Here is a 144,179-nt window from a genome sequence, read left to right on the forward strand (position 1 = left end):
CCTCACTTGATAGGTGGTAGCCTTTAAATCGGCCGCGGTCCGTTAGTATACGTCGGACCCGCGTGTCGCCACCATCAGTGACTGCAGACCGAGCGCCGCCACACGGCAGGTCTAGAGAGACTTCCTAGCACTCGCCCCAGTTGTACAACCGACTTTGCTAGGGATGGTTCTCTGTCTACATACGCTATTATTTGCAGAGACGACAGTTTAGCATAGCCTTCCGCTACGTCTTTTGCTATTGCCTAGCAAGGCGCCATATTCAGTTACTATAATTACTTCAAGAATGCATTCTGAACAGATAATATTTTGAATCATGTACAGTCAAGAGCGACTTTTATCATTAATGGATTATAGTTAAGTATCAAACTAATTACGTCCGCTTTCTGAATTCTCATTCCTCGTCATGTTCCAGACCTCACGTCAGTATAGTTCTTCCCTCTTCACGCCAGCCCGCGTGTGCTAAAACGCGTACATTTCGGCCTCCACTGGTAACACGGTGTTGGCTCTTCTGCTAACACAAAAATTTATAAAATTTATAATTTCAGTCATGAGTCAAGACCATAAAGACCTTTGCCCCGTATTCTGTGAAGAGCTATTGGATCGCGCAAATCAGAACGATATGTTCCTTAAGAGAATCATAACTGGTGATGAGACGAGGGGTCTACGGTTATGTTAAAACCGAGGTTCAATCTTCACAATGGGTCAAGTCAATTGTCAAAGCCATACTGATAGTTTTCTTTGACTTTGAAGGATTAGTTCATCATGAATTCGTGTCACAGGGACAAACTGTTAATCGCTGGTATTATTGGGACGTGTTGCGACACCCGCGAGAAAATGTGAGATGGAAACGGCCTGAAATGTGGCAAAACAATTCATGGGTCTTCCAACACGATAACACATTCGCACGTGCATCCGTGTTGGTGAGTGACTATTGCACATAAAACGATAGCACTGTGCTGCTTCATCCTCCGTACACTACAGACCTGGCCCCTGCGGACTTCTTTTTATTTCCACAGTTGGAAACCCCGTTGAAAGGACGATTTGCAACGATAGACGAGATAATAGAAAATTCGTAGACGGCGCCTCACGCAATCCAGCAGGAGGCGTACCAAGACTGCTTCCGGAAGTGAAAACGGCGTTGGGAGCGGTGTATCAATCGTGGAGGAGGTTATTTCGAAGGACAGCATGCACAAGAAGTAAAAGGTAAGCGTAGAAAAATTTGTTGACAAAGTTCCGGAATTTTTTGAACAACTCTCGTATACAAATGCTACAAATCTTACAACCTCCTGACTACTGATAACAGCTGTTAAATAATTTTGGACATCTTTCACATCCTCATCATCTGCTGTTAGATACGTATTGCAATAATTACATTTTTTCTTAATGATTCGATATGAGCTGTAGCCACTTATGTAATGAAGTACAGGCCTCAAATCGTCATTTAAGTCCTTTATGTCAGCATCATCTACTACTAAATTTAACTCTTCTTTAAATGCCGCTTGTGAAAGGTAATTTATATCTGATTTATGAGACAAAATATAATCCTTGGAAATAACATCATTGATTTTTGTGATTTTAATATTAATGACACATAGTTTTGTATTCTGAATTTATTTACCATCTCAAAAATACGTCTGATTGAGGCATGCTAAATGCCACCACTCAACTGACGGTACTTCCCAAATCTGCTTTCGAGCTCATCAGTTTGAACCTTACCTGGTAGTAAGTACTATCTCCCTTTCTCATCGATACAGTATCCAGCCAGATTCACCGAGGCAAGAAAGCTACGTCTAAGAGCTAAGTGAGTTTGTCTGCTAAGACCAGTTATAGGCCTACCGTCAGAATTTACCATTATTAACCAATTTGCAAACTGATGGAGGAACTCTTGTATGTGTTTAGAATTCCTGGTTACTGGATCTTGAACCCGTTTAATAACCTATGGCCTTTCCTTTTAACGAAATTCAAACATTAACTGCAGTCAGAATGAGATTTTCACTCTGCAGCAGAGTGTGCGCTGATATGAAACTTCCTGGCAAATTAAAACTGTTGCCGGCCCGAGACTCTAATTCGGGACCATTGTCTGTCGCGGGCAAGTGCTCTACCAACTGAGCTACCCAAGCACATCTCACGCCCCGTCCTCACACCTTTACTTCTGCCAGTACCTTGCCTCCTACCATCCAAACTTTACAGAAGCTCTCCTCTGAACCTTGCAGAACTAGCACTCCTGAAAGAAAGGATATTGCGGAGACATGGCTTAGCCACAGCCTGCGGGATGTTTTCAGAATGAGATTTTCACTCTGCAGCGGAGTGTGCGCTGATATGAAATTTCCTGGCAGATTAAAAGTGTGTGCCGGACCGAGACTCGAACTCGGGACCTTTGCCTGTCGCGGGCAAGTGGTCTACCCACTGAGCTACCCAAGCACGACTCACGCCCCTTCCTCACACCTTTACTTCTGCCAGTACCTCGCCTCCTACATTCCAAACTTTACAGAAGCTCTCCTGCGAACCTTGCAGAACTAGCACTCCTCAAAGAAAGGATATGGCGGAGACGTGTCTTAGTCACAGCCTGCGGGAGCTTCTGTAAATTTTGAAGGTAGGAGGCGAGGTACTGGCAGAAGTAAAGCTGTGAGGACGGGGCGTGAGTCGTGCTTGGGTAGCTCAGTTGGTAGGACACTTGACTGCGAAAGGCAAAGGTCCCGAGTTTGAGTCTCGGTCCGGCACACAGTTTTAATCTGCCAGGAAGTTTCATTAACTGCAGTCCACCGCTTGCAGGTTATCTGAATGAAATTTTCAGTATCATTCCAGTATTCAATATGGTTTCTAGAACGTAATTCTTTGACAGAAATAGCTGTTATACGATCAAAAATATGAAGAGCAAGTTTTACATTCTGCCTTTCTATGGCTGATGGATATAGTGATTTAAGACACAGTTTGTTGGGAGATTTAATAAATTTACGTTTTCAAGCGAATGAGGAGATTTGAAACTACTGAAAGATGCGAAACCACCATTAGCATCATTGCCAAAATCTGGAAACTTTATAATCTCTTTTTTCGGTCATAGGCAATTGTTACGTATACATTTCAGTACGTGCATATGCTATCAAACAGAAAATATAAAGGCATCCAGCAGCTGGAGAAGGGTGTAGGTATTTAATTTTAAGTTCACATGGATCGCTGAAGTATGATAGCTTTCTTATTAATGGCATTATCAGCAGACACAATACCAACGACTGCAAACCCTATGCTCTTAAGTTCAATACAATATCTTTAAGGAATGTGAAAGAGCAGGGGCTTGCATGACTTTCATGGACAAAATATGAGCTACGTCAGTGTACTGTGTGTACAAACTACGCACCACAACTACATAGGGTGTAGATGCATATGCCCCATCATTATAGGCCTAACCCACAACATTCTCCCCCTCTCCAATTCATTTGTGACTTTAAATGGATTTAGTCCATGAAAAGGAGAACTGCTCAGTCTTGTTCAGTTAAAAATAACACTTTCTTAGCTATGTATCCCAGAAAATGTGCAGAAACTTGTTCAAGAACATGGTTACTAGAAAATCCGCCACCGATTGCAGTCAGAGTAACAGGGCTAGGCGTCATTATTATTTCACTCTTTCTTAAAAACTCATAACGGTGAAAAAGAAATGGAATGAACTAATGACCATTCAACTAATATATCCCATGAATATCTCGTCCTATTGTTTTTATGTTTTAGCAATGAAACATGTTCTTTCAAAAACGTGTTAATTTCTTGCTTATCTGGCAACTTTTCATATAAATTATTCAGAACAGTTACTATAAAATCGATACTCTCAGTAGTATTCTGATCTTCTCTCTTCCCAAATTTTAAGTTCACAATACTGTGCATATTGGTTTACTGTGTCGAATTACTTACAGTTACTGGAGACTTGAAGTTCTCTATTTGACCAATCTGCAGACCATTTACGTGAACAGTGAGGCTTAAGTTTGCTGTAACTGACATGACACAGAACTTTGAGAAATGGCACGTCATTAATTAAAAGTAAATATACACTATTCATTTTTTAAACACGGACCCACTCACTCAAATCACAAGTATTAATTTCATCATACAGGTCGTTAAGAGAAGAGAATTATATTGAATTCATATGTTCTTCATGACTAGTCAAACTTTCCTTTAGAGCAGAATTGATGTAAGCGTTTTCAAAACGTTGTCTTCGTTCCTCAGGAGGTTCTCTAGAGCGATGGTACTGCACCTATAACAAATATATTAATTGCCATTCTCTTACCGTATAAGTCATAAGAGCAACAGATTCATTCAATAATTATATATCCTTACACAAACTCAGTAAACACCCAACTAACCTTTCCTTGGACGGTCAAGAGATGCTGTAATTAATTTTCCAGTCTTAGCATCGTGTGCTGATGTACTCTTTCTACATCCTATATATGAAAGCGCCGGTCACGAACCTGATAAAAATAACGGATTAGGTTACATTAGTGTGACAAAACAGTTTCGGTACATGGATTATCTTTATAAATTACAGTTAACACCCAGAATAAGTAAAAAAAAAATGGTAAAATGTTACCTGGGAGGAAATAACATGGGTATGCCGCTGGTAATATATAGTCAGCAACGAACGAATATTTGAAAAGGTGAACTCTGAATCCTTAGATAAGGGGGCCAATTTACACAGTAGCCGATAAATCTCAGGTTTTGACCCGTGACAAAAACTAAGTTTCATGAGGCTGGCGTCAGTTACCTTGAATGCGTGGAAATGCTTTCAGTAATCTTGATTCGTAGGTTTCCCAACCCTTTAAAGCCTCTTCAGAGTTAGGAAAAGCCGGCACTTGCTGTATTACTTGCGTCTGCAGTATGCTTTGAAGAAGTGGTTGGAGAGTGTTCAGTAACAGCTTCTGGTTTTCGTCCTGCTGATGAATAAGTTGCTTGAGTGGAGCTTCGAATGTAGATGGCTCATCGCCATTTTTATTATGTTATAACTAGGGATAACACAATAAATATATCACCGTTTTCTGTTTATTGACACAAAACTGATAAAAATAATTCTGTTGCCAAGCATCAAGTTGTAGATGAACAGTTTACGAAAACCAGAATGAGATTTTCACTCTGCAGCGGAGTGTGCGCTGATATGAAACTTCCTGGCAGATTAAAACTGTGTGCCCGACCGAGACTCGAACTCGGGACCTTTGCCTTTCGCGGGCAAATGCTCTACCAACTGAGCTACCGAAGCACGACTCACGCCCGGTACTCACAGCTTTACTTCTGCCAGTATCCGTCTCCTACCTTCCAAACTTTACAGAAGCTCTTCTGGCAAACATGCAGAACTAGCACTCCTGAAAGAAAGGATACTGTGGAGACATGGCTTAGCCACAGCCTGGGGGATGTTTCCAGAATGAGATTTTCACTCTGCAGCGGAGTGTGCGCTGATATGAAACTTCCTGGCAGATTAAAACTGTGTGCCCGACCGAGACTCGAACTCGGGACCTTTGCCTTTCGCGGGCAAATGGCTTAGCCACAGGCTGTGGCTAAGCCATGTCTCCACAGTATCCTTTCTTTCAGGAGTGCTAGTTCTGCATGTTTGCCAGAAGAGCTTCTGTAAAGTTTGGAAGGTAGGAGACGGATACTGGCAGAAGTAAAGCTGTGAGTACCGGGCGTGAGTCGTGCTTCGGTAGCTCAGTTGGTAGAGCATTTGCTCGCGAAAGGCAAAGGTCCCGAGTTCGAGTCTCGGTCGGGCACACAGTTTTAATCTGCCAGGAAGTTTCAGTTTACGAAAAATTTATAACTGGTGGTGGTTATACGAATGTCCAGGAAGTGGAAGTGAATTGCAGAATTCCGGCGGAAATCTCAAGTCTGTTGGCCTACTAAGCTCAGTGAACGTTGAAGTCCAAATTCCAGTGTAGCATTCGGATTCCAAGTCCAGAGCGCAGCCGAATCAACATCAAACAGCAGGCCCACCGCAGCGTAACAGTTCCGAGTTGTGGAGTAGAAACATAGCACGATGCGAACTGTCTGGAGCGTTGTTAAATAAGGCTCCATAGTTAATAGACCCGCTGGATGGGGTTTCTGTATATTCTGGACAGCGAATCGCTTAGTGTTACAGGTGGCTATCGCTGTGTTTTGAAGCGATGATAGCAGCGGGCCACGCACGGAGACGTGCGGCCAACGATGCATTTCTCGGCAGCGCGTAATGGAGCGTGCCGCTGCTCGGTCCGGAGATTTAATAGTGGTGGAAAGCACACTAACCAATGGCATGGGATTACACAGAATGTTGCAGGGTGTCCATTAATTGTTTTCAGAAAGCAGGCGTAGATGTGGTAGGGTTACAACGGGCTTGGTGCACAGTAGGGTGATCGTTCCTTGTGGTGGTCAGGTGTACCCAACCACAACCTCGACGGAGAATATGCCTGCCCTCACATTTCCATGTCGTCCAACATCAGGCCACAGTTACAGTCGAATGCATCACTAATCTGGAGAGTGCATGATTCTACATCTACATCTACAGAGATACTCTGCAAATCACATTTAAGTGCCTGGTAGAGGGTTCATAGAACTACCTTCACAATACTCTATTATTCCAATCTCGTATAGCTCACGGAAAGAATGAACACCTATATCTTTCCGTACGAACTCTGATATCCCTTATTTTATCTTGGTGATCGTTCCTCCCTATGTACGTCGGTGTCAACAAAATATTTTCGCATTCGCAGGAGAAAGTTGGTGACTGGAATTTCGTGAGAAGACTCCGTCGCAACGAAAACTGCCTTTCTTTTAATGATGTCCGGCCCATATCCTGTATCATTTCTGTGACACTCTCTTCCATATTTCGCGATAATACAAAACGTGCTGCCGTTCTTTGAACTTTTTCGATGTACTCAGTCAGTCCTATCTGCTAAAGATCCCAAACCTACGCAGCAGTATTCTTAAAGAGGACAGACAAGCGTAGTGTAGGCCGTCTCCTTAGTAGGTCTGTTACATTTTCTAAGTACCCTGCCAATTAAACCCAGTCTTTGGTTAGCCTTCCCCACAACATTTTCTATGTGTTACTTCCAATTTAAGTTGTTCGTAATTCTAATACCTGGGTATTTAGTTGAATTTACGGCTTTTAGATTAGACTGATTTATCGTGTAACCGAAATTTAACGAGTTCCTTTTAGCACTCATGTGGGTGACCTCATACTTTTCGTTATTTAGGGTCAACTGTCACGTTTCGCACCATTCAGATATCTTTTCTAAATCGTTTTGCAGTTTGTTTTGATCTTCTGATGACTTTATTAGTCGATAAACAACAGCGTCATCTGCAAACAACCGAAGACGGCTACTCATATTGTCTCCAAAATCGTTTATATAGATAAGGAACAGCAAAGGGCCTATATGATTGGACCAGCTGGCCAGATAAAGACCACTTTTAAACTAACGTGTCGATAATGCTGTCTCATATTACGTCGCAGCATCTCTATGTCCTCCACGGTGACCAATCAACATATGATGCTGTTCACGCTCCTCATGAACCCTACCAGGCCTGGTAAGCACACTAAGCGCGCATAAAGATAATGTAGCTTGCTGACGGTTCTATCTGTGTGGTGTGCGTACTGTAAGACCTTCGGTACACACACCATCAGATTATTTGACTTGTCGCTCTAACGAAGTAGGCGAGTGTCAGCAATATGTCTTGTGGTCTTATCGTGACGTGTTTATCTTCTGCCGTCAGGTCAGACGATAGAAATGCCACTTGCACGCTTAGAGTAGCAGATTGACGGTGACCAACTTTAAACAAAGCTTGATTAATTTTCACACACATTTATTAAAATAATAACAAGCATAGATATTACGTAACTTGATTCTGGATGCTGTTTACAATTGACAATCTGAAGTTCATTTGGTCTTGGTACGTTAATCTTATTCTCACATATCTCTGATACTTGACAAAGTGTCTATTCATTTATCTTCATGGCTATGTACAGGAATATGGTAATCTTATTAGGCGCAGACTGAAACTTGACTATAGACTGGTACAGACTTATGTAGACTGGTACAGACAGGTGCAGACAAATGCAGACTGACTAATCGGAGGTCTGTACACTCGTTATAATACCTCGAGCGTTCAGGTATCACTGCGCGAGTGTGATCCGCGAGGAGAAAAGATTCTACGTTAGCAGCAATCTCATTGGCTGCGTTACATATTAATACGCGGATCGGCGGAAGCAGAATTTGGTCCGTCCTTAAGGCAGCGCCATCTCGTAGTGCGAAGACGGACGAGCGCTGCGCCTGCGCTGTTGTGCTTAGCGGGGCACGCTCTAGTGGGAAAGTCGTGTACGCGCTGACTACGCGGAACTATGTACACAACAATCTGTCACAAATGGGTGTATGTGTACGATTTTGCATTGTTGCACTGACATGTGCAACCTATAGCCTTCTGAATCTGCTTACTGTACTCATCTCTTGGTCTTCTTTTATCACTTTTACCTCCACACTTCTCTCCAATATTAAGATGGTGATGAAGGGTATAACAACGAGGTTAACAAGGTTTACCACTAGGGTCCTCATACTATGGAGCATTCACCCTTCAGTGAATTGTTAAATCAGTCCTGTTGTCGTATCCAACTGCTTCCCACACCGTGATTACGGGAGTTGCAGAGGCATGGCCTGTAGAATCGTCGCTTGCAGTAGTCTTCCACCAGGCCACACGGGCACATTAGCGCCGATGTGAACGACACACACAGAGGAGAAATTCATCGCTGAACACTGTGGAATCCCACTCAGCGTTCCAACTGAATCTAGTCTGTACCATGCAAGTCTCTGTCGCCCGTGGCATTGTATCAGCGGTTAACGACGCTGATCAACTCGAGATCTCAACACAGTTTCCAGTAATTTGTTCCCTACGGTTGATGGTTAACATTCTGCCCCTAACCACTGCCCGCATTTCAGTTGTTGCGATACATATATTCATCAGAAGCGGTCGAACAACCCTACGATCCTCTTTTGGTATAGCGATTCTGGAGAAATCCGTGTGTAGTCTTCTTGTCACAGTGTTAACTGTTTGTATCGTCTCCATTTGTTGCGAAGACATTGCACTATAGCCAGTTGCATGTGCCATCTGTAGGTATCCTACTCACAAGTCCCTTGTGTCGATGATTGGGCCTTTCTGAACGTTCGAAAACGCGATAACTGCACATCTATGTCTTATGAGAATTTTGAGTTGCGTTCTTCAAGTGGAAACTTCCAGTATCATTAGAAACTCCCAATAGCTACCTTCTCATACCACTCATATCATGGCCGGCTGGAGTGGTTCAAATGGTTCAAATGGCTCTGAGCACTATGGGACTTAACATCTGCGGTCATCAATTCCCTAGAACTTAGAACTACTTAAAACTAACTAACCTAAGGACATCACACACATCCATGCCCAAGGCAGGATTCGAACCTGCGACCGTAGCAGTCGCGCGGTTCCGGACTGAGCGCCTAGAACCGCGAGACCACCGCGGCCGGCCCGGCTGGAGTGGCCGAGCGTTTCTAGGCGCTACAGTCTGGAACCACGCGACCGCTGCGGTCGCAGGTTCGAATCCTGCCTCGGGCATGGATGCGTGTAATGTCCTTAGGTTAGTTAGGTTTAAGTAGTTCTAAGTTCTAGGGGGCTGATGACCACAGCAGTTAAGTCCCATAGTGCTCAGAGCCATTTGAACCTCCCTCGGGCATGGATGTGTGTGATGTCCTTAGGTTAGTTAGGTTTTAGTGGTTCTAAGCTCTAGGGGACTGATGACCTCAGAAGTTAAGTCCCATTGTGCTCAGAGCCACTCGTATCATGCCTCATCTGTAGGAATACCTTTTTCTGTACTGAAAATAAAGTCCCATAGGGATGAAAATTTAATTAACATATCCCGCGTGTATGTATATATTGGAGAGTCAGTTTGGTAGCCGCTAATCAAGTTATTCATGACGTTAAGTTTCTTTTATTATGATTGTGTATGTTACAGTTTTTTCACATGCTACTGTAGTTGCAAATGATTTTTTGCTATGCATTATTGTGTAAATAAAATACTTGCATGGTAGTGGTAGCGCTAGCAGTACTTCAAGGTGACACCGACAGATATTCAGCTGTCGAAACAGCAACCGACCAAGGTGGCGCAGTGGTTAGTACACTGGACTCGCATTCGGGAGGACGATCTTCAAACCCTCGTCCGGCTATCCAGATTTAGGTTTCATGTGATTTCTCTAAATCACTACAGGCAAATGCCGGAACGGTTCCTTTCAGAGGGCATGGACGATTTCATTCCCCATCCTTGACGCAACCCGAGCTTGTGTTCCGTGTCTAATGCCCTCGACATCAGCGGGACGCTAAACACAATTTTCCTTCCTTCCTTACGAAGCAGCAAAACTCATCGACTACTTTGAGTGGCTCGTTTCATAAAATAAATTCCTCACATTCACGTAATTTAATTCACTGCATCGAATTACCTTGTTTGTTGGTATTCAGCTAATAACCTCTTTTCTAGACGTTAGCCATTCCGTTCAACTCTTCTTCCAAATACCTTGTGTCACTATTAGAATCACTGTAATCGGTAAATCTCCAAGTTCTATTCCTTCTCTTTGAACTTCAGTCACTTTCCAAATTTTTACTCGGCTTTCTTAGGCTAAAACCCTGTCTAACTGGTTTTACCGAAGTTTTGCCTCCTCTTTATGTTCTTCAGCTTTATAGTTGGATTCTGGCGGTCTGTTTCTGTACAAGTGGTACATAAGCTGTCGTTCCCTGTATTTTATTCGTGCTCCCTCCGAGTTTTGAATTCCAGCCAACATTATCGAATACTTTCTGTAAATCAACAAAAGCTATAAACATAGATATGTTTTTCTTAATTCTAAATTCTAAGATAAGTTTTAGGCTAAATTTTGTCTTTCGTGTTCTTACTTCGGAGGTGAATGGCCTGTACGGTGGGAGTTGGAGCCCAACAGCTAGTGGTCAGGAATACCAAGAAACATTGTTGCTTCTTTATATCAAACGCTTTGATTGTTGATGGTGATGCAAGATATCATGCTGGTAGCTATAGAAATTTATTGATACTGTTTTGCTGTTGTTTATTATGAGCTGATTTAATGTTGACCATTTACTGAGTTCGCTTGTAACACAGTAACTAAATGTTGGATATCTTTAGTTTCTGCTACTTTAACGTTGTACCATTAGCAAAGAGAATTGTTTGAACGCGCACATCCCATTCCTGATCCTTAAGGTACCTCGTACGTGACTAGACGCTCGTGTGACAAATATTATGACACTTTCCCATTTTATTTGAAAAGAATCCATTGATTTGAGACCCCTTAATGCCAGAGTAGTTATGGAGTAATAGTCAAAATGTGTTTAATGATACAGGAAAAACTCTGAAGTTAGCGGAAAGAATCAGGGCCGAGGTAACAGAGACTTCAGCTTCCAGTTAGACACCATTACTTCAAAATGGAAAACAACTCGGAGAACTTGGTATTACTAGAAGGTTGCACCATACTCCTAACTGCAACAAAGAATTTTCGATGTCCAAAGATAAAATTCGTATGGATATCAGGTAACTAAAGGAAAGTGGTTAGCTGATCGTGTGACACAAGTGAAAAATATTATGTAGAAGTCTACCTGTAAGTTTCAGAAGACGGTGTCATTTATGTTGATCTTGAAGGTGGCTGTACAACCAGATTAGATGAGATTCAGTGTCATGTCCTCTTAACATACGGTCCTGTGCACAAGACTCATTAAGTATTTAAAATTCTAGTGCGTCAGACACACAACGCTAATAGGTAATGGCAGAAATTGTGACTCCGCAGACCATGACCCAGAGATGTTTGCAACTAAAATCCTTCTTAAATTGTTCGTCTGGTCCGAAAGAAATTGCACCGTATAAATGAATAAGAAAAATATCTGAGATTTTGCAGTGAAGAAAACAAGTCAAAGAAACGTGAAAGATGCATCATTTGCCTGTCTTTTTAATTTCATTGTAGCTACGGAAAAGAAAATTGCATAGTAGGTTACTATCTGAAATAGATACGGGAGAGTGTTGTCGGAATCAGTATCTGCTACTACAAGTGTACTTGCTGAAGTACACAATTCAAACAGTAGAGCATAACCTCAACACAGTATGCAAACACTACTGGTATCCAGCAATACGAAGCTTGACGTGTCTTACCGTAACAGCTATGTCTGGTAACGACATAGGCACCTTTATGTAACCTCTATGTTTCTATAGGGACTGTAATATCTGTGTAATGAAAATTATTTGTCTTCAAACTTATGAAAATAATTCTTCTTATTCTGTAACTTTGTGTAACCAGAAACATGTAATTATATGCGTAACTAGTTCATGCTTAAGGATTGTAGGATTGTATATGATGTAAAAGCTGGAAGGAAGTTCCTTTGCAATGATTATTCTTAGGCAGGAGTGTAAAAGGGCTTTTGGCGTGAAGTAGCGCGAGAAGTTTTTATGACAGAGGCAGTCTGTGGGCAGCATCCAACGAGCCAACTTCCCTAGTGCTCAGTGAGACAGGGAACGCGGTAAAAGTGAAAGAAATATGCCTTGGATTTCGATTATTATTTGTTGTTACATCGTGCATGTACTGGTTTGCTTTGGAACGTGAAATTCCGACTCCAAGAAGCTTTTTTACGGTACATATTACATCATGTGACACGACTGCACAATACGGCTTTGTTCTGACGCCACAGAAGAGCGCCATTGCAACCAGCTTAAGGCAAAGCAAATGCTAAGTTTAAATTTACATGTATGGACCAGAATTTTGACAAAGCCTCAACTCATAATTTTTACATTTTTAAATTTGTGTCGTGAACTCTGATTTACCCTTAATTATTTACCGTGGTATAGTCCTTTTTCTGTTACTGCGATATGCCGAGTTTTTAGCAAAGTTGATAAAATGAACCATTGAAATATCAAATGGGCTAAGTGCCATTTTGGACGATAACATATATTTTGACATAGATAGGTGCAAAGCACTGATGAATATTACTATCAATAAGGCCAAGTGCTATGAGACTTGTAAGCAGTTCACACCAGAATGTGTAGATGTCCATAGTCCATGGGTAGTTTGAAAGCGGGTACGTGCCGTTGTGTTGAATGTTCTGTTTAGTGATTTGGTATTCATGTCAGTTTGTAGTTTTGCGGTATTTACTATCAATTATTAAAACTGTTAAACATAATTATGTCGGAAGCTACAAGCTTCGCGAGATCCTCTGAAAGACCTAAAGGTTCCGGTTCATTTATTTCTGAACAAAGCAAATTAAAAAAAGCAGGGAAGTCATAACTGACACGGAAGAAGCAGACACTTCGTGAGACCTCAAGTACATCTGCAGACGTTAGCTTTCCATTCAATATAAATGCAGCTGTATGCGTTTCTCAAAAATAATGATTTTGACTGTGGTTTTTATAACAACAGCAAAACTTTAAAAATAACAATAACAATACATCCGGAATGTTAATTTATTCTTATTTTAGAACATATGCAGATGCCGCTTCCAGTGTAAGGAACTAGCAGCAGGCACAAGAGATGAGTTCTTCCAGTAGAAGATAACTACCCAGAAAAATTAAATCATGCAGTTGATGCTTATTGTTAATGTAAGAAGGAGGTGACATGGCACATAATGACAAAGCAGTTGCTAGTCGTAGACAAGCAACAATAACCTACAGCTTTTCTGATGGTCGAGACAATGTGCATTCTATACGCAAAAAACCAAAGTCTGGATGTTTTTCCAGTAGGAAAGAAAGCAAATGAAGCTGTTGGAAGAAAGGAGAAAATGGGTTCAAAATGGTCCAAATGGCTCTGAGCACTATGCGACTTAGCTTCTGAGGTCATCAGTCGTCTAGAACTTAGAACTAATTAAACCTAACTAACCTTAGGACATCACACACATCCATGCCCGAGGCAGGATACGAACCTGCGACCGTAGCGGTCACGCGGTTCTAGGCTGCAGCGCCTAGAACCGCACGGCCACACCGGCCGGCCTAGAAAATGGGAAATACACTCTACATAAATGAGAGAAAGAGATCTGTTGCGAGTAAGTTTACTTGCGTTGATGGGCATCGTGTCAGAGACTACATTCAGTCCATTCCAAGAGATATCAGCCATACGCTAGAGATGGGATAACTCGTTCATCTTTGGGAACTAGTCCACAGATGATAGTTCCTTTTTTTGGAACTGTTCATTTTTACTTGTTCACCGTTCCCTTTTCATCCAGTTATGTTGTATGTGGATTTAAGATAAATTTCCCGAAAAAAGAATCAGGTGCGCACAAGTATTACTTCTGCATGACAATTCATTGATTACCTAATGTAGGCAGGAAGTTTACTTCAGTTACCTTAACTGAAGGTGTTCTCAGGACCCATCAAAGGACTCAGGTGATGTGACACGCTAGGGACCGCATGCCAGGCAGAGATAGCCCAGAGCAAGCTGTTTACGACCCAGGGCTAACAACCCAAATCGTTGCCCACTTTCGAGGGAAGCTTGTTGTCGTAGCAAGTACAGTATCAAGGTTTACAGGTCTTTGATAGAATATTATATATATTTCTGTGGGCATTACTAGCATAAAGTAACTGAAAGTAAACTATAATCTGTTGAAACAGGATTTCCGGCCGCGGTGGCCGAGCAGCTCTACGCGCTTCAGTCCGGAACCGCGCGGCTGCTACGTAGCACGTTCGAATCCTGCCTCGGTTATGGATGTGTTAGGTTTAAGTAGCTCTAAGTTCTAGGGGACTTATGACCTCAGATGTTAAGTCTCATAGTGATCAGAGCCAGTTGAACCGTTTGAAACAGGATTAACAGTTTATTTCACAATTTGCGGGCGTGTAAATTAAATACGCATCAAAATGTCACACTGTGTGGGAAGTAAAGATTTATTTGGAAAATTAACGATTTCCGACATAGGTGCTGACACCCAAACCTCCAGTTGACAGACACTCAGATCGGTACCAAACGTTGTTTATCGAATGAGTATCAATCAAACCTCCGATATAGTTCGTGGTATGTGCTGTCGTCCAGGAGAAAGGGCGTAAACATTAGTAACACCTAACCTACGTAGCTCAGAAAAAGCATAACTGTGAGCGTCTGTCGTGTAGAGCTCTCGTGGGGAAGTCGGTTGAGCGTTAGTTTGTCATACCAAAGATCCCAGATTCGGGCCCTAATCACAGCAGGTTTTGTATTCTTTACTGTTATATGGGGCCAGATGCTTATGACATATAAAAGGAATGTTCGGAGTGTATAGCGACGTTCTATTGGCAGCCTGGTTTCGCTTCGTTTATTTGGAAGCAGTAAACCTATAGAGTACATCTGTTGTTTACAGAAGAAACATAATTGCTTCTTTATTCTTCTGTTCAGATCATTTATGTTTATTCTGTGAAACTACAAATCCACTCTATAGGTTGCTGCTTTCAAATAAAAGAAAGGAACGAAAGCGCACTGAAATAGACCATTTTATCAATGTTCTATTTGCAGTCCGTTTTATACCAAAATTCGAGCACTCCTTGTACACGACAGGAACATACATGGTGCACCCTCAAACCTCCCTGTTTTCAAGGACGCAGGAGAGAAAAACCCAGTGGATACGACAGTGAAAATGCACCACATTGTAGAGCATCTCAAAAAATTTATATTCTCGCGTCAGAAGTGCCAAGTATCGTCGCCAGAGTGCAGTATGGTCGCAAGAAATGAAAATGGCGACTCGACAGCAGTGTGTGCAAGCAGTAGTGTGGTTTTCAGAAACAAAATCGCCGATTACTGTGCAAAGAAACTATCGTCGTGTGTGAATGTATACCACCTGATGTGAAAAAATTAAGGAATGGTATAGGAAGTTTCTGGCAACATGAAGTGTTCTGAAACATTCTGGCAGTGCATGTCATGTAGTTTCAGAAGAGCCAATGGACGACATCAGACAAACGTTTCTCAGGAGCCCACGTAAGTCAATTCGTCAAGCGTCTAGGCAACTTCATGTACCTCGATCAACATTGCATCGTGTAGTTCAGCAGTGTCTTCGTATGTGTGCTTGCAAAGTGCAAATTCTGCAACATCTGACGCCGAACGACAAACCACACCAACAACAATTTGCTGCGGATATGCTGCAGTGTACTGATATGGATGCCAGCTTCCTGGAAAGATGTTACTTCTCAGATGAGGCAACCTTTCACCCATCAGGAAGGGTTAATAGGCATAATGTTCGGATTTGGGGTTCGCAAAATCCGCACGTTGTCATTGAACATTTTCGTGATAGCCCTAGACTAAACTTCTGGGCAGGACTAATACACGACAGGATTGTTGGACTGTTCCTCTTTGTGGAACCAACAGTGAATGGGTCAGTGTACCTGTACATGTTGGAGCAGTTTGTGTACCCTCAGATACAAAGACTTGCAACCCAACATCATTTTTCAACAAGATAGAGCTCCGCCGCATTGGTCAACGGCTGTATGCAAGTTCCTAGATAGGAAATTTCCCAATAGTTGGATCAAACGTGGGGGACCCATTGCCTGGCCACCACGTTCATCCGACATTACGCCGCTTGATTTCTTCGTGTGAGGATTCGTGAAGGACCACGTGTATGCAACCAAAGTGCACGATATTCCTACGTTAAGACATCGTATCGCTAATGCGATTGCAACAATAACAGAGGAAATATTACAAAGAACTTGGCAAGAAATTGAATATAGACTCGATATTCTTCGTTCTACAAATGGTTCACATGTAGAGGTGTATTGATGATAAATAAATAAATTATTTGTGATGCTCTACAATGTGGTGCGTTTTTCATTGTCGTATCTACTGTGTTTTCTTTTCTGGGTCTTTGAAATCGGGGAGGTTTGAGAGGGACACCTTGTATTGTCCCATATAACAGTTTCAAACCTATCACAGTATAAACAGAATGGCATGATCAGCGTTAGAACCTGGGATCCATTGGTACGACAAACTAATGCTCTACCGACTTCCATGCGGGATTGCTACATGGCAGAGGCTCACAGTTAAGCTTTTCATGTCCTCTGCACGTCAGATGTTACTTATTACTCAACGTTTACCCACGTACTCCTGGGAAACAGCACATATCACAAACTATATCTGAGTTTTGGTTGATACCCTATCGACAGCAACGTTTGGCACATGTCTGACTGTCTGACATCTGGAGGTTTGGGTGTGAGAGACTGCATACTAAAATTAGAAAGTTTTTATCGGCAGTGGCAGCTACCACATAAATAAGCTAGGAGATCGTCTTCTCATAACAAGTGAAAAGGAATAAGACATTTTTTCAAAACTTTGACGAATTAGCACACTCATTAGTTTGACTATATTTACAATCGAAAAACATGACCAGTTTTTCATCAATCAGCATTTAAAGAACACCCTAAGGTACAAGCATGGAACCAATTATCAGTTATTTAGGAAACAGAAATGCGAGCCATGTAGCCATTAATAGACGAGAGTGAAACGAATATCAAAATCAACAAATCAGTAAATTACTTATTAATATACTTAAAAGATAAATTTTACACACAAATTTGTTTCAAAATGAATCAAAAGAAAAATCCACTACTAGTTCAACACTGCATATTTTACGCATGTTGCGGCCGTTTAACTTGGTGCGATAAATGGCAAGAAAAAGTTGTCCATGAAACTCGCACTAAATGACTTTTCTGTTGTATCAGTAGTCTCTGCCACAATAGCGTCTAATACGACCCATTTTAGAAGTGCGTGTGTTTTGATTGAAAACATTTTGAAAAAAAATCTCTATTTGCCTTACAGGCATTATATACGTATGACGATTAGTTTTATAGCTTTTTAATTAACCGCGAATTCTCTTTTTAAAAAACCATCTCATGGAGTATTTTTCCATACCCCAAGGAGATCCGTCATGCCAGGTTGATAAAATGAACTATTTATGAGTTGAAAACGTTTTGTTTCTTGAGGAACATGGATTGCGACTACAAGAACAGATCGCAGTTTGTCCTATTCGTCTTTTCCTTACCACTACGTATGTCGAAGTATGATCCTGTGGCGCTTCAGAAATCATTTCAGAATTCTATCAAAACTTAATTTATGTATATCAGGTTGTCGATAGTAATATCCTTCGTGTGGCTTTACAAAAAGAAAGGTATATTTGTGGTTCCTGTCCACTGTTCTGTCACCTTAATATCCTGAACCAAAAAGCAGCCACTACACTGAATCCTGAAGCAGAACCAACAGACGAAGATACAGAAGGGCTGAAGGAGGAGTCAATAAATCCCAGAAATTATGACTAATGAGACTGAACTGCTCGTTTCTAAGAAAATAAAAACAATTTGTTTTGGCAAGTTCCTTAAGGCAGTGCGACTGCTATGTTCGCAGGTTCGAATCCTGCCTCGGGCATGGATGTGTGTGGTGTCCTTAGGTTAGTTAGGTTTAAGTACTTCTAAGTTCTTGGGGACTGATGATCACAGCAGTTGAGTCCCATAGTGCTCAGAGCCATTTTTTTAACCTTAAGGCAGGTTCTTCAAAGTGACATGTTACTGATGATGTCAGCTTTCTACACCTAGTTACTAAACTAAACGTAGTAAACTATGCGATTGAGACAGACGTCACTTTCGTGAACACGGTAATAAACAAAAACAGTTTATCGTATTCGGGCAGTTTCGGCGGGCGACAACGATGCAATGTGGCGGGTGGCCATTCACGTGGCAGCTGGAGAGCGTTGACCTTACCAGCCGCATACGCAGCCTTTAGGAAACACGGTAAGGTTGTCAGCTCTTATCGCTGTAGGCGCAGCTGAATAGCGTCGTGCAAATCTATGGTAGCACAGTCCAACGCACAGCAGAACACACCACAACATTTGTGTAGACGTGCGCATACAGCAGCCAGGAACTAATTTTTTTTTTATTTGAACTATAAGAAATCATTTTAAATTCTTCTGGGCTTGCAGTGTTATGTGTCTTGCAAGGATATTATGTGTACATTAAGCCAAAACGCTGCTTTGTGTAGCAGTTGTTATTATTGTGACTTTATTTTCATTGGCTATCGGCCTATTTCGGCTAAAAGGCCATTTTCAAGCACTCTGCAACATATAGAACGGTATTTAGGTCATACATCTGTGAGTTTTCCTCATAAGTAATTATTTTGTACATTTGGAGTAAGACTTATTTCCATATTACGTCGCTGACGCTCTTGCTGTCAGATATCTTACTTGGTGCGTTTTTAAGCAAAGCACAGGCTAAATTACAAATGACTCGCTAAGTAATGTCTGAGCAGTGGAATTTTTCTTTGTTGGCCAGTAGCGTTAAGATCTTGTTAACATTTTGTGAGTTTGATAGCTTCGAGTTATGTCAGCGATGGTACATGGTTCCAGATTTGTTTTTATAAATCTGTGGAGTTGCGTGATAGTAAAATCTTTGCAGCTGTATATTGTTGTTCGTTTTATGAAATTATCCGTGGTCAATAACTTCAATAAAATATCAAAGTAGTTTTTATGTTTTAAATCGGGTTGTTCGTTTATAATTTTTTCTGGGTATTTGCGGGTGTGTATATAGATTTCTATCTCTTCCAAAAAATTCTATATTGGGCCTTTTGGTGTTATGTGGAGAATTTGCATCGAATTTGCAATCTGGTCTATGATGTGATTTTCAGTTTTTACATGGTTAAACAATGTAGATGGGTTTGTGTCACTTTTTCTGGTATGTTATGGGTACCTAATTTCAAAATTTCTGCATGTTTGGCCTATATAGAATTTTTGGCAGTCATTACAGTTAATTTTGTGTACGCCAGGGTATGAATGCACTGGTAGTTTCGTATTTCTGGAGTTAATTTGTGTCTTTAGGTTGTGTGCAGTGCGGTATGCAAATCCAGCTATGGTCTTCTTTAGGAAAGCGTTAAGTTTGCTGGATATATTGCCTACATATGTAGCGAGATACCAAAAAAACAAAAAAATAACATATGTTACATGACGTTAGTTCGTCAAAAAAATGATTTAGATGTGCAAAACAGGTCAGAGGCGATGGAAGTCACTCATGAAGTACACATTGCTCGAGTAATCTCTGAAGACCATGGGTCTGATATGAATGAATGGAATGCAACTCACAACACTGAATCGGCAGATACTATATCTGTCGACAGTAATGTCGAATTCTCCAGTGAAAGTACTGAAGTTAATGTTACTGATAATAAAGTTGATGTAATGAGGGATGATGTACTGAGGGATGAGGTAATGAGGGTTCACAGGGAGTTGACTCACAAAATAGACAGTAAAGGTCAGACACACATTCAAGCAACGTTAAATCAGCAGTCTATAAAAAATTGTAAATGCTATTAAGGAGTATAAACAAGCATTTAAACAACAAATAAGGAAAAAGGAGTGGTAGACCAGAGTGATGCTCGAGTTTGGAAACGAAATTCATCTATTTTTTGTCAATAGAATAACAAACAAATTATATAACTGACCCTAGACCTTTATTGTACACCTCTAAGACTGTATTATGTAAAGAGGACATTAAACGACATCAACGAAAGCCCTTCGTGGAGTGCGCCGTCTGAACGCAGCAACTTTCAACGCATAACAAAATTTCCAAAACTGTTTTGAACCTGACGATAATGACTAACGAAGTACGTGCGAATATTAAACAATATGATGTTGAGCAAAATGGCTGCACTTTCAAATAAAAGTCAGTTTTTTCGACAAAAAGTGTGCACAAAAAGTCGTACTAAAATAGCAAAAAGACCGACTCACAAGTTATAAAAAGATATAATGTAATTGCATGTATATTTCATTAGCTCGACCCAATCTGAAAAATGCTGTTTTGAAAGAAACTGGCGTTTGAAGTTTCTACTTGTGTTCTTTTTTAGTATTGAAATTGAACAAACCATTAATCGGCAATACCATCGCCATACAGTTGGCTTTTTTCCGCCGGCGTTGAAACACTCCCTTTTCGGCGAAATTATATCGATTAACTGGCTTCCGCTTATCAATTGAAGGGCTTTTTGTACGGCTGGAATTACTTTTTGAACCTTTTTTATCCATATAATTACGTTTGTGTCTCATTTTCAGGCACTCACGTTTTACTTCATGTAAATAACAAGCGAAACGACAAGTTCAGCAGACGCGACATAAGCATGGGCTTTCAGAACGTTTACGTAAACGAAAATGTTACGAAGAGAAATCTTGTTGAGAAAAGTATTTTAATTGATGCTGATGCCCTCTGTGATACTATCCGAATCTAATATGACACCTGTTCTGTCGGTAACTATTACAGTGTTATATCGGTTTCATTCGAGCGCTCGGATGCGCCAGATCCTTATGTAGTAAATTGTGGTTTTAACATGTTTTAACATTTATGGCATGCTTTGTATGAATGAATCTTAAAAATAGACCCTCTATGGAACATTTTAAGCCAATAACAAATAAGGATAAAAAATTACTACCCTGGTCTGTCCCCATTAAATTAACAAACACTAAAATTGGCAAAATAAAAGATGAAATACGCCTAGAAACCTGAGCCTTGATTAATAAATATGAAGAGAGGCCAAAGCTAGTAATAGAGGCCCTATCAGAGGCAGTATTGAAGAGTAAAAAGTTGTCTGAAGCTCAGGAACCTAAGATGACGTTCTTAGATTCTAATGTTGTGCAAATAACAAATGATCTAAAAGAAACTAATAAGATTTGTGAACTAGTTCATAAGTAACAGAACAGCAAGATAAAAACATTAATGTTGATTCGAGTTCTAGAGGAAATGAATTTAAAAAATCATGTAATGATGTAACTCAGAACTGGAAGACGTTCGCGAAAAGTTGAAAAGAGGCTCGAGGCAAAATTAGATGCAATATCCCGACTGCTATTCAGATGGAAATAGAAATAAAGCAGAGACTTGAAAGGTGGGACGAGATGGAGAAACCGAAAGATAAAAACAAGAGTTATGTTATGTCTGACGATAAATACTTGCGTGTATGTAAGTTTCACATTTCCTCTGCTAAGGGTAGCATCACCCACTGGCATTCAAACAAAAATTTGAAGGAATATTTCCGGGATAGTGCGATGATAAGAAGATGCGGTCCATAATTAGTAGACCGGGAGGTAACGTATTATACTGGGGAATGTGAACTGGACTGCAATGCGATACATACGTTCAGTTCAGAATTGGTGTTATGAATCGATATTGGTCGAGCAGCGCTCAGAATTGCGTGATGAGACGGGCAAGTAATCGCAACACCAAGAAGGAGCCCTACGCCATAAACTTAAGTTGGTAGGCGTGTTTCTATACCTGAAAGATGATGTTTATTCAAATTTCGCGCCAGTCGCGTAAGATTGGCCACTGTGAAGATGTAAATCAGGTTAGCTTCAAATACACACTGTGACGGTCGTGAGCGTTAGTTACCTTTGCGGTCTGAAGCGGTAAGTTGATGTTAGTCAAGACTGCCTTTAGTTCAAATGGCTCTGAGCACTATGGGACTTAACTTCTGAGGTCATCAGTCCCCTAGAACTTAGAACTACTTAAATCTAACTAACCTAAGGAAATCACACACATCCATGCCCGAGGCAGAATTCGAACCTGCGACCGTAATGGCCGCGCGGTTTCAGACTGTAGCGACTAGAACCGCTCGGTCACTCAGGCCGGCAGACTGCCTTTAAAGACACGATTATCAACACCTCACTGAGTTTGACCGAGGTCGTCTAATAGGGCTACGAGAAGCTGGATGCACCTTCCGCAATATTGCAGAAAGTCTTGGCAGGAATGGAGCCACTGTACATGATTACTGGCAGCGGTTGTCACGAGAATGTAAGATCGCAAGAATACTCGGCTCCGGCCGGCCACATGGCACTACCGAGAGGGAAGACCATCGTGTTCGACGTATGGCAATGGCGCAGCAGTAATTTTAGCAACACTTGGCACCACAGTGACAAAGCGAACTGTTACAAAGCGGTTACTTCAAGGACAGCTCCGAGCCAGACGCCGTGTAGCGTGCGTTCCACTGACTCTATCAGGTGTAAAATTTACGAAGAGTTTTCCAAGTCTATTTACAGAAGAATGTGTATTTGGACGAACTGCTTAAGGAGTCGAAACTAATCCCAACAATAATGATTGAGTTACCTGTACCAGTTCAGGAGAAGTAAACTGGAATGAAAAAAAAATTAACGTCGGTTCCACTGTGCAGTCAGTCGATCAACTAGACTCGTTGGTGAGTAGTAACCACAATTTAGGAGGATGCCGTAGTAATAGACTGAGAGGCACCAGACAGCATGATGTACTAAGGTGTGGAGAGGTACCGCCATCTAGATTTAATATGACGCTGGAGCAAATCGATTCACGACGGGAGCGAGAAGGGAGGCGCTGTGTGACGTACACTCTAAGACAAAGAAAATGACGCACCACAAGGGAGTTATCCGAATAGGCTGGAAGTCAGTAGATGTGACTTAGGCCTACATGTACAGGAAAGCAAACGATTACAACTTCAGAAAAATTGGATGATTCATTCAAGAGTAAGAGCTTCACAAATTGAGCAATTCAGTCGGCCGGGGTGACCGAGCGGTTCTAGGCGCTACGGCCTGGAACCGCGCGCCCGCTACGGTCGCAGATTCGAATCCTGCCTCGGGCATGGATGTATGAGATGTCCTTAGGTTAGTTAGGTTTAAGTAGTTTTAAGTTCTAAGGGACTGATGACCTCAGAAGTTAAGTCCCACAGTACTCAGAGCCATTTGAACCATTTGAGCAAGTCAATAACGCGTTGGTCCACCTCTGGCCATTATGCAAGCAATATTCGGCTTGGCAATGAGTGACAGTTTTTCGATGCCTACCTGAGGAATGTAGTGTCAAATTTCGTCTCAAAGGCGCGTTAGATCGTCAAAATTCCGAGCTGGTTGAAGGGCGCTGCCCATCTGGCGACCTTGATCTCCAACATATGATTTGGTAAGCACGGAAGCAAGCGGCGCACTAGAAAAACACAAAATACTGTGTCAGTTTGAGGCACAAAACTAATTAGTCACACGAAATTGGCATAGTCACTGTTAGTATGAGAGATATAGAAATAGCTTCTGTGTTCAAGGTTCGTGATAACGAGTACAGTTTGTTGTGCTGTACTGATTGTAGTATGAGAAGACGAACTGTCTCTTCTGCACACATATATGAAGTCACAAGTTCGAGTCTTCACAGTATTGGTGATCGCAGTCTATCTTACATAAAGTTCAAGTCTCCTATATGATCACATTTGTTTTTGGGCACAGGTGTAGTAACAAAGTCGTAATACTGTCTCTTCCTTCCTTTATAGTGTCACAAGATGTATTAAAATTGTGTAGTTAGTGTCCTGTTACTCGCCCAACACCGTGAATCGTGATTATTGTTCACCTGAGAAGCAGTTAGCGACCTCCTCTCACTTGACACAACGTTCCATTCAAGCCACAAGATTACACATTAAAATTAAAAGTATATATCCTTTATGCACATCACCATGGGAATCGTGAGAATGGTTGTGATTGTCTCACTGTTCATTACGTATAAAAACACGCTACATTTACCCCATGGGCAACATGTAGTGTTTCGTTGGTAGTAGCAACGTGCACATGACATAATTATTTTACAGATGTAAACGGGCACGCTGGAGCATGCGCATCTTGTAGTAGTCAAGTCTCAGAACGTCGAACTGAGCGTTTACTTGCGACGAGAGGGTGATGAGTTCCTAAGAATCCTCTAGGGCTTCAGTTGTCGAGATAGGTTCATACAGCTGCAGGCAGGTAGTTAGCAAGCGTATTGTTCTCACAGAAGCTTATCTGAATTGACGGGTAGTGACCGTGCCATGGCACATATCTCAGCTGGCAACCTGCTGCAATGGTTTCTTGTGCGATTGGTAGAGTGGCAGACCAGCTGTTGGGGCCAAGACGCCGCAGTTACTCACTCCTGCTATCTCGACCCATCCACCATCTGTATCTCTCACATGCCTTCTTCCAAAGTTTGACTGGTGTGACCACAAACAGTTTACAATACATATATTACTATCACAGACCTAATAACACACAAACATATTCAGCTCCGACAACATTTCGTTCAATAATAAAACATTTTAAATTCATTTCTAATTTAATAACATCACAAATGAAGCTTCTCAGTCTGTTCGAAATTTTTATTATTCATAATTGTTAATCTTTAAATTGATTTCAGTTCTTATTATTTATCTTCATACATTTAATTTACATCATGACAGTTCAGTTGTAATCACAATTCTCATACTCAAAATATTCAAACTCATTTTTTACATAATGACAGTTTTCTCAATTCATATTTCGGTTGGGAGCTCAGGTAAGGTTTTAGTAGTTAGCAGTTTTCATGCTGTTATTTATTGTTCGCATGCAGTAATAAATAACCAGGAGAGGTCTACCGATACCTAGCAGATGACTCACAATTACTTACGTGCTTGCCCAAATCTACTGTAGCAACCCTACGTATGTTTACTATCTGACCGTATTACCTATATTCTGTTCACTTCATTCACTACTTTTCATCTAATAAACTGGGTCTTCCAAATATCCATCACCTTTCGTCTTATGCATTAGTTTTATCTGTCATACTGTGGGTTGACTAAATTGTGGGTGTCTCTACTTGAAACATAAACACAAATATAATATGGTTATTTAGCTATACTAGAAAATAAAAAAATATTGCTTTATATGTTATTTGTTTAATCCTAATAGTTACTATATTTCACTTTTCCAATGGTTCGTGGTCTGTCTGTCTCTTATTATAGTTGTAAACTAACTTACTCGTTCCTCCAATCTGGGTCACGGTAAGTTCACTCTTTCATAGTGTTTTATTCTTTTGCTTTCATCATGGCTTTCCCCCAAAAGTTGTTGTCTATCCTGTCAACAGTATATGGAGATACACAAAAATTATCACATCACACTCTAATAAAATTAACAAATATTCACGTAATTCGACGCATTGTGTTATTCATTGACTATTCCGTCATAGTGTAGCATTCATTCACATCTCCAAAACCCTCACAGCACAGTGTTTCTTCACATCTGCTGTACTCAAACACTCGTCATCTCAATACTACCTAACATCACTCACATAAACTCAAATTATCAAGCTTCTTGCTTAGCACTCTTTCGCATGTGGCGAACATACAAAAAACCTCACCAATAACAGCGTCTTCATCAACGGGTAATTACAGGCAATGATCCGTTTAATGCTTCTGTTCTCAGTATCTCCTACACCATCTTCCTGACTTCTCCTGATAAACTTGTTCCATGAAAAATCTCTCTTTTACGACCTCATGACTCTTTTACTTTTACATGGGATTACTTCATATTATTACTAAATATTCTTAAATCAGACCTTAGACAGTCTGTCGTGTCTCTGCTCATTTCTTCAAAACTTTTCATTCCCTAAACAACATGGCATGTGAAATGCGGCGATTTCCAATTAATTTGCAGCTTCGCAGAGTTCCTAATTCTATAATGTTTTGGTGAATAATTTTCCATTCACGGTAAGGTCCACAAAATACACAAAAGAATTTTCTGCTTAGAATCTGCTCTTCTCTGATCGTTTCTGTGATCGTAATGAAGCATTGTCGCCCACAGTAAGTTTCATCTCTCGTATCAGTTCTCTCTAATTTTCCTTCCTCTTCTCTACTCTTGTGCTTATCCTCTCTAGAGCTGATTTTACAATTTCCGGGGAGCGTTCACGTCCAACAAAGGGGTCGTCTACAATTCCTTGTAATCTTTGTTATCTATCTCACATCCCACTACACAATTTTCGTTTACAGTGACCTCACTAGTGTTTTCATCTTCCTGAAATTCCTTTGTAATTATTTCCGTCGAACAGGTTACCCCACAGATCACCTTTGCACTCACTATATGCTACCTCTTAGCTGTTCTTCCGTTTCGTCTCTGTTCCTAGCAGTTGCACATTGGAGCATTTTCCAGCATCTAAAACGTCCGCATTCTCTCTCATGTCCACTTCATCTTCTGGTGCGCTTAACTCTTTAATAGGTAAATAAATTTCAAGATGATAGATAAAAGTAAAAAATCGTGGTACTTTAGAGTACCCGAAACACTCAGGAGAATGCAGCACTTATCAGAAGCGTTGCTAGATTCGTGATTAATCAGCACCTACCGGCGTTGACGTTAAAAAACAATTGAACTTCCAGTTATTAGCACAGCACAGCATGATGAAAATTCGCGACACTCTGTATTACGCAGGTAAAAAACTGCCAGCAAATCCTCTCAAGTTAAAAACTGGATAATCTTCTTTTATTGCGTTGCATCCTATGTACTCTGACTCCTCCTCTATTGATCCGCTAGCCCACGCGTCTTCACATTCTCCATCATCTTCTAAATCATCTATTTCACTACTTTCTATCTGATATGGTCGCGTAAACAATCTCCTGGTCAACTTCATCTTCTGCCTCTCCCAGTTCTTCCTCTTCTTCCCCTAACATCATTCTCTCTTCTTTTTCAGTGACAACGAGGCCTAACGAATAACTTCCTTCTACCGATGTTTTTGCATTGTCTGCGGATTTTAATTTAATGTTCTCGTCATTCAAATTCACCAGTGCAAGCCTCCCCTTCAAATGTACTACGAGACGACAATACTTCAGAGTCCTCGTATGGCTTTCACCGTCAAAATGTTCACAATCAAAAAATTTGCACTACATGCACGTGACTTGCACTCAAAATCTGCTGTCACATGCTCCACAACCTCTGCACATTTTCCGTTTACTGCATCTTGTATTCTCATACCCTGTATCTTCAATAACTGCCACTTCTTCTTCCTATCACATAACTCATAGAGTTCCTTGTCCAACACTGACAATTGCATACCTGAATCGAGTTACGCTGCACTACGTTTTCTTCCATGTTCTCACTTATGATCGGATATGCTCTGTCCTCTGTACTGTTGTCAAATTCGTCGATTCCCACTGCTTGAATTCGTTGCGATTTATCAGTAGTGCTACTGGTAGGCTGGCGGTAAGTAACTGTGATGCTGGAGCCTCTTCTGGTAGTCCGCTTCCAGGTGCGTTCCCCCATTTTTCATACTTATGGTTATGCCAGGGCCCAGGTTCACGATCTTCCACAATTTCGACTCTTCTTTCTTGACGATCGTCGTGGCTCCAGTTATCTTGCCTATCGTCATGTCTCCAGTTACTTCTCCTATCCTCGGGGTGATAATGAGGTTCCCATCGTCTGTGTACATTTCGCCTATCCGGTCCGTCTCCACTTTCTCACGGTGGGTGTCTCACTCTCCATTTTTGGTTATTCGCTTACTGATTTTCAGGTGGAAAATCTCGACTGTAACCTAACTCTTGCAATAAGTATTGAAATCCACGTACATCATGCATGTTCCTACTAGCGATTATAATGTCTCTCTGTATTTGACACGGAAGTTCCGTCAAACAAATTCGTATTAGTTCTGCCAGCTCGTAAGTTACATCTCAAAATAATATTGGTTTCTATCGACCATCTCCTTGAAATATTGTATGGGGTCCTGCCACCTCGAATCTGCGCAGTGTTCCATGATCAGTATCCCCCGTTTAAATTGGTCTTGTTTTGCCTTGGGGTGGTAATCATGAAGGAAAGCTTGTTTGAATTATTGGAATCACTGTCATTCTCACTGCTACCTTATCTTTAAAGTGTTTGTATACAAAGTTAATCTTCAAAAGATGTGGCCACAATCTAGGTAAAGGCTGTCGGAACTGCTCAATTCATTGGGTATAAGCGGTTTCATGCATCCAGAAACAATGAAAAGTTTTGCAGAGATACAAAATGTTCCCTGATTTCTTCATCTAGATCGCACGAAAAGATGTATCTGGTTACAATGGTGATTACCAGTGGTGCCGACACTCCGTTGATGCGACATAATCTGTCTGTAAGCTTTCTTAGTTATCTTCCCTCTCGATTTTTTCTTCCTTCCTTTGGTTCCTCACTTTTTCCCTTTCTTTACTGCCTGAGTTTCTACTGCTCCCCTTCTCTATTATAAGCACATCCAACGTTTCTCTATTCTTTCACTTAATGTTAATCTGGATGTCTTTCAACTGTACCAAATCCCTAATATCTCCATTTTCACATAATCTAGCCGGGGCTGTCCTATCTGATATGGTCGTGTAAACAATCGCTCGACGACGGTGGTTAATACTTTGACTCGTTCAATTACTTTTCCTAAAATACACAACTGGCCATTAAAATTGCTACACCATGAAGATGACGTGCTACAGACGCGAAATTTAACCTACAGGAAGAAGATGCTGTGATATGCCAACGATTAGCTTTCCAGAGCATTCACACAAGGTTGTCGCCGGTGGCGACACCTACAACGTGCTGACATGAGGAAAGTTTCCAACCGATTTCTCTTACATAAACGGCAGTTGACCGGCGTTGCTTGGTGAAACTTTGTTGTGATGCCTCGTGTAAGGAGGAAAAATGCGTACCGTCACGTTTCCGACTTTGATAAAGGTCGCATTGTAGCCTATCGCGATTGCGGTTTATCGTATCGCGACATTGCTGCTCGCGTTGGTCGAGATCCAGAATATGGAATCGGTGGGTTCAGGAGGGTAATACGGAAGGCCGTGCTGGATCCGAACGGCCTCGTATCACTAGCAGTCGAGATGACAGGCATCTTATCCGCATGGCTGTAACGGATCGTGGAGCCACGTCTCGATCCCTGAGTCAACAGATGGGGACGTTTGCAAAACAACCATCTGCACGAACAGTTCGACGACGTTTGCAACAGCATGGATTATCAGCTCGGTGACTATGGCTGGAGCGCCAGCGGTGGTGTACTCAACGAAGAATCTTGATGCACGAATGGTAAAACGTAATTTTTTCGGATGAATCCAGGTTCTGTTTACAGCATCATGATGGTCGCATCCGTGTTTGGTGACATAGCGGTGAACGTACATTGGCAGAGTGTGTTCGTCATCGCCATACTGGCGTACCACCTGTTGTGATGGTATGGGGTGCCATTGGTTACATGTTTCGGTCACCTCTTGTTCGCATTGACGGCACTTTGAACAGTGGACGTTACATGTCAGATGTGTTACGACCCGTGGCTCTATCCTTCATTCGATCTCTGCGAAACCCTACATTTCAGCAGGATACTCCACGACCGCATGTTGCAGTTCCTGTACGGGCCTTTCTGGATACAGAAAATGTTCGACTGCTGCCTTGCCCAGCACATTCTCCAGATCTCTCACCAACTGAAAACTTCTGGTCAATGGTGGACGAGCAACTGGCTCGTCACAATAATCCAGTCACTACTCTTGATGAACTGTGGTATCGTGTTGAAGCTGCATGGGCAGCTGTGCCTCTACACGCCATCCAAGCTCTGTTTGACTCAATGCCCAGGCGTATCAAGGCCGTTATTACGGCCAGAGGTTGTTGTTCTGGGTACTGATTTCTCAGGATCTATGCACCCAAACTGCGTGAAAATGTACTCACATGTCAGTTCTACTATAATATATTTGTCCAATGAATCCCCGTTTATCGCCTGCATTTCTTCTTGGTGTTGCAGTTTTAATGGCCAGTAGTGTATTCTTCTATGAATCACAGTTCTGCGTATCAGTATCAGTCTCCTGTCTTCTTTCGTATTAAAGGACTGTGCCTGTTGGTCTGCCTTCTTCTTGAACTGTTTTTTTGCTTCCATAACCTGACCTTCAGTCATTTTGATTTTTATGACTTTGTATGTTCCTTGCGCTTCTTTACATGATCACTGCGTTTCTTGTTTATAGCCACCGCTTGTTAACCTATCTTACCTTTTAGATTTTTAAATTCTTTCCTATATAGATTTTTTTTTAAATTGTCTCCCTTTTCCTCACTTTTTGAGATCGTTTGTTTATTTTATTCAACTGCACATCAATTTCCTCTTTTTTCTTTAACGTTGTTTCGATTTTCTTGAACCGTGCACCGCGGTGTCCTAGCGGTTCTAGGCGCTCAGTCCGGAACCGCGTGACTACTACGGTCGCAGGTTCGAATCCTGCCTCGGGCATGGGTGTGTGTGATGTCTTTAGGTTAGTTAGGTTTAGGTAGTTCTAAGTTCTAGGGGACTGATAACCACAGCAGTTGAGTCCCATAGTGCTCAGAGCCATTTGAACCATTTTTTGCTTCTTTAATTAAAAATCCCAGAAGCCGTTTGTGTGAGCTACGACAAATGTTTCGTCAAATTTTATCCGAAGTAATTTTTCTGAACCATGCTCTACATTCTTACATTAGTTACTTAATAAGTACTTACTTTGACCGACGCAAACGCATTGCCTCTACCAACCTCAAAACAACAGCAGCCGCTACTGTCTACGAAACGGAAACAAATATGACCTTAATTTATCTCTGGAGTGGAGCATGTGCGCTGGCTTGTGATCATGTTCTGACTTGATATCATACCTCCCTCAGTCTGTCTCTGCAGATCATTTGTCAAGAGTCAGTTGTGTTGGGTGGTTCTATTGATGAATTTAGTTATACTAATATTTCCTGTGAATTATCGATTACGTATTCACAAGCTAGGTTTCGTACTTATTTTTGAACATATCTGAAAGAAGTAAAAGATATGTGCAATTATTATACCCATCCATAAAAATGTGTTGGTATCTGTCTGTGTGTTTGAGTGAAACACGCAGTATGAGGAAAAAACTCCACTGTCTTATCTCAAACAAATTAGCTGTCGTTTTCTTAAAATTTGACTCATACGCAAATAAGAAACAAGAAGAGTGTCATGATTTGTTTATCGACTGGAAATACCTGTAAAAGTAGTGTACATGTGATTGCAAGCTGTTGTCTGTGTATAATTTACGCATTAATGCATACTGCAATCTCTTCTGTCGGTTTGCTTGTGTTCTAATCGCCACTATATCACCTTTCGTATTTTCCCCGTTGTCTTAAGGCAAGTGAGATAGAGTGATTGTGTGAGTGTATGCGAGTGATGTAGGAGTGAGTATGCGGGTGTTGTTCACTGTGAGCAACAAATTTAGCGACTTTGCGACCACATTTGTTCCTTTTAAAATGTGTCAGGGCGCTAATAACCTCGCCTTTGAGTGCCCGTAGAGTCAAAACACACACACACACACACACACACACACACACACACACACACACACTGCAATCACTTTGCTAACGGTTGCGTTTACACAAGTAACGTGTGAAATGAAATTTTCTGCTTTAAAGTGAACAGAGGCTAGGCTTCGTGGACTGTTCGGACAAAAAATCTTAGAAGCATTCGTACATTGGAGCAGGTATTATTAATAACACTGATGTGTTTCATGATAAAGTTATACTGCCGGTAAAAGTTACTACACCCTTATTGAGGTTTCCAATTCACTCAAGATTTATTGTTGCAACAGTGACTATGCAATACATGAAATGATTACATTACAGACCAATACCACAAGCGGTTCTGAGGTACCACATATCGGTGTTTGCTGAAATACCCGTATTAATGCCCGGTGAATCCTCAAAAAATGATTCAAATGGCTCTAAACACTATAGGACTTAACATCTGAGGTCATCAGTCGCCTAGACTTAGAACTACTTAAACCTAACTAACCTAAGGACATCACAAACATCCATGCCTGAGGCAGGATTCGAACCTGCGACCTAGGCAGCAGCGCGGTTCCGGACTGAAGAGCCTAGAACCGCTCGGCCACAGCGGTAGGCTCGGTGAATCCTCCATGGGCGGCAATGCAGGCGCTGATTCTGGCAGTCATTCGATGTACAAATGACGAATGCCGTCCTGGGATACGTTATGCCACGCCTGCCTGATTTGTTCACGTAGTTCTGGAAGAGTCGCACGAGTCGCTTCTCTTCCCATGAAATCCCACACATGCTCGATTGGAGAGAAGTCCGGAAGTCTTGTGTGTGGATGAGCATTATCCCGTTGGAACAACACACGACCTTCTTGTTGCAAGATCGGATCTAACAACATTCTGCACGTACCGAGCGCTGATTAGCGTCCTCTCCAGGAACACTAAAATTGAACGAGAGTTGTAACTTATCGCACTCCCGACCATAGTGCCCGGGATGGGACCAGTGTATTTTGGACGAATGCACTCTACGAAACAAAGCTCACTAGGTCCACGTCGAACGCACAAACGACCATAACTTGCGTGCAGGCAAAATCTGCTTTCATCGCTGAAGACCTCAGCGCGTAATTCCATCTTCCAGGTGATCCTCTGGTGGCATCAGTCGAGCAGTGGAAGTCGACGCTCTGACGTGAGTGGAAGACGGGCTAGAGGTGTGCGTGCCCGTCGTCCCGCAGCTAACAACTCGTTCGCAACAGTTCGTGTTGACAGGTCTTGGCTCACAAGCCCTGCTATCTGTGCTGTAGTAGCTGTGTGGTCTGTGTCCGCTGCCATTCCAATACGACGATCCTCGTGGGCGTCTGTGCTGCGTGTACGTCCAGAGTCTCGTTTACGGATGTGAGAATGTTCATGTGACCACTAAAACCAGAATCGTTGCACAACTGAAGCAGCATGTCCGGCTTCACTGGCAGTGCTTCGACAGGCCCATTCCGCCACTCGGAAGGCCACAGTTTCAACCCTTTCAAGCTCGCTCAGTTGCATGCAGGAAGCCCGAGTGCATCTCAGCAGCATGGTTGCCTGGTTGCTTCACACGTTTGCAACACGCTAGGGCTTTGTCTGTCAGCATTCCGTATTATAGGGTAGACACAGATGGTACTCTGGTAGCTATGCCACTACGCTATCTGTAGGCAGACGACGCTGAAACTATTATCAGTATATCATCTATCCTGTAGATGCCATATACCGTCATCGGATCAAAATCGACGTCTTTCCAGGTGTACTAATTATTTTTCTGGCAGTCTGTAAGTGAGTTTTCCGTGTCATTCAAAAATTTGACGAAGCTGTTGATTGATTAGCGAGCCTGCAATAAAATTCATCAGGTGTGATAACATCATAGAAACCACTTCTTTTTAATAATTCAGTCATTAAATTACAATTTACAGTACAGTTTTAATTTAACTATTACCAGGGTTATAGGATTATTAGAAAATGCAAGAATTCTTAGTTGCGTAAACCCCGAGGTCTGATGGAATACCTGTTTTCATCGAACAATTAGAACTTTAAAATGCTCTAAAATGTAAGAAAACCGTATTGATATTTCGAAAAGTTATCACCTTCGGCTGCCCTGGGTGGCAATAGCCGCTCCCGGCCCCCTCTTGCATGATTCGTACATTTCGGGGGCATAATTTCTAAATTCAAAGAAAAATTAATCCGCACCAGAAAATAGTTCCACACTTTTATTAGTCTATTTTTTTCCACTTAAATAAAATAAGTAATTGATGACAACTTTGTCTGCACTCCTATATTCAGGTGAGTAATATGTTCAGCGCATTCTTCCTATTTCAATCATTTTGGGAAATTTCAAAAATTGAGGTCAAAAAATAAGAAACTGCGGACGTTAGTTGTCCTCAATCAGTTTTAAAGGAGTTGAGGGCAAAGTACGAAAATTGAGAACTGTCCCCAGAAAATAAGGACGTCTGGTAACCATAGTTTAATGACAAAAAGTGCCGGCCGGTGTGGCCGTGCGGTTCTCGGCGCTTCAGTCTGGAACCGTGCGACCGCTACGGTCGCAGGTTCGAATCCTGCCTCGGGCATGGATGTGTGTGATGTCCTTAGGTTAGGTAGGTTTAAGTAGTTAAGTAGTTAATTAGTTGAAGATGTTAAGTCCCATAGTGCTCAGAGCCATTTGAACCATTTGACTAAAAGTGTAATAAGAAATTTGCATTAATATGCCGTTGGACGTTGGTGGTGGTGGAGGGGGGCGGTGATATATGGGAGTCCAATGATAGTAAAAAGAGAGGGCGTCGTTTTACAATTCTCTCCTAGGCCGGCAAAACACCTAGCAACGGCGCTGACTAAAACCTGTGTTTGTAACGATCTTGCCTCCTAACGGTCACATCTTTCATCGTCGCATCTACCAGGCTCCGTCCGTGCTTTATTTTCTTCCATGTAGACTTGAGCGATGTCACTTCGGCTGGCAACTGTCCCTTCCTCGGTGTCAGCTCCATCTGTTACACGTGCGCGCGACGTCAATTACGCTGAAACGGCGGCCCCTCTGTTCTCTGCTTCACTCCCCTCTTCCCGGCCGTCCTTCGCTCAGCTGGTATTCACCGTTGCCGCCTTCTTTACTACTTATCACGCTCGGTGTTAACTGCTGACAATTTCCTCTTTGTACCTTCCAGTCTTCGTACCCACATCTGTTTTTAGAATTGTAAGAAGCATTGCCTGATCTTTGCTGCCTATACCAAATAGTTGACCCAGACCGACATTTCAAGTGTGTACGGACTGTCACACAGGCGTTTCCTACTTTTTACTGTCAGTTTTGTTCTCATCTCTCCCTCTCCCTCTCTCTTCTCCCTCTCCGGCTCTTCCCTAGTTGCATTCGTAGTAAAATTTTTCTCGCTCGTATCTTCCTCTCCTAACTCGTAGCGCCTTATCGTTGTTCCTGTTCGACCCATTCATGTAATTCAAGCGCTGTTCGAGTGGTCTATGAATATTAAAGCGCGATTTAGCCCATTGTACTTGCCTTAGGAAACTCTTCATCTTTCCAAGGGCCTCCTCCCAATTCTTCCTGAACTGCTTTCGACAACTTCTTCCATAGCGCCGTATACTTTTGTTCATCATCCACAAACTGGTTTTCTAAGTATCTAATCACTACTCCCATACACTCTTCCACTACTATGTCACAAACCCCACAAGAACTCCATTACTACATTAGATTGAAATCCTGGTGACCGATACTTTTCCACAAACTTCTGCATAAATTCCTCAAGCTTGTGACATTGATTACGTATATTGTGCGCCCAATAGAGAGCATTATCTTTCATTAAACTACATGCAGCATCGACTTTCTTATCCTCATTCCAATGTGCCGGTATTTTCCTCTGCCAGCCGGGGTGGCCGAGCGGTTCTAGGCGCTACAGTCTGGAACCGCGCAACCGCTACGGTCGCAGGTTCGAATCCTGCCTCGGGTATGGATGTGTTTGATGTCCTTAGGTTAGTTATGTTTAAGTAGTTCTAAGTTCTAGGGGACTGATGACCTCAGAAGTTAAGTGCCATAGTCCTCAGCGCCATTTGAACCATTTTATTTTCCTCCTAAAACCATCCACAAATTCTTGGGGATGTACTAAGCCTCCTTATTTAAATTCAAAATTATTGGATTTAGCCTTTTCGCAGTGACAATCAAAGTTCTAGAATGTAGCTTACATGACAACATTCCTTGATCCTACTTGTAATTGCTAATCTGTTCTACTTATTCGTTTCTCTACCGCTGTAGTTCGTTGTTGTACGGTCTCTACTATGCCTCTGGACCCCTCATACTTTTCAATAAACTCTCGTACTCTACTTCCTACAAGTTTCACTTCATGAGTAATCTTTGTTTCGACCTGTTCGATGAGCTGCACAATTCTCTTTCAGTTGTTCTCTTCGCCTGTTCCGTTATGTCCTCGATTTTCTTGTCAACCTGTTTTTGTACCATTTTGAGTCGATCCTTCAATTTCAATTCCCCTTCGCCATGGCTCCTTCAAGCTTGGTTTGCCTTGTGTTCATCGCAGGCTGGACCACCCGTATTTTCATTTTTATTTTGACCTGCCTCCATTTTCGTTGAAATTTCCTTCATAATATTGAAGAAATGCCTAAACCAGATTAGTACTTATGTCTCCTACTGGGTTTTCTTGTGCTGTTATATTAGTAGCCACTGGTTGAACTTCTGATCCTCTTGTTCCTGCTGGCCTCTCCTCAACTTGTAACCTACAGTGCTACTTCGTACAACTTGTTCAATCGTTTCGTCAATAGACGCCATCTTGATAGCTTTCAGTCTCACCTGGGCTCGAATAAGCAAAGACAGTCACCTAATCTATACTTCTTACCTAAAGACTGTCATACTGGTCTAAACAGCTGCTATTAGATACGACAATAACATCAGTCAGCCAGACGGTCGCCACCTAAAACGGTCCTAACTACTTCACCTAACTCCGTCGGAACAGGCCTTGGAAGGCCAACGGTACCATCCGCCCATAGGCGTCACTGGATGCGCATATGGAGGGTCATGTGGTCAGCACGCCACCCTCCCAGCCGTATGTCAGTTTACGAGACCGGAACCGCTACTTCTCAATCAAGAAATACTTCAACTCTGACCATTAATTCCCACGACTGTATCTGTATAGGTTAAGACAGTTTTATGACAGTTTTTCGGAGCCTGTAAATAGTTGATCTGCCCCGTAGTAGAACCCATTGCATTTAAAAAGTAATGGAAAAACAATATCCTCCTCACTTTACACTTAAACTTCTGACTGCAAGAAGGCACTATGCTGTCTTGAATACCTGGTACCTCAGTACAAAAACAAGCCACTACAACAATTCGCTGAGAGAATAAACTGGATGCAACAAGCCCCTTATTGAAATCTGTATCCAAAATTGAACGGACGCAACTATGAAATCTGCTTGTAGCCAATGGTCAGTTCAGGACACAGACATATTCACAATTACTCTAACAAAACAATGTACGCAACGAAGCACATAAATAGATAAAAGACACACGTACTATTAGGCACTTCTGTATTGATGATTGTTCTCAGTAAACTGTTAGCTACAGGACATAGTGTATGGGTGGATAATTCAAAACCTTTATGTAGATATGATGCCCAGAGTAAACGAGCAGAATAGCTATACTGCTGTGTGTAGACAGTTTGGTGTAGTACAAGTTAAGATTGATCGCTATAACACATGTTAAATAATTTATGTATCAGAAGTATGTAACAATTTGAACTGTAGTGTGAGTTAGATACTTCGTAATCTTGTAGTCCTTAAATGCAAATGTTTTATAACAATACTTCCTTATAAGGTACCAATTTAAAGCATCTCTCAGCAGAATGCAGCGCACAGTTGCTGTTTCACAACAGCCTCTACCATTCAATTCATAAGTTTAGGTAAATTAACATCGTCGTGGATATTTACTAATCATACTATCAAAATTTTGTTTCTGTGCGACACAGCATGAGACGAGGGCTGACAGCTGTTCACTGTGTCATAGATGCTCCTACTTCGAGATGGACTGCAATACGGTGGATACTCCCTGCTGTCGATGCGATGATATTGTCTCTGGCATCCTGAAAGATGGTGATGTCTATTTTGCTAATAAAATGACCAAGCTGAAATACAATAACACACACATCAAAAAAAGTTTTGCATCATCCCAGTTTCCAGAACTCCTGAAGACAGACGTTGACTGTGGATATTGTATCACAGACACAGTCCCTCTGACTGTTCAGAGATATCACTCAACCCGGCCAAAGATGTAAACAACCATGCATGAGCAGCGCCTACTAGACGGAGGGTGTCCGACAGCAGATCAGTTCCAATCATTCCACCAGGAAAGAGGTACACGGCTCGTGTTGTCTGTAGTTCAATCATGCCTAGATGATCAATAACATGGTTTGATTGCATCCACAATGTTACTTTGTGCCAGGAAGGGCTCTCAACAAGGAAAGTGTCCAGGCGCCTCGGAGTGAACCAAAGCGATGTCGTTTGGACATGGAGATACAGAGACACAGGAACTGTCAGTGACATACCTCGCTCAGGCTACTCTAGGGCTACTACTGCAATGGATGACCGCCACGTACGGATTATGGGTCGGAGGAATCCTGACAGCAATGTTGAATAATGCTTTTCGTGCAACCGCAGGACGTTGTGTTACGACTCAAACTGTGCACAATAGGCTGCATGATGCGCAACTTTACTCCCGACGCCCATGGCGAGGTTCATCTTTGCAACCACGACACCATGCAACGCAGTTCAAATGGGCCCAACAACCTGCCGAATAGGCCGCTCTGGATTGGCATCACGTTCTCTTCACCGATTTTCGCATATGCCTTCAACCAGACAATCGTCGGAGACGTGTTTGCAAGCAACCCACTCGGGCTGAATGCCTTAGGCACATTGTCCAGCGAGTGCAGCAAAGTGGGGGTTCCCTGCTGTTTTGGGTTGGCTTTATGTGGGGCAGACATATGCCGCTGTTCGTCACAGAAGGTGCCGTAATGGCTGTACGATACGTGAATGCTATCCTCCAGCCGATAGTGCAACCATACGGGCAGCATATTGGCGAGGCATTCGTCTTCATGGACTACAATTCTCGTCCCCATCATGCACGTCTTGTGACTGACTTCCTTTACGATAATGACATCGCTCGACTAGAGTGGCCAGCATGTTCTCCAGACATGAACCCTGCCGAACATGCCTGGGATAGATTGAAAAGGGGTGTTTATGGACGACGTGACCCATCAACCACTCTGGGAGATCTACGCCGCATCGCCATTGAGGAGTGGGACAAGCTGGACCAACAGTGCTTTGATGAACTTGTGGATAGCATGCCACGACGAATACAGGCATGCATCGATGCAAGAAGACGTGCTACTGGGTATCAGTGGTACCGGTGTGAACAGCAATCTGGACCACCACCTCTGAAGGTCTCGCTGTATGACGGTACAACATGCAATGTGTGATTTTCATGAGCAATAAAAATGGCGGAAGTGATGTTTATGTTGATCTCTATTCCAATTTTCTGTACAGGTTACAGAAATCTCGGAACCGACGTGATGAAAAACTTTTTTTTGATGTGCGTACATAGCGGTGCTCCAGCGTACTGTTTCCTGGCCGTCCACACAGTAAATGAGTTTTAACTGATTTCAGTAGATGTGAGACAGGCTGCATGAGGTCATTATTGTGAACACAAGTTTTCAATTTTTACAAGAACGACTGCTTGATCGTATGTTTGAGTAGCAAGCCGCCTGTTTATTACTACTTTAAAATGAATTGTTCAGGAACTTGACCCTAACATTATTGAGATAAAGTTTAAAACAAAATAGTTCACAATTTAATTACACCCTCCACCGATTCACAACATACTCGTGACTGATCCGTCTATTCGTTCAAGTCCGGTCTTGGACTACTTGTGACTTGCTACTTCGCTTCTTCCAAACTCCGTCTAGTTGTGGCTATCGAGAAACACTTCTTTGTACAAAAGTGTACTGCATTTTCCTCTGATAATTCGACATGCTACACTCGGCCATCTATAAACTACTCATTCCCGGCATCATCTGCGATGCAAGTCAATCGTCTGTTAGAATGTTAGTGTAAATTTTTATATAGATGATATTTTCTCCAATAGGTTGAAGCTTCTAAAAACACAGTCAATATACATATATGACCGGAAATATTACCAACATAGTTACTAAAACTTGTACCTGTATGTTAGAAGTATTGACCCTGTCTGTTGAGACACTTGTCCCACTGTGACACAAGGCGGTGAATGGCTGCCTCATAAAATTCCCAGTTCCGCACGAACAGCTGGACGTCGTCGTCCGAGGTGAATCGTTTGCCCCTCAGGGCCTTTTTAAGGGGACCAAAAATGGCGTAATCACAGGGAGAGAGGCCAGGACCGTACCGAGGGTGGCCGAGAACCTCCTATTCGAATTTCTGCACCAGCGCCGCGACTGTGTTGGACGTATGAGGGTTTGCATTGTCGTGGAGCAGAATGACCCCACGGGTGAAATTGCCTGATTGTTTTGATTTGATAGCTTGGTGGAGGGTGGTCCAGGTTTGCCAGTAACGCTGGGAATTCACTGCTGTCCCGTGCTGCAGAAGTGAATCAAAAGAGGAGCATTTTGGTCAAAGAAGAACGTCAGCATATCTTTTTCTGCACTTGTGGGGACGGCGTACTCGTGTGCGAGCGTGCCTTCTGTGAATTCTACTGGGGTCAGTTTCCCCAGCCCGTTTTATGAACCACAGTGCGCCCCGCATCTACAGCCAAGTGCAACTTGCTTTCATAGAACCTCCTTGGCCCGCATCTCGTGGTCGTGCGGTAGCGTTCTTGCTTCCCACGCTTGGGTTCCCGGGTTCGATTCCCGGCGGGGTCAGGGATTTTCTCTGCCTCCTGATGGCTGGTTGTTGTGTGATGTCCTTAGGTTAGTTAGGTTTAAGTAGTTCTAAGTTCTAGGTGACTGATGACCTAAGATGTTAAGTCCCATAGTGCTCAGAGCCATTTTTTGAACCTCCTTGTTTATTAGTTCATGGAGTTCAACACTAGAGATTGTATTCTGTACAGTTACATACTGGCAATCACTGGTCCTGATTCACATTCTATTTGCCATTAGAGGCCGACCGCTGTGGCCGAGTGGTTCTAGGCGCTTCAGTCCGGAACTGCGCTGCTGCTGCGGTCGCAGGTTCGAATCCTACCTCGGGCATGGATGTGTGTGCTGTCCATAGGTTAGTTAGGTTTTAGTAGTTCTAAGTTTAGGGGACTGATGACCTCAGATGTTAAGTCCCATAGTGCTTATAGCCATTTGAACCATTTTTTGCCATTAGACATTATTTTACTCCCATTTCATCTCACTTCTTCGTTCAGGTTTGACAACAGTTATGTGACAGTTGGGAAAAATGTATTGCATAATACAGACTCTAGTGTTTTTCATAGTCTATAGCTGGTTCAGTAATGGCTCTGTGCCAACATTTAAGAACTCTGGATCACAGATAGAGCACTGGGGGCGGCCGTAGGTACTGTTCTTCAGAATGTTCTTTCGGGGAAATTCCTATTTCATCTGCTTCTATGTGCAATAATTGTTATGGAGACACATGGGACAGTTCATCTTCTTCTGTCATTTGAACATTGCAGTCATCATAAATTACCGAATGCCCCAGCTATATCAGTCATTATGCCTATAAAGTACTTATCGTCTGACGTGTTCGCAATATGCATTGCGTGATTTACCGCATCCTCGGTAGATTTCCCTTTCCTGAAATCATACTGGACGGGGCTCATCTCATTTGCTGTCTGTGATTCTTCAGGTCGTGGTACAGAAATTTTTCCTGTGCTTCGCCTAGAGCATTTACCAAACAAATTGACCTATAAAAATTCAGTTCTCATGGATATTTGTCTTCCTACTTTTTTAGTATAAAGGTATTCCAGATTTTCGTGGTCCCGGTCGACTATCCTTGCAGAAGACATTTGTTTAATAATATTATTAGATACAGAACAATATGGTTTACTGACTAATACAATACTTTTGCCACAATTATATTCAGTCGAGTTGCTTCCGTTTTTTAACTTCAGTATTAACAGTCTCACTTCCTACTGGGCAAACGGAATCACAGTTCTATCATTCACATGTCGCTCGATTAACTAAGAGTCCGGCGGCAACCTTATCAGTAGGTATTGCACTGACGTCTCCCCGTCTGTCGTCATCGTGCCATTAGATCGCCTCAAGAATAATAATACAGTGGGTGGTCGAAGATTGTTTGTTGCAAGTTTGTGTGGAAAGCCCAAACATCTGTTCCCACGTGATACCTGAGATATACCTTCCGATTTTCTACTTTTGTTTGGAGTAATAGTTCTTTTCATTGTTATCTGACTGTTCGATAAAAATTCAACTTTCTTTATCTTTCTGATTCTCCTAATGATCTCTGGTTGTATCTTCTCGCCTGCATTCCTCTGCATCTTAAAGATTGTAGGGCGGGACTACAGGAATTTAAAAACCCTTTTGACTTGCTATCAAGTGATGGGATCGCCTTGTCTTGCGTCATCTGAAACGCTCGCACCAAATCTGGAGGACAGACAAGGTAACTGCCGGCCGGCTGTTGTGGTCTAAACTCCGAAGACTGGTCTGACGCAACTTTCTATTCTACTCTGTCTGTGCAGGCCTCTTTATCTCCGAGTAACTACTGCACAATACATCCTTCTCAATCTGCGTGCTGCATTCTTCTCTTGGTCTCCCTCTACGATTTTTACGCCCCCACTCTTCCCTCCAGTACTACATTGGTGATCCCTTGATGTTTCAGAATATGTCCTATCAACCGATTCCTTCTTCTTGTCAGGCTGTGTCATAAACGTCTTAACTCCACAATTCTGTTCAGTACGTCCTCATTAGTTACGTGATCTACCAATTTAATCTGCAGGATTCTTCTGTATCATCACATTTCAAAAGCTTCTATTCTGTTCTTGTCTAAGCTGTGTATCGTTAATGTTTCACTTGCATACATGGTTACACCCCATACAAATACTTTCAGAAAAGGCTTCCCAGCAACGAAATCCGTACTTGACGTTAGCAAATTTATTTCCTTCAGAAACGCTTTTCATGCCATTGTCAGTCTACATTTCATATCCTCCCTGCTTCGACCATCATCAGTTATATTGCTGCCCAAATAGCAAATCTCATCTACTACTTTCTCTCGTTTCCTTGTCTAATTCCCTCAACATCACCTGATTTAATTCTACTACATTCCATTATCCTTGTTTGCTTTTGTTTTTGTTGATGTTCATCTTACATCCTCCTTTAATGACCCTGCCCATTCCGTGCAACTGCGCTTCCACGTTCTTTGTTATCTCTCAGAGAATTACTTCGTTATCGAAAAATCCCAAAGTTTTTATTTCTTCTCCCTGGACTTTAATTCCTAATCTAGATTTTTCTTTTGTTTCCTTTAGTTGCATGCTCAATGTACAGATTAAATAGCATCGGGGATAGGTTACAACCCTGTCTCACTCCCTTCACAACCACTGCTTTCCTTTCATGCCCCTCGACTGTCATAGCTGCCGTCTGCTTTCTGTAAAAGTTGTAAATAGACTTTGACTCCCTGTATTTTACCCCTGTTACGTTCAAAGTTTCAAAGAGGGTATTCCAGTCAACACTGTAGAAAGCTTTCAAACGTAGGTTTGCGTTTTCGTAGCCTATCGTCTATAAGAAATCGTAGAGTCTGTCTTGCCTCACGTGTTCCTATATCTAAACTGATCTTCTCCGAAGTCGGCTTCTATCAGTTTTTCCATTCTTCTGGAAAGAATTCGTGTAAGCGTATTGTAACCATTATTTATTAAAATAATAAGTAGGTAATATTCACACCTGTCTGCACCCACTTTCTTTGGAATTGGAATTATTGTTATTATTTTTTAACTTGGAGGAATTCGCCTGTTTCATACATCTTGCTCGCGAGATGAATGAGTTTTCTCATGGTTGGCTCTTCCAAGGCTATCGATACTTCCTGCAGAATGTCGTCTACTCCCAGGACATTGTTTCAGTGCTCTGTCAAATTCTTCACGCAATGGCGTATCTCCCCTCTCATCTTCGTCTACATCATCTTCCATTCCTATAATGCTGCCCTCAAATATATCTCCTTTGTATAGATCCTTTATGTAATTCATCCATTTTGCAGCCTTCCCTTTTTTGCTTAGTACTGGGTTTCCATCTCAGCTCTTGATCTTCATACAGGTAGTCTTCTTTCCTCCAAAGGCATCATTAATTTTCCTGTAGGCTGCATCTATCTTTCTCCTACTTTTATATGTTTCTAAATCCTTACATTCGTCGTCTAGTCATTTCTGCTTCGCCATTTTGCACTCCCTGTCAATTTCATTTTCTAGACGTTTGTATTCCATTTCGCCTGCTTCATTTGCTGGATTTTTATGCTTTCTCCTTTCATTAAATAAATTGAATATATTTTGTGTTACCCAAGGGTTTCTACAAAGCTTTATCTTTTTATCTATTTGACCTCTAGTGCCTTTACTATTTCGTCTCTCAAAGCTACCCATTCTTCTTCTACTGTATTTCTTTCCCCTGTTGTTGTCAATCTGAGGCGTAGCGCCGTACACGACTGGTGAGCCTCAAGCAGAGGCAGGTGTAGACAGGACACAACAAAGTTTCAATAGGAAATTGAAAAAGAATGTAGGGAAGTCATCGAAAAGGAAGAAAGTTTTGTTGTTAGGCATTTCTCATGCCAGAGGTGTAGGCCAACTGCTGCAGGAGGAATTAGGACCAGAATACCAGGTCACAAATTTTTTCAAACCAAGTGCTAATCTGGATCAGGTGACAGAGGATTTAGGTTCACTCTGTAAAGAATTTACTAGGGAAGACACCGTGGTTATTGTGGGAGGGCCAGGGAACAGTATCGACAGAGATCCTGTGTACAGTATAGAGTGTGACCTGGTAAAGATTGCGTCGGCATCGAGACACACCAATGTTGAATTTGTATCTGTCCTGAGACGCCATGACCGGCCTCATTTGAACTCTTCTGTTGGGAGAGTTGATTTGGAGTAGGAACGGCTGCTTGGGTCGGGTGCGGGAGCTCATATTGGTGTGGTTCCTGTTGATTCTGTCAGTAGGTGGGACTATACCAGGCACGGCCTACATCTCAACAGGAAAGGGAAGGGTAAACTGGCTGGGGTAATACTAGGAAAGTTAAGGGGGGCAGACACTGCCATCAATGGTAAAATACCAGTGGTTACAGGTGTTGGAGCAGCACCTTTTATTGGATAGGTAAGACAGAAAGATGTCAAGTTCTACTAGAGGTCAGGATTGAAACAAATCTTCAGTTTAGGAAAGAAATTAAACAGCACAATTGTAGCACACTGGATCACCAATCACAGCTGCCAATTATAAATTTTCACCAGTCACCAGAAATTTTATCTCCACCAAGTTGTATCGCAGTCCTAGGTAATTGCATTGATGAATTAGTCACCCAACCCAGTTGACATAATCTGCCTCTCTGAACACCATGTGACCACTGGTATAGCAACTAGGCCTAACCAAAATGAGAAACCCAGAGAGGAGAGTACTGGAAATGTTAGAATAAGGAAAGGTTCTCATAAAAGTATAATTAAAAATGTTGTTGTTGTGGTCTTCAGTCCTGAGACTGGTTTAATGCAGCTCTCCATGCTACTCTATCCTGTGCAAGCTTCTTCATCTCCCAGTACCTACTGCAGCCTACATCCTTCTGAATCTGCTTAGTGTATTCATTTATTGGTCTCACTCTACGATTTTTACCCTCCACACTGCCGTCCAATACTAAATTGGTGATCCCTTGATGCCTCAGAACACGTCCTACCAACCGATCCCTTCTTCTGGTCAAGTTGTGCCACAAACTACTCTTCTCCCCAATCCTATGCAATACTTCCTCATTAGTTATGTGATCTACCCATCTAATCTTCAGCATTCTTCTGTAGCACCCCATTTCGAAAGCTTCTATTCTCTTCTTGTCCAAACTAATTATCGTCCATGTTTCACTTCCATACATGGCTACACTCCATACAAATACTTTCAGAAATAACTTCCTCACACTTAAATCTATACTCGATGTTAACAAATTTCTCTTCTTCAGAAATGCTTTCCTTGCCATTGCCAGTCTACATTTGATATCCTCTCTACTTCGACCATCATCAGTTATTTTGCTCCCCAAATAGCAAAACTCCTTCACTACTTTAAGTGTCTCATTTCCTAATCTAATTCCCTCGGCATCACCCGACTTAATTCGACTACATTCTATTATCCTCGTTTTGTTTTTGTTCATGTTCATCTTATATCCTCCTTTCAAGACGCTATCCATTCCATTCAACTGCTCTTCCAAGTCCTTTGCAGTCTCTGACAGAATTACAATGTCATCAGCGAACCTCAAAGTTTTTATTTCTTCTCCATGGATTTTCATACCTACTCCGAACTTTTCTTTTGTTTCCTTTACTGCTTGCTCAATATACAAATTGAATAACATCGGGGACAGGCTACAACCCTGTCTCACTCCCTTCCCAACCGCTGCTTCCCTTTCATATCCATCGACTCTTATAACTGCCATCTGGTTTCTGTACAAATTGTAAATAGCCTTTCGCTCCCTGTATTTTACCCCTGCCACCTTTAAAATTTGAAAGAGAGAATTCCAGTCAACATTGTCAAAAGCTTTCTCTACGTCTACAAATGCTAGAAGAGTAGGTTTGCCTTTCCTTAATCTATTTTCTAAGATAAGTCGTAAGGTCAGTATTGCCTCAAGTGTTCCAGTATTTCTACGGAATCCAAACTGATCTTCCCCGAGGTCGGCTTCTACCAGTTTTTCCATTCGTCTGTAAAGAATTCGTGTTAGTATTTTGCAGCTGTGGCTTATTAAACTGATTGTTCGGTAATTTTCACATCTGTCAAGACCTGCTTTCTCTGGGATTGGAATTATTATATTCTTCTTGAAGTCTGAGGGTACTTCGCCGTTCTCATACATCTTGCTCACCAGATGGTAGAGTTTTGTCAGGATTGGCTCTCCCAAGGCCGTCAGTAGTTCTAATCGAATGTTGTCTACTCCGGGGGCCTTGTTTCGACTCAGGTCTTTCAGTGCTTTGTCAAACTCTTCACGCAGTATCGTATCTCCCATTTCATCTTCATCTACAGCCTCTTCCATTTCCATAATATTGTCCTCAAGTACATCGCCCTTGTATACACCCTCTATATACTCCTTCCGCCTTTCTGCTTTCCCTTCTTTGCTTAGAACTGGGTTTCCATCTGAGCTCTTGATATTCATACAAGTGGCTCTCTTTTCTCCAAAGGTCTCTTTAATTTTCCTGTAGGCAGTATCTATCTTACTCCTAGTGAGATAAGCCTCTACATCCTTACATTTGTCCTCTAGCCATCCCTGCTTAGCCATTTTGCACTTCCTGTTGACATCATTTTTGAGATGTTCGTATTCCTTTTTGCCTGCTTCATTTGCTGCATTTTTATGTTTTCTCCTTTCATCAATTAAATTCCGTATTTCTTCTGTTACCCAAGGGTTTCTACTAGCCCTCGTTTTTTTCGTATTTGATCCTCTGCTGCCTTCACTATTTCATCCCTCAAAGCTACCCATTCTTCTTCTTTATTTCTTTCCCCCATTCCTGTCAATTGTTCCCTTATGCTTTCCCTGAAACTCTGTACAACCTCTGGTTCTGTTAGTTTATCCAGGTCCCATCTCCTTAAGTTCCCACCTTTTTGCAGTTTCTTCAGTTTTAATATAAGTATATTTCATCAAAATATTGGGAGTTTAAAGAATAAAATAGTTGAGCTTCTGGTTTGTTTAGAAGATTTAGAAGCTGAGGATGAAATAGATATACTATGCCTGTCAGAGCATCACATTGTTACTGATATGGATAAGGAAAATGTAAGTGGATATAAGCTCTGTGCACATGTAATTAGACAATATATGGAGAAAGGAGGAGTTGCCATATATGTCAAAACTTATCATTGTGCAAAAAGTATAGAAACAAAAATTTTTGTGTAGAGAAACATATAGAAGCATGTGCCTGTGAGCTTAAATTAAAAAAAAAGGCACATTTATAATTGTAACTGTATATAGGTCCCCATCGGGAAATTTTCATCTATTTCTGAAAAATTTGGACTCCTTGTTACGCTATCTGTCACACAGTGGGAAGCAAATTATTATTTGTGGGGTCTTCAATGTAGATTCTCTGAAAGAGGGTAATAGGAAAAATGACCTTGAAGTATTACTCGGTTCTTTCAATTTGACACCTGGTATTGATTTTCCTACTCGGGTGGTAAAGGATAGTAGCTCACTGATAGATAACGTCTTTATAGACCAATATAAGTTTAACCAGATAAATGCTCAGCCTGTTGAGAATGGTCTTTCTGATCATGGTGCACAGCTAGTTACAATATATGACATAGCTCCATTCAGCAGTACTAAACAGTCCTGCAAAGTAGTACGTTCAGTCAACGATTTAACAATTGCAAATTTCAGGGAAAGCCTACAGCAGTTAGACTGGGATGAGGTGTAATTTATTTCTTGACACTTTTGTAAATGCATTTGAAAACTGCTTCCCCAAGAAAATAGTTAAATATACTCGTAAGAAACCATGAAACAAACCATGGCTTACTATGGGTATAAAAATATCTTGTAACCGGAAAAGGGGAATGTATCTGACAGCAAGAAAGAGTAGTGACCCAGAAACTATCAAACATTATAAAAACTAATGTGTTATATTAAGAAAAGTTATTAAAAAATCCAGAAGTATGAGCATCATGACCGAAATCAGCAACTCTGATAACAAAATTAAAACAATTTGGAATATTATTAATAGAGAAACAGGCCAACCAAGAGCACAGGAAGACAGTATAACCATCAAATTGAATGAAAACTTTACGAACAAAAAGTCAGAAGTTGAAAATATTTTTAATAATCATTTTCTAAATGTTGTGGATTTTTGATTTATGCAGCTCGGCACCACAGCTGTGGTATTATTTTGGACATTTCGGAGAAATGGTCGCCGAGCTCCACGGGATAGCTTACAGAACGGCGCCACACGTAACACCCAAATTACACTCCAGGAAATAGAAAAAAGAACACATTGACACCGTTGTGTCAGACCCACCATACTTGCTCCGGACACTGCGAGAGGGCTGTACAAGCAATGATCACACGCACGGCACAGCGGACACACCAGGAACCGCGGTGTTGGCCGTCGAATGGCGCTAGCTGCGCAGCATTTGTGCACCGCCGCCGTCAGTGTCAGCCAGTTTGCCGTGGCATACGGAGCTCCATCGCAGTCTTTAACACTGGTAGCGTGGACGTGAACCGTATGTGCAGTTGACGGACTTTGAGCGAGGGCGTATAGTGGGCATGCGGGAGGCCGGGTGGACGTACCGCCGAATTGCTCAACACGTGCGGCGTGAGGTCTCCACAGTACATCGATGTTGTCGCCAGTGGTCGGCGGAAGGTGCACGTGCCCGTCGACCTGGAACCGGACCGCAGCGACGCACGGATCCACGCCAAGACCGTAGGATCCTACGCAGTGCCGTAGGGGACCGCACCGCCACTTCCCAGCAAATTAGGGACACTGTTGCTCCTGGGGTATCGGCGAGGACCATTCGCAACCGTCTCCATGAAGCTGGGCTACGGTCCCGCACACCGTTAGGCCGTCTTCCGCTCACGCCCCAACATCGTGCAGCCCGCCTCCAGTGGTGTCGCGACAGGCGTGAATGGAGGGAAGAATGGAGACGTGTCGTCTTCAGTGATGAGAGTCGCTTCTGCCTTGGTGCCAATGATGGTTGTATGCGTGTTTGGTGCCGTGCAGGTGAGCGCCACAATCAGGACTGCATACGACCGAGGCACACAGGGCCAACACCCGGCATCATGGTGTGGGGAGCGATCTCCTACACTGGCCGTACACCTCTGGTGATCGTCGAGGGGACACTGAATAGTGCATGGTACATCCAAACCGTCATCGAACCCATCGTTCTACCATTCCTAGACCGGCAAGGGAACTTGCTGTTCCAACAGGACAATGCACGTCCGCATGTATCCCGTGCCACCCAACGTGCTCTAGAAGGTTAAGTCAACTACCCTGGCCAGCAAGATCTCCGGATCTGTCCCCCATTGAGCATGCTTGGGACTGGATGAAGCGTCGTCTCACGCGGTCTGCACGTCCAGCACGAACGCTGGTCCAACTGAGGCGCTAGGTGGAAATGGCATGGCAAGCCGTTCCACAGGACTACATCCAGCCTCTCTACGATCGTCTCCATGGGAGAATAGCAGCCTGCATTGCTGCGAAAGGTGGATATATACTGTACTAGTGCCGACATTGTGCATGCTCTGTTGCCTGTGTCTCTGTGCCTGTGGTTCTGTCAGTGTGATCATGTGATGTATCTGACCCCAGGAATGTGCCAATAAAGTTTCCCCTTCCTGGGACAATGAATTCACGGTGTTCTTATTTCAATTTCCAGGAGTGTATAATCCGTCGGCACCAACTGCCGGTAAGCTTTCCGTGCAAGGTGCTGGCGGAGGATATCATAGGCTGCTCGAATGTTACCTCAGCACATGTTTGCAGTAAACATAGTGATTTGCTGGGAAAGTTAATTCAGGTATAAATAACAATAGTTAATAACTTTATGCATAAACAGAACTTCAGCATATTAGATAATTACGTCGGTAAAAAGCGCAGTCGTTAGGTTTACTATTTTGCGATTGTTATTGATGAAAAGCGCGGACTGACGCGGGAGAAAATTGTTTTGCTATTGGTTGTTGAGTAAACTGACCAATGGTAAAGCAATATTCTTCGCGGCCTTTCTCTGCTGGTAGAGAAGACACAGTTTTCTAGAGAAGAGTCGGAGCCTAGCCATGAAACAGTTCGGACGTGTGTAGTGTAGGAGGGGAATAGTGTTTAACATCCCGTCGACAACGAGGTCATTAGAGACGGAGCGCAAGCTCGGGTGAGGGAAGGATGGGGAAGGAAGTCGGCCGTGCCCTTTCAAAGGAACCATCCCGGCATTTGTATCAAGCGATTTAGGGAAATCACGGAAAACCTAAATCAGGATGGCTGGAGACGGGATTGAACCGTCGTCCTCCCGAATGCGAGTCCAGTGTGCTAACCACTGCGCCACCTCGCTCGGTGACGTGTGTAGTAGTAGTTCCGATGGAAATAAGTTGCCGCATCTGGCAGTGTTTCATACATTAAAAGTGTTGTAAAGTGACGGCATAATTATTCCGATGGGTGTGTAGAAATTTCCGAATTTTTAAGTGAATTTTGTGACGAGAAAACACACAAATTCTGCGTGGCCTATTGAGCAGGTCGGTGGCTAAAAACTGTGACTGCATTAGGTACCGACAGACTTAATATTTGGCGACGATTCTCAATAAAAAACAATTCGTATTTTTGTAGCTATTACGTTTTCGGGAAATGAAACACCATAAACTTGCTAACGTGAGTGAAAAGGATTGTGAGTGTTAAGACTAGCACGGGCTTGTCAGTGATGCTTGTTCACCTAAGTTTCAGAATATATTAATTAAGGACAAAATTTCCAACCTTTCATTTTGTGTGAAAACTTTCTCCCGAAACGTAGAGTAGTGACTTTAATTACAGCCTGGTTCACGTCGAAGTACAGTAGGTTTCTCTCGGCTTCCCTACTGATTATATGCTGAGACAATGTTCACAGGTAGTTGCAGGTTCGTCGTAAAGGGACGGAAGGAACCGCGCCGCCGCAAATCGATCTCCGATGCTCCGTCTGAGACTCTCAACAATCTCCGGTTCTATCAGTTTACTCAGGTTCCATCTCCTTAATATCCTACCTCTTTGCAATGTCTTCCGTTTTAACTGCAGTTCACAACAAATTTATTGTGGCTGGAGTCCACATCAGCCCCTGGAAATGTCTTACAATTTAAAATTTGGTTCCAGTGTTTCTGTCTTATCATTATGTAAGCAATCTGAAAATTTCTGATGTCTGTAGGTCTCTTCCACGTATACGAGTTCATCTCATGATTCTTAAACCAAATGTTAACGATAATTAAACTGTGCTCTATGCAAAATTCTACCAGCTGGCGTCCTGTTCCATTCCTTTTCTGCAGTCCACATTCATCTACTACTTTTCATTCTCTTCCTTTTTTACTATCGAATTCCTGTCCCCCATCACTATTAAATTTTCGTCTCCCATAACTACCTGAATAATTTGTTTTATCTCATCATAAATTTCTTCAATCTCTTCATCATCTGCGGAGCTATAGCCCGTATCGTGAAGGACGACGCTTCCGCGAACAGATGTGGAGCGATAGGCAAGTGTGGAGGGGACGAAGTCTGCACATGCGTGGTGTCAGAGAGCGGACAAACGTTACGTCCGCCTTGCCGATCCGTGTTGCTGCAGTTAACAGCCGGCTTCATTTCCCTGTGGTACATCGTATTATATGTTCAAATCTATGATGAGGATAATACGTTTTAAAACCGAATTCGATCAGTTATCCACATGAGAGAAATCTTACTTCACACCTTGATGTTGTGTCCATTGCTCCAAAGCATAAGTCTGCGAGACGTTAGAAGGGAATAACAGCTGATGCAGTCTTTTTAAGATGTCAAGTGCATCTTTTCTGATAATGACTGGTTGCGGCAATTGTCATTTATTGCGATTTGGACTGTGTCATAACTAAAAATGTAATACATAAGAAAATTAACATCAAACTCAAAGCGAAATCATTGTATATGCTTGAAAACTATTTCTACTCCATATACCCTTTTTTTAATTTGTATAATTCGTGTATGTGTGTGTCTCTGACTATAGTTAAATGTAAATTACTGTGAGTAAAAAAGAATTACTGGTAGCAAAGACTAGAGTAAAAGACTTTCATAAAAACTGCGAGTATGTTGTTATATTTTTCGCTGTCAACAGGCATTATGAGTGTAAACTAACTCGTTCGACATTACAGCGAGAGAGCGCATTTATGGTCCATTGAACAGGCAAACAATTAACCACCTTCTATGAATAACTCTAGTCTTGAAAATCATAGGTTTGTTCGTCGCAGTATCAGAGGTTTCGACGGATTTATCCAGCCGCATTCTCGAGAGAAGTTAGAGCATACGACACGTTGGGCGAAGCTTAACTTCTCCTTGGAACATTATAGTCTGCATTCTTCATGAGATACAAATTCCTAATCAATAAAGGCTAGGAAGTTCCTATATACCATGTATGCAACTGACGTGTTGACAAATAGCTTTTTCAAACCATGTCTCTTTTAAATCAAGAAATAGTATTGAAACTTCCTGGCAGATTAAAACTGTATGCCTGACTGAGACTCCTTTGCCTTTCGCGGGCAAGTGCTCTACCAACAGAGCTACCCAAGCACGACTCACGCCCCGTCCTCACAGCTTCACTTCTGCCAGTACCTCGTCTCCTACCTTCCAAACTTTACAGAAGCTCTCCTGCGAACCTTGCAGAACTAGCACTCCTGAAAGAAGCCTCTGTAAAGTCTGGAAGGTAGGAGACGAGGTACTGGGAGGAGCGAAGCTGTGAGGACGGGGAGTGAGTCGCGGTTGGGTAGCTCAGTTGGTAGAGCACTTGCCCGCGAAAGGCAAAGGTCTCGAGTTCGAGTTGCGGTCCGGAACGCAGTTTTAATCTGCCAGGAAGTTTCATATAAGCCCACACTCCGCTGTAGAGTGAAAATTTCATTCTAGAAACATCCCCCAGGCTGTGGCTAAGCCATGTCTCCGCAATATCCTTTCTTTCAGGAGTGCTAGTTCTGCAAGGTTCGCAGGAGAGCTTCTGTAAAGTTTTGAAGGTAGGAGACGAGGTACTGGTAGAAGTGAAGCTGTGAGGATGGAGCGTGAGTCGTGCTTGGGTAGCTCAGTTGGTAGAGCACTTGCCCGCGAAAGCAAAAGGTCCCGACTTCGAGTCACGGTCCGGCACACAGTTTTAATCTGCCAGGAAGTTTCATGTAAGTCCACACTCCGCTGTAGAGTGAAAATTTCCTTCTAAGAAGTACTATTACTTTACTTTGTTCCAAAGTCTACATCTTAATACAATCGTCACTGCTGTCTGAGTCTGTGTTTGAACCACATGAGTGCAAGTTTAGGATGATAGGTTGAAGGCTTATATCCATCTTCACCTCCCTGTCAAAGTCTTCTTTCTGATGCTTTTCAGCTTACCGCACACAGTGTGCCCACGCTGAAATGGGGTGTTATCTATTGCTTCATGCACAATCAATTCAGTGTCTGTTATGATGAATGTTTTGTTTTTCCCAAACATATCTTTTTACCTGTGCCCAATTTAATTCGGTCGGATTATACTTACAGTGATGTGCGGGTAAACGTACAACTTTGTGGCCACATTCACGTGCACGAAAGTAGAATTTGTACGATCTGTCGCCCGGCATGCATCAGTTAACAAGCTGCGGCACGAGCCTGCTTTATAATTTGCGGAATACTTTTATTCAAATCAGAGCACTGTGTCCGCTTTTATGGTGTTTGTACTTAGGGTTATTTGCTAAGCGTGACAGCATCACGAAGATGTTTAGCAAACTCAACAAGAGAGGCGCTCTGCGTCACGGTGTAGCTTGCTGTCCAGGTTTCGAGAGGGTGCGTTTCTGGATGAGGTATCGAATATATTGCTTCCCCCTACTTATACCTTCCGAGGAGATCATGAATTTAAAGTAGAGAGATTCGAGCGCGCACAGAGGGTTTCCGGCAGTCGTTCTTCCTGCGAACCATATGCGACTGGAACAGGAAAGGGAGGTAATGACAGTGGCACGTAAAGTGCCCTCCGCCACACACCGTTGGGTGGCTTGCGGATTATAAATGTAGATGTAGATGTAGTGCTTTCTCTGTAACAGGTGAATGATAACTGGGAATGGTAATCACAATGAGCGACTTCGAAGTAAGGTATGGGAAGAATTGTTCAGTGGACCACTTCTTGAAACTGACAGTGTTCATTTCCGAATGTTGCTGTTGTTTTTACACCTACATACTACTTTACTGTCAGGAACAAATCCAGAAGAAGAGCGTCATGCAGAATAATTATCCGTGAACCTGTTCCTATGGGAACTTTAAAATCGCCAGTACCATCACTCATTTTCCAGTAGATACTCATGGAATGATTCTAAATCACCCGCATTTCATCAAGGTAATACATTTTGAACTATCCCTTTCTCTTGCATCGTACATCTTTGTAGGGGATGTGGTTCGTGCTGCAACTAAGTCACTTCTTTCAGTCAGAAAGTGTCTTCTTAACATATTTGAAATCAATGTCTTTTAAAATTATTTGCGTTGACGAAGTGCTAGCTTTGCTGCCAATTTTCTATTGCATAATTGTAACAAGATTTTGTGATGTCGGATATTCACTACTTACATACATTTAAAACATAGAGTGCTTCAAAATATCATTGTCAAAACCATTCATTTGTGTTAGGTTTCCTGCGATTTCGATGCTTTCCGGGCCACACAAAACCAAATTTTCCTGACATTTCTACAGTGCCAACACTTCCGTTTACTATTCTGTACAGTTCTGTATAGTTCTCTTGCCGACACGTGCCTCTGCGGTTCACTCTTGTATCTCCAAAATGTCAAAATTTGGAGTTCCGCTTTCAGATCCACGTTTGAAAACTTTTTGAATGTTGTAAATAAACCTACTCGCCTATTTGTGAAGCTCCTCGCGTTCAAAAATGGCTCTGAGCACTATGGGACTTAACTTCTGAGGTCATCAGTCCCCTAGAACTTGGAACTACTTAAACCTAACTAACCATCACACACATCCATGCCCGAGACAGATTCGAACCTGCGACCGTAGCGGTCGTGCGATTCCAGACTGTAGCGCCTAGAACCGCTCGGCCACCACGGCCGGCTCTTCACGTTAATTGACGTCATTTGACATATTTATTTGGCAGTTACTCTAAAGCATTTACAGAGACACATTCAAAGCCATGCCGGTACAAGAAAGTAACATCGACAACTGAATGACTAATTCGGTCGCTCTGTGAATGAAACTGCTTGTCCGAAGTACGGCCACAGCACAGCATGCGCTAGAGTGATTCTCGCAGTCCAGTTGTAAATCGCGGCTAGCAGTTCGCAGTGAGAACGAATCTTACTGGCTGCTTGCAGTCAATGGAGGAGGATGCGCAACGAGGCTGATAATTAGACCGTCTTCCTACATGAAGCGAACTACAGTTGGCATGTACTACACTGGTGGGTATGGGCTTCGTGTCTATCTTCGCTTCAATCATGCGTTAAGTGTAGTGTTAATTGTACTTATTCCCATTCCTTTTTTCTTATTCACTATTAAACCTACACTTGCATTACCACGATTTGATTTTGTATTTATAGCCTTGTATTGACCTGACCAGAAGTCCTACTCCTCCTGCCACAGAACTTAACTAATTACCACTATGTCTAAGTTTAACCCATCCATTTCCATTTTTAAAATTTTCTAACCTATCTGCCCGATTAAGGGAGCTGACATTCCACTCTCCAATCCATAGAACGACAGTTTTGTTTATCCTGAAAACTACATCCTCCTGAGAAATCCCTTACTGGAGATCCGAATGGGGGACTATTTTACCTCCGGAATATTTTATCCAAGAGGATTCCATCGTCATTTAACCATACAGTAGAGATGCATGCCCTCGGGAAACATTAAGGCTGAAGTTTCCCCTTGCTTTCAGCTGTTCACAGTGTCAGCACAGGGAGACCATGTTGGCTTATGTTACAAGCCAGCTCAGTCATCCAGACTGTTGCCCCTGCAACTACTGAATAGGCTACTGCCCCTCCTCAGGAACCACACGTGTGTCTGGCATCCCAACAGATACCCCTCCATTGTGGTTGCACCTATGATACGGCTATCTGTATCACTGAGGCGCGCTAGCCTCCCCAAAAGCGGCAAGGTCCATGGTTCATTTGGGAGGGGAGGGGAGGGGCGGATTCCTGAAAAGATTCGTAAAATATGGTGATGCACACTGACAATGCAGAAATGACTGAAGTTTAACAGTAGTATGCCGCTGATAAACCTGAAATGAGAAAGAGCTATCGGAAATTACATTGTCCTACAGTTTTCTGAAAAATGCCATATTATTAGTTCCGGGTTGAATCCAAATATGTTAACGGTCTTTTCGTCCTCCTAGAGACGGAGGTGTTGTTATGTCCACACCAATAGTCCAACAAAAACACTGAATTATTTTCTCCAACTGTTAAGAAGACGTTTCCGATGTAGTATTGAAGATTATTCTCTCCCATTTTTCTAGATTTTAGTACATCGACTACAGTCTTTACTTTTAATTTTTGGCCTTAATTGACTCGAGGTTCCCGAATACGGGGGGGGGGGGGGTTGCGGAAATAATAATCCACTGATATTTATCACTGGCATTATTGTATGCAAATGTGTCTTAGCGTTTACTGACTGCACAAGCGACTATGTCTTTTTTTCGCTTCTAAAGTGTAGTTTTATAGGCAGTTCTTGCACGAAAACTACTGATTGGCTTCATACACAGCGTTTTAGGGGATACAAGAAGCTACAAATTCGTCTATAGTGTTACCTACTAATGACATCACCTCTACACGCTTACTTGAAGTCAGGAACAAATCCAGAAGAAGAGCGTCATGCAGAATAATTATCCGTGAACCTGTTCCTATGGGAACTTTAAAATCGCCAGTACCATCACTCATTTTCCAGTAGATACTCATGGAATGATTCTAAATCACCCGCATTTCATCAAGGTAATACATTTTGAACTATCCCTTTCTCTTGCATCGTACATCTTTGTAGGGGATGTGGTTCGTGCTGCAACTAAGTCACTTCTTTCAGTCAGAAAGTGTCTTCTTAACATATTTGAAATCAATGTCTTTTAAAATTATTTGCGTTGACGAAGTGCTAGCTTTGCTGCCAATTTTCTATTGCATAATTGTAACAAGATTTTGTGATGTCGGATATTCACTACTTACATACATTTAAAACATAGAGTGCTTCAAAATATCATTGTCAAAACCATTCATTTGTGTTAGGTTTCCTGCGATTTCGATGCTTTCCGGGCCACACAAAACCAAATTTTCCTGACATTTCTACAGTGCCAACACTTCCGTTTACTATTCTGTACAGTTCTGTATAGTTCTCTTGCCGACACGTGCCTCTGCGGTTCACTCTTGTATCTCCAAAATGTCAAAATTTGGAGTTCCGCTTTCAGATCCACGTTTGAAAACTTTTTGAATGTTGTAAATAAACCTACTCGCCTATTTGTGAAGCTCCTCGCGTTCAAAAATGGCTCTGAGCACTATGGGACTTAACTTCTGAGGTCATCAGTCCCCTAGAACTTGGAACTACTTAAACCTAACTAACCATCACACACATCCATGCCCGAGACAGATTCGAACCTGCGACCGTAGCGGTCGTGCGATTCCAGACTGTAGCGCCTAGAACCGCTCGGCCACCACGGCCGGCTCTTCACGTTAATTGACGTCATTTGACATATTTATTTGGCAGTTACTCTAAAGCATTTACAGAGACACATTCAAAGCCATGCCGGTACAAGAAAGTAACATCGACAACTGAATGACTAATTCGGTCGCTCTGTGAATGAAACTGCTTGTCCGAAGTACGGCCACAGCACAGCATGCGCTAGAGTGATTCTCGCAGTCCAGTTGTAAATCGCGGCTAGCAGTTCGCAGTGAGAACGAATCTTACTGGCTGCTTGCAGTCAATGGAGGAGGATGCGCAACGAGGCTGATAATTAGACCGTCTTCCTACATGAAGCGAACTACAGTTGGCATGTACTACACTGGTGGGTATGGGCTTCGTGTCTATCTTCGCTTCAATCATGCGTTAAGTGTAGTGTTAATTGTACTTATTCCCATTCCTTTTTTCTTATTCACTATTAAACCTACACTTGCATTACCACGATTTGATTTTGTATTTATAGCCTTGTATTGACCTGACCAGAAGTCCTACTCCTCCTGCCACAGAACTTAACTAATTACCACTATGTCTAAGTTTAACCCATCCATTTCCATTTTTAAAATTTTCTAACCTATCTGCCCGATTAAGGGAGCTGACATTCCACTCTCCAATCCATAGAACGACAGTTTTGTTTATCCTGAAAACTACATCCTCCTGAGAAATCCCTTACTGGAGATCCGAATGGGGGACTATTTTACCTCCGGAATATTTTATCCAAGAGGATTCCATCGTCATTTAACCATACAGTAGAGATGCATGCCCTCGGGAAACATTAAGGCTGAAGTTTCCCCTTGCTTTCAGCTGTTCACAGTGTCAGCACAGGGAGACCATGTTGGCTTATGTTACAAGCCAGCTCAGTCATCCAGACTGTTGCCCCTGCAACTACTGAATAGGCTACTGCCCCTCCTCAGGAACCACACGTGTGTCTGGCATCCCAACAGATACACCTCCATTGTGGTTGCACCTATGATACGGCTATCTGTATCACTGAGGCGCGCTAGCCTCCCCAAAAGCGGCAAGGTCCATGGTTCATTTGGGAGGGGAGGGGAGGGGCGGATTCCTGAAAAGATTCGTAAAATATGGTGATGCACACTGACAATGCAGAAATGACTGAAGTTTAACAGTAGTATGCCGCTGATAAACCTGAAATGAGAAAGAGCTATCGGAAATTACATTGTCCTACAGTTTTCTGAAAAATGCCATATTATTAGTTCCGGGTTGAATCCAAATATGTTAACGGTCTTTTCGTCCTCCTAGAGACGGAGGTGTTGTTATGTCCACACCAATAGTCCAACAAAAACACTGAATTATTTTCTCCAACTGTTAAGAAGACGTTTCCGATGTAGTATTGAAGATTATTCTCTCCCATTTTTCTAGATTTTAGTACATCGACTACAGTCTTTACTTTTAATTTTTGGCCTTAATTGACTCGAGGTTCCCGAATACGGGGGGGGGGGGGTTGCGGAAATAATAATCCACTGATATTTATCACTGGCATTATTGTATGCAAATGTGTCTTAGCGTTTACTGACTGCACAAGCGACTATGTCTTTTTTTCGCTTCTAAAGTGTAGTTTTATAGGCAGTTCTTGCACGAAAACTACTGATTGGCTTCATACACAGCGTTTTAGGGGATACAAGAAGCTACAAATTCGTCTATAGTGTTACCTACTAATGACATCACCTCTACACGCTTACTTGAAGTAAACTTAGTAATTTTGCGGCTTTCTCTTCCGTATAGTTTTCTGAATCTGTTTAACAAGGTCGAAGAAGCCTGGAAATCAGTAATGTTCATCTCACCTGCAATTCAGAGCTCCTACTCCAGTAGATTTCCCTCGGTAACGGTGCATTGACTCTCACGAGCAATTCCAAATCTTTCGAATAGTTTTTCTTACACAGTACTACGAGTTTCATTTTGTCGCATATTTTTTACCTCGTTTTCCACAACACACGTTCAGATTTTACGAAAAGAAACCAGATTCTCAGACGCTAAATTTTAAGCGTTTTCTCCCTTCTGCGTTTAACCATGAAATTTACTGACTTTTCTTTGTCACTGAAAGCTACTGCTTTTCATGATATCTTTGGGCTAGGAAGGTATTGTATTTTTGCTCTGAACTTTAATTAGCACAACAATCATTGTTAGAACCACAATCCACGGAATCGTTGGAGTTACTTCCTCTTCCTTGTAATGTTCCCACAATTTCTAATGTAATGTCGACATCTTTCGAATGAACTTCGAAGAAATTAACTAATAAATAATACATATGTGGGTCTTCAAAAGAAGTAGATGATTTCAGTCGCATACACGTTCTTCTTGACTTTTCTTTGCAAGGCAGAGAACGTTATCTGAATACAACATTAAAGCAAAACTGTGGAACCTAACGAAAGACAGATGCTATTAGCAAGCATATATGAAGAAAACACAAAGAAAGCTAGTTCAGTTTTATCTCCACTGTTAAGAATTAGCGATACCGCAAAGGCAACTGCTAATTATTACGGATATTAAACGCGTTGGAAATTTGAGCCAATAGTAAATGTGATCAAATGTGTCAGTGAAACTATTAATGGAAACTGAAATTCGCTTTGCAACTCACGATCGCTTTGTGCCATGTTATCTGGTAAATGACGAGCCGTCAATCAAGGAAAAGTGTGCACCACTTTGCGCATACGCTGTCTGCTACATCAACGGTAGAGGTGTAGATTTTTCAAACCGTCTGGTGAGCTATGAATTTGGCTTCTTTGGAATAGGGATTATTACATTCTTCTTCAAGTCTGAGGATATTCTGCTCGTCTCATATATTTTAAACAGGCGGAATAGTTTTGTCGTGGCTGGCACATCCAGGGAGCTCAATAATTCTGAGAGAACATCGGGTACTCCAAGGGCTTTGATTCGACTCAGGCATTTCAGAGCTCTCAAATTATTCTCGCAATATCAGATTTCCCATTTCATCTTCATCTACTTCCACTTCTCGTTCTATAATATAGTCTTCAAGTTCGTTTCCTTTGAACAGATCCTCTATACCTTCCTTCCACGTTTAAACCTTCCTTTCCGTGCTTAATACTTGCTTCCGGTTGAGTTGTTAGTCATACAAGAATTGTACGTTGCCAACAGGAGAAGGGTAGACAATATAGAAGGGTCTGAAGCGCCAGAGAACGTAAAGAACCACAAATACATCTTGTGCTGATATTCATGAGAGAATATAGTACTTCCTGGCCAGCACTACCCTCCTTAAGTGACGAATTTCAAAGCATGGTTTGTGGCAAGAACTCTGAAAATATAAACAAGGTACGGAGCCGTTGAAAACTGGTCACCACACTCGCGAATCCGACGGTCGTGCCAAGCCGAAAGGCGTCGTCTTTGGGACAGCGGCCTTTGATTATTATTTAAAAAGATATTGTATTGTTTTGTATAAAAAAAGAGACGAAAAGCTTTGTATGAAAGTGATTCATGTATCAGTTGTTGCCTGGTTGTCTTTATAGCATTAAGTCGCACTCATACGTGTGAGAAACCCGAATTTCCGTTATTACATCGATGATACAGACGTACTATGAAGAGCGAATCGAAACAGAAAAGAATATGTTATTCATGGAAATTTAAAAGCTTGCGTTCAGAAGATATTTGTTGCAAGATTGTTTACGATAGATGCCCATCGTGTTATATCTTATACAGATGATGTTATTGAACAGAAACAGAATCATTAATTGACTGAGGCTTAGAAAAAGGGAAGTGGACTATCTTCGAGAATGATGAGTTTGGTGAAGTGTCTTTGGATTTTGGAGGCAGTATTAACATTCACGATCGATTTTCAAAGGCTATTATATGCTCTTTGAGTGATCTACAGGTTTTAAAAGTCAAAAGGTGCCGTAATTTTTGACACTGACGGAACGTTTGCGCATAGATATGTGTTACATAACTGATATCATGAGTAATGAGTTGCATCTGATAATATCTCTTGTTGTCTTAGCAACGGATGGTGACAACTGCAAGCTGAGCTGCAAAAAATACGTTACTGCTTGAGATTAGGAGCAGATTTAGTTACCAAAGTTACGCAGTTAATACCTGTTAGTCCTATTAAACAAGAACTTGCTAGGATAAAAAATTTCTTCGGGAGAGACGACGGACGTTGTCGAACCAATCAGTATTGGTGGAACAGTTTGAAACACGCTCATACCGTTAAGGCCTTAGCAGAATAATATTATCAGCCAATAGGAAGACTAGTCAGCAGTTAAGAACATTGAAAGACCGAACCGATCAACACAGAGCAAACAGAGTTGGAAACGTTATAAACAAATTACTCGATCAGGTCGAATGATGGACATGGTGAACAAATAGTATGTACACGTCGATCCAGCTCAATCTGATGAATGATATTTACGTGTTAAGTAAGAAACGACCTAAAGAATGATGCGGCAGTGTGGCAGAACAAAGGAGAGGAAAGCTTCTGAGTTCGTCCTCAAGAGCCAGTGGTGTTGCAGCGCTTTGGATACAGATTTGCGGATTACAGTTACTGGATTACCATCCGTTCCGTGCAAATGCTATTATAACAGCAACATGACAGACAAATTAACCATTCTAAATTTAATTTTCTTAATTATTTTAGTTTTATTTGATGGTTTTATTACTGTAGTAGTTAAGCAGTCCCTTGTTCCATCTATCTCACCATTCTCACTCTTATTTGACATGTTATTGAGTCACTGCCATTGCATTCATAAGGAGCCGCGTTCAAATCGTCGTTTGGAAACCCACATTTTGGTATTCTGTGGTTTCCCTAAACTGAATAAAACGAATGCTTGGATTATCATTTTCAAAAGGATCTGGCGTAGTTCCCTCCCCACAACTGTCCTATGCGAATTTGTTCTCTGCCTTCAATTACTTCATTGTCGATGATGTGCTGAACAACAAATTTCCTTCCATCTCTACTTTCACTTTTGTTTTACTCCTCTACTCCCTCTCACTTTCTTTTCTTCACTTTTGATTAGTGAACTCTACTTTTAGGATTTGGAGCTAACAGTTAACAATCTTCGAACGAAAGTATATTTTGTATTGTCTCGTTATTAAACATATCTTCAGAAACCATTACGATGTAAAAAGTATGCGCTCTGTTACCGTGAAGTCACTTTCTGACATTTAGCATAAAGACCACTGAAGAACTTCCGATCACTGTTGTCACGGGTCACGTCACAGTTGTTCCAGGACTTAATAACGAGGAACGGATTAATCATTTCAATACCTGCACTGTTGCATCCCGAAAGGCAAGGTGGAACGACTCGTTTGGTATTTTCAAAAGCAAATACATAACAGATACAGTGCACTACTCCATTTTGACGAGTATCTGCGATCGGTGGCTCGTGGCGTGAAGAACGATCCCTTCTCTGTTGCAGCCAACGCGCTCCGGTAGCTTAGAAGGGTCTGGAATACTTGAACGGAGTGACATTTCCACGGAGTGACACACGGAGCCTGGAGCTGTTGCTGCGCTAATTGGCTTTTCACAGGTACAGGCACACCCAGAAGTCTAGCAGTTCAGCACTGCTGCTTATGCGAGCTGGCTCGCGCACACACCACGGCAGTGAGCAGTCACGTATCGCTGCATGGTGGCCCATTCACGGCAAATTTATTTTTACCACTGTTGTGTAAATCAGAACTGGCAATGAAATTCAACATAATGAGAACTGACAATGGAATTCAATATCTCTTTTAATAATTTGGTGTTGCAAGGAACGGGGGCAGCTAAGTAAGAAACATGGTATTTCTTATGACTGTTGCAGCCTAATGATAATTGCAGTTTTAAGACGAAACTTCAGTTGACAAATTTATATTTCGTTACCATTTTATTTAAGCGTTAAACATAAAAACACGGAATTCCGATGTATGTTACTTACCCTTTTCGCTAAAGGATCAATGTCTGGTACCACTTTTCGATTAGTGCTAATTCGAAGACAAGCTCTTAAGTTTAAGTCTTTCACTCAGCCTCTGCAGGCGGATTTGGTTCTCTTCATTGTGAAAAAACGCAGCATGTACATGTAAGTCCTAACGTCAACATAATCGTAGCTGCAGACATGTAAAGTCGTGAAAATTTACGGAAGCAGTAGTCTGAACAGTCAGCGAGACTAATTCTGCGCTACAATCTGGAACCGCGCGACCGCTAAGGTCGCAGGTTCGAATCCTGCCTTCGGCCATGAATGTGTGTGATGTCCTTAGGTTAGTTAGGTTTAAGTAGTTCTAAGTTCAAGGGGACTGATGACCTCAGAAGTTAAGTCCCATAGTGCTCAGAGCCATTTGAACTAATTCTGCTATGAAACAGTTCTCGTAAACTTCACACAGTAAGTGTAGAGTTCAAGCTGTAGCCGAGTTTCCACAGTGTCAGCAACAACTAGAAATCACTGAAACTGTGGAACCTTTTGGAAGCTGAAAAGCAATATGGTAACTTGCGCTAATTGCATATTCATTCGTTGGGTGTTCGTCTTGGAAACAAAAATACATTTTCGTAGTGAAAATGTTGGGAAAATTATTGAGACGTTCATTTTTCTGCTCCCTTATGAAGAATTCTTTCCTTAGTCATATCGCTTAAAAACGTTGTCCTTTTTTTCCCCCCAGGTCGGCTTCTCGCTGTTCATCTTCCAAGCGACCATAATCTTTTTTTGTAATCTACTGTAATGTTGTTGAAAACTGAATTTTTTCGTTGTGTACAAAGTTTTGAAGCACATTAATAGAACACTAAGCGTATCAAGACACAATCACATAAAATAAACATATAGCCTAGGTATCCAACACTGATACATTGCTATTGATGTGTATGACCACTCTGAAGCCTCTAACCCGATCATCATGGTACTTTTAATCCCTTTCAAAACACTTGCCGTCCATTTTAAGGGGAGACTCCACTCCAAAACTTCAATTTAAAAATATGGCTGGTTCACATCTGTAGTGTGTTTACTCTTGGATCCCAAAACGATTTGGCTGTGTTCCTATTACAAGTACGCCTAAGAAATGTTTGAAATACGGATTGCGTAAGGGACAGTGGCACACCGAAAGATACCAAAGATAAGTTTTATTTCTATCACCATCTAACAGAACCACCTGTACTCCGAACTTGGCATAAACTCAAACTGTACAAAATAAGTTGCCAGATTTCCAGGAAAACTCAAGCGAAACAATTGGCAGCCAGTATTTGGAAAACAATTGCTTTGTCTGTTGACTGTGCAAATATTAATTTAGAGTATATACTGAAGTCCTTTACAGTACAGCCAACAGGCTCCAGAGAAACAGGGGTTGGCTTACAAGCAGCTATCCCTATCGCTTCAACTCCTCAACAAGTCTGAGGGTAGACTTTTATTCAGAAAATTCAACAAAACAAAAAGGCTACCTTGCTCTTGAAATTACAAGAAGAATCCTCATAGAAGTAGGAAGGAAACACATTATGGTGCCAGTGAACATTAATGGGTATGTTTCTTATAGTGACATTGTTTTTGATAAAATGTTAAAATCCATTTAACCATAAGTTTGTTTTACTAAGTTCAGTGCCAACTCTTACCAAAAATGTTATATTGCAGGAAGTTATCTTGATGTGTTTGCATACTTCTGTGCATTAACCGTTAAACAGAAACATAGGCTGATGATACATAATTAGAAACACCCGGGTGAGAGACCTGATTTTTCCTGTTCCATATTTTTGATAGTCTAACATTTTAGCCAGCCGGAGTGCAGAGCGGTTCTAGGCGCTACAGTCTGGAACCACGTGACCGCTACGGTCGCAGGTTCGGATCCTGTCTGAGGCATGGATGTGTGTGTTGTCCTTAGGTCAGTTAGGTTTAAGTAGTTCTAAGTTATAGGGGACTGATGACCTCAGAAGTTAAGTCCCATAGTGCTCAGAGCCATTTCAACCATTTAACATTTTAAATAGTTTATTTTTGGGTTTAGGACCATATTTTATATCAAACATTGAACTAAGTTATTTTTTACTTTTATTTCTTCAGAATAACAAAGTTACTACATAAACTGTTACTGAGAAAATAATATTGTAACTGTTTATGAAAACCAACATTTATTCATTTTTGATTACATATGTGATACACAATTTCCTGCTACACTCCAGACATTTTGGCTTGTTATTCTGAACACACTTGTAGGAAGTCTTTCGATCTTTGGAAGCTGGACACTTACGGTAGGTTTTACTCTTCTGAAGTTTATCGCTTGGAACTTGACTGTCTCCTCCCGCAACAGATTCCTCTTCAAGCAGCTCTTGCCATATGAGGTCCTTCATATCACGAGGCAGATTCGGACTGGTGAGCCGTCGTCTGATGTGTTGTTCTATCTCAGAGTGGGCCAATGTGTTGATAAACCTATTGGAAGAATATAAGTGACATTTCAGGTCCAGAAGGTCTACTCCACCTTTTGTCTTATTATAATAGCAGATAATTTCAAATGGTTCAAATGGCTCTAAGCACTATGGGTTTTAAAATCTGAAGTCATCAGTCCGCTAGACTTAGAACTACTTAGACCTAACTAAGGACATCACACACACCCATGCCCGAGGCAGGATTCTAATCTGCGATGGTAGCAGAAGCGCGGTTCCGGACTGAAGCGCCTAGAACCGTTCGACAACAGCGGCCAGCAGCAAATAGTTTCTGGCTTTTTCTTGACAAGGTCCGTTCCGATGCGGTGGTGCATTAAAGATATGAGAACAACTGCTTTGTTCTTCCTAGGAACAACAGACAACAAAGTAACAAATAAATCATTTGCAAAACCTTAGAAAACTGATCCAACTGGTCTAGATATATCAGACTTGAATTCTAGTGGAATAACAGTTTGATTTTTTTCATGGTTCCAACAAATGTCAGTGACCTTTTTCTCAGTTCTTCTTCCAGTTCCATGGATGAAAACCAATTATTTGCAGTGACGTTTCTGTTTGAACCTTCAAATGGATTGCATAGGCGTATTGTTGATTGCGTAGGTTTAGAAAGTTTCTTTTCTTCTTCACTTAGTCCAATGCCATCATTGTCCCTTCCAGTATGGTTCAAAGGCTCTGAGCACTATGGGACTTAACATCTGAGGTCATCAGTCCACTAGAACCTAGAACTACTTAAACCTAAGTAACCTAAGGACATCACACACATCCATGTCTGAGGTAGGATTCGAACCTGCGACCGTAGCGGTCCCGCGGTTCCAGACTGAAGCGCCTAGAACCGCTCGTCCACAACGGCTGGCCTTCTAGTGTAAATGTAAGAATTGAAAGGGTATGAAGTAAACGAGTCAGCCATGCTGTGTCTTGATGCCATACTTGGCGGGTTTCTTTGGTATACAGGGTGTTACAAAAAGGTACGGCCAAACTATCAGGGAACATTCCTCACACACAAAGAAAGAAAATATGTTATGTGGACATGTGTCTGGAAACGCTTACTTTCCATGTTAGAGCTCATTTTATTACTTCTCTTCAAATCACATTAATCATGGAATGGAAACACACAGCAACAGAACGTATCAGCGTGACTTCAAACATTTTGTTACAGGAAATGTCAAAATGTCCTCCGTTAGCGAGGATACATACATCCACCCTCCGTCGCATGGAATCCCTGATGCGCTGATGCAGCCCTCGAGAATGGCGTATTGTATCACAGCCGTCCACAATAGGAGCACAAAGAGTCGCTACATTTGGTACCGGGGTTTCGTAGACAAGAGCTTTCAAATGCCCCCATAAATGAAAGTCAAGAGTATTGAGGTCAGGAGAGTGTGGAGGCCATGGAATTGGTCCGCCTCTACCAATCCATCGGTCACCGAATCTGTTGTTGAGAAGCGTACGAACACTTCGACTGAAATGTGCAGGAGCTCCATCGTGCATGAACCACGTGTTGTATCATACTTGTAAAGGTACATGTTCTAACAGCACAGGTAGAGTATCCCGTATGAAATCATGATAATGTGCTCCATTGAGCGTAGGTGGAAGAACGAAACTAAAATGAGCTCTAACATGGAAATTAAGCGTTTCCGGACACATGTCCACATAACATCTTTTCTTTATTTGTGTGTGAGGAATGTTTCCTGAAAGTTTGGCTGTACCTTTTTGTAACACCCTGTATAAATGCGAAATCCAGACCTCCCTCTGAAAGGAACAACCATTTCGTCAACCGTCACATTCTCACTAATGCAATACATCCGCGGGGAATTATATATGAACCTGTTGAATATTTCAGAGATGCCAGCCGCACGGTCACATTGTTTCCTCACCTCACGTGTTGTGTAATCATCAAACCGTAGGCAGTTGATCAGTATTTCAAACCGTTTGACAGACATCTTTGTTCTAAATATTGGTCTTCCAGTTAAGTCCTTGGTGAGATGCTATTTTCATGGGCAGATTTGAAAATGGATGCGAACATTAGCAAACCAATGAAGGCATGAATTTCTACAGAATCAGTTTTGCTGTAGTTAGATTGGTTTGTAGTGTCTTTCAAGTTGTTCTTCACTGAAAAAAATGTCCTATTTGTGTGAAAAGCGACACTGTCATAGCTTGGTCAAACACACTCCCAAATTGCACGAATATCAGGATTACATAAGTTAGTAGCTTTCCTAGTCAGTCTAGGTAATTGTCTCAAATGTTATGACTTGGTGTTCTGACTGCTCGTTTTGGTTTCAGTCTATTGCGTACGCAATCTTTTTTGTTCCATTTTCCAAGAAAAGAATCTGGCATGTTGCTTTGTTCTCCGTGTATATTGTCCGTAAAAAAATCTTGGGCGTCTTCAAGTACATCTTCACAATCGTTTACGTCATCGTCGTCATCATCGCTACTCTCACTTAATGCAGCCTACTGCCTTTTAGTTTTTCTTCTCTGATAATCTTCTCTCTCGTCGGTAATATTCAATTTCCACCTCTGATACATCACTGCTTTCCTGTAGCCACTCGGAAATTCTCTCATTTCTTGGGCCTCTAGTATATTTACTAACACACGCCGAAGTACTAGCCATCATGGAGTCTTCTAAAACACACGAAAAAGGACACATCACGAAAGTAAGAAATAGTCGAAGAAACATATCACACACAATACGATACATCATCAGATCCAACAGAACGATAGATTTCACACCTAATTCGATATACGCGGCCTGACAGACCCGTAGGGTTCACGAAATTACAGCGTAGCTGATAGTTACAGGCCTTAAACTGAACTACAGTGCCTTTGCTACGTATATGATTTAACAATGTGAAGCTACTCTGAAGGGGAAACCGGAGAACAGAGCAGCGTTGCCACAGTACACATTTAAAAAACACTGACGGTCTCTCAGACCGATGCGTCAGTTTGAGGGTTAATATTATCGAAAATGGAATTTGTTTCTTTTATAATCACATTAAAGTAACGATAATCAAAGAAAATTTAAACTTGAAATATTAAATAAACACTGCAAACAAATTATTAATATTTCTCATAAAATGAATACACAGAACGATTGAACTGCGTATGAAAATTCAAAACTCGAAATCCAGTGAAGTTGTTGACTTCAAAACTTGGGTATTGCTACATCTTTACGTAACAGACACGATTTTAAAATTTGGTTGGTATCGGCAAAGTAGTAGAAAAGTTAAATGTTTTGATGGAGTCTCCCCTTAGGCCTGTATTACACTATAAAATTTCTTTCTCCAATATCTTTGTCAAAGATATTTGATGGTGTAATAGGGAACTTTGTCAAATATCGTCAAATATTTGATCAAATCTAGGGCCTCGCTGTAGAGTTGATCAAAGAAGTCGCTAGTCTTCTGTTCACTGCAATGTGACATGTTTCCACTTGGGGCGCAAGCATCGCTGCAGCGTTCTGTCATCTATAGTGTTTTTATAAACATTGCCGGTAAATACAATTGGTGTGTACCGACAACTACAAAATTAATAGAGATGTATGAAGCTGATGAGGCGCTTTATAACGTGAGGCACCCTGAATACAAAAATAGATTAAGAAGATTGGAGACCAAACCTAACCTAACTCTCTCCTGTAGCAAGGAATCGGAGTGCTACAGTGGGCCTGTGTGAGTATTGTGCTTTGTGACATGAAGATACACTTCACTGAGCACATACAGAAATGTATGCTCATCCATTCTTAAGTAATTGATGTACGACTTGACGTCCTCCACTATAAGCTCACGTCACAAGTTTTGTTGAATGCTTTTATCGTGTCGTCGTAAAACCCATGGCTTCACCCAGGTACGTTTCATTTCTTCCCCCGCTTCTCTTCCGCATGAGCACGCAGTGCAATTGTGGTATATGCAACTGTTGCGGTTAATACCAAGTTGCTGTTATCAGCCACCTTGAATATAAGGTGACATTCGAAAAACCAGCCCCGAGTACAGACTACTCGCCAATTACTCGCCACCTACTTGTGGTCATTCCTCTGAAGGGAGTATATGGTTTGCACTTATGCGCTACCAGTCGTAAGGGCTTCTGATCGTCCTGTTTTACAGCGAGCAGCGAGTGAGTGTCAGCGCTCTTGGTCGCCTAGCCGCATCCTCAACAGGCCTGCTGTAGTCAACGACACGTGTCACTAGAAATTAGTTTTAACATCTGCTGAACGGTTGCAAAACTGCGACCATTCATTTGTTATGATAATTTATTTTGTCTTTGCCGATTTCATGCTGGTTTGCTCATTTTCTAACGGAGGGAGAAGTATGGATTTAATTGCATGTCATTTGTCTGCGCTTCCACTGCAAAGATTTTGTATTCACCCTTTTCATTCTAGGAACCTCTCAAGGCGAACGCTGCTTTCGTAGTAAAGGCTTGGCCTTTGAGATAGTCTTGTTTGTCTTCGTTAGGAAATATTTTACAAATTTCGAGACATTTAGCCGACTTTGTGCCTTTCCAGGGAACAGCACAAAGAGGTAGTTTCTTTCAGTTCCACATTAAATTTATTTACAATATTTACAAGATTGCCAATAATTACTTTAAACTACTGCTCAAAATTTACTAGTTTTTCAATGAATCTGACGTTTCCTTCGTCATTGTAACTTCTGTGCTTCAGCCACACAAGTCAGAAATGATTTTAAGCTTCCATCAGTTTGGAGTTTTGTTTGAAAGCTTTTGCGACCGTCTGTCAGTCTTTTTTGCTGACTTTTTTCTTCTTTTCCCATCTAAGTTTAAAATTAGTCGGTAAAACTCTTGCCTGTGGTATTCTGCATCCTCAGGAAGATTTTTCACTAATGAGCAAACTGTGGGAAGAACTTTGAACATATTTATTCTTCGGTTGCATCCTTCTGAGACGTTATTAGTGCGATGGCGGCTTCACTGCAGTTTCACATGTCTACTCCAAAAAATCGCCATAAAAATCCTAAAGCTTTTGGTTTTCAGACGTACTGTCCTGAATACACAACCAATCATCGCTAGCATTTCCAGGGAAGATGTGCTAGAGCAGAAAGCATTCTTATGTGAGTGAGTATTTCCCCGTTTTCCTTATAGGCTGGAGCGAGGCCGCAACTCTGAACTTGTTTCCACAAACATTGATTAAAATAACTGCAGCCAGCAGTCTCTCTTCCAGAAAACAAACTCTTAGCTGCTTGAGAGATAGCAATTTCGATGTCCATCATCAGAGATGCAGGATTCCATCCAGGCATGTTCGGTTTTGTATCCCGCGTGGATAGGGTGCGCGTGGATCTGCTCTTGTGAACTGCTTCTGCAAAATAGGCCGAGAGTGAAGGACGCCAATAGGAACAGGAAAAGGTGAAGTACTTCGGTACTGACTATAGGTTAAAGCTCTTTTACTGGTGTATGAACATATACAAATTATAATATTACTTAACTTTGCGTACAGACGAACACGTAGTTGCGAAGCCGGATGTATCAAAGCTAACACAGACAAAATCTGTAGTGGCTCGCCCACTATGAAAATGAAACAATGTTGGTTGGTCGTCGACTCGTGATCAAATGGGCTGAATCTGGAGCGGCGCTCATAGAGCTGCACAGCGCCGTCTAGAGGGCGCTGTCGTCGGTGTCCGTGACGTAGGGCCAACCTAAGAACTTGTACCTACGGCTTGTCATCATAGCTATCGATACCACATTCATTTTAATAGCTTTAAGAAATATTCATATATTTCTCGCTTTTTATTTGACAGCAAAGCGCAAACATCTGGAATGGTGTTTCATTCTCCTCTAGAACTACCGAGGTCAGGGAGGAGTATAGACAACTGTCCAATCTGCTTGCTCGAGCTCTTGAACGTTCTGTCCAGAAAGAATGATTCGAAGTTTGATAAACACGCTTTTCACTTTCGATGGAAAACACCAGTATTCTATCATTCGGTCCCCTGTTATCATCTGCAAGTAAAAAATTGCTACTATCATTCATCAGTAAGTTATTTTCTTGGACGAATAATCCTCCAGAATCGGTGGGATTTTGTGTAGTTCCCATATATTTTCGTCTAATGCAGTGTAACCATTGTTTCGCGCTTCCGTGTGTTGGTAACGATGCTACTAAGTCGTAGCCTCGATTGGAGAGCTGCCCTATTTCTTCAACGTAAGCTGATGAAACTGTAGCGTCTGTTTCTTTTGCTCGCTTCTTTGCGTTAACAAAATGTTTTCACAGTTCATCCACTGCTTCATCTGGAGTACAAACGTGGCTGCTTTCCCCTAAAACTTTTATTTTTTGTGGATAGCCTCCCTTTGCATTTATTCTTTTCAGAGTTAACACAATGCTATTAAATCATTTCTCGTTTGTTTGTATATTACACCAAATACTATTGTCCGTTGTAAATCGGTAAAGGCTTCCCTTTAGTGATCTCGGTGAACTCATCTCAGCTCCAAAACAGGAACACTACTTGCCAGTCAGAGATCAACTGCTCAACCGAACTCTAGGAGAAAGCCACACTCACTACGAACTGTTGCTGGGACAGGGAACTTTGCGCAGGGATTGGGCTTTGGCCTTCCCCGGAATATGTCGCAGGCATTGGCGGACAGGGTGGTATATCCTATTCCTGGAACACCCTGTCCACTACCTACAGTGTCCTGGGCTCCGTGTAAATGTCAGTACATTCCCTCTCAGTACAAGTGTCACTCCGTGAAAGAGTCACAAAATCAGTATGGAAGACACATTCAGCTCGCTCCATCTCGGCATATACATTTAGACTGAGTTCCAGGTGACCTCAGAATACCGACTTATCCGAAAGTGAGATGACGTGTATGACCACCACAGCAGTAGGTAAGCAGAAACACCATCAGAACCAGATGCGCCCCTGCTTCCCGGTAAAGATACTGGGACTAGAGATAGGCAAACTAGTTCATCCTTGGGAAGTAGTTCACTAGTGATCGCTCTTTTTTGGAAATCGTTCATTTTTAATCGTTCAACGTCCATTTGTACTTGGTATACGGTTCTTATGAAAAACTGAAAATTAGTAGCATAGGTGACTCAAGACGGAAGGCGTCAAGAGGGGGTACTTGCCTCCGCCCTGGAGTACAGAGTTTTTATTCATAACAGAACTCTCACACACTTATAATTCTCGTGATTCTGCAAAACCTCTCGTTTAGCCAACTTTGGCGTTATGTAGCTGATCGCGGTGAAATAATATAAGGTGACATTCAAAAAACCAGCCCCGAGTACAGACTACTCGCCAATTACGCAGGATTTGTTGACCGCTACGAGCAGAATACATAAACATGTAATAATTAGGCAATGAAGAAATAACAAATAAGCTAATGCAAACAACAACTTCGAAACAATAGATGACTATTGGTGGGCGACAATGAGCAGTCTAATACTCGGGGCCGATTTTTCGTGCGCCACCCTGTATCACTGAAATAATATTGTAGAAGTTATCATATTCTCTTGACAAAATGCGACACCAGACCCTCGATTATGGAACGCGGACTACAGTCGGTCTGCCTTCCATAACAATGAATATGCTCTTTTACCTTGGGTCAAAAAAAGATGGAAAATGGTCACACGTGTGTATCGTGCCGGTTTCCTTTGCATGTGTAATGACAAAAATCTTGCCTTTTCTGCTTTTTATCGAAATAGTGAAGTCAGCTGATATGTCGTTCTGTTACATGAAAAAAAAAATGGTTCAATGGCTCTGAGCACCATGGGACTCAACTGCTGTGGTCATTAGTCCCCTAGAACTTAGAACTACTTAAACCTAACTAACCTAAGGACATCACACACATCCATGCCCGAGGCAGAATTCGAACCTGCGACCGTAGCAGTCCTACGGTTCCGGACTGCGCGCCTAGAACCGCGAGACCACCGCGGCCGGCTTGTTATATGAAAAGATGTATGTATTACATACAACGTAATTTTATGTAATTTACGTAATTATAAAATACATTTTAATTACCGTTCATGGACGCTGACTAGAATACGAAAAGAACCAGAAGTTCAGAGTTCAAAAAAGGTTTGAACCAAATCTAGAATGGGCGTGCGCAGCGAACGAAACGAACAACTCTAAACTGAAATAAATATGAACAGTCGGCAATGGAACTGCGGCGAGTGGCTATTCGAAGGAGGACTAATCCGGCCGCGCCATACCGAAACAGATGGGAACGGGACCGAGGCTGGAACGAGAACGGCCGACGTGCCGTAGCGGGAACGAGACCGACCGTTTCCCGTTCCCGAGAACTAAAGTAGAAAGCCGCGACCGAAGTGAACTATGAAAGACCGTTCCTTGGAATTCGTTCATCGCTCGTGCCGTTCATTTTGATGAACCGTTCCTTTGGACCCATTTGTTCGCGAACGACCCATCTCTAACTGGATGGTCCTCTCACACAGATACGGCCTTTACTGCTACCACCTACCCCAGGTGCCGCATCCTGTCCATAACAGCAGAACGAACCAGCAGTCGGTTGCTCTTAGGTACTCCCCGGCCCATTGTTCGAAACACTACAAGTACCGATGGCGCCCACACTGCTAAAACCACTACAGGGGACACAGACGTCAAGGTAGGTTTCCAGGGCGTCCGCCATGGGATCGCAATGTGTTCCATTCATTTCTGATGAATTTCATCCTAGACATAGGAAACATTAGGTCGGATAGTTCTCTGTGCAGACTAGATGGAGGAAGGCTCCGGTAGCCACGGGATTTGAATAAGCTACCTCTGGACTCCATCTCCCGTTCGAAATACAGAGTGGCTCTATCGGCAAAGACATTATCGTCGTTCTGTATGCTTGGCGGTGCCTTTTATTTGGCATAGTACACACGGTGTTTCACAGTTACCATTATAGCGTTCTAGGGGTTGCAGAGGGAACATAGTTGTGATGAGGAACCCATTAATCTATGCCTGTAAATATACGTGTGGATATAAGTATGTTTGAAGATCGGGTAAATTTCAAATTTTCCGTTTCACGATACGCACACAAACTGAGAAGAGGGCGCCATTATCAGGGCCTGTTGTAACTATGGCATCACATACCATTTTCGTCCGACTACAACAGTGGTTTCCAAACTTTCTGAGACCATTATCCCTGACTGCAGCGCATGCGATTCCTGTATATAAGGACGAAAGAACAGGACCCGCAAAATTACAGACCAATATCCTTAACATTGGTTCGCTCCAAGATTCTTGTACATTTTCTGAATTCGAATATAATAAATTTTATTGAGACCGTAAAACGTATGCCCACGAGCCAGCAGGCGTTTAGAAAAAATCGCTCGTGCAAAACTCAGCTTACCCTTTTCTAACATGATATAATGCTGAATATGTATGGAGGGCAACAGCCAGATACCACATTTCTAAATTTCCGAAAATCATTTGACACAGTCTGTTAAGGGAGGTGCGAGCATATGGAATAGGTTCCCAGGTATGTGAGTGGCTCGAAGACTTGTTAAATAATAGAACCCAAACCCACTACGTTCTCCTCGATGACGAGAGTTAATCAGAGGGAAGCGTATCGTCGGCGATATGCAGCGGAAGTGTGACAGGACCGCTGTTATTTTCTATACGGTGGATAGGGTGAGCAGCCATCTGCGGTTGTTTACTGATGATGTTGTAGTGTACGAGGAGGTGTCGAAGTTGAGTGACTGTTGGATGATACAAGACGATTCAAACAACATTTCTAGTTGATGTGATGCAGGGCAGCTTGCTCTAAATGTTGAAAAATGTGAGTTAATGCGCATGAGTAGGAAAAATCAGGTACAGCGTTAGTAGTGTCCTGCTTGACACAGCCACGTCGTTTAAATATCGGCATGACGTTGCAAATTGCTATGAATGGAACGAGCATGTGAGGATTCTCGTACGGGAGGCGAATAGTCGTCTTCAGTTTATTGTGAGAATTTTGGGAAAGTGCGGTTCATCTTTAAAGCTGACCGCACATAGGACGCTAGTGTGGCATGTTCTTGAGTACTGCTGAGGTGTTTGGGATCCGTACCAGGTCGGATTAAATGAATACATTGAAGCAATTCAGAGACGGGCGGCTAGATTTGTTACCAGTAGCGTCGAACAAGACGCAATTATTGCTGAGATGCTTCGAGAACTCAAATGAGAATTCGTGGAGGGAAGGTGCCGTACCTATCGAGGAATACTACTGAGAAAACTTAGAGTATCGGCAACTGAAGCTGACTGCAGAACATACTGCTGCCAGTATACATTTCTCGTAGGAACCCCAAAGATAGCATACGAGAAATTACGGCTGATACCGAGACATATAGATAGTCGTTTCTCCCTAGTACTATTTGCGAGTGGAAGAGGAAAGGAAATGAATAGTACAGGGTACATTCCCACACACACCATATGGATGCTTACGAAGTATTTACGTGTTTGTAGGTGTAGATGTGCATGTAGACGCGAGAGATTATCAACAGAGGCTGCGACTTCATTATGGGCGAAGAAATGAAGGATCAGCAACTTTGAAGAACATTCTTTCTCGTTGATGAAGCCTACTTCGCAAGAGAAGTATCGTAATACGCACGAACGGATGGAAGTGTAATCAGAGCACACATGTGGAACCGCGCGACGGCTACGGTCGCAGGTTCGAATCCTGCCTCGGGCATGTATGTGTGTGACGTCCTTAGGTTGGTTAGGTTTAAGTAGTTCTAAGTTCTAGGGGACTGATGACCTCAGAAGTTGAGTCCCATAGTGCTCAGTCATTTGGACCATTTGAGAGCACACGCTTACGAGGACAGCAACAAAATACGGTGTCAATATGCGGTGTGTGCCACCAACGTAACCACATGGGATGACAAGAGAAGAATATCTGCGTTTCCTGGTAGCTAATGTACCAGAATTATTGGAAGAAGTGAGTCAAGCCCATTGTGTGCACATGTGAGACGTTCTTGATGGGCTTAGTTAGATGATGAGACTGAACACCTTAGAGCCATTCTTCAAGAAGAATGGGTATTCCAACAGAGAGATAGATGGTGCACTACGCTCTAGACTGACAACCAGGACGTACGAGGATCGACACCAACCCAAGAGGAAAGTGTTCTTAGCATTTATCAGTAAGGTCACTGATCGCTTTGGAAATTTTTTTAAGCAAGTACGATGTGGAAACTGTTTTCAGACCCACCACGAGAATAAAAGAATGTTTAAGTTCAGAAAAGAATAAATGACATCCTATAAAATTCAGTGCAGTTGTGGAAAGGTCTATATAGGCACAATAAAAAGAAGCGTCAACACCCGTCTGGGTGAACATAAAAGGAACTGCCACCTCGGACATATTGATAAATCGGCTGTAGCGGAACATGGTTTCAGGAAGGTGACCATGAAACAAAGTTTAGTGAGACGACCGTCATAGCAAAGACGTTGCATTGTTATGCGCGGATGTACAGAGAGGCTATTGAGATTGCCAAACACAGTAATAATTTTAATAGAAAAGATAGGCATTAAGCCCTCCCCCCATGAACCATGGACCTTGCCGTTGGTGGGGAGGCTTGCGTGCCTCAACGATACAGATAGCCGTACCGTAGGTGCAACCACAACGGAGGGGTATCTGTTGAGAGGCCAGACAAACGTGTGGTTCCTGAAGAGGGGCAGCAGCCTTTTCAGTAGTTGCAGGGGCAACAGTCTGGATGATTGACTGATCTGGCCTTGTAACAATAACAAAAACAGCCTTGCTGTGCTCGTACTGCGAACGGCTGAAAGCAAGGGGAAACTACAGCCGTAATTTTTCCCGAGGGCATGCAGCTTTCCTGTATGATTAAATGATGATGGCGTCGTACGGTTAAAATTTTCCGGAGGTAAAATAGTCCCCCATTCGGATCTCCGGGCGGGGACTACTCAGGAGGATGTCGTTATCAGGAGAAAGAAAACTGGCGTTCTACGGATCGGAGCGTGGAATGTCAGATCCCTTAATTGGCCAGGTAGGTTAGAAAATTTAAAAAGGGAAATGGATAGGTTAAAGTTAGATATAGTGGGAATTAGTGAAGTTCGGTGGCAGGAGGAACAAGACTTCTGGTCAGGTGACTACAGGGTTATAAACACAAAATCAAATAGGGGTAATGCAGGAGTAGGTCTAATAATGAATAGGAAAATAGGAATGCGGGTAAGCTACTACAAACAACATAGTGAACGCATTATTGTGGCCAAGATAGATACGAAGCCCACACCTACTGCAGTAGTACAAGTTTACATGCCAACTAGCTCTGCAGATGACGAAGAAATTGAAGAAATGTATGATCAAATAAAAGAAATTATTCAAATAGTGAAGGGAGACGAAAATTTAATAGTCATGGGTGACTGGAATTCGGTAGTAGGAAAAGGGAGAGAAGGAAACGTAGTAGGTGAATATGGACTGGGGAATAGAAATGAAAGAGGAAGCCGCCTGGTAGAATTTTGCACTGAGCACAACTTAGTCATAGCTAACACTTGGTTTCAGAATCATAAAAGAAGGCTGTATACATGGAAGAAGCCTGGAAATACTGACAGGTTTCAGATAGGTTATATAATGGTACGACAGAGATTTAGGAACCAGGTTTTAAATTGTAAGACATTTCCAGGGGCAGATGTGGACTCTGACCACAATCTATTGGTTATGACCTGTAGTTTAAAACTGCAAAAAGGTGGGAATTTAAGGAGATGGGACCTGGATAAACTAAAAGAACCAGAGGTTGTACAGAGTTTCAAGGAGAGCGTAAGGGAGCAATTGACAGGAATGGGGGAAAGAAATACAATAGAAGAAGAATGGGTAGCTTTGAGGGATGAAGTAGTGAAGGCAGCAGAGGATCAAGTAGGTAAAAAGACGAGGGCTAGTAGAAATCCTTGGGTAACAGAAGAAATATTTAATTTAACTGATGAAAGGAGAAAATATAAAAATGCAGTAAATGAAGCAGGCAAAAAGGAATACAAACGTCTCAAAAATGAGATCGACAGAAAGTGCAAAATGGCTAAGCAGGGATGGCTAGAGGACAAATGTAAGGATGTAAAGGCTTATCTCACTAGGGGTAAGATAGATACTGCCTACAGGAAAATTAAAGAGACCTTTGGAGATAAGAGAACCACTTGTATGAACATCAAGAGCTCAGATGGACACCCAGTTCTAAGCAAAGAAGGGAAAGCTGAAAGGTGGAAGGAGTATATAGAGGGTCTATACAAGGGCGATGTACTTGAGGACAATATTATGGAAATGGAAGAGGATTTAGGTGAAGGTGAAATGGGAGATACAATACTGCGTGAAGAGTTTGACAAAGCACTGAAAGACCTGAGTCGAAACAAGGCCCCCGGAGTAGACAACATTCCATTGGAATTACTGACGGCCTTGGGAGAGCCAGTCCTGACAAAACTCTACCATCTGGTGAGCAAGATGTATGAGACAGGCGAAATACCCTCAGACTTCAAGAAGAATATAATAATTCCAATCCCAAAGAAAGCAGGTGTTCACAGATGTGAAAATTACCGAACTATCAGTCTAATAAGTCACAGCTGCAAAATACTAACGCGAATTCTTTACAGACGAATGGAAAAACTAGTAGAAGCCGACCTCGGGGAAGATCAGTTTGGATTCCATAGAAATGTTGGAACACGTGAGGCAATACTGACCCTACGACTTATCTTAGAAGCTAGATCAAGGAAGGGCAAACCTACGTCTCTAGCATTTGTAGACTTAGAGAAAGCTTTTGACAATGTTGACTGGAATACTCACTTTCAAATTCTGAAGGTGGCAGGGGTAAAATACAGGGAGCGAAAGGCTGTTTACAATTTGTACAGAAACCAGATGGCAGTTATAAGAGTCGAGGGATATGAAAGGGAAGCAGCGGTTGGGAAGGGAGTGAGACAGGGCTGTAGTCTCTCCCCGATGTTATTCAGTCTGTATATTGAGCAAGCAGTGAAGGAAACAAAAGAAAAATTCGGAGTAGGTATTAAAGTCCATGGAGCAGAAATAAAAACTTTGAGGTTCGCCGATGTCATTGTAATTCTGTCAGAGACAGCAAAGGACTTGGAAGAGCAGTTGAACGGAATGGATAGTGTCTTGAAAGAAGAAAAGCAAAACGAGGATAATGGAATGTAGTCGAATTAAATCGGGTGATGCTGAGGGAATTAGATTAGGAAATCAGACACTTAAAAGTAGTAAAGGAGTTTTGCTATTTAGGAAGTAAAATAACTGATGATGGTCGAAGTAGAGAGGATATAAAATGTAGACTGGCAATGGCAAGGAAAGCGTTTCTGAAGAAGAGAAATTTGTTAACATCGGGTATAGATTTAAGTGTCAGGAAGACATTTCTGAAAGTATTTGTATGGAGTGTAGCCATGTATGGAAGTGAATCATGGACGATAAATAGTTTGGACAAGAAGAGAATAGAAGCTTTAGAATTGTGGTGCTACAGAAGAATGCTGAAGATTAGAAGGGTAGATCACATAACTAATGAGGAAGTATTGAATCAGATTGGGGAGAAGAGAAGTTTGTGGCACAATTTGACCAGAAGAAGGGTTCGGTTGGTAGGACATGTTCTGAGGCATCAAGGGATCACCAATTTAGTATTGGAGGGCAGCGTGGAGGGTAAAAATCGTAGAGGGAGACCAAGAGATGACTACACTAAGCAGATTCAGAAGGATGTAGGTTGCAATGAGTACTGGGAGATGAAGAAGCTTGCACAGGATAGAGTAGCATGGAGAGCTGCATCAAACCAGTCTCAGGACTGAGGACCACAACAAGAACAGGCATTAAGCTGGATAAGATATGGATGTCGACATTGCACCAACAGCGTGACAATCGATTACTTTCAATTGAGAAAGTTGACAATAATAGAGATCACAGCACAGCCGACGTCACGTGATTGACAGCGCCGCCCTCTGGATGGCTTTTATATACGGTGCTCACTTGCTCTGCCGTTGCCATTCGCCCATTGTCCTAGGAGGATGCCTTACGCAGTCGAAGGCGAAACGTCACCGGAGAGTTTTATGTATGGACCACGGCATCTCAGCCCGGAAATGTTAAGGGATGACGTTCTTGATGGGGTTCTCGCTCGTTTCTGCGCCACAATTTGACAATTCATTGCCTTCAACTTTAAGTTCTCGCAAAAAACCAGTATCATGGGCAGCTACATCACCAGATTTCTTTTCCAGGGACCACCATAAACTACTAATTTACCAAGGACACAATGTGTCTGTGAAATAAAGTTATGGGATGGAGTGTGGTAGATCGCGTGCAAGAGATACTTATTGGAGAATCGAAGTTTGCCATATACAACACAGCAGTCACACTGAACAACGCTTATACTGTTAAAAGTCTTGTGCTCATGTGTTATTTTCGACTTTCATACTAGTATCGTAAACGTTTGCATAAGTGTTCGTACTTACTATGTGGTACTTTGTACTAATTCCTTAAAACAAACTCCAGAAAAAACAACTCTCAAAACTCTACTCCAACTCCACGCTGAGGACCATGAGATGCCGATTGGCCATGGTGTCATCCTCTGTCATATGGCGTCATTAGGATGTGGTATGGGGGACCATATGGTCAGACTTTGGTCTCCCGGCCGTTGTCAGCTGACAAGACCTTGGAGCCGCTACTTAACAGTAACAAATACAACAAAAAAGATTGCCCTTTAATACAGTTACTTCTTAATTTACTTTTTTTGTCAACTGTATTAACATGGTTCTCTAAAGCCAATTAAGAGTAGGGCAGGTAGAGGGGTTCAGGAAACCATGATTCGCAAGATTGCAAGGGAAACGGATTCCTCGTTTTGGCGTTTGATTTGAAACCCAAACAAACTTTCATACATCTACATCTACATAATTACTCTGCAATTCACATTTAAGTGCTTGGCAGAGGGTTCATCGGACCACAATCATACTATCTCTCTACCATTCCACTCCCGAACAGCGCGCGGGAAAAACGAACACCTAAACCTTTCTGTTCGAGCTCTGATTTCTCTTACCTATGTAGGTTGGGCTCAGCAAAATATTTTCGCATCCGGAAGAGAAGGTTGGTGACTGAAATTTCGTAAATAGATTTCGTGGCGACGAAAAACGTCTTTGCTATAATGACTTCCATCCCAATTCGCGTATCATATCTGCCACACTCTCTCCCCTTTTACGTGATAATACAAAACGAGCTGCCCTTTTTTTGCACCCTTTCGGTGTCCTCCGTCAATCCCACCTGGTAAGGGACCCACACCGCGCAGCAGTATTCTAACAGAGGACGAACGAGTGTAGTGTAAGCTGTCTCTTTAGTGGACTTGTTGCATCTTCTAAGTGTCTTGCCAATGAAACGCAACCTTTGGCTCGCCTTCCCCATAATATTATCTATGTGGTCTTTCCAACTGAAGCTGTTCGTAATTTTAACACCCAAGTACTTAGTCGAATTGACAGCCTTGAGAATTGTACTATTTGTCGAGTATTCGAATTCCTACGGATTTCTTTTGAAACTCAGGTGGATCAGCTCACACCTTTCGTTATTTAGCGTCAACTGCCACCTGCCACACCATACAGCAATCTTTTCTAAATCCCTTTGCAACTGATACTGGTCTTCGGATGACCTTACTAGACGGTAAATTACAGCATCATCTGCGAACAACCTAAGAGAACTGCTCAGATTGTCACCCAGGTCATTTATATAGATCACGAAAAGCAGAGGTCCCAGGACGCTTCCCTGGGGAACACTTGATATCACTTCAGTTTTACTCGATGATTTGCCGTCTATTACTAAGAACTGCGACCTTTCTGACAGGAAATCACGAATCCAGTCGCACAACTGAGACGATACCCCATAGCTCCGCAGCTTGATTAGAAGTCGCTTGTGAGGAACGGTGTCAAAAGCTTTCCAGAAATCTAGAAATACGGAATCAACTTGAGATCCCCTGTCGATAGCGGCCATTAGTTCGTGCGAATAAAGAGCTAGCTGCGTTGCACAAGAGCGATGTTTTCTGAAACCATGCTGATTACGTACCAATAGATCGTTCCCCTCGAGGTGATTCATAATGTTTGAATACATTATATGCTCCAAAACCCTACTGCAAACCGATGTCAATGATTTAGGTCATTAGTTCGCTGGATTACTCCTACTACCCTTCTTAAACACTGGTGCGACCTTGCGAAATTTTCCAATCTCTAGATACAGATCTATCGGTGAGCGAGCGGTTGTATATGATTGCTAAGTAGGGCTATTGTATCAGCGTAATCTGAAAGGAACCTAATCGGTATACAATCTGGACCTGAAGACTCGCCCGTATCAAGCGATTTGAGTTGCTTCGCAACCCCTAAGGTATCTACTTCTAAGAAACTCATGCTAGCAGATGTTCGTGTTTCAAATTCTGGAATATTCCATTCGTCTTCCCTGGTGAAGGAATTTCGGAAAACTGCTTTCAATAACTCCGCTTTAGCGGCACAGTCGTCGGTAACAGTACCATCGGCACTGCGCAGCGAAGGTTTGACTGCGTCTTGCCGCTTGTGTACTTTACATACGACCAGAATTTCTTCGGATTTTCTACGAAATTTCGAGACAATGTTTCGTTGCGGAAGCTATTAAAGGCATCTCGCATTGTAGTCCGTGCCAAATTTCGCGCGTCTGTAAATTTTAGCCAATCTTCGGGATTTCGCGTTCTTCTGAACTTCGCATTCTATTTCCGTTGCCTCTGCAACAGCGTTCGGACCTGTTTTGTGTACCATGGGGGATCAGTTCCATCTCTTACCAATTTATGGGGTATGAATCTCTCAATTGCTGTTGCTACTATAACTTTGAATTTGAGCCACATCTCATCTACATTTGCATAGTCAGTTCGGAAGAAATGGAGATTGTCTCTTAGGATGGCTTCTAGTGACACTTTATCCGCTTTTTTTAAATAAAATTATTTTGCGTGTGTTTCTGGTGGATTTGGAAGAAACGGTATTGAACCTAGCTGCAACGACCTTGTGATCACTAATCCCTGTATCAGTCATGATGCTCTCTATCAGCTCTGGATTGTTTGTAGTTAAGAGGTCAAGTCTGTTTTAACAACCATTTACAATTCGCGTGGGTTCGTGGACTAACTGCTCGAAATAATTTTCGGAGAAAACATTTAGTACAATCTCGGAAGATGTTTTCTGCCTACCGCCGGCCGCGGTGGTCTAGCGGTTCTAGGCGCTCAGTCCGGAACCGCGCGACTGCTACGGTCGCAGGTTAGAATCCTGCATCGGGCATGTATGTGTGTGATGTCCTTAGGTTTAAGTAGTTCTAAGTTCTAGGGGACTGATGACCACAGATGTTAAGTCCCATAGTGCTCAGAGCCATTTGAACCGTTTTTTTTCTGCCTACCACCGGTTTTGAACAAGTATATCTATGGAAGGTTGAAGTCCCCACCAACTATAACCGTATGAGTGGGTTATTTATTTGTTACGAGACACAAATTTTCTCTGAACTGTTCAGCAACTATATCATCGGAGTCTGGGGGTCTGTAGAAGGAGCCAATTATTAACTTAGTTCGGCTGTTAAGTATAAACTCCATACCAAATCGCAAGGAGTATCTACTTCGACTTCACTACAAGATAGACCACTACTGACAGACACAAACAGTCCACCACCAATTCTGCCTAATCTATCTTTCCTGAACACCGTCTGAGTGTCTCTCTATAAAATATATTTAGCGGCCCAGATCACTTACGAACGATCCAAGCCCTCAAAAAATGTACTATTCGACGTTGTTAATCAGTCACAATACTTGCATTCTTTCCAGCCTATGTATATTACTTACGTAGTCACTAAGAGCGCGTGATTATATATATATATATATATATATATATATATATATATATATATATATATATATATTCAGATTTTTCTAGCAAATACATTTTATTCGATAATTTTGATAATTGAATGGAGGTCCGTAGAAGTTTAGTGCTAAAAATTACGACTATTTTGTATGTAGTACCAAATACCGAAATGAAAATAAATTGCGCGGCCGGTGCAAGACAACTGCAGCGCCACCAAACGGAGACCGCCTCAATTCCCTGTGCTAACAACTATTCCTTCTTAATTCATGCCAACTTGCCGCAGCACCATTTGAAGATGGAAAAGATACTGACGTGGAGAACACCTTTCCTCACATTTAGTTGCAGAGACCATCCCCCAATGCCGCATCCCTTGCATGATAATCTACGTCCCGTCATACACTGTTACGACGCTCACCACATGGGCAGTCCCCTGCAGTAACACTTTTCATCCAATGCAGGTCTTTCAGATCTTAAGTGAAAATATTGTGTTCCAGTGCTTTTTCATAGAAGGGTATCACCAACAGAAATTGTGTTTTTCTAATTCTATATATTTTTCGTCCTTTTAGCTGTCAGTTTTTAACCTTTTTAATTTCAAAATGAAAAACAGCGCTCATATTTTTCCCTTGTCTTGTTATGTTTTTGAAAACGCTCTTGGCTGAAGAGCGGAGTATTATACTGCTGACTGCCCACCACTCTCCCGTATGGAGCGAGGTGTATGAAGTAACAATAAAGGAAAATATGAGCAGAGAAACATTCAAAAGCTTTCTTCACGTTTCTCGACTGTGTGAAACTCGATTCCATTGACAATTTCTGTGCATCGGAATAAGGGGAAAATTCTGTGTTTTTATTTCCGTGTGTTACACTATGAACGAAATATTTGTCTCATTTGTGGCCGATTCTGCACAGCACGATGAATTTGTATGTTGTTAATACAAAAGAGCTTCCCTCACGATACATAGAAAAGAAGTAGATTTTTTTGTTTGAGTCAGTAAAATAACTTAATAAAAAGAAATTCATGTTTCAATACCTTAATAATAAAACGTTTTCATTTTTGCTCTGGTGTTAACTGTTCCGTTCCGTTAAACATGGCCTGCTACAAAGTTCCCCGGCCATCACGTATCCTCTTGCTCCCTGGCGCACGTGCCAACGTTATGTATGCAACAGTGGCTCCCCCCCCCCCAGGATTAATGAATGCTCGGATGCTCGCAAGTGGACCCTCCAGCTGCAACCCTTGCAGCGCTAGGACGTTAGAACGTTGCATGATGTTTTACTGCAAAAAAGGCTACATGGCGGTGTTATAACATGGCATTATTATCACAACTGTTTGATCACTCAGTCAATTGGACTTGAATAACAGACTCGATTATTAGGTAATGGTGACTTTAAGAGATTGTATTTGTATTATTAGGTAATGATGGCTTTATTAGTATTGTGTCACCAAAAATATATAATTTTACTTTAACAGATGAAATCGAAGTAAAATCATAGGAAACTTGATCGAGACAGCTTGTGGCACAATAATATTCTTTTAACGAATGTAATTTAAATACGCTATACTAAGATTGGCGTGAGACTATTAACTCTATCAAATAAAATGGGGAGCTGCTATTGTTCGAATAACTAAAGATAATTCTAAATAGTGTACTGTTTGACTTAAGCATAACATCAGAAATGTAAGTGAAATATGACATTTTTGACGTTTTAACTGAGTTTGTACTGCTGTGAACGACATAGCAAATCAAAATTTTCTGAGAGAGCAGGATGCGAACTCAGATGTCTGCTTTCTGCTAGCAGTATGGTGCCAGTTGTGAAATACTTGGAAATCCCAGAAGGACCTTCAGAGTTACTACGTGTGGTTGGAAGCACACTGCACGTGAAACTTAAGGATCTGGGTACAAATTCTGCTTAAGTAAACAATTTAAAATTGTCACAAATGTTCGTAACAGAGTATATGTCGCTGAAGAGTAGAGAAATGTCATCCCATTAAATATGGTTATCACAAAGCATTGTATAATTTATAAGAAACACGTGACAACAAAATATAATCAGCAAGTCGAATATCCTGTTCATTTTCTTGTGCCTTTGTTCCGCAGGGTCGGCAAGGCTGTTAATGGATTTGGTATGGTTAATGTAAGCGGTGGTCGGATGCCCCTCCTGTCGCCACCCCATGACCCCCCGGGTACAAATATGTGTACCACAACCGCCTGCGTGTAGTATTATTCATGAGGGAAATTTTGGAAATATTTGCGAGTCGTGTAACTGAGGCGGGACTTGGGGTACCACCTGAAAACCACATCCAGGCTGAATGGCAACCGACCCTCGTCGTTAACCTGCCGGGCGGTTATACCGGCGGGTTACCCAGAAATTCTGTTTCTGCACAAAATTAATATCTGTGGCCATGTGACAATTTTCAGACATCTGATCACGACCAAGAATACTTGACCCTTACAACGAGAGCACGCAACATCTATCAACGATTCTTGGCTGAAAATTGTACTTTTTATTTACTCATCTTTCCCTTTATTTGAAAAAAGCTATTGGGAAACAAGATATCAAATGATATCGGCTCACTCCACTGTGCAAGCTCTGTTTATATGCAGTTTTATCAACACATGGCTGAACATCATTGCCCAAGTACCCACTTAGATCGTACCAATCAACTTTCGAAGGTTATAAACAGAGATCATAGAGCTGATTACCTAGACCAACACTACAATACCCATATAGTACATAACATACCTGCTAGCAGTTCACGAGTAGTATACAATCATTCCGTGGCTAATGGTAGGCAGTAATTAAGGCCATGGACTTGCATTCCATCTAGGTTTAGGTTTTCTGTGGATCATTTGAATCGCTTAAGGCGACTTCAGGGATGGTTTCTTCGAAGGATACGGCTGATTTCCTTCCCAATCTTTGACCAACTCGAGCTCGTGCTACATCTTATTCACCTCGTCGTAGACAGGAAGTTAAACAGTGAAGTTCCTTCTTTCCGTCCCACAGACAAGGAGAGAGGGCTGTGTGAACTTACGCTGATGGTTTTACAATTACCAATACAAGGTCCTAGGGGTTGAAGAGGACAGTTGTACGTAAAGGTTTGATAATTTTTTATTTATTTATTTATTTAACCTGGCAAGGAACCCATATCCGAAAATGTGCCATTTCGATGTAAAATATGTTTGAAAACCGGAACACTTTAAAATCTCCCTTTCACTGCATGCACAGAGTGGAGACAATGCGCTGTCACCGAGTGCACAACCGGAGCCCACGGTATGTGCAATATTTCGAGTACTGATGTTGGGTTCGTTCCCACGTCACGAAGCACGTCCTCTTCATAGTCGAGAGTGTAGCGTATACGTTGAACACCACAGTTAAGCTTCCTAGTACGTCAGCACCTACAGCTACATGATTACTGTGCAAATCACAATTAAGTGACTGGGAAAGGGTTCATCGAATCACCTCGAAGCTAGTTCTCTACCGCTCCCCTCTCGAACAACGCCCGGAAAAAACGAATACTTAAATCCTTCCGCGAGAGCTCTGACTTTTGTTATTTTATTGTGATGGTTCTCCCCGTATAGATGATAGCCAACAAAATATTTTCACACTCTCAGGAGAACGATGGTGAGTGAAAATTTATGAGAAAGTCCTGCCGCAATGATAGACGCCTTTGTTTTAATGACTGCCACCTGAATTCGTGTATCATATTAGTGGTACTCGCTCTCCAATTTCGTGATAATGGAATGGTAGAGAGACAGCTTGAAGGTGGTTCATTGAACCCTCTGCCTGGCACTTTACTGTGAATAGCAGAGTAATCACGTAGATGTAGATGTAGATATAATGCAAAACGAGCTACTCTTTGTTATGTCCTTCCAACTCATCTAATATAGGGTGCCTAGGAAGCTGTTTTCTCGTATAGCTAGACAACAATTCAAGCAAATCTTATTAATAGAGTTTATTACAGTGAATTAAATAGAAAATAATTAACTTTACGTATTTACAAACATGGGTTGGTAGCAAATGGTGACATGCAAATAATCAATGTCCTTCGATATATACACACATCAAAAAAAGTTTTGCATCAGCCCAGTTTCCAGAACTCCTGAAGATAGACGTTGACAGTGGATATTGTATCACAGACACAGTAACTTTGACTGTTCAGAGATGTCACTAAACCCGCCAAAAGATGTAAACAACCATGCATGAGCAGCTCCTATTAGATGGAGAGGGTACGACAGCCAATCAGTTCCAGTCATACCACCAGGAAGGAGGTATAGGGCTCGCAATCATGCCTAGACGGTCAATACCGCGGTTAGATCGCGTCTGCATTGTTACTTTGTGCCTGGAAGGTCTCACAACAAGGGAAGTGTCCAGGCGTCTCGGAGTGAACCAAAGCGATGTTGTTCGGACATGGAGGAGATACAGAGAGACAGGAACTGTCGATGAAATGCTCGCTCAGGCCACCCAAGGGCTACTACATCAGTAGATGACCGCTGCCTACGGATTATGGCTCGGAGTAACCCTGACCACAACGCCACCATGTTGAATAATGCTTTTCGTACAGCCACAGGACGCCGTGTTATGACTCAAACTGTGCGCAATAGGCTGCATGATGCGCAACTTCACTCCCGACGGCCATGGTGAGGTCCATCTTTGCAGCCACGACACCATGCAACGCAGTGCAGATGGGCCCAACAACATACCGAATGAACCTTTCAGGATTAGCATCACGTTCTCTTCACCGATGAGTGTCACGTATGCCTTCAACCAGACAATTGTCGGAGATGTGTTTGGAGGCAACCCGGTGAGGCTGAACGCCTCAGACATACTGTCCAGCGAGTGCAGCAAGGTGGAGATTCCCTGCTGCTTTGGTGTGGCATTATGGGGGGCTTATGTACGCCACTGGTGGCCATGGAAGGCGTCATAATGGCTGTTCGATATATGAATGCCATCTTCCGACCGATAATGCAACCATATCAGCAGCATATTGGCAAGGCATTCGTCTTCATGACGAAAATTTGCACCTCCATCGTACTCATCTTGTGAATGACTTCCTTCAGGATAACGACATCGCTCGACTAGAGTGGCCAGCATGTTCTCCAGACATGAACCCTATCGAAAAGCCCTGGGATAGATTGAAAAGGGCTGTTTATGGACGACGTGACCTATCAACCACTCTGAGGGATCTACGCGGAATCGCAGTTGACGAGTGGGACAATCTGGACCAACAGTGCCTTGATGACCTTGTGGATAGTATGCCACGACGAATACAGGCATGCATGAATGCGAGAGGACGTGCTACTGGGTATTAGAGGTACTGATGTGTACAGCAATCTGGACCACCACCTCTGAACGTCTCACTGTATGGTGGTACAACATACAATGTGTGATTTCATGTGCAATAAAAATTGCACAGATGATGTTTATGTGATCTCTATTCAGATTTTCTGTACAGATTCCGGCACTCCCCGAACCGAGGTCATTCAAAACTTTTTCGATGTGTGTATACACTCCTGGAAATTGAAATAAGAACACCGTGAATTCATTGTCCCAGGAAGGGGAAACTTTATTGACACATTCCTGCGGTCAGATACATCATATGATCACACTGACAGAACCACAGGCACATAGACACAGGCAACAGAGCATGCACAATGTCGGCACTAGTACAGTGTATATCCACCTTTCGCAGCAATGCAGGCTGCTATTCTCCCATGGAGACAATCGTAGAGATGCTGGATGTAGTCCTGTGGAACGGCTTGCCATGCCATTTCCACCTGGCGCCTCAGTTGGACCAGCGTTCGTGCTGGACGTGCAGACCGCGTGAGACGACGCTTCATCCAGTCCCAAACATGCTCAATGGGGCACAGATCCGGAGATCTTGCTGGCCAGGGTAGTTGACTTACACCTTCTAGAGCACGTTGGGTGGCACGGGATGCATGCGGACGTGCATTGTCCTGTTGGAACAGCAAGTTCCCTTGCCGGTCTAGGAATGGTAGAACGATGGGTTCGATGACGGTTTGGATGTACCGTGCACTATTCAGTGTCCCCTCGACGGTCACCAGAGGTGTAGGGCCAGTGTAGGAGATCGCTCCCCACACCATGATGCTGGGTGTTGGCCATGTGTGCCTCGGTCGTATGCAGTCCTGATTGTGGCGCTCACCTGCACGGCGCCAAACACGCATACGACCATCATTGGCACCAAGGCAGAAGCGACTCTCATCGCTGAAGACGACACGTCTCCATTCGTCCCTCCATTCACGCCTGTCGCGACACCACTGGAGGCGGGCTGCACGATGTTGGGGCGTGAGCGGAAGACGGCCTAACGGTGTGGGGGACCGTAGCCCAGCTTCATGGAGACGGTTGCGAATGGTCCTCGCCGATACCCCAGGAGCAACCGTGTCCCTAATTTGCTGGGAAGTGGCGGTGCGGTCCCCTACGGCACTGCGTAGGATCCTACGGTCTTGACGTGCATCCGTGCGTCGCTGCGGTCCGGTCCCAGGTCGACGGGCACGTGCACCTTCCGCCGACCACTGGCGACAACATCGATGTACTGTGGAGACCTCACGCCCCACGTGTTGAGCAATTCGGCGGTACGTCCACCCGGCCTCCCGCATGCCCACTATACGCCCTCGCTCAAAGTCCGTCAACTGCACATACGGTTCACGTCCACGCTGTCGCGGCATGCTACCAGTGTTAAAGACTGCGATGGAGCTCCGTATGCCACGGCAAACTGGCTGACACTGACGGCGGCGGTGCACAAATGCTGCGCAGCTAGCGCCATTCGACGGCCAACACCGCGGTTCCTGGTGTGTCCGCTGTGCCGTGCGTGTGATCATTGCTTGTACAGCCCTCTCGCAGTGTCCAGAGCAAGTATGGTGGGTCTGACACACCGGTGTCAATGTGTTCTTTTTTCCATTTCCAGGAGTGTATTTTCCTTACAAGCAAATAATACAGTTCACAAGTCTCGGCTAAAGTGTTTATATCACGGCTCGTCTTCTAGTGCCACCGTGGCTATTTTTTTGCTTTGTTGTGATTTCATCCCCCTGCCCCATATGGGCAGGAGAGGGCTGGCAATGGCACAATCCGCCGCTCTTCAGGCGAGTGACATGGCAGCAGTAAAGGGAGAAAACTATACATATAAAGGCGATAAAAAGGGTGACATAAAAACAGAATAAGTGGAGACAAAGGAGACAATGGGGGTAAAAATATACACTGACAAAGAGACATTCATTGTGGGACAGTTAAAACAGTTGACAATGTTGAAAGACGCAGTTGGCGATTCATGGAGCATATAAAATAGTAGGCGGAGCAGCGCTTATATTCTCTTCGTACAGGGGTCGCCCCTGTCGTGGTGTCGACCTTGTCAGCGTACTATTGGCTGACATCGTCTCACAGCTCTCTCTGCTGTAACGTTCCAGGCCGACTAGCTAGCGCTTGATGTTACGCCGTGACACTCTTCTTTGAACTTTTTGTTGCCATCACTCAATCTTACATGATGCGGATCCCACGCATCACAGCAACACTCTAGAAGAGGGCGGACTGGCAAAGTGTAAAACAGTCTCTTTAGTGGACCTGTTGCACTTTCTAAGGGTTCTTCAAAAAAATCGTAGTCTTTGGTTTGCTTTCCCCACAAAATTAGTTACGTGATTGTTCTAATTTAAGTTGTGCGTTACTGTAATGCCTGAGTGTTTTGTTAAGTTAACAGCCATTAGATTAGTGATTTATTATGTAGTTGATTCCTTATAGTACTCATATGTATGACTTCACACTTTTTATTATTTAGAGTCAATTTTCACTTTTTTCACTGTACAGATATCTTGTCTAAATCATTTTGTAATTTATTTTGTTAATCTGACGACTTTAAAAAACGCTAAATGACAGCATCCTTTGCAGACATTCTAAGATGGCTGCTCACTCAGGTGGCGAAAGTCATGGGACAGCGATATGCACACACACAGGTGGCGATAGTATCGCCTGAGCAAGATATAAAATGGCAGAGCATTGGTGAAGTTGTCATTTGTACTCACATGATCCATGTGAAAAGGTTTTCGACGTGATTATGACCCCATGACGGGAATTAAAGACTTTGAACGTGGTTTGGTAGTTGGAGCTACAAGCATGGAGCACACCATTTCGGACGTTGTCAGTGAATTCAATATTCGAAATCCAAAGCGCCAAGAGTGTGCCGAGAATACCACGTTTCAAGCATTACCTCTCATCATGGACAATGCAGTGGCCGACGGCCTCCACTTAACGACTGATACTGCAGTGGCGTTCACGTGGAGTTGTCAGTGCTAACAGACAAGCAACACTGCCTGGAATAACCGTACGAATCAATGTGAGACGTGCGACGAATGTATCCGTTAGAACAGTGCGGTGAAATCTGGCGTTAATGAGTGATGGCAGCAGACGACCGACCCCAGATCCTTTGCTGTCAGCACGACATCGCCTTCAGCGCCTCTCCTGGCCTTGTGACCATACTGCCTGCACTCTAGACGACTGGAAAACCATGGCCTGGTCAGATGAGTCTAGATTTGAGTTGGTAAGAGCTGTTGGTATGGTTTGAGTGTAGAGCAGGATCCACGAAGCTATGGACCCAAGTTATAAACAAGGAACTGTGCATGCTAGTGGTGGCTCCATAATGTTGTGGGCTGTGTTTATGTGGAATGGAATGCGTCCCTTGGCCCAGCTGAGCCGATCATTGACTGGAAATGATTATATTCGCCTACTTTGAGACCATCTGCAGTCATTCAACAGTTGAATTCTTATGGATGACAATTAGCCTTTCTTAGGGCCACATTTGTTAGTGATTGGTTTGAAGAACATTCTGGAAAATTCGAGCGAATGATTTGACCACCCAGATCGCCCGACATAAATCTCATAGAAAATTTATGGGGCGTAATCGAGAGGTCAGTTCGTGCTCAAAATCATGCACCGGCAACACTTTCGCGATTATGGAACACTATAGAGGGAGCAAGACTCGGTGCTTCTGCAGGAGATTTCCAACGACTTGCTGAGTCCACGCCACGTCTAGTTGCTACTCTACGCCGGGCAAAAGGATGACTTTTATCACCCCAGTGTAGTTAAGGAACCGCAGAGAACCTATAAGGTTTCCTTGGGGAACGCCAGATATTCCTTGTGTTTTACTCGATGGCTTTCCGTCAGTTATTATGATAGCTGACCTTTCTGAGAGGGAATCACGAATACTGTTACACGATTGAGACGATACTTCATAGGCACGCAATTTGATTAGGAGCCGCATGTGAGTAACGGTGTGAAAAGCCTTCTAGAAATGTAAAAATATGGAATGCATATTACGTCCCCTGTCGATGGCACTCATTACTTCGTGAGAAATTACGTTTCTCGCAGTCATTGTTGCTGTGCAGTGGTTCGCAACCTGGTGGGTCTTATTCCCTGAGGGGTAAAATTAAATTACCTGATAGGTAAAAGAAAAAAGGGTTCGATTGTGTTTTGGTCACGAAATTGAATAATTTTCAAATGATCGTTACTATCAACAATATTTATGAAGGCTGTACTACTGACTGCAGAAGTTACAAACGAATGTACGAATAATGTATTCCTTGTTCTTCATATAATACACCCACCACACACACATTTCATACTGTGTACCGCGCATCAATGACAGATACTGAGACATACTGAGTATGCATAAATATCTCACGAAAATTCCTTATCCTCGTTGTAAGTAGCTCTCGCAGTGAACTACAAACTGCCTCATTATTCACTTCCCAACAGATAACTAAAGTAACTGACAGCACAACACAACAGTAACTAAGTGATGGCTACCACATTGTCTACACAGTATCATTATTACAATTATTTTTATTAGTGGCAATGGTCAGACCCAATACACTGACACCCTAAAATCTTCCAGTTTCCACCAGTTCACAAGTAAGGAGTCCCGCACTCAAGTGATTTACAACCAGTAAGTGTAGCGCACGGATATTAGCTTGCTTGATTTCACATGGGGGTTCAGGGGTGTGGGTGAAGCAACTGTCGCTGTGGTTAGGAATGGTGCAGAGGAAGCATGATTTGTAACAAATATCTACTGTCTACGTGGATAGTTAACTTTTTTTCTGAGAAAGAGTTGGAGGTAGCTCTCGCGAGTCACTGAGAATTGCTTCATCATTCTATACAAAAAGGTTGTTGGAAGTAGGTAGTACAAATTTTCTCGACGCTTTCGTGATTTAATAAAATATCTACAAAAACTAAACACCATAAAACTTTCGTAATTTTAAAAATCCAGGTGTTCAAAGGACATTTTTGAGCATTCTTTAGTTTGGTTAGGTTCTAACGTTGATGATAGTGGGGGAGAGCGGGGCGGGGTAATAGCTAATACACTGTGATCGAAAGTATCCGGACATCCCCAAAAATATACATTTTTCGTATTAGGTGCATTTTGCTGCCACCTACTGCCAGGCACTCCGTATCAGCGACCTCAGTAGTCATTAGACATCGTGAGAGAGCAGAATGGGGCCCTCCGCGGAACTAACGGACTTCGAACGTTGTCAGGTGATTGGGTGTCACTTGCGTCATACGTCTGTACAAGAGTTTCCACACTCCTAAACATCCCTAGGTCCACTGTTTCCGATGTGATAATGAAGTGGGAACGTGAAGCGACACGTACAGCACAAAAGCGTACTGGCCGACCTCGTCTGTTGACTGACTGAGACCGCCGACAGTTGAAGAGGGTTAATGTGTAATAGGTAGACATCTATCCAGACCATCATACAGGAATTACAAACTGCATCAGGATCCACTGCAAGTACTGTGACAGCTACGCGGGAAGTGAGAACTTGGATTTCATGGTCGAACGGCTGCTCGTCAGCCACACATCACGCCGGTAACGCCAAACGACGCCTCGCTTGGTGTAAAGAGCGTAAACATTGGACGATAGAACCGTGGAAAAACATGTGGAGTGATGAATCACGGTACACAATGTGGCGATCCGATGCCAGGGTGTGGGTATGGCGAATGCCCAGTGAACGTCATCTGCCAGCATGTGTAGTTCCAACACTAAAATTCGGAGGCGCTGGTGTTATGGTGTTGTCGTGTTTTTTTTTCATGGAGGGGCCTTGCACCCCTTGTTGTTTTGCGTGGCGCTATCACAGCACAGGCCTACACTGATGTTTTAAGCACCTTCTTGCTTCCCACTGCTGAAGAAAAATTGGGGGATGGCGATTGCATCTTTCTGCACTATCGAGCACCTGTTCATAATGCACGGCTTGTGGCGGATTCGTTACACGACAATAACATTCCTGTAATGGACTGGCCTGCACAGAGTCCTAACCTGAATCCTATAGAACACCTCTGGGATGTTTTCAAAGGCCGACTTCGTGCCAGGCCTCACCGACCGACATCGATACCTCTCCTCTGTGCAGCATTCCGTGAAGAAAGGGCTGCTATTCCCCAAGAAACCTCCCAGCATCTGATGGAACGTATGCCTGCGAAAGTAGAAGCTGTCATCAAGGCTAAGGGTGGGGGCCAACACCATACTGAATTTCAGCATTACCGATGGAGGGCGCCCCGAACTCGTAATACATTTTCAGCGAGATGTCCAGATACTTTTGATCACATAATGTATTTCATTGCACTCAGGGATGATGGTCTGTGAAAGGTTGGAACATTAATATAGACGGACGAAAGTGGTATGTAATGTCATAATTACAACAGGAAGTGACTTCGACGCCCTCTTCTCAGTTTGTGTGCGTACCATGAAGCGGCCAATTTGAAAGTGATCTGATCTTCAGACTTATTTTACATTCAAACAGTACATTTCCAGTTTCCATTTGGAGCTATGCAGTAAACAGTCTTCGCAGGAAAATATATTTCCATATTGTCTCGTTATGAAATAAATCTTTAGATACCCTTACTATGTTGAAAGTATGCGTTCTGTAATCAGAGAGGCGACACACTGCCCTTTAGCATACGGGCCATTGTAGGACTTCGGGTCACTATTGTCGCAGTTCATTTCAAACTTGTTCCAGGACTTTAGAACGTGGAACAGAATGAATATTGTGATAACTGCATTGTTTTGTCCCGAAATAAATAGCAAAACGGAAGGAGTTGTTCGGTCCTTCCAACAGCAAATACTGACTGACAAGGTAGAAAACTCTACGGAAGTGGGCCTACCATACCGTAAATTATCAAAACTGTTGTAACTGCGACCGGGACGGTCGCAGGGTTGAATCACGGAAAGCGTGGTGGGACCCGCAGAGAGGCCCGCGAACACAACGGGAGAGGACAGACTCGACCAACGAAGGTCAGAACGAACAACAACAAGATCGAACAACGGAGTCACAAGGAAACCTGACAAATATGTCCACTCGTACACAGAACAAGAAATTAAGTAATCTGTCTAACGTGAGGCGATGTGCCCACAGACGTACGCGAGATTAGACTGGCTGGCTGAGCTTTTTTTTTTCTTTATTGTTATTTTAAAGCCTGTACAACAGGCAGGCTGTCAGCAGCGTTCTATGCTGCTCTTCAGCCAGAGGATACACAATGAGGAAATACAGAAAGATTACACATAGGTTACAGAACGGTGGGCAAGAAAACAGTTGACACAGAAAGACAAACACGGAGCCGTTCACACTCGACGATAATCCTCACTTGAAACTGTTGACACAACGCACAAACACTGAAGACGGCGATGGCACAGGTGAACGATGGAGTGCGATGGTGAACACTGAACACTAAACACGACGGCACACACCAGACACTGATGGCGATGATCTCCAGCGCGCCAAAGTTCACGTAGCGTGTGCGAGTCTGGGGACCTGCCAAGAGGGGAAGAAGGGCGGGGGGGGGGGGGGGAGAGGGGAGAACAAAGACGCCAATGGCTGAGGAGATGGAAGGAGGAGTAGAGGGACAGGGGAGGGGAAGCCCGGGGGAGGAGTGGGGAGAAAGGGGGGAGGGAGGGAGGGTGTCCAAAGGAACAGACACAGGAAGAGGGAAAGGGGATCAAAGTTGGTAGGAGGGGTATATGGAGGGGAGGAGGACATCATCAGGGAGAAGGAGATGGCGGAAGCCGCCTTGGGAGAGGGTAAGGAGGGTGGAGAGATGGAGACCAGGTGGGACATGGGAATACAGGCGCGGCAGCGGGCGGGGGTGGGAGACGATGGGCGAGACAAGCGGGTGAGGATGATCGAGTTTGCGGGAAGTGTACAGGATCCGTATCCTCTCAAGGAAAAGGAGGAGGTGGGGAAATGGAATGAGAACGTACAGGATCCACGTGTGGGAGGGGAGAAGGATGTGATAGGCGAGGCGGAGAGCATGGCGTTCAAATATTTGGAGGGATTTGTAAAAGGTAGGAGGGGCAGAGATCCAGGCCAGATGGGCGTAACAAAGGATAGGGCGGATGAGGGATTTATAGGTGTGGAGTACGGTGGAGGGGTTCAGACCCCACGTACGGCCGGAAAGGAGCTTGAGGAGACGGAGTCGGGAGCGTGCCTTGGCTTGGATTGTCCAGAGATGTGTGGTCCAGGAGAGTCGACGGTCGAGGGTGCCGCCAAGGTACTTGAGGGTGGGGGTGAGGGCGATAGGACGGCCATAGACGGTGAGATAGAAATCAAGGAGGCGGAAGGAAGGGGTGGTTTTGCCTAGCTGGCTGAGCGAGAGGCAGGCGCTTTTAAGTACTCTATCGGGGGTGCCGCTATTGGCCGCTGGAACCACGTGTTCCACTGTGGCGCCCTCACACTAAAAGCGGCCCAGGACGTGCGCGCCGCCACAGCTTACGGCTCCCCTCTAGGAGTCTTCGACGTCTATGACGTCTGGCGCGGTACCAGAAAAACTTTATCTGATAAGTCCCCTCTACAACCCTTAGGAGCCTGTAATGGTACTTGTAAAGCATAATGTGTACCACACCATATAAAAGCCTCCACTAAGGATACAGAGAAGAGATAATTCTCTGTCTACGGGACCAATCTCTACGCTGAACGCTACATGGAGGCCAGAGGCAGCTTATTGAAATCCCATGGATACCAGAGCCTTCCTCTTTCTTGTCTGCACATAGGTCTCGAACTATCCGACTACATGTTTCCTATGACGAGGGTGAAATTCATCGGCAACGAGTGGAACAGATTGCGATCCTCTGCGAACGCCCTGGAAACGTCCCCTGAGGATGTCTGTGTGCCTTGTAGACTAGTAGTGGTTGTGGCAGTGTGGGCGACATCGGTGCACCGTGTGTTTCCAGCGATGTTGCGGGTAGTACCTACGAGTTATGAATCGCTGGTTTGTTCTGCGGTTCTGTACAGAATGGAGCCTCTGTTCCAGTGGGTTGTAGCAGTAAAACGCGTATCTGAATAAGAGAATGTCCCAGTATCTTTGCCATAAGGCACGGACTCATCTGTTTCTGGTGATATTTCGCTGCTATAGCGATGTCGTACAGGTGATTTTACTTTCGGAAAAGACGGTATTCCGAGGACACCTGTAACTTCGCCCAAATGTACGAGCTGACATAGGGGCTCTTTGCCCTCCTGGGCTGAGTATAGCTTCCATGCTACCGTTGACGTTGGCGGCAGCACAGAGAGGATCGTCTGTGCCGTCATTCGAGGGGCGCTCAGCCTACCATCGACTGCATATCTTCATGGAAATGGATAGCCCCACCTCCGTAGAGTAGTCTACCATGTCAGTCTGTATTTTCTGTAGGAAGGACCGAACAAGTCCTTCCGCCTTGCCATTTCTTTAGGGCAGAACAGTGCAGATATCACAATGGTCACTGCGTTCCTCATTCTGAAGTTCTGGAACAAGTTTGAAGTGAGCTGCGACATTAGTGACAGAAAGTCCTACAATGACCTGTATGCTAAAGGCCAGTCTGTGGTCTCGCTGATTATAGAACGCATACTTTCCAAATAATTAGAGCATATAAAGATATATTTCATAACTGCTTAGCTCAAAATCTTAAAACTAGAGTTTACTAATTAAAAGTGAAGAAAAAAAGGAAAAGAGAGGATAGGATAAAAACAAAAGTGAAGCTAGAGAAGAAAAGAAAATTGTGTTTTAATACCTCATCGAATGTGAGGTAATTAAGACAGAGTACAGACTCATGCAGGACAAGTATGGGGTGGGACTTGGCCGCATCCCTTTGAACAAAATCAGCCACGGAATACTAAAATGTACATGGGGAGACGGCGATTTGTGCGCCACTCCCTACGAACGCTGTGGCTCGGTAAAATGAGTGAGAGTGGGGAGACAGATGAAACAAGGAACTACATAACTGCTACAATAATAAAACTTGGAAATTAAGTTAAAATAATTAAGAGAATTAAAATTCAACTAGTTAATCAGTTTTTCATGATGCTGTTATAATGCTTCTGGCACACAATGGACGGTAATCTTTTGACTGCAATGCGTAACTCCGTATCCGAAGCGCTGCACCACCCATGGCACTTGGGGACGAACTCAGATGCCTGGATATCGGTTATGGCTGATTTTCGCTTATTCTTCAGGTTATTAATTACTTAACACGTAAAAATCAGTGGTCACATGTAAGTGCCGTCCTTGTCTGGCGCTTCGAACCCTGCTATACTGTCTACCCTTCTTTGACGACGTACCGTGCCTGTATGAATATTAAAAATTCAGATGGCAGTCAAATAATGAGCAGAGAAAGGAAGGTTTAAATGTGGAAGGAATGTATAGAGCGGTAGTAGTCAACCTGGTCCTTACTGCCCACAAGCGGGCGTAGTAGCTTTCAAGGTAGTCGATTGGTGGTAGGTGTTTAAAAAAAAAATTACTAAAGTATTTCGGAAGTAATTATTGTTGTATGCTTTAACTTGCTGTAACTCTGATTTATAAATTTTATAAAGTAAAGTTACATTATAAATCACGATTATTATGGAATTGGTCAGCAATTAAAAAATTTTACCACTGACGCAGATACAAAAGTGGGCAGTAGCTAAAAACGGTCGACTCAGACGACAGGCAAGTACTAAGCAAGGAAAGGAAGGTTTAAAAAGGTGGAAGGAAGTATTGTATACAAATGAAACTAACTTCAAGCCAATATTATGGAAAGAGAAGAGGAAGTAGATAAAGATGAGACGGGAGATCAGATACTGAGAGTTAAATCAAGGCCCCTGGATTATGCGGCATTGCCCTAGGTTTATTGAGATCCCTGGGCGTACCACGTATGGCAAAATAATTCCGCCTGTTGTCGAAGATGTATGAGATAGGCGAAATACACTCCTGGAAATTGAAATAAGAACACCGTGAATTCATTGTCCCAGGAAGGGGAAACTTCATTGACACATTCTTGGGGTCAGATACATCACATGATCACACTGACAGAACCACAGGCACATAGACACAGGTAACAGAGCATGCACAATGTCGGCACTAGTACAGTGTATATCCACCTTTCGCAGCAATGCACGCTGCTATTCTCCCATGGAGACGATCGTAGAGATGCTGGATGTAGTCCTGTGGAACGGCTTGCCATGCCATTTCCATCTGGCGCCTCAGTTGGACCAGCGTTCGTGATGGACGTGCAGACCGCATGAGACGACGCTTCATCCAGTCCCAAACATTCTCAATGGGCGACAGATCCGGAGATCTTGCTGGCCAGGGTAGTTGACTTACACCTTCTAGAGCACGTTGGGTGGCACGGGATACATGCGGACGTGCATTGTCCTGTTGGAACAGCAAGTTCCCTTGCCGGTCTAGGAATGGTAGAACGATGGGTTCGATGACGGTTTGGATGTACCGTGCACTATTCAGTGTCCCCTCGACGATCACCAGAGGTGTACGGCCAGTATAGGAGATCGCTCCCCACACCTTGATGCCGGGTGTTGGCCCTGTGTGCCTCGGTCGTATGCAGTCCTGATTGTGGCGCTCACCTGCACGGCGCCAAACACGCTTACGACCATCATTGGCACCAAGACAGAAGCGACTCTCATCGCTGAAGACGACACGTCTCCATTCGTCCCTCCATTCACGCCTGTCGCGACACCACTGGAGGCCGGCTGCACGAAGTTGGGGCGTGAGCGGAAGACGGCCTAACGGTGTGCGGGACAGTAGCCCAGCTTCATGGAGACGGTTGCGAATGGTCCTCGCCGATACCCCAGGAGCAACAGTGTCCCTAATTTGCTGGGAAGTGGCGGTGCGGTCCCCTACGGCACTGCGTAGGATCCTACGGTCTTGGCGTGCATCCGTGCGTCGCTGCGGCCCGGTCCCAGGTCGACGGGCACGTGCACCTTCCGCCGACCACTGGCGACAACATCGATGTACTGTGGAGACCTCACGCCCCACGTGTTGAGCAATTCGGCGGTACGTCCGCCCGGCCTCCCGCATGCCCACTATACGCCCTCGCTCAAAGTCCGTCAACTGCACATACGGTTCACGTCCACGCTGTCGCGGCATGCTACCAGTGTTAAAGACTGCGATGGAACTCCGTATGCCACGGCAAACTGGCTGACACTGACGGCGGCGGTGCACAAATGCTAAGCAGCTAGCGCCATTCGACGGCCAACACCGCGGTTCCTGGTGTGTCCGCTGTGCCGTGCGTGTGATCATTGCTTGTACAGCCCTCTCGCAGTGTCCGGAGCAAGTATGGTGGGTTTGACACACCGGTGTCAATGTGTTCTTTTTTCCATTTCCAGGATTGTATTATCGGACTAAAAGAAGAATGTAATACTTCCAATTCCAAAGAACACTTGTGTTGACAGGAGTGAAAAATGCTGTACGACCATCTTAATAAGTCATGGTTGCAAACAACTAACTGCAATTAAATACTTATGGACAGAAAGACAGGTAGAAACCAATTCTAGGTGTTCCTGGGTAAGACGCCACATGAATACACTACTGGCCATTAAAATTGCTGCACCACGAAGATGACGTGCTACAGACGCCAAATTTAACTGACAGGAAGAAGATGCTGTGATATGCAAATGATTAGCTTTCCAGAGCATTCACACAAGGTTGGCGCCGGTGGCGACACCTACAACGTGCTGACATGAGGAAAGTTTCCAATCGATTTCTCATACACAAACAGCAGTTGACTGGCTTTGCATGGCGAAATGTTGTGATGCCTCGTGTAAGTAGGAGGAATTCGTACCATCACGTTTCCGACTTTGATAAAGCCTATCGCGATTGCGGTTTATCGTATCGCGACATTGTTGCTCGCGTTGGTTGAGATCCAATGACTGTTAGCAGAATATGGAATCGGTGGGTTCAGGAGGGTAATAAGGAACGCCGTGCTGGATCCCAACGGCCTCGTATCATTAGCAGTCGAGTTGACAGGCATCTTATCCACATGGCTGTAACGGATCGAGTAGCCAAGTCTCGATCCCTGCGTCAACAGATGGGGACGTTTGCGAAACAACAACCATCTGCAGGAACAGGTCGATGACGTTTGCAGCAGCATGGACGATCAGCTCAGAGACAATGGCTGCAGTTACTCTTGACGCTGCATCACAGACAGGAGCGCCTGCGATGGTGTACTCTATGACGAACCTGGATGCACGAATGGCATAACGTCATTTTTTCGGATGAACCCAGGTTCTGTTTACAGCATTATGATCGTCGCATCCGTGTTTGGCGACATCGCGGTGAACGCACATTGGAAGTGTGTATCCGTCATCGCCATACTGGCGTATCACCCGGCGTGATGGTATGGGTGCCATTTGTTACACGTCCGGGTCACCTCTTGTTCGCATTGACGGCACTTTGAACAGTGGACGTTACATTTCAGATGTGCTACGACCCGTGGCTCTGCCCCTCATTCGATCCCTGAGAAACCCTACATTTCAGCAGGATAATGCGCGACTGCATGTTGCAGGTCCTGTACGGGCGTTTCTGGATACAGAAAATGTTCGACTGCTGCGCTGGCCAGCACATTCTCCAGATCTCTCACCAATTGAAAACGGTTGGCCAATGGCCGAGCAACTGGCTCATCACAACAGGCCAGTCACTACTCATGGTGAACTGTGGTATCGTGTTGAAGCTGCATGGGCGGCTGTACCTGTACACGCCATACAAGCTCTATTTGACTCAACGCCCAGGCGTATCAAGGCCGTTATTACGACCAGAGGTGGTCGTTCTGGGTACTGATTTCTGAGGATCTATGCACCCAAATTGCGTGAAAATGTAATCACTTGTCAGTTCTAGTATAATATGCTGGGTGATCAAAAAGTCAGTATACATTTGAAAACTGAATATATCACGGAATAATGTAGATAGAGAGGTACAAATTGACACACATGCTTGGAATGACATGGGGTTTTATTAGAACCACAAAAATACAAACGTTCAAAAAATGTCCGACAGATGGCGCTTCATCTGATCAGAATAGCAATAATTAGCATAACAAAGTAAGACAAAGAAAAGATGATGTTCTTTACAGGAAATGCTCAATATGTCCACCATCATTCCTCAACAATAGCTGTAGTTGAGGAATAATGTTGTGGACAGCACTGTTAAGCATGTCCGCAGTTATGGTGAGGCATTGGCGTCGGATGTTGTCTTTCAGGATCCCTAGAGATGTCGGTCGATCACAATACACTTGCGACTTGAGGTAACCCCAAAGCTAATAATCGCACGGACTGTGGTCTGGGGACCTGGTTACCTGGGAAGTCAAGCATGAAGGAAGTGGCTGCTGAGCACACGATCATCACCAAACGCGCCCGCAAGAGATCTTTCACGCGTCTAGCAATATCTTTTTTTTTTGTCCTAATAAAACCTCATGTCATTCCAAGCATGTTTGTCAATTTTTACCTCTCTATCTACATTATTCCGTGGTTTATTAAGTTTTCAAATTTATACTGACTTTCTGATCACCCGATATTTGTTCAATGAATACCCGTTTATCATCTGCATTTCTTCTTGGCGTAGCAATTTTAATGGCCAGTATAGTGTTATGCTGACATCGCAGAACTGTCGTCAGGCTTCCTGGAAGATAAAGTTGCTACACTCACTGGCACAACCAGAGCTGTGACATCGCTGACGCAACGGGAAGACTGGGAAATCGAAGCAATGATGTTTTCATTACCAAACAACCACGCTTCGCACCTCAGTTCTGTTGTGATTCAGTGGAGAGATGACGCCGTTTCAGACATAAACACAGTTGATTTCATATTAATACTGTCAGTCACCGCCTGCAGCCAGCCACAAAGAGGGGTCTACACCAGCTGTTATCCACAAATGGGTCGCAACCTGTTGCCGCCAAACGCTGTCTTCACTAACTGCGGGTCTTCCAGCTTCACCTAATTCCATATTCTGCTAACTTCGTGCCTTCCAGCCGGAGGACCTCTTATCGTCTACCTACCACTCACTACAAACTACGTACTTGGGGTCCGTGGTTTCTGTCTGGGCGATCTAGCTTCTGAGCCTTGTCGCTCTTTGCGGGCTGTTCCTTGCCCTGTGAGGCATTCTATACGGAGTCCACGCTGGCGTCGACTGTTCAGCTCTACAGTCCTTGATGTACCGTAAACAAAGACGTGTGTCGACGCCAGCAGGCCAGGCGTCTTTTCCAAAGACCATCACAGCTGGTGACTTGCCAAGGACAGGGCAGACAAGGCCATTCCAGAATTTGTTAAAAAGTCAAAAGGATTTAAAATTCTCTGGAGTCCCGCCTGTAACACTACTATCCATATTACCTATACTGGTCTTTTCTAACTGATTTCTCTGTTTTTACTTAATGTGACTCCTGTATAAACATGTTCTTTGATGTAACATCGATGTGAATATTTTATTCAGTATTTGTGATAATTTATGTGACTGTCATTAATGTGTGGATGTAATTTCAGAAGTAAATTGCTGTAAAAGAATGCAAAAGTTAATACTAAAATTGTAATACTGGTTCATGCATAGGGAAAGTAGGTTTGTAATAATGAAAAACTTGGAGGGAAGCCCCTCCGCAATAGAACGGGGAATAGGCAGCAATAGAAAAGGTGGATCTGGCGGTCGATCTGCGAAGCTCCTTTGTGACATGAGTCAGTCGGTGACTAGCAAGCAAAGAGTGCACATCTTGTGACCTAAAGGAGGCGGGAAGACCTGCAAGATTCTATAAAAAGATTTGGAAGTAATGCAGCTCATTAGTCATGGCATACTTTGGTTAGCTCTGTATTTGAAAATCCGACGCTAACAAGAGAAATTTCAGAGCCTGTTGCACAGGGAGAGCCATAGATACTTTTGCTGCCTTTCTTGAATAAGACAGGAGATAGACGCTGCCACCACCTTCAGCCCATAGTATTGCTTGATTACTGAATCATTGCATGGACCAGATTTGTGGTTTCGTTTTCAGTAATAATTTTCTGTTCTCTGAACTTTTTTGAGCTACCGTATTTTATCATTAGTCATTTACGTAGACAGGATCCTACCCCAAGTACTACGATGAATACGAGCATCCTGTTTTATAGAACTGAAAAGCAATTATTTTCCTTAACAAAAGTTAACAAACTTTGAGAAGTTGTAAACTACATAAATATTTAGTGAGCATAAGTTTTGAAATACTCCACGTTGTTACTAAAAATGGATAACTGAAGTAAACGGTTCAAACATTACTTGTATAGGAATAATAGTGCTTACAATTTCATGTGTTATGTAGTTAACAGCGTTTCTCATATTGTGTTGTGACTGACGTGTTTAGCCACGATCTGAAAAATGCGTACAATTATTCAAATTAGACTAGATCCAGGTGCCATATATTCCTTTTGATCTAAGTACACTACTGGCCATTAAAATTGTTACACCAACAAGAAATGTAGATGATAGATGTGTATTCAGTGGACAATTATATTATACTAGAACTGACATATGATTACATCTTCACGCAATTTGTGCGCATAAATGCTGAGAAATCAGTACCTAGAACAACCACCTCTGGCCGTAATAACGGCCTTGATACGCCTGGGCATTAAGCCAAATAGAGCTTGGATGGCGTGTACAGGTACAGCTGCCCATGCAGCTTCAACACGATACCACAATTCATCAAGAATAGTGACTGGCGTATTGTGACGAGTCAGTTGCTCGGCCACCATTGACCAGACGTTTTCAATTGGTGAGAGATCTGGAGAATGTGCTGGCCAGGGCAGCAGTCGAACATTTTCTGTATCCAGAAAGGCCCGTACAGGACCTGCAACATACGGTCGTGCATTATTCTGCTGAAATGGAGCGTTTCGCAGCGATCGAATGAAGGGTAGAGACACGGGTCGTAACACATCTGAATTATAACGTCCACTGTTCAAAGTGCCGTCATTGGGAACAAGAGGTGACCGAGACGTGTAACCAATGGTACCCCATACCATCACGCAGGGTGATACGCCAGTATGGCGATGACGAATACAGGTTTGCAATGTGCGTTCACCGCGATGTCGCCAAACATGGATGCGACCATCATGATGCTGTAAACAGAACCTGGGTTCATCCAGAAAGTAACGTTTTGCTATTCGTGCACCCAGGTTTGTCTTTGAGTACACCATCGCTGACGCTCCTGTCTGTGGTGCAGCGTCAAGGGTAACCGCAGCCATGGTCTCCGAGCTGATAGTCCATGCTGCTGCAAACGGTGTCGAACTGTTCCTGCAGATGGTTGTTGTCTTGCAAACGTCCCCATCTGTTGACGCAGGGATCGAGACGTGGCTGCAAGATCCGTTACAATCATACGGATAAGATGCCTGTCATCTCGACTGCTAGTGATACGAGGCTGTTGGGATCCAGCACGGCGTTCCGTATTACCCTCCTGAACCCACCGATTCCATATTCTGCTAACAGTCTTTGAATCTCGACCAACGCGAGCAGCAATGTCACGATACGATAAACCGCAATCGCGATAGGCTACAATCCGACCTTTATCAAAGTCGGAAACGTGATGGTACGCATTTCTCCTCCTTAAACGAGGCATCACAGCATCGTTTCACCAGGCAACGCCGGTCAACTGCTGTTTGTGTATGAGAAATCGGTTGGAAACTTTCTTCATGTACTGAAAATCAAAGCAGTAAGGAATAATGCTTCCTTAAAGAAGCTACTGGACATAAAAGAGGTAGCTGAAGAACTCGCATAACATGTGTACAGTACAGTAGCAACAGCCAATAATAACCTGGTAGTCACTCAGAAACGACTGACTATCTCAGATAAGAAGACTGTTACAAAAAATGGCAGGCAGTATTAAAGAAGCAAGTCTTCAATTTGTAGGAATGTAAGAAGAGCTACATCAAGTAATACTTGAGCAATTTAGATTGGCGTAGTTGCTGTCGCAACAATTTTTGGACGAATTGCATCAAATACAGAGAGATTTTACAGCACAGGTAGTCGGAGAGACACAATGGAATTTAGTCATATTTTATACCGTAGGTGCCATCAAGGTCACAACAGATGAAGCGACATTACTCACATCAGTTCTGTTTCCAGCAGCAAATCGAAACGCACGTTATCAACGATATATCATTCATCTGTACCCGATACAGTGGGAAACCATAAGTAAATGAGTTGCGAGCTAACATCCCAAAGATGTTCTGGCACACATGCGGTTCCTCTTCGTCGAAATATCTTCGCTCAAGCTCGTGTAGGGGTTGAACCGCACGTGTCGCATTACACGTCCTAAATTAGACACTTGTGAGCCCGTGGTTAAACTGGCTGACTGATGCCAAGTTTGCAAAATACCTTAATATAGCATATACGTTAACGTGGCCTATAATAACAGTAAAAATAATATTGGGAACTAAATTAACGACCCATCAGTGATGTAGGCCACACAGTTGTGATTTGGCCAGAATAACGTTTATTCAGAAAGCAAACTAATAGCGAAAGTGGTCGTATTTAGAATTACTGTTACACTCGATCGCATATCCATTTGACACGGTTCGATCATTTACAATCTCATCGCGGAATCCAAGTTATGTACGCGAAAATTTAAGAGTCCACACTAGGCGCTTGGCTGCTCACCGCTCAGAGACTAAGTCCCGTCATTAACCACACAACACGAAATTTTCTAAGTTGTTTCACTTCCTAGCTGCTTAAAGACCGTCTGTCCGCTTTCGAGCCGGCCGGAGTGGCCGAGCGGTTCTAGGCGCTACAGTCTGGAACCACGAAACCATTACGGTCGCAGGTTCGAATCCTGCCTCGGTCATGGATATGTGTGATGTTCTTAGGTTAGTTAGGTTTAAGTAGTTCTAAGTTCTAGGGGACTGACGACCACAGCAGTTAAGTCCCATAGTGCTCAGAGCCATTTGAACCATTTTTTTTTTGTCCGCTTTCCTGTCTGAATCTGAACTCTCTGCTTTCGCGTCTGCACCATCACTCCCTCTGCCTTCCCCGACCGCGTTTCCCATGCGCCGAATATCCTCGCTCAACTGGCTAGGGCAGTTCCCTTTCCTGAAGCCGCCCATCTGATTGGCTACTGGTTATTCTATATTATTTTACATTTTAACATATTTAAATAATCGAAGCTTGATCACTTTCACGTTCTAAATACAGTTACAATAATATCCATTACATAATAAGCTTTAAATTCTTTTACATAAAACCAATACAATTTCCTTCTTAGCTTTGAATGCCACGGCCAGTAGCCTCCCATCATTGTACTTTTTGATAAATAAATAAAGAACACAAGTAACTATTATGCACTAAACTTTACAACAAATATTCTATTGTCTAATAGTTCAATAAGGCGTCATGCTGTCATCGTTCAATGTGTTTTGTGTAGAGGAAATGATGATCCGATGCTTAACTGTAAATACTGATAATTTAAATTTACTGTATCATCTAAACAAATAATGTTACAGAGTTGATATTTACAGCTTTTGTCATTTTAATGATGCACTTCTATATGAAATGTCGATCGTTAAGATCGACCAGAGCGTTCAGATTTTGTTAATTTCACTTAAACAGTAAATCCTAAACTATTATAGATATGATCAATTTCAAGTTCTTTTGGGATCACCATGAAAATTTATGAAGGATGATAGATTCAAATAACTGTGGCGTAATTACCTGCATTACTACAGAATTAAATAGTTTTCATAAATGTTTCCCTTTGTGGCCAATCTTAGGTCCGCCATATTTAACACAGCAACGTCTCCTTGGCCAAAAATTCCTTCTACTAGGTTTCCTTATGACATAGGTTCTCGTCTCTCACTCGCACACTACAGCGCTTAGGCCTCAAGAGACAATAGGCGTCTGTGAATTTCCCCATCTCGTGGTGAATCTGCGTCCTTTGTGGCACACGGTCGTTTCACAATTCCTATAGGCTGACTCTTTTGGCCATATATTTAAATGAAATCACACTGCTCCTTAACTCACAGAGTGCAACTACGGGACAATGCAGTATTAATAATTAGAGAATGAGGTGATGCATATACTCTCATCACAATAAAGGATTTGCAGGAGGGCAAAACAGGGATTGGCAGTATTCTTCCAACTAGTATGGTATGAATGGATACACGTTCATGCGAGGTGCAACTGTTGAGAGATGAACTTGAGGCCACACAGCGTCAAGGAGAAGTATTGAACCTAATACATTTTCAGAAAATAGAAACGCACTTGATTAACTCAGTCTATTCACCAGAAACTGTAATCATCAATTGCTACAAGGATGGAAACGTAGTATTATGGAGGGGATGGAATCACACAACAGTGACATCTTGATTAATGGCATAACATGTGATATATCAGGAGGTAACTATCGTTTACCTGCAAGCAGTTCCAGTATCACTGTGATTAAGTTGTCAACAACAATATTGTACTGGCCACACAGACCTTTGAGTATCCTACATACGTACCCAGAACCTAGCCTTTTTTAACTGCATCTTGAATCCAGACCTTCTATCGTCTCTCAGTGAGCTAATTGCAGATGGAGATGGATGTATTACTATGGATCAGATGTTCAGGCATCTAAAAACATTGTCAGAATGTTATTTGTGTGTTTCCACTACTAGAATAGCCATGTTTCTTATAGCAACTTAATGCTCTATCTACACTTGAGGCATGAAGCTGCCAGTCGTTAGAACTGACAGTCACTTCAGATACCCACACAGTACTTTGATACCACACATAACCAATAAGATCTAGAGTTACTTGTCATAAAACTTCTTATTGGATTACAGTAATTAGAGACTGAAACCAAAATTTAAGGAACATAGTGATAATGAGTAGTAGAACCCACTCTGAGTAGTTAAATAATAATTGCTAAATGTAGACCATTGTATGTATACCTAATGTATGTGAAACTGTTCTAGGGTGACACCAACCCAATAGTGGGAGTGAATTTTTTGAAGAGGGACTGATTGTAAGACTGCTGCATCTAGAATTCCTCGCCAGAATCTGATCAAGCACCTGATCCCATTTCATGCATGTCAGAGAAGGCAATATTCATTGCAGCAATGATGTTAATAAAATGTTATTACAGATATCGCTGTTTCACTGATGGCTTCTGGCACAAGACTGAAACACTCACCAGCCCTCAGAGCTCGGCCTCTGACACTGGTAAAATCACCACATCACCTGTCTGACCTTGACCCTCATTGAATTCGTGACCCTAGGGTGTGGCCGTCACATTATGCCATCCCCATCGAAATAACAGAATGGATACAATTCCTCTCAGCATCAGCTATAGCAGATGACCGAAATCATATCAATCATTTCACACCTTTGAGAAAGATGCATTCTTGAATGATAGTTACGGAGATGGTAGTTCGAGAACTCCACAAACATCAACCCAAACCCTTCTAACATACCTATGTTATAGTTCAAGGTTTAGATGCTTTATAGCAGGAAGATCTCACAGATATAAGGCAGTATTCATGGGCGGATAAACTATATTTCAATGGTCATTTATACATATTCAAAATTCTCTTGGTTCCCTCCTGTTAAAGCAAAGACTGGGAAGAAAGTTCCATGTTTTTCAGACAACTGCTGCAGATGGGGATGTGTTGATGTCCTATAAACCTTAAAACCGACCTTGGGTTCGGACAGAATGCAAATTTGGCTATGTTTTAATCTTCAAGGATCATACAAGTGACTGGACATCCTCCCACAATTAAATGGGCAGTATAATCGAACTAAATATCATACAGTAAAAAGGAAAATTAGCAATGTTCATGATGATGAGCTCTTAAATCTATTATACAGTCATATTAAAATGGTGGATGCATTCAAGCAGAAATTTCATACAGGTAATTTGGTACATATTTCAAAACGCAAGACTGCATTTGAGAAATCTTACCTACTAAACTGGTCAAACGAGATACTTACAGTTTCCAGAGTTTAACAGTTAGATCTTAAAGGATGGTGAGGACGCCGATATTATTGGGAGTTTCTACACAGAAGAATTACAGAGAAGCTCAAAACCTGATGTGTTTCTCATAGTGCATGTCATATGACAATGTGGGAGTAACATCTTGGTTAATTGATGCAGCTACCTATCACTGCACATCACCTTGGTAGATGGTAAGTATATGGTACGTAGTAAGGTGTGCAAACCCATTAAGTATGGATTAGCATAATGTATCCCATAGGCTGTGCAATGTACATGGTACTGGTAGTATTCTTGACAAGCTGCCTGTTGAATTATACATCCTTCGGTATAACTATTGTAGGCTTGGAACGAAGATGGAGAAGCAGTTAGTATGTGATGATAAGTGGATTAATCTGCTCGACAGGTCCTGTAAGGAACATGATTTAGCATAGGCTGCAAATAAATATTTGGTAGAATGTAATGCTGCAGTTCGAATTTTCCGTGATACAAACAAGCAAATATTTGGAAGAAGGGACATCAGTATAGGGTAACGTGTTGCGGCATTTGTAGTTAAAGCAATGTCCACCAAACACCTATGGTTTTACTGAGTAAAAAAACTGTGAGTCTGTGCATGGGACGTTTGTCAGAGATGTCTCAACTCGTTTACTAAGATTGAACCTTTAGCAAAGCATCTGATAGACTGGTACATGTCGAAATGCCCACAGAGGAAAGCAAGTCTTGAAAGTTTAAGAATTTCAACCGCCAGGAGCATTGGCCCCTTGTATTGCACACTGATTTACACGGAATGCTGTGAGGGTGAGCCCATTGCCTCCCATTAAACCTTCACAGAGCAGTACGTGCCATATGCAGCAACGTATAAAGCTGTATGCTTATAAAAAAAAATGCTTATAGCTGTATGCTATATGCATTTCATTCTTATCAAAAACACTACAGTGTACTTTCTGGATACGTTTTGATTTACCTGTGCAATGATTCCGAAACATGCTGAACCACGGCATCAGTAGAACATGCACCTCACTAGAGCTGCACATCCCGATGATGCAAAATTTCAGCTTGTGAAGAAGAAAGGGGTCTTCCTATAAGAGTATTTGAATTCAATGGAGACTTATCAAAACCACATTGCCTGACATTGCCGCATTCACCAGCAACCTCAAACGCAGCGCCATAATGGATGCTGAGTATGAGCATGTGGTGAATGTCTGGCAGGAATTCAAAATCTCTAATTTAGGCGACTATGCAAAGCTATAAAAGTATACATGGACACAGATTTATGCCTGATTTTGGATGCTTTTGAGAAATTCCAAAGTATATGCCTGACCACATACATGCTGGACCCTGTCTTCGATTACACTGTGCAAGAGATTTCGTGGGGTGCAACGCTGCAATATTGAACTATTGACTGATGTTGAAATGCTGCTCTTTTCTGAATGTGGGATTCGTAGGAGACTTTTCCAATGTGTCCACAGTCACACTGAGGCAAATAACAAATGCATGCGTGCACAGTTCAACTCATCTAATGATGTGAGTTACATCATGTACACGGATGCTGACGAATTACACAGAAATTTTTGCCTGTTGGAGGATTTAGAAAGCTGTCCAATAGTGAATTCATCAAGTTAGATAAATTTACGGATGTGACAGCAAATTCTGGTGTGGGGTAAGCCATGGAGGCAGATCTGGCATATTCTTACAGTCTGCATGACACGCACAATGATTTGTCGCTATGTCCAGAGTACTTAGGCCTGTGCATGGGTTCTTTCCTCAAGCTTATCACGACACTAGTGGGAGTGGTACACAGCGGTACATTATTCATTATTGAAATCTCCAGCTGTGTCTCAGTTTCGGGGTGAAACTGATTAGCATCACCTGTGCTATCTCCTTCAAGTAGCTACTCCGACTGAAGGAGAATATTGATGTTAATATTGAGCAGACAACTCTCATTACGTGTGATTTTGAAAAAAATATTTTTTATATTGATAAATAACATTATGCCCTGAAAAATAATGCAATATTTGAGGAGCTATCACAAAATTCATGTTGTTTATTGCTAGGAGAGGAGTTATGATGCACAAGATTACATCAGAAGTCCACATTTTAAATGGGCTACAATCTTTAATCAAGGATTAGTTGCTTTGGAGACAGTTAAGACTTCCGCAGTCTTCTTGAAACTTGTCTGTGTGGGTCATATATGTTGGACCTATCCAAACTCCATAGGGATCTGTTTTACAGTAGGTATGCAAAAGCTCATTCTGGAGATCGAAAGTTGGTTTGTATGGATATGGACAGCTTCATCTATTGGGTGAAGGTCTGTGATCAGTATGAAGTAATAAGGGACCACTCCAACACATTCGATACATCTGGATCTGCGGCCGATAGTCTTTATGGTACGAAGCCAACTAACACAAATGTTATCGCCTTAACAAAAGACAAGGCTAATGAGTCGCAGATTGTGGAGTTTCAGGTTCTTAGGTCGAAAATGCATGCACACTGTACAGATACAGGTGCCATTCAAAGGCGGGTGAGAGATGTGTGTTGTGTTCAGTGGGTCCCACCATTAATGATCACGAGGAACGCCTGCTCAGTGGCACTGGTGGTGCTCTGTGTCCACCGCCGAATATGGTGCGGCAAGTAAACATTCGATCGTGGCGACACCATGTGTTACACACTTTATCGCAACCGAAAATTGAACTGTTGCATTATGATGACAAACTGATTATTGTTGAGGATGGGATCTAGACCTTCCTATACTCACACTATTAACTTGGGTGATAGGGAAGGAGTAGCTGTATTTGTTTGTAAAGTGTGTGACTGTATACGGAACAGTTTTAAGCCATTGGAAACATGACACAGTATAAATAGGTGCGCGCGCGCGCGTGTGTGTGTGTGTGTTTGTGTGTGTGTGTGCGTTTGTGTGTGTGTGTGTGTGTGTGTGTGTGCTTTTCTGCTTCGAATGATCGTTCTTGTCATATCCAAGAATATTGACCTTTCCTCCTGGACATTCTTATATCCCTCTTGTTTTTCTTATTTACAAAAGATCCGAATGATATTGACAGTTCCACTGCATATAAATTGGACAGGCATTGTAACTTAGCCAGTTGGTAATTGAGAAACTGTTTTTTAATAGTGGTGTCTTACTGAGTGAACTACAGTGACTGTGCAACTTACGTACTACGGATGGTCTATCTGAAATGAAAGTCTTAGAGGTAAAACTCTAGCATTTATTTTCATTATTAATATCAGATAACATTCTAGGGTATATGAACATCCATACACAGTGCACCCAGAATCACAACATCTATTGAAATTAATAGCAAAAACTTCCTCTGAAGTTTTTTCATAGCATAGCTTCCCAGAAAATCCATACACATACTCCCACCATCCGTTATGGTAATTCACAGCACACTGTTGGCAGATAACACACATAAAATTTCTGAAAGTTCATTACTGAAAATTAATGCACTCTACATTATTCTTGGTGTTGTACATTTTAATTGTTTTTTAATAGTGCCCAACACATATTGTATGGCAGTCCAGTAACACAGTGTCAGTTTGAGCGCTGAACAGTGAGAATATCTTTGAAAATTTCTGATATAACTATCACCACTCTTTAGAGGAAAATACAGCCTTCATGCCGCTAAATTGGGAATTTCCAAACATTATCACTGTGTTGAACGCTTCACTAGAAGATGTACCACAGCCACATGCTTACTCCCACTAACATTATGATTGTATGTTACTGTGAACTGCTTAACTTTAATACTTATGCCATTGTAACTGCCCAACCAGTGAGGCTGATGTGATGATAGTGAGAACTTAAAGTCCTTGGAGAAAAGTTCTTCTACGTGTTAACGATTCTGCTGCTGCTGTGGTATATAGCCAGTGAACTGGTGCTGCTGTGGATGAGACTCAGAGTTGGATGATAAATCAGGTGGTGAAAGAGTGACGTCTTATAAATCATGTAGGTGCTACTGCCACTTGAATGGTTTCCATAAATCTGGTAGGATGACTGCTACAACAGTGGTCCACTGCATTGTGGGAGAAATAATAAAAAATTGAAAACAGATATAATAACAATAACAATAATATTGTACACTGAGATAAGGAAGGAACAACACTTATATTCAAATGTGACAGTCTCCTTTTTATTCGCCATGCGGGAGGTGGCTGCTCTTTGGAGCTATTGCCAACGCTTTATGGTGTTGATCAACCAATGTACAGAGCACAAACGCTAAGTTCACCCCATGGATACGATGTAGAGTGGTGGTGGTCGGGAGTGGGGGAGCAAGTGAGGAGGGGCACCAAAGGAAAGCATTACAGGAGTGGGGAAGGTGAGACAGCCACTTTGGATCATAAATTATGGTAATTAAGATTAGGCCAAAATCATTTCTTCGTAAATCAGACTCGCATAAACATAAAAATGCAAGTGGACTGGTTGATGTCCAACTTGGATAATAAATTATGGTCATTAAGGTTAGGCTAAAAGCATTTGCCCATTAATTAGGTCCTAAATAAACAAAACTAAAAGCACAAGTCAGCAATTTGTTTACATTAAGGTCATAAATTAATGGTTTGTTTACATATGGGAGCTAGGACAAGTGACTGGTTTGTTTACATTGTTCCAGAGCGCATTCTGGTCCTCTGCCTACATAATGGCCCTATTTCCTCATCTAGTGTACGTGAAATTAGCCTGTCTACCAGTTTTCTGTAGACACCTGAACTATTTTCTGATGGAGAGCAGGTTCGCTTTTTTCACTGAGTCAGTTTTCTTAGAAATTTGATTACGAAACCCAGTTTTATGTATTACTACAACTTGAAAAGATAATAGTATTTTTAAGAGTGTTACGGATTTATTTACATCGGAGAAAAGTGAGACAAGTACATATAGAATATCAAACAGTCTACTGACGGAGATTTGAGAATTTGCGTGTTGAACAGAATTGCACACCTCAAAAAGTATTGCACTCATGAGTCACAGGAGACAGTCCAAATTCTTTTCCACTCGTCTGATTTGGGTTTCCCGTGATCTTTATAAACTTCTTTAGTTGAAGAACGCTGTGATTCTTTCAAGAACACATTCGATTTACTTCTCTATCTCTCTCTGTTTAATGGACAAACTGTAGGCGGGTTCATGAATTTAAAAAAGATTCGTTTCTAAAAATTATAGCTTCCCGCCAGTAATAAAAGAGAGAAAAATTACCAAAATTTGTATATAGTATATTTCAATATTTCAAGTCGCTATGGAAGTTTTAAAGGTGTAAATCATAACGGAATGCTCCTTTCTATCGTATAATAAGTTTCACAACATGGACGAGAGAGTAGGATATAAGCGATTAAATCAGCTGTAATCTGAAGAGAGTTGCAAAAAATACAAGAGAAAGAAGAAAATTCCTCGGTCTGGGGGCAAAAAAGTTTTAAATTAGAAATTCGTTTTTGCTTAATCCCTTTACATCAACCAACTTCGATCAACGTTTTACCGATCGGTAAATCACATCCACGAATTAACATTCTAGAAATGACTATAAAATACTCATCAATGGTGCCATACCCTTTTCATGCTATAGTAGGGCAGTATCTGTATTTTAAAACATCTCTACAGTACCATTTTCGAAAGGACAATGCATCGAAATATAAAAGACACTGTAAAATACAGACACTGCCCTACTGTACTTCTGCAAAACCAAGGCACTCTGACGAGCGAAACCATGTCCTTCCTGTGCGGGAACCTCACGACTTGTATGCGAGCACTGTGGGACATAGACAATAAGACATACGAAAATTTGGGACGGTTCTGAAGGCGTGCTCGAACGACAACAGTTCGGCTTGCCACGCCATGTGGGTAGGATTTTGTTTACTTCCTCTCAGTGACAGCGCTACCAGTGTTGGTAGTTTGCCATTTACCTCGTTTTTTTGCGCTGTGTGAGTGCATACCCTACGTTGAATTCGTCTTTGTGTTAGTTCAAGTATGTCCTCGGTAGCGGCGTTGGCTGATTCTTTTGTTTCCATGGCGTTTAGGCCTTTTCTACGTACAGTTACAGCGAATTTTTCTTCTGGTCAGTCGACCCGTCTGATGTGCAGCAAGTTCTCTACAGATCCACGCTTGGTTGATAGATACTTTCGGTTTTACAGATCAGGCACTCACAACATACACTACTGACCATTCAAATTGCTACACCAAGAAGAAATGCAGATGGCCAGGGCAGCAATCGAACATTTTCTGTATCCAGAAACCTGCAACATGCGGTCGTGCATTATCCTGCTCAAATGTAGGGTTTTACAGGGATCGAATGAAGGGCAGAGCCACGGGTCGTAACACATCTGAAATGTAGCGTCCACTGTTCAAAGTGCCGCCAATGCGAACACGAGGTGACCGAGAAGTGTAACCAATGGCACCCCATACCATCACGCAGGGTGATACGCCAGTATGGCGATGACGAATACACGCTTCCAGTGTGCGTTCACCGCGATGTCGCCGAACACGGATGCGACCATCATGATGAATTAAACAGAATTTGGATTCATCCCAAAAAATGTCGTTTTGCCATTCGTGCACCCAGGTTCGTCGTTGAGTACACCATCGCAGGCGCTCCTGTCTGTGATGCAGCGTCAAGGATAACCTCAGCCATGGTCTCCTCAGCTATGCGGATAAGATGCCTGTCATCTCGAGTGCTAGTGATACAAGGCCGTTGGGATCCAGCACGGCGTTCCATATTACCCTCCTGAACCAACCGATTACATGTGTTGCTAACAGTTATTGTATCTCGACCAACGCGAGCAGCAATGTCGCGATACGATAAACCGCAATCGCGAAAGGCTACAATCCGACCTTTATCAAAGTCGAAAACTTGAGGGTACGCATTTCTCATCCTTACACGAGGCATCACAACAACGTTTCACCACTCAACGCCGGTCAACTGCTGTTTGTGTATGAGAAATCGGTTGGAAAGTTTCCTCATGTCAGCACGTTGTAGGTGTCGCCACCGGCACCAACCTTGTGTGAATGCTCCGAAAAGCTAATCATTTGCATAGCACAGCATCTTCTTCCTCTCGATTAAATTTCGCGTCTGTAACACGTCATCTTCATGGTGTAGCAATTTTAATCGCCAGTAGAGTATTTTAACGCAGAACTTCATGTTCTCTTTGTTAAATTGTGACTCCCTTAAAAACAGATTTCCACGATTATTTCCGACACAGAGGTGGCTCAGTTAGTACAATCCTCTTTGCGAACGCTGACGTTGAGTGCACGAATGTTCGTATGTTCAACGTGCCTGCAGAGGTAGATAATGTTTACCTTAAAGATGATTGGCTTAAATGTGGAGAAGGTAAAAATAACTCATCCAGAACAGTGGTCCAGCCAGCACAGACTTCAGTGTTACAGGTGGATTTGTTTCATAGAAATGCACGTGAAATGGAATATCCCGTCTCATTTACAAGTATGTGGTTACCATATACACGTTACATACAGTGGCCAGGTGGGGACGTGCTTTTTGTGTAACGAGAGTGGTCATCTTCGTACCGGTTGTCCAAGAAGGGTTTTTTGTTTTGCGGTATTCCCTTGAACAGCAGCGTAAGTTAACAGTGGCGGACCTCGTCGCCAATGGATCTAAATCAGGGGCTAGGCAATCTTATGTTAATGGCGCCGAACTGACGGTTTTGAATGTTGCTGTCAGTGATTGTCCAGCGTTACGACAGAAGATGGGTGCAGATGTGACTGCCCGTTGCCCGTACTGTCAAGTGATCCAAGCTAAGAGGTGCATCCCCTTCAACCTAGTGCATTTGCTGATTCTCAGGATGGTAGGGATGGAGTCAGGACTATTGAGCCGAAAGTTGAGATTGTGGGTTCTGGTGCTCCATCCACTTTTGCGCGGATGTTTTCTCTGAACCTCTACAGAGGTCGGATCACTTTGTGTCGATTTCCTTGTCGCCTGTTCCGTTCGTTCCAGCACCCTCCCGCTCTCTTGTCTATTACTTCCGACGGTGACTGCATTTCCTTGTACTTGGAGAAGCCACACTCGGGGATAGTTTCACATGATTTGTCTCCCGTGCCGCTCGGCCTGCCGTCTGATTGTCCCGTTGACGTGGGTCGGTCGCTTTCACTATACGTTCCTCCTGCGCGGACAGCTTCCGATTCAGAGCCGGCAATTATTGACGTGGATGTGGTGAACGATCCTGCTACCTCGCTGTCGGCGGAGGATAGCTTGCCATACGGCAGGCGTAAATAACGAATGAAGCCGGACCGTGCTATCCCTCAGATAGACTCTTTTCTTCCGAAAACTAAAACAATACGACAGTCTGTTTGCTTGGTCATTTTGTGTACTTACTGGTCGCTGGTGATGGGAGAGACGATCCCCTGGGTTTTCACCAGTACATTCTATGTGCATACTGGTGTAGCTGGTAATTGACCCGCTTTCAGGACTCTTTTTGCCAACATGCTCACGCTTCAGTTTTACCGGCAGGACACTGGCTTGGTCGGACGTGAGTGGTGGAGGTTTTTGATGGGATGACTTGTTGCACAACTGCATAAAAACAAGACGACTTGAATTACATTACTGGCAGATGGTAGTGGAAAAAAAGTGGAAACGTGGTAGGGGAGCTTCAATGCTTTCGGGGTAGAGCTGCAGTTTTTTGACGAAGAGCTTTAAAAATCGAAGAAGATTTATTAATTTCTAGCAGAGAAAGCATTAGTGTTTATAAAAAAACGTGTCTGATTACTATGCGGAGTAAAACAAAGCGATAAAGTGTCTGGCTAGAACTGAAATGTTGTAAAAAAAAGTGATAAATGTCGCACACTGTACATATGAAGTCGTGACTTCGAGATCCCTTGATACCTATTTCTTAAAATCGTATTTCTTGAGCTGAAGTTATGCACAAAAAAACAAAAAACAGACGGTTAAGGCAGTGGTCTCGTAAAGCAGGAAATCCGGATACCAGTCGCGGTCCGGCACAAGTTATTTAATGTTTCTAGTAAATCGTATGGCCGTTGTACTATCATTTTCGCAAATTGCGAATGTGCGAATGCATTTCACACTATTCATTTTTCTCAAACAGTTTCTTAGCCGAGCTTTTCTTTGGATGTTGAAACGGGTGGTGAAAGTCAAACGGTGCCAAACCTGGTGAGTGTGGTGAATATTCCAAGAGTTCATACTTCAGATCCTCCACTTTCCACATTGCCAAGCCACCATTGTGAGACAATGCATGTTCCTGATGGAAAACGATTCCTTTTCCTTTGCAAAACAGAATTCTTCAGACATATTTCTTCATACACTTGGGTCAGACGTGTTACTTAGTATTCAACAGTTGTTATTTTAGTTTTTACAAGATAAACGATAAAGAGACTCTCTTTTCCATTCGGGAAAACATTTCCCATAACCTTTCGGTATACGGACTCTACTTTGTCGTATTTGGTGCAGGCTCTTCAGCTTTCACCCAGTGCTTCGACTCCCATTTTAGTTCTCGCGTGAAGTGATGAACTCACGTCTCATTCATAGTATCAAATAGGGGCACAGAATGAGCTGGATTATTTCTTTAAACATTGCTAAGATATTCATTCTAGCAACCAGTTATGATGAACGTTCAAAAAAGGAGGTATCTTTACAAATGAAGCTTCCTTATATTAAATTCTTCTTGTTGAATGAATCATATTCTTTCTTCTGATACACCAGAGGCGCCTGCTGTAACATAGCTTCCACCAGGTTACTGAGTCTCTCCCTTTTCAAGCATTAATCCCGACATGTGGGGTCTCCTGGTTAACTGGATGTGGCATGTAAATTTTTAAGGGATGGCCAGATGCTCTTCCTGCCGCCACCCCGTACCCCCTGGGAAGGAATTAGTGTACCCCAACTGTCTGCGTCTAGTGTACTTCATGGTATAGTGCGAATGTGTTCAGATGTCTGTGAGCCGTGTAACTGAGGTGGAAGGTGGGGACCAGTCTGGTATTCACCTAGTGGAAAACAGCCTAAAAACCACATGCAGGCTGGCCGGCACACTGGCCCTCGTCTTCGATCCGGGGCCGGCGAGCCTACCCGAATCCAGGAAGCAGCGCGTTAGCGCTGTCGGCTATCCTGCCGGCTCCCAGGTTACTGCGTACTTTTTCACATTTTCCTGTGCAGCTGCTTTTCTGGAACATCATTAGGTGCTTCAACTACGAAAGAAGTGCCGCTGAGCTTAAATTTAGTCATTCATTCATTAATTGCTGAAAATTGACGCTGGCACTCCTTAAAATTTTTACCAACTTTGGATTAATTTCGGTTGGTAATCAAACGTACAAAACAAAGAATTCTATAACGACACGGTCTTCCTGTAACCCTTTTAACGTAACACAATTCTCTCCCTTTACAAATCATCTGACAAACACTGTTCGGCTAATCGAATTGAGAAGTGAATTGCGTTTATTGTCGAACCCACACAAGAAAAAGTAAAGCGTTGGTATCAACTTTGTGATGGATCGAGAAATTTTCACCTTATGGTAAACATTCATCTGAATATATTACTGTCTATTCCTTGATAAAACATTACATTTAAACAGAATACTATGAAACTGTATCACAATGTGCGTCATTACGAAACACATTTAAAAATAAGTCCAAGTAAATAGGCGTTAACGCTACTACAGTAATGATACTTATTTTTAATTAGCCCTCAAGTCAGTCCCTTTAAACCACGACATTGTTAATATCTCACGATGGTCCATTTTATCATTTGGCTGGTTGGTTTTAAACTGGTGCAGTCGCACGTTGCTGTTTATGTCTGTCATTTGACAGTGCATAGCATGTTTTGTTTAAGTAATTCGACTGAATCCTGTCAAAGGTGGACGTCGTTAGAGCTTTTAGAATATTTTAGTATTCAGTGGAACAAATTGCACTTCATTCTTCCCGATCACAAACTGCTTGGTAGCCCTCTGTATCGTATTCCAGGGGACGAAATGCATATCATACAATTTTAATCAGAATTTGATCTCCCAGTTAAATAAAATTGTAATTATTGATAGTAAATTAAATTTAATTACAATGCGTTAAAAATTTGTACAGTTGAAACTTCCTGGCAGATTAAAACCGTGTGCTTGACCGAGTCTCGAACTCGCGACCTTTGCCTTTCGCGAGCAAGTGCTCTACCATCTTTTTTTCTTATCTTGTTCGATATAGTTCGTTGCGTTTGGTCTGGGCGGACGTTACAAGACATCTGTTCAAGTTGATCGTTGATTCTTTGACTCAATTTTTTTTATTACAGAGAGCTCACAGCCCTCTGACCGAACACGCTGAGCTACCGGGCCGGCATCTGAGCTACACAAGCACGACTCACGCCCCGTCCTCACAGCTTTCCTTCTGCCAGTACCTAGTCTCCTGCCTTCCAAACTCCGCTGCAGCATGAAAATCTCATTCTGGATTCGTACAGTTCTTTATAAATTATCAGTACTTGAAAGTACTTGAACAATATCCTTGCTCGTACGCTCCAGCGTTGCCTGTGCCTAACTTTCCGGCATTTGATGATTTAATGGAAACGTGGAATATATTTTGCTGTTTTGCAACGCTTATAATATTCATAATACTAATTCTGATTTCTTATTATTTTCTAGCAGTAACATATACGTGCTGCAGCGTAAATTACAATCTTTCGCCGTACCTAGTAGGTTTTCGTTCGATGTTTTGCGTAGTTTGTTGTTCATTTATTGGATACGCAGACGAATGTAGTGGCTGCCGGAATAAGTTCCAGTCAGTGCCGGGAGAAAGTGAACTACTCGTATACATCCTGTTTTGGAAATAACGACATTTTGGTTGCGTAGACGGCGACTTACTTATTGTGAGGCATTATTTATTTTAATTTTTGACTCGATCACTTTTCTATGATACAATGATAACCGGTTTCGGCATTCAAAGGCAACGCACGAACACTTGTTCCTAGTTAATCAAATGATGCCGGTAGCATCTGAAGATGGTCTTTGAAAGACGAACCGGCTATGATTGTATCATAAAAAAGTGATTTTGCGAGAAATAAAAAATAATGCTATCCATCCCAGATGGACGACCTACAGGATCTTAGTCAACAGTCCTAATTTCTGTGCTCACTGACTAATATATTGTTGTTAGTGTTGTGATCTTAAGTCCAGAGACTGGTTCGATGCAACTCTCCATGCAACTCTATCCTGTGCAAGCTTCTTCATATCCAAGTAACTACTGCACCCTACATACTTCTGAATCTGCTTAGTGTATTCATGTCTTGGTCTCCCTCTACGATTTTTACCCTACACGCTGCCCTCCAGAACCAACTTGATGATCCCTTGATGCCTCAGAACATATGCTACCAACATCCCTTCTCTTAGTCAAGTTGTGCCACAAACTCCTTCCCAATTCTGTTCATTACTTATGTGATCTACCCATCTAATCTTCAGTATTCTTCTGTAGCACCACATTTCAAAAGTTTCTATTCTCTTCTTGTCTAAACTATTTATGTAAACTATTTATCGTACACGTTTCACATCCATACATGGCTACACTCCTTACAAATACTTTTCTAAAAGACTTCCTGACACTTATATACTCCATGGTTCAAATGGCTCTGAGCACTATGGAACTACACATCTGAGGTCATCAATCCCCTACAACTTAGAACTACTTAAACCTAATTAATCTAAGGACATCACGCACATCCATGCCCGAGGCAGGATTCGAACGTGCGACCGTAGCGGTATACTCCATGTTAATAAATTTCTCTTTTTAGGAAACGTTTTCCTTGCCATCCTCTCCACTTCGACCATCATCAGTTTGCTCTCTAAATATCAAAATTCATCTACTACTTTCAGTGTTTCATTTCCTAATCTAATTCCCTTAGCATCTCCTGAATTAATTACACTACATTCCATTAGCCTCGTTTTGATTTTGTTGATGTTCATCTTATATCCTCCTTTCAAGACACAGTCTTTGCTGTTCAACTGCTCTTCCAAGTCCCTTGCTGTCTCTTAAAAAATTTCATTTCTTCTTCACGGATTTTAATTCCTACTCCAACTTTTCGGGGATATGCCACATTTAGAATTTGAAAGAGAGTATTACAGTCAACATTGTTAAAAGCTTTCTCTAACTTTACAAATGCTAGAAAAGTAGGTTTGCCCTTCCTTAATCTAGCTTCTAAGATAAGTCGTAGGGTCAGTATTGCCTCTCGTCTTCCAACATTTCTAAGGAATCCAAACTGATCTTCATCGAGGTCGGCTTCTAGCAGTTTTTCCATTCGTCTGTATAGAATTCATGGCAGTATTTTGCAGCCGTGACTTATTAAAATGATAGTTAGGTAACTTTCGCACTTGTCAACACCTGCTTTCTTTGGGATTGGAATTATTATATTCTTCTTGAAGTCTGAGGGTATTTTGCCTGTCTCATACATCTTGCTCACCAGATGGAAGAGTTTTATCAGGGCTGGCTCTCTCAACGCCATCAGTAGTTCTAATTGAATGTTGTTTACTCCCGGAAACTTGTTTTGAATAAGGTCCTTCAGTGCGCTGTCAAATTGTTCAGTCAGTATCATATCTCCTATTTCATCTTCACTGACGTCCTCTTCCCCTTCCATAATATTGTCCTCGAGTACATCGCCCTTGTACTGATCCTCTATATTCTCCTCCGACTTTTTTGTTTTCTCTCCATTGCGTAAGACTGGCTTTCCATCTGAGCTCTTGATATTCATAAAGGTGGCTCTCTTTTCTTCAAAGGTCGCTCTAATTTCCCTGTAGGCAGCATCTATCTTACCACTAGTGATATATGTCTCTACATCCTAATATTTGTCCTCTAGCCATCCTTGCTTAGCCATTTTGCACTTAGTGTCGATTTCATTTTTGAGACCTTTATATTCCTTTTCGCTTTTCGCCTACTTCATTCACTGCATCTTTATATTTTCTCCTTTCATCAATTAAATTCAATATATATTCCATTACCGAAGGATTTCTTCTAGCCCTCGTCTTTTTACCTATTTGATCCTCTGGTGCCTTCACTGTTCAATCTCTCAAAGATACCCATTCTTCTTCTACGGTGTTTCTTTGCTCTATTCTTCTCAATCGTTCCCTAATGCTCCCTCTTGAAATTCTCTAAAACCTGTGTTTCTTTCAGTTTATCCAGATCCATCTCCTTAAATTCCTATTTTTTTGCAGTTTCTTCAATTTCAATCTGCAGTACATAAATAATAGATTGTAGTCAGAGTCCACATCTGCCCGTGGAAAGGTCTTACAATTTAAAACATGGTTCCTAAATCTCTGTCTCACCATTATAAAATCTATCTGAAACCCTCCAGTGTCTCCAGGTCTCTTCCACGTACACACCTTCTTTCATGATTCTTAAACCAAGTGTTAGGTATGATTAAGTTATGCTCTGTGCAAAAGTTTAACAAGTGACTTCCTCTTCCATTCCTTACCCCCATTGCATATTCACCTGTTACTTTTCCTTTTCTTCCTTTTCCTACTATTGAATTCCCGTCCTCCATGACTATTAAATTTTAGTCTCCCTTCATTGTCTGAATAATTTGTTTTATATCATCATACATTTCTTCAATCTCTTCGTCATTTACGGAGCTACTTGTACAACTGTGGTAGGCGTGGGCTTCATGTATATCTTGGCTACAATAATGCGTTCACTATGCTGTTCGTCGTAGCTTACCAGCGCTCCTATTTTTTATTCATTATTAAACCTAGTCCTGTATTACCGCTATTTCATTTTGTGTTTATACGCCTGTATGCACTTGACCAAAAGTCTTGTTCCTCCTGCCACCGAACTTCACTAATTCCTGCTATATCTAACTTTAACCTATTCATTTCCCTTTCTAAATGTTCTAACCTACCTACCCGATTAAGGGATCTGACATTCCACACTCCGATCCGTAGAACGCCAGTTTTGTTTCTCCTGATAAAGACGTCCTCCTGATTGGTCTCCGCCCATAGATCCGAATGGGAAACTATTTTATCTCCGGAATATTGTATCCAAGAGAATGCCATCATCATTAACCATACAGTGAAGCTACATGCCCTCGGGAAAAATTACGGCTGTAGTCTCCCCTTGCTTTTAGCCGTTCGCAGTACCAGCACAGCAAGGCCGTTATTGTTTATGTTACAAGGCCAGATCAGTTAAGAATGCAGACTGTTGCCCCTGCAGCTACTGTAAAGGCTGCTGCCTCTCTTCACGAAACCACATGTTTGTCTGACCTCAAAACAGATACCCTTCCGTTGTGGTTGCACCTACAGTACGGCCTTCCTACCAACGGCAAGGTCCATGGTTCATGGGGGGGGGGGGGGGGGGGGGGAGGTAATGTGATTGTGTATTAGTTCCCAACCAGAAAGTTTACTTTAGCGCATTTGTATGACTCCAGTTTAAGTAAGTTTCTTCACATCGCTCAATAATTTGAAACTGCATCAGTTACACAACGTGCAACCAACTTAGCAAAAGTGTGTCCTAGACCAAATTATTCCCTAAAGTCAACTGACGACTGAGCAATGGTATCGGCTGTGGATTCAGCAGCACCACCATCCAAAGGTGCAAGTAAACCGATTAGGAATGCAATTAGAATTTCCCTTTCAGCGTTGGCCCAAGTAAAAATAAAACTTAGAAGATCTGGGGGTGGTGATTTCAGTAGTATTTACTGCAATGGCAGTGAGCCGTGGTAGGCTCGAATCGACTTTTAACATCGAAGATGTCTAATATTCCCTTCGTATACGGGCCGCTCCTGTCGTGGTGCGGTCCTAGTCAGCGTACTATTGGCTACGTCGACTCACAGCCTTCTATGGTGTTACGTTCCATGCCGACGTGCCGGCGCTTGAAGTTACCCCATAACATTCCTCCCCCACTCCCCACTCCCCACAGCCCCCTCACCCCCTCCCAAAGCGAGGACCGTCGTCGTGTTGGCAGCGCGACAACGGCGGGAGAGGCCGGAGGATGTACGCTGCGCTGGACCGGAAGCTGTCGCTGCAGGGACCTTCGGTCTGGCGGAAACGTCTCCCGGAACGCGACCAGAAGGGTACGCGACCACCTCCGTAGGCCAGTAACCAGATGGGGAAGGGGTCGGATGCTGTGGTGTGGGCGGATCCAGCTCCATGAGTAGGACAAGAAGAGGCGGAGGCTCCTCTCCATGGGGTCGTCCCGCGGTGTCGTGATGACACCCTCTGGCGGCGGCTGTGGCCACGCTGTCCTTGGGATCCGTGAATCTGGGGGAACAGACATAGAAAGATCACCGTGCACATGACAGGGGCGAAGCTGATTGTGATATCGGCGCTGCACCACGTCTGGACCTATAATGAGATACATAGAAGTTCTAAGTCGACTGGCGGCGGCTGTGGCCACAACGTCCTTGGGATCCGTGAATCTGGGGGAACAGACATAGAAAGGTCACTGTGCACATGACAGGGGCGAAGCTGATTGTGATATCGGCGCTGCACCACGTCTGAACCTATAATGAGATACATAGAAGTTCTAAGTCGACTGGCGGCGGCTGTGGCCACACTGTCCTTGGGATCCGTGAATCTGGTGGAACAGACATTGAAAGGTCACCGTGCACATGACAGGGGCGAAGCTGATTGTGATATCGGCGCTGCACCACGTCTGGACCTATAATGAGATACATAGAAGTTCTAAGTCGACTGGCGGCGGCTGTGGCCACACTGTCCTTGGGATCCGTGAATCTGGGGGAACAGACATAGAAAGGTCACCGTGCACATGACAGGGGCGAAGCTGATTGTGATATCGGCGCTGCACCACGTCTGGACCTATAATGAGATACATAGAAGTTCTAAGTCGACTGGCGGCGGCTGTGGCCACACTGTCCTTGGGATCCGTGAATCTGGTGGAACAGACATAGAAAGGTCACCGTGCACATGACAGGGGCGAAGCTGATTGTGATATCGGCGCTGCACCACGTCTGGACCTACAATGAGATACATAGAAGTTCCAAGTCGACTGGCGGCGGCTGTGGCCACACTGTCCTTGGGATCCGTGAATCTGGGGGAACAGACATAGAAAGGTCACCGTGCACATGACAGGGGCGAAGCTGATTGTGATATCGGCGCTGCACCACGTCTGGACCTATAATGAGATACATAGAAGTTCCAAGTCGACTGACGAACTCGATTCGAGCCCACTGCCTCTAAAAACCCGGTAAAAGCGATACTTGCGGCCTTCCTTCGGCGCCGGATGCTGAGGAGGATGGAGCAGGTGGAGAAGTGTCCGATGGTGGCGGCCGTGAAGCAGCTCCGCCGGCGATGGTCCATTTCATTGATGCGAACGATAGGAGGAGAGAAACAGTTGCAATGCTTGATCCCTGGTGTGTGTGCGGAGCGAAGTTTGGCCATCTGCTGCTTGAAGTTTCTGACAAAACGTTCCACTTCGCCGTTTGACTGTGGATGGGACGGTGCACTAGTTAGATGCTGTATGCAGATGCGTTCACAGAATGTTTCAAATTCATTTGACGTGAACTGAGGCCCATTGTCTGACACTGTGACTTCAGGTAAACCTTCGAGGCAAAAAAAGAGGACAACATCTGAATTGTGCTACGTGACATTGTCGAGTTCATTGGCACAGCAAAGGAAACTTGCTATACGAATCAAACACAATCAACCAACGAGTGTTCCAAAAAGGACCTACAAAGCCTATGTGCACAAGTTGCCATGGTCATTGCGATTTAGGCCATGCAGAGAATTTTTATGGCGGAGCGGACTGATTTTCCGCACATGCGTGACACTGTGACGTCATCTGTTCTATTTGGGTGTCCATACCCTGCCCAGTACAGTGTCGACGCGCTAACTGTTTCTTACGAACAATCCCTCAGTGTCCTTGGTGAAGTAACTGCAACACTTCTTTCTGCTAAGCTTTGCGGATCAATACACGTGACTGTCATTTTGAACAAGAATCACATCTCTCTGTATAACAAGGCTATGCCGAGGTGCAAAGTATCACCGCACTACAGAGTTCTTTATGCTACGCAAGGAACGAGGCCAAGAAGTGCGAATGTATGTTAGCAAAATGTTCAAATCTGAATCATCTTCCATTACCTGTGCAATTTTCCTATAGTTCAGCGGAAAAGATTGAAGCAATTCAGAATCCTGAGCATCGATGTGATAACAAGATGCATCACAAGCGTCAAAGTCTGTGTCAGGGCCAATCGGAAGACGTGAAAGTGCGTCCTTATTATCATACTGAGCTGTCGGACGTTGCACACTCTCGTAATGGTATTGAGACAACAACAAAGCCCACTTTTGAAATTTTTGGGCACTTCGTATAGGAATCAGTTTCGTCGCATAAAATAAGCACTGCAAATGCTTGTGATTCGTTACTAAGTAGAATTTTCTGCTATACAAATGCCGGCCGCGGTGGTCTAGCGGTTAAGGCGCTCAGTCCGGAACCGCGCGTCTGCTGCGGTCGCAGGTTCGAATCCTGCCTCGGGCATGGATGTGTGTGATGTCACTAGGTTAGTTAGGTATAAGTAGTTCTAAGTTACAGGGTACTGATGACCACAGCAGTTAAGTCCGATAGTTCTCAGAGCCATTTGAACCATTTGCTATACAAATAGTGGTGGAATTTGGTGACACCATACACAACAGTCAAAGCATCTTTCTCAATTTGTGAGTAGTTACACTGAGCTTTGGACAACATTTTTGATGCGAAAGCAATAGGCCTTTCCTAACCTAAGGACATCACACACAGCCATGCCCGAGGCAGGATTCGAACCTGCGACCGTAGGGGTCGCGCGGTTCCAGACTGTAGCGCCTAGAATCGCTCGGCCACTCCGGCCGGCGACCTGCAAATAATCAATATCCTTCGATACCTACAATTTCCATGCAAGCAGTTAATAAAGATCACAAGTCACGGCTAAATCGTTGGGTCACGGCTCGTCTACTAGTGCGGCTCTTCTAAAACGGCCGAGGCTAGCTGGAGCGGCCCTTATATTCTCTTCGTATAGGGGCCGCTCCTGTCGTCGAGCGGTCCTATTCAGAGTGCTATCGGCTGACTTCGTCTCACAGCCTTCTCTGCTGTTGCGTTCCAGGCTGACGTGCCGACACTTGATGTTACGCCAGAATGCTACGAATGGATGGCCAGTGATCGCTTAGTGTGGAGGCAGTAATTTGGCTGTGAAGCTATGTAAAGGGAATTTTCTGAGGAAGATGCACCTGAGGGTCTTTGAGCCCATCCTTTAGCTTGTATAAGGGCATTGTGAAACGACAGGGCTGGGACAGCACTGGTGGAACTGCACCACGGCTATTACTTTTGGTGAGGATTTCTGTTTGAAGCTTATAACGGTATAATCATCTTGGTACTGAAGCTCTTTTTTTTCGTGTTTGCTTTAACAATACATATATTTTTGGATAGGGTCCGCCTTTAGCAAAACACAGTTTTGTTTTATAACCCAAACATGTTTCACTGCAGTTGCAGCATCCTCAGTGGGCTTTTATTTTCCATCTATTAAAGATAAAGAACGTTCTTTGTTGTTTTACATACATGTAGCTATTAGTTTTAAAAAAATGTAATTACAGATATTTGAAAAAACACATAAATTATGAAAATTCATACCTTTTTACCATATGGTGTGGTAATTTATGTGTTTTTTTTTCAAATATCTGTAATTACATTTTTTTAAACTAATAGCTACATGCATACAAAACAACAAAGAACGTTCTTTATCTTTAACAGATGGAAAATAAAACCCCACTGAGGATGCTGCAGCTGCAGTGAAACATGTTTGGGTTATAAAACAAAACTGTGTTTTGCTAAAGGCGGACCCTATCCAAAAACATATGTATAGCTTATAACGGTGTTGGCTGGTGATTCCTAGTTAACTCCTTGTCGTGCTTGCATTATTGTAACATACCTACTGGTGTTAGCGTTTGCTGATGTGCACTGTGTGTCAGTGAGCCGTTCGGATTTCTGGTTAAATTGAAGCAAACTTAAGCTGTGTCTATGGACGCTAAACTCATATTTGTTTGGCAGCTGGCTACGATCGGTTGAACAACGTTTTCCGGTTTTGACGGATTTCTGCTTAATAGTACTTACCAGTTCCGAAATACCTATTTAAAGTTTTGTTGAAAGTTATCTTTAATTGCTTTGCTGAGGGTGTATAATTGGAGTTTTGGTGTGTGGTAGTTACAAGAACCGTTCACGCCTTTATCGCCATCAAGCTCTGATACTCCACTCCTTTTCAGGTTCGTCATCAGCAAAAACACCTTGTGAGTGAGTTGGCGTTAGCAGAAAAGCTGATTGAGGTTAGGAGTGGACCTTTATTCTATGACAGAGCACATCGGTGTTTAGCTGTAAATCTGGTTTAATTTCTATTTTGGTTTTAAAGAAGACCACGAGTTTACATGGATTGTGACATAACAATTTCAGGACAAATGTCGATATAGCACATTATGTCCTGTTTAGCAGAAATAACACTGAATACAACAATATACGATTTAAATAGGTGTTCTACAAGAGTTTTCTTACTTCTAGACAGTAAAGTTGGCCAATATTATGACAAATCATCCGATTCCAGTTCTAAGTTCGGTTTAGCATGACAATCAACTCTATGGAGGATGGTTACTTTTTGTAACAAGATGAGCAAAAGATTACTCAAGGTTGCTTGAGTCCACAGTGGGCATAAGCAGGTGATCCAACAATTTTACACTTCTGAGAGAGGTATTTACCTCTAGCTGAGACGTGCTGTTGACTGCATGGCTGCTCTCGCCCTCTGAAAATTCTATAAAGCGCTAATCAAAATCTTTACTGATATTGTTAGTTGAAACTGTCCTATGTTTTTCGTTAGGCGAGAAAACATGCACTCGTCCCTAGTCTGGAAAATATGGCTATATACACGTGCATAGATGGAGCAGCATGTATTCTTCAATGCCCTCATAGTTCTCGCAAGAACAATGAATAACGTGGCTGTTTCGTTTCTCCGCTATCGGAGCTCAACGACTCTTCATCTAATTTCTAGCTGAATGTCAGCCAAAGTGAACGCAGTATTCACCCAAAATTCCTCTTTTGGCGTCGTACAGAGCGTGATGCGTCCTGTTCTACACTTGTCGCTGGTTCAGAGGAGAGTCCCTGAAGTTTTCGGTGTTGTGTCTTTTGTAGTAAGCAGTCCCCCACCTGTGTCCTTTCGTGCTTCACGTCATGGCTTTTTCAGACCAATAGGAATGTTCCTTTCCTCTTGTGGAAACTACAGACTACAGACTACCTTTAAACTGCGTCGCAACATCGCCCCTTTTTCTCCTTCCGGGTGTATTTCAGCCAACCTTACCTCGGTTCACGCAGCTCCCCCTGTTTGAGGTTCGAGTCCTCCCTCGGGCATGGGTGTGTGTGTTGTCCCTAGTGTAAGTTAGTTTAAGTTATAATAAGTAGTGTGTAAGCCTAGGGAGCGATGACCTTAGCAGTTTGGTCCGACAGGAAATTACCACCAAATTTCAGGCAATCAGACATTTTGTGCCCGCTCCTGACGCCTAAAAGCTAGACGCGTACATCATGAGCCTACCACGGGACTTTCACATGATCAACTGCATTGCTCGTTTGTTGGTATCCATGTGGAAATTCCCCAACGCAGTTTTATAAAAAATTTCTCTGTTGAAAGCATCGCTGGGCCACTACCTGCTCCCCTCGATATATCGCCCAGCGCGTTCGTTGTCCATCTCGCCACGGGTCACCAACCTCCTGTTGCTGCTTTTGTTGTATGCGGGCCGTGATGACGCAACTTGCGTCTGCCCCCAAACTAAAACGTTTCTTCCAGGAGCTTTTTTCACCTTTTGCTCATTGACATGCAGGATTTGGGTTCTGTGTGTTAATACCATCGAAACGAGTGCCATCTCTTTGGATTACGTAATGTACATTTTGTTAGGCAAATCTGCTCACTATCGCCAAAGTATGTCACGTGACTTATCCATCTACTTGTTACAACGTATAAAATCTCATGTAAGGTGCGAAATTGATATTCATTCAAGCTCCCACCTTACAAAGCTGTTGTACCTTTGAACTGAGACACGACGATTGATGTGGTACTGGCGAAAAGCAGCTTGCATCCTATCTTGTAGAAGTTGTCTTACATTGTTTTCTTTTTAAAAGTTATTCAAATCACAAAACTTGGGTGTACCAAAAGATGTATCTAACTTTGTCAGATTTTAAATCATTAGGTGTTCAGTTTAAGCCAATATTGATGGAAGATATTTGTCCCACCCATAAGCAAATAATGCTTATTAAGGCTCGGCCTATAGTTATTTGACCAATAGGATCTAGGATTTGTGTTTAAGTAATGTGAATAAGAGAACACTCCAACTCTTGACGGGCTATGGGATAATGCAACCCAACTGCAAACTTTAAGTGATGGCTTGCTTGTGCAAGATGGTTCGGATGACGGAGTGAATCTTACGTCTCAGCACAGCCACGAGCGAAGCAGTGGTGATGAAGTGGTGTGGGCTTAGTTCAGTAAGTTTCTTAATCCAGTAGCTAGACCACTAAATGTGCACAGACTCGTTGTCGGTTAAGTCGAGGTAGGTAGTGATTATCGGTTAAGTTAAAATGACAAATTGATATTCTTCGTAGCTCCCATTTGCTGGCACATCAGATTATTTATCCTATGACAAAAGGTAGACTGAGTGTTGAAAGGTGGAAAGACACTTTCTCAATTTAACTACTCTGTCGGTGAGATTAATATTCGTATTTTAGGTCATGATCTCCGTGTTCCCGAACACTAAGTTTGGTATGTCTGGTTTATGACTTTTTTGTATGAGGAAATTGTGAACAGAATGTTCTTATAACTGCACATGTAGCCTGCCGAGAACTTTTAGCTGGGGGGCTGTAGTGCAGGCGACGTAGGACAGAGAGAAAGATGGATTGTGGGCCATAAATCTTGTGTCCAGCAACCTGGCTGTGCCAGTGATTCGGGAGAGCAGCGCTCTGTTAATTGAACCTGCAGAGGGACCTCGGGCCGTGGCACGCCACTCTTCCCACTTATGGCGCCAGTTCGCAAAACGTCTTACAAAAGGTGGCAACATTCTATTCTGAGGGCGGCAAGACGGCGGAAAGCGGGTGTAGGAAGTCATTTAAGAGACACTGCTGTAATGTGAGCTTTTGTGCAAATGGCGGGACGGTCATAAAACTATAAGCATTCCCATGTTATAATCTGGGACGATATGATCAGAGCGGCTGGTGTACATGTTCATTGGAGGCAATACTGTAACCTCCATGACACCAGGAAGTCGCCAGGTTCTTTTAGCGAGCGAAAAAAACATATATTTCACAGGCTCGACTGTTTAAGAAGCTTAACAGCCTTCTTTCAGAAACTGGTAATGTCAGCGTGGAAAGATTAGATCTCTTCTTAAATGAGGGAATGTGGTCCCATCTAGGTAGACGTTTTTTGCTGAAACATGGCCTCCCTAGTCTAGAATCTTCTTTTTTAAGACAAGAGAGATATTTATTAGCTCATTGGCTCCCCACAGGATAGGCAAAGCAGAGGCTTGCTTCCCCAGCGTAGGTACACTAGGTCAGTAGAACAGTCAAGAGGGGAGATTCAATGAGTAGATGATACTTCAATTGGTTTGCACAACGTGGAGGCGAGATTTTTATGTTAATTGGGCTACTGTACGTGGTTTGGTGGAAAGTCATGTGATTATTTGCCTTCTTCGTCTTCTGGTCCTCCCCTTCTGGAGAACTTCAGGTCTTTTCCTAGTGAATGAGACTTGTGGTATACAGTTTGTGATGGGCTAAGAGCCAGGGGCTGTTTCCAACTGTACCGACAATAGAACTGCATGCCATCTCGGACATATCGTGTGTAACGAGGGTGGACTTACTCTCCCTGAGTCGGCCTTCTGACGTTTGACAATTCCAACAAGCGCTGTCATGCCTGTGAGTCAAACTGGTTGGCCAGACCAGCGAACAGGTGCACCTCACACTGAAATCTGCAGAAATTTCAGGGCTCTGATAAGGAAGCTTCCGCAGTCTTATAGTTAAAACGCCAGTCCACGTAGTTTGTAAGTTTCCGTGGACGAGTGAGAACATTACAGCTGCCGCCACGCTCTGCCCCTCGCCCACGGCGTGTCTTTTTCTGCTGCCACCTGAATCGGAGTGAAAGGGTAAAGTGTTGCTGCACCGGCGTAGGGTTGTTTAATGATATTCACAGCTCCCTGTTCTCCGTGAACTATAGTTTGTGGTTAGAATTATATATTAATACATTCAGCTGCTGACGGGGGTTGATAGATATCAACGGGGACAGGTGAAAATTTGTGCCCCGGCCGGGTCTCGAACAAGGGATCTCCTGCTTAAATGACAGACGTTGTATCCGTCTGAGCCACCGAGGGACAGAGGATAGTGCGACTGCAGGGACTATCTCGTGCACGCCTCCCGTGAGACCCACATTCTCACCTTATATGTCCACACACTACATTCGTAGTGTCCCTACCCAACACACTCATTACTCGTCCTGTAAGAGTTCGCGGGTAATATGTGTGCATTCGCATAGAAGAAGCAGGTCATGGCCGGTATTGCCAGAACTATATACTTATATGGATATGGTTTCTGTTCTTTCGGACAGGTCCGAAAGAACAAACACCATATCCATATAAGTATATAGTTTATCGTGTACCTGATCGTGGTTCCTTCCATTTGAATAGAATTTTACCTCACAGTGGAGTCAGGTAAACACAGTCCGATTGCGTTGTAAAAGGGATTAATTCAGGTTAGAAATTGTATAGTTTCCACCCCAATGAATGCTTTGCCAATCAAGCACCATTCCTTTCCTGATTTATGTTTATCATTTTATGTAAGACTTATCGGCTTGATTGTAGTTATAAAAGGATGAATAAAAACTTTTCATTATTTTTATAAACTTAAATACGCCAATGTCCTCATTCATACTCCGCCAGCCATTCACTGTTTTTATTTTATTGTGATACTACATTGATACACCAGCAACTCGGTGTGCAATCGTACTAAATTAGTTAATTAAATGATTAGAGTTCTGAAAGTGACTGCAGACTAAGGCAACAAAAGTGCCATGAGTAAAGTCACTAATTTCATATATAAAAATTAAGGGTGTAGCTCACGATTTGAAGATTGTTGAGAAGATAATACTTTTCTATATGTAAAGATAACAATATTTAGCATCACTTTGAGATATACTTATGATAAAGCAGGCGACCTCTTGCCGTGGTTTGGTGATTCGGACCATTAGTGAGCAACGTTCACTACAGAGCTTGAGTAAAATGATTATTTCTGGAAATGTGTCAAACAGAAATACAAATGAGTTGAGGCAGCATTACTTTAGGGTGCAACGTTGAAATGAGAATTTTGTAACGTAACGCAAGGTTAGCTCTTTGTTTCGAGTGGACTACATCTACACCTACATCTACATCCATACTCCGCAAGCCACCTGACGGTGTGTGGCGGAGGGTACCTTGAGTACCTCTATCGGTTCTCCCTTCTATTCCAGTCTCGTATTGTTCGTATTGTCGGTATTCTTCTGTGTGGGCTCTAATCTCTCTGATTTTATCCTCATGGTCTCTTCACGAGATGTACGTAGGAGGGAGCAATGTACTGCTTGACTCTTCGGTGAAGGTATGTTCTCGAAACTTCAACAAAAGCCCGTACCGAGCTACTGAGCGTCTCTCCAGCAGAATCTTCCACTGCAGTTTATCTGTCATCTCCGTAACGCTTTCACGATTACTAAATGATCCTGTAACGAACCGCACTGCTCTCCGTTGGATGGAAAGGATTGATTGTTTGGAAGGACCGTTCGAAGCTGGTTTTCACCGATAAGCCGAAGTATTTCAAGGAACTACATGCATTAGTCACAAATATGAAAGATTTTCAGTTTCTTGATGAAAACTGAGTGACTCATGATTGTCAAGGAGGCACGGGTTCTGTTAGGAAGAAGCAAGGGTCCAGCAGTCAGGGGTTTGTTTGATCAGAGAACTGTTTCTGCTGCAACCAGCCGGGGCACTTTCTGAGAAACTCCGGAACCCGTCCCTACCCCGCCGGTAAGAGTAGCTGACGATGTTGGCGGGGGGGAGCGGAAGCGGGCCCCTAAAGATTGTAATAAGGTAAGGGGTGTGAAGAGTGCTCTTCCTTTCATTTGCGCCGCCATTAACCGAGAATGGGTGTGCAGCTTATTAGATTCTGAGAGCAACTGTTCTCTAAGTTACCAGTAGTGGCAACGGCATAAACATTTGTAAGTTTCTACATTTGCAGCCGGTGGAAAAGTAGTGCCGCGCTGTTAATGCAGAGAATCTATCACTGGTGAAGAAGGTACGAGTTACACTAATGTTTCATTTTAATTGGCCACTGAAATTGCTAGTAGCTAAGGGTCTTTCAACGAACTTGATTTTTAGGGTGCGATTTTATAACTAAGTCACAGTGAGTGTTGGATTACGCTGTAAAAATTTTTTCTCACGTTCCACCCTGAACTTAAATATGATTTGTGTGAACACAGTTCAGGTCAGCATGTCAATGCGGTTGTTGGATATGAGAAACAATTTCCGTTAGATCATCTGGGAGCCGTCGCGGCACAGTACATTTTGAATTTGTGTTTCCTGATGTACTGACAGAGCAGTTGGGGATTACTAATAACATATAGTATGATATTCAGCTGACGTATCAGGTTCCAGTGCGGCAATCGCCTTACCGACTATACCCGCCCAAGACGCGTCAGCTAGAAAATATTACTGAGTTGGAGGCTGGCCTGGTTAAGCCCTCCACGGCCGGCCGGTGTGGCCGTGCGGTTCTAGGCGCTACAATCTGGATCCGAGCGACCGCTACGGTCGCAGGTTCGAATCCTGCCTCGGGCATGGATGTGTGTGATGTCCTTAGGTTAGTTAGGTTTAATTATTTCTAAGTTCTAGGCGACTAATGACCTCAGATGTTATGTCCCACAGTGCTCAGAGCCATTTGAACCATTTGAAACACTCCACGTCGCCGTATGCGGAACAAATTTTCCTGGCTCCTAACAGGGAGGTGAGGGTTAACGACTCTTAGCTGATGATCAAGCATTAAATCGTGAGGTTGTTAGATTCAGTACCCTTATCGTACCTCCATACTTGTTTTCCATGGTTTCCTGGAGCTTGTTGCTTTCCTATATTCGGCTTTAATCAGGCGTATTATCAGATGTCTTTATCAGAAAGATATAAATCTATTATGGCTTTCGGCATCGACTGGAACCTGTGTGAGTCTAAGGCTTCTATTGTTGACCAGTCTGGTGTGGCAGTTGAAGATAGCAAAACGAAAGCCCAGGTTTTAAATTCCACGTTCGAGAAATCGTTCACACATGAGAATCGTGCAAGCATACCATCACTTAACCATCGGACAGATTCCCGTGTGGACGACATAGTAATAAGCATCCCTGGTGTAGAGAACAACTGGAAGATTTGAAAGCAAACAATCACCAGGTCCGGATGGAATCCCAATTTGCTTTTAAAAAGAATACTCTATGGCATAAGCCCCTTACCTAACCTGCACAAAGTTCCAAGGGACTGGAGAAAAGCGCAGGTGACTCCAGTACATAAGAATGGTAGAAGAAAGACCCTACAAAATTATAAACCATTTTGCTTAACTTCAGTTTGCTGCAGAATCCTTAAGCTTATTCTCAGTTCGAATGTAATAAAATTTCTTCAGACTGAGAAGCTTCTGTCCACGAATCAGCATGGTTTTAGAAAGCATGGCTCGTGCGAAACTCAGCTTTCCCTCTTCTCACGTGACACATTGCGAACTACGGATGAAGAGCAACAGTCAGATTCCATATATCTCGATTTCTGAAAGGCATTTGACAAGGTACCACATTGCAGACTGTTAACGAATGTTATGGAGTACGTTCAGATATGTGAGTGGCTCGAAGATTTCTTAAGTATAGAACCCAATAAGATGTCCTCGATGGCTGTGTTCATCAAACACAAGGGTGTCGTCCAGAGTGCTCCAGGGAAGAGTTACAGGACCGCTGTCGTTCTTTATATACGTAGATAATTTGGCGGATAGGGTGGGCAGCTACCAGCGGTTGTTTGCCGATGGTGGTACGGTGTACGGTAAGGTCTCGAAGTTGAGTGACTGTAGGGAGATACAAGACAATGTAAACAAAATTTCTACTTGGTGTGATGAATGGCAGCTAGTTCTACATGTGCAAAAATGTAAGTTAATGAGGATGAGTAGAAAGAACATACCTCTATGGTTCGGATACTGTATTACTAGTGTCTTGCTTGATACAGTAACGTCGTTTAAATATCTGGGCATAACGTTGCAAAGCTATATCAAATGGAACGAGCATGTGAGAACAGTGTTAGGGAAGGCGAATGGTTGATTTCGGTTTATTGGGAGAATTTTGTGGAAGTGTGGTTCACCTGTAAAGGAGACCTAGGAAGATGGTGCGATCTATTCTTGAGTACTGTTATGGGATCTGGACCAGGTCGGATTGAAGGAAGACATCGAAACAATTCAGAGGCTGACTGCTAGATTTGTTAACGGTAAGTTCGACAACACGCAAGTTTTACGGAGATGATTAGGGAACTCAAATCGCAATCCCTGGTGGGAAGGCGACGTTCTTTTCAAGAAATACTATCGCGAAAATTTATAGAACCGGTATTTGAAGCTGACTGCCGAACGACTCTACTGCCGCCGACATACATGGCGCACGATGACCACTAATATAAGATACGAGAAATTAGGGCTCAGACGGAGGGATGTAGACATTTGTTTTTCCCTCACTCTAAAGGCGTGTCAACAGGAAAGGAAATGACTAGTAGTGGTACAGTGTACCCTCCGCCACGCACCGTACTGTGGCTTGCGGAGTATCTATGTAGACGCAAATGTAATTTGAGTTCCCCTTCTGTCTTACTTGTTAGATGTCAGTTTTGGAGGATTAAAGTTTCAGTTTGTGTACAATTATTTGGACGATCTCGTTGTGTACAGTAAAACCTTTTCGGAACTTCTCGATTACCTGAGACAAGCGTTGTAGATTTTTGGCTAAGTGCTGCAGTATTTGAAAGGCGTTGATCTGTGAATCCAACTAAAGTCAATCTAGCGCATTCCGAAATCTTCCTTGGGGCACTCGATTTCGGCTCGGCGTGTGAAGATCGACCAGGAAAAAACTAAGACTATTAGAGACTACAAATCGCCCAAGGGTAATAGGGGAGTTGCACGTTTCGTAGGAATGTTAACTTTTTTTTAGGAGATACGTTCTCAGTTTTGCTGAGTTGTCCAGCATCTCTAAATTAACTCCACAGGAAAGGCCAGATCTTTAACTGGACAGACACAGAGCAGACGGCGTTTGATGCCCTCAAAGAGGCTTTAACACTGCAGTTCTAGGGATTCCGGATTTCGAAAAGTACTTGTAGTTTATCCTCCAGTCTGACACTTCTAATTTTGGAATAGGGCAGTACTGTTACAAGAACAGGAATGAGGGCGTCAGCCCATTGATTACGCCTCTAGGTGTTTGACAATTATGAACTTGAAGCCCTTGCGGTATTGTACGGCTCGAAAAAGTTTCGTTTTGGCCTTGAGCATTAAATTTTAAAGTAAAGGCTGACAACCAAGGTCTGAGTTGAGCTCTTCAGAGGCCACGGAAAACTGGCCGAATTGCCCTGGGCCATGAACATCTCAGCATTCCAGTTTTGTCATACATTAAATGATCAGGCAGCGCAGTGGCGAGTATGTTGTGCCGGATGTTCGAAGTTGAGAATTGAGCCCGAGGCTTAGGAAAATCATGAGGAGGCCTTCGTGGATGTCATTGACTTGAGAGGTCCCTGATCTTCGAGTATTTGCCTCAGAAGAAGGAAGAGGACGAACGCTGGGTGAAAATCAGGAGACGGATAAGGTAAGTCTCTAAGCGGATGCCATTTAAGTAAAAGGGTATTATGTTACCATACCCGTAATGATGGAATACCTAATGTTTGCCTCCCCAAGCAGTTGCTGCCAGCTGTTTTTCATTATTTTCACAGGTCCTTATGTGGAGGGCACCTGAGGAAGTATAAAATTATTGAGAAGGCCAAAGAACATCTAACACGGCCGACTTTGTTTTCAGATATTAGGAAGTTGGCCGCCAAGTGTGTGGACTGTGAGAATGCTAAGCCAAACCCAAACATCCGTAAGGGTTTACGCAGTTCGAGTCGAGACTGTGGTCATATGGACAAATAATTTGTAGATTTACGAACATTGCCCCATACCCAAAGAGGAATAGGTAGGCCCCTATGTCTTAGTGGTCGTGGACGCCTTTAGTTGTATTGTCTGGCTGTTTCATATCCGGGGAATAACCACAGAGGCGACTCTTCAGTGTCTTGAAGAGGCTGTCTCTCGCTCTGGGTCGCCTAGGGAACTGATGAGCGATAATGCTCAGATATTTATGTCTGCGTTCACAGGTTTTGTTTCGGCAACGGCGTATCCTTGCTCACTACTTTCCCGTATTATACGCACTCTTCCTTTGCTGAAAAAATATCGAAATTTGAAGTCGGCGTTAATTAACACGATAATTTTCAATGTAACTTGATAAGTCCTTGGGTTGTTAACATATCCGCTTAACTCGCCTGTCGCTAATTTATGGAATAATAATAATTCGCTTCCCGGGAAAACGGAAACAGAGTTGATCAAAAGGAACTGGGCTAGGGAATTGAAGAACATTCGGGATGCTCATCGCAGGGAGACTGCGAGATACAATTGGGGGAAGGCAGCCTTTCTCGCTGAAGGTATGAGGTGTTTTCTTCCCAAAGTGTAACGAAACAGTAAATTCCTCCACGAATGGTTTACGCAGTTACAGCCACCTCAATTGCTCGGAGCGACGCTACCTGTTTCGCTCGCAACAACTGTGGGAATGTGGCCGCTGTCTGTGACGCCCACGGTGTACGCCACAGTGTGGCACAAAACTGCATAGCACCACGTCCGTGCCATGTACTAATGCTAGAACACATTCAAACTGATGATCTCACTGGTCAGCAACAATGCGGATGTGGATCTTCAAGTGGATACCAAGAGCATCTGTACCGCTAATTAATGTTCAAACACAGCGGCGTATAGGCTCACAGTCTTTGAAGGTAACTAAACGTCCTTAGATAACATACAGTAATCATAACTACGTAGACTTCCGCGGCCGGTGTCAAGATGATTAAAATTTTTCTTGACATTGTATCGCTTTACTGCATAAAATGCTGTAATTATAAACCGTAAAACCGACGTTTCGAGCATATGTCTGCGATAGCGGAACACCACTGTCACTGGACAACTTATGTTCCAGAAAGCACGTGTGCTGGCGAAACAGTCATGGACACACCAACGAAAAATGCGAGAAATGATTGAAATTATTAAGTAGACGTACGTCAATAGAGGATCGCTATACACTTCCGCCGGCCGAAGTGGCCGTGCGGTTCTAGGCGCTGCAGTCTGGAACCGCGAGGCCGCTACGGTCGCAGGTTCGAATCCTGTCTCGGGCATGGATGTGTGTGATGCCCTTAGGTTAGTTGGAATTAACTAGTTCTAAGTTCTAGGGGACTAATGACCTCAGAAGTTGAGTCCCATA

The 144,179-nt window shown here is 42.9% G+C and overlaps 1 non-coding gene across 1 annotated transcript; it reads right to left on the minus strand.

Annotated features, from left to right (window-relative positions):
* Window positions 1-5,165: 5,165 nt before the first annotated feature.
* On the minus strand, window positions 5,166-5,240 carry Trnas-cga (transfer RNA serine (anticodon CGA)). Its single transcript has one exon. It is a non-coding gene; the product is annotated as a tRNA-Ser (tRNA).
* Between the last annotated feature and the right edge of the window lie 138,939 nt (window positions 5,241-144,179).

The sequence above is a fragment of the Schistocerca gregaria genome, chromosome X, assembly GCF_023897955.1.
Source record: "Schistocerca gregaria isolate iqSchGreg1 chromosome X, iqSchGreg1.2, whole genome shotgun sequence".
Taxonomy (NCBI): domain Eukaryota; kingdom Metazoa; phylum Arthropoda; class Insecta; order Orthoptera; family Acrididae; genus Schistocerca; species Schistocerca gregaria.